The sequence below is a fragment of the Acipenser ruthenus genome, chromosome 15 (genome assembly GCF_902713425.1).
Source record: "Acipenser ruthenus chromosome 15, fAciRut3.2 maternal haplotype, whole genome shotgun sequence".
Classification (NCBI taxonomy): Eukaryota; Metazoa; Chordata; class Actinopteri; order Acipenseriformes; family Acipenseridae; genus Acipenser; species Acipenser ruthenus.
In genome coordinates, this window is record NC_081203.1 from 8872418 (window position 1) to 8995138 (window position 122721).

Sequence of the window (122721 nt, forward strand, 5' to 3'; positions counted from 1 at the left end):
AGGTTTTACCACTAAATCCTTCCATATCACCATCAAAACTACATTCACATTTAAGTGTAATCAAACATTACACTGAGCATATGAATATATACTGAGCATCAAAAGAAACTTTTCACTTATATTTGAGCATCAAAAGAAACTTATCATTTATATTTGGATAGCATTCACTAGATGTGATCGAAAAAAGACAAACTCTGTTTTAGAGCAGGTGGTCATGGGGAACATTGCCGGATTCTCCTGCCTGTGCAAGCCTTGGAATATATTCTGTTTTACGCTACCTGTGCACACTTTGGAATTTAATCTGTTTTTCGCTGCCCCGTGCAATTGAATCGTAAATACGTGACTTCCCAGTCAGCGTGATAATTAGAAACTCAAGTGTAGTGCGATTTACCTCTTGTTGAGGTCGTATTTTTGTTTTGGTTTAATCCTGTTGAGTTATTTGCTTTCTACGTTATTTACTGTTTGCTACTCCGCTATTAGTAGGCGTCACCCACTGGAGAATAGGGTGCTTGTTGCTGCATCGATACGGCAGCCTGTACTGGATTACTAGTAGGGTTTGTAAACGAAGAGAAATAGACCCGGGACTGGTTAGGGTCATGTTCATGTCTCTTGAGTTAGTGAAATAGCAAACGGCAAGACGCTGGGAAAAGTACACAAAGAACCAGAGACTCAGACACGGGACTGTGATTTTGTAAAGTGTTTATTTACTGCTTGGAACTGGTTTATCAAGACCCAACCGTTCCTGGGGAGGGGGCGCCAGTACCCCGCTATTCTGCTAAAGAAGACAACATTGCTCGGTGGAGGTTCTGGATTATTTCAGTGGTAGGAACCTTTATTATTTGTTTATTTAGCAGACGCCTTTATCCAAGGCGACTTACATTACAGAGACTAGGGTGTGTGAACTATGCATCAGCTGCAGAGTCACTTACAACTACGTCTCACCCGAAAGACGGAGCACAAGGAGGTTAAGTGACTTGCTCAGGGTCACACAATGAGTCAGTGGCTGAGGTGGGATTTGAACCGGTGACCTCTTGGTTACAAGCCCTTTTCTTTAACCACTGGACCACACAGCAAACCTTGCCACGCTCTCCTCCTCCCACACGGTTGTGCCGTTGGCTCACTCCAACAAAAGGGGACCCGTTATCTCTTTGTCTGTGTTCCAGGCAATTACCATCAGAAGGAGCTTACACCGTGCTTAACCGTGTTACCAGCTCACTCCACCCGAGGGATCCCACACCATGCTTACCTGTGTTACTGGCTCACTCCACCAGAGGGAGCCTATAGCCGGCTTACCTGTGTTACCGGCTCATTCCACCAGAGGGAGCCCATCAACTGTTTACCTGTGTTCCCAGCTCACTCCACCAGAGGGAGCCCGCACTCTATTTTACCTGTGTTCCAGCTCACTCCACCAGAGGGAGCCAAACAGCTACTTACCTGTGTTCCAGGCTTACTCCACGCGGAGAAGACATTCTTCATTGCTTGCCTGTGTTCCCGGACCCAGACGTTCTGCAGACAGAGCCTGTGGCCGCTTGTCATTGTGAAATAGCATAGAGAGGGGAGAAGAAGTGAGTTAGTTAGTGGCCCGTACAGGGCACAGTATGCATTGTTTAAGTATATCTTGTATAAATATTGTAAATAAAGTTACGCACCTGAACACGCAGCGAGTCCAATTCTGTCCATCAGGAAGAAAACGACGGTGTACAGTAGCACCACACTACCAGTCCTTTCACATTATACAGTCTCGCCAGGTTTGAAATCGGTGGTTGTGAGCACCCAAGACGGCGAGCCACAGTACGCTGCCCTAGTCCAGCCTCCAACATGCCGATTGCACGAAGGCGCTGCTCACTTGACAGACGTGGCATATTGGTTTTTTCTGTCATTTTCGTTATTGCTTTTATTCAAGCTTGCAATTCAACAGCTGAAATCACTCCATATCCAGCGTCCATCATTTTATATACCTTATTTTTTTTTTAATACCTTTGTTCCGTGAAGTTGGAATGTTGACAGTATTGTTGTGTTGGCAGAGATTCAGTCCAATTGTTACACATTGATGTTTTCGTGTAGCTTTTCCTTTCAAGAGACTTTTTAAGATGTTTTCATTTTCAGAGTGAGAGTTCTTTTCTTTTAGAGAGTTTCAGCAATAGAGAGAGACTGTTTTCCCATGATGCAAGCATTTAAATGAACTCGGAAAATGGGTAGCGCAATCAGATTATCGAATCTCAGAAGAGTTCTCATTAGCATATTTCTCATATTTAGTTAATTGATTGACTCTTTTAAATCCAAGCAGTATTACATCATAACTTCACTCCCATCTCCATTCAGACAAGGCATCGTAAATCTTAGAAAAAGCATTCAGTAACTTTTAAAAACTTTTCCCAAGTTATGAACTTTTCCTCATGTTGGACAGAACTAATTGTCCCTTTTATCCCAGGCCATTCTCTTTGCTTCATGTTCTTACAGGTGGCAACAGTCAAAATGAGCTATTATGGAGAAAGAGCCTGTCACTATGTTTATATGGAATTCATTGCCTAAAACTTTTTCTGTTTTCAATCATGCTGTTTGTATAATTTCAGATAGTTCTGGAAACCTGGTATTATTTCAACAGGTTTATTTTCATGATTATTTTCTTCTTAGTGTAAAGCACTGTCATGAATAATGCAATATAAAACCAATGTTGTTGAAAACATACCATGCTTATTTATATTCCAATACACGACACTAGTTTTCTAGGTTATCAGAACATAGCTAATGTTGATCTACTTAAACATGATTTCTAGCTTGTCATCGGTTACAACAGAATATAAGAAAATGTATGAATGAGAGTCCATTCAGCCCATCATCTGGTTCCTAGACGCTGCCTGATCTCAAACCTTTGTAAAGCTGGGTCTTAAAGGATCCCAGTGATTCAGCTTCAGGAACATGGTTAGGTAACCCATTCCATACCCCCACCACTCTCTGTGTGTTGGTTATGGTTAACTTTGTCAACTCCTTTTAAAATGTCAATACTTTAGTCAAGTTCCCCCTGTACCTGCTTGTGGGAGGGTGTGGGAATTCCCTGGACACAGGAGACAGAAAGTTTCTTTGAAACACCTCTGGGGTACACCATTTTATTTATTGTAGTAGAAGGCGCTCTTAGGCCGTGGCCCTAAATACCGACACTGGTAAATGGGGTAGCATGCAATGATTACCAACAATGGTCTGTGGGTTTTTTTTTTTTTTTACAGTCCCGATTGCACTTGCAGGTGCTGAAAATAATAGACCAAAACCAGAAGGCGAAAGCAAAAAGGAAAATAAAACACAGCAACCAAACTACAAATAAAAGGTGCTGCTCCTTGCAGCGTCCTGCAGCCTCCGCTCTCCGGTACGGCTCGGGTTTCAGAGATACTTTGCTGGTCCCTCACTAACACTCACAGGTTTTGCCCAGACTTTCCCCAGCTAAACTAATAACGTCCCACTAGGGGTACGTAGAAACAAAGACACTGATTCTGTGCAGCGGCTGTCTTCTTCCGCCGGGCTTCTCTCTTTCTCTAGACACTGACGTTCTGTTATGATTTGTAATCTAGTTCATCAAACAGAGCCGCTGTGGTTTCTCCTAGAAAGGGCAAGAGTGAGGGAACAGCAAAACATCACTTTTATTGGTTGAGCGCCCCCCCCCCCCCCCCCCAAGACCCGCCTCTCGACCACTCAGAGAGAGAGAGACGACACACTCACCCAACCTCTCTGTGTCATTGCCATGATTGACAGGTGGATCCCACGGGGCTCCCGACCCCCCCGCCCCCCTCGCCTTGCAGGATCATGCATGCGTCAGATAGTCAGCACAGACCCCGCCCTGCTACACTGCTAATGAAGGATAGATCCATTCACTAACTATTGTAGCGCTTTTCACTTAATTCCTGTAAATGGAAAAACCCTGTCTCTGTTTTTTTTTTTACCTTGTATCGTTTTGTAATGTCCATACTTTTACAATGCTATGCATTGATTATGTTTTAGCATACATTACTTGTTCTGATTGCTTTTGAATTCAGGACTCCACACAGAGGGAACAGGGAAGCCATATGACAGATTTCAAAGTGTTTAAATTAAACTCAGGTGCCCAATCTTCACTCAAGGAAACAATATGATGGATTTCAAGGTGTTTAAATTAAACCTTGTTATAACATGGTTCAAGCTACTGCATATGATTAAAATGTACCATAATGATTAGGGAAATCAGTATTGTAATATACTGCCATCACAGCTAAAACATTCCAAACTGTATTAGATTAATACAGATTAATAACTATAAATAATTTATAAACGCCTGCATTTACTTACTGCAAGGGTAGTTTTTGTCAACAGACCTTATTTTGATGGAGGGCTCCACCTAAAACTACAACTCCCAGAATTCTTTAAAGACTTTGGTGCATGCGTACTCCTACTTGGACGCCTCCTGGTGGCCAATGGCTTGGCTGTGCATTTACATCTATATCTGACAAGTACGGAGATCATCCCCATCCTAGGGAGAGAGATAGCAGAACCGTAGTAGAGGGGGAGGCAAGAAGCTGCATTTTACCGTGAGAGGATACTGTCAAAATATAATAAATGAAGGTGCACACAAAAATCAAATAATCGTCGGCGCAAATCATTATAACAACCAGAGAAAAACGTAGAACAGAAGAAAGACGTTTTGCAAGGGATTTTCCGATTGTTTCAGCACACACTGACAAAGAATACGCTATTTTACAAAGATGGGTAACCGAGGGATGGAAGATCTAATTCCCCTGGTAAATAAACTCCAGGATGCCTTTTCTGCAATCGGACAAAACGCCAATCTGGATCTCCCCCAGATTGCGGTGGTTGGGGGTCAAAGTGCTGGCAAAAGCTCCGTCCTGGAGAACTTCGTTGGGAAGTAAGTCATTGTGTTTATTTATTTTAATAACATTTTCACAAAGCAACAACCTTCCATTGTTTTTTTTTTTTAACTTACAAATAATAATTTAAAAATAGCATTTGGAAATTATTAATAATAGAGGAAATAACATTAACGTTATGGGCTAATCTTGTTTTTATCATAGGAATTATGATCATAAAAACATAGCAGCAATGCTATTCGTGCAGAGATTAGTGCATAAACAATGTATGTTGTCATAGGCATCTCCATTTTTGTAAATAATATGGATAATTAAATCACAAATATATAAGTGTTTTCTGTTTGTGATTTTTATGTTACATGAAACTGAATTTGACATTGGAATTATTTAGCTAGAAATTGGTCTGCTTATTGAGGGTTTTTTTTTTTTTTTTTTTTTAAACACACTACCTCGTAACTGATTCAAAATCTGACTCTGAGTGTTCGGTTAGTATTTAAATATATTCTCTTAGAATGACACTAGGTTATATAGCTTTGAAAATGGGAGCACGTAAACGCCGATGCTGATTACCCGTATCTTTGATGCCCTGCATTTTATATCCTACACTGCCGCCAAACAAAACAAATCCTTGTTTGTCCCCGATCCAAGACAATCACAGGGATACCGTTTTCCATCTCAGGTACCCCCCGAGTCATGCACATATATACAGTATTCCATTTTTGGATCAGCGCTTGTTTTTTACTTAAACCCCGAAGCGTAAGCAGGATCATTTGGAACTGTGTATGTGAGCAGGTGGTCTAAATAATAATGGTCAAAATTAAGTCAACATGGTGTATTGTATATATGTTTGTCTTAAAGTAGTCACTCAGAATTGCACTGCAAATTGTATTTATGCTATTCAGCATTTCTGTATGTCTTTATATAAATGTCTCTATACGGCTCCTTCCTGCAGGAAAAAATGTATGCAGAATTGGTTATGAGAAAAATGATGAGTAAACAACATGATGCAAGGTTTGCCTCTGCTATATACACAACTCTAACCTATTTAATATATAGCTGCCATTTTGTTATGTAATAGCAGACAGCTATTCGATTCCTTGTCCAGCTCTGACCTTCAGTGAACGGCAAGATGCGTAACAGTTACCGTCGCGCTCTTGTTTAAAACGCGAATTGAAATAGATTGTGTTTGTACATTTTCAGAAGCTGATTGCGGCAGACTGGCTGGTGTTTATTTTTGGTATTATAACCGTAATGTCTCTGCGTTCAGCGCGCTGTAACCTTGTGTGCAGGAGAGAGGCATGTTCCTGGCACGGTCACAGTGGACGTACCTTGCTGCAGCATCACAGACTGCGTTGCTCTCTGCCCGACTCACAGACGGTAACTGTGTGTGTGAGGCAGGAAATTGTTCCTCAGTGATTTCCAGCTCCTCCAGGGACATGAGAATCTACTGCTATACTGGAAAAGCACCAACAAACAGAGTCTGCTGTAAACCCTCTATCATTGTGTATATAACACACTGAGAGTCTGCTGTAAACCCTCTATCATTGTGTATATAACACACTGAGAGTCTGCTGTAAACCCTCTTGTGTATATAACACACACACCTGTTATTGAACTGCAGTATCCAGGCTTTGACAATGCCACTTGAGCCTTTATGTACAATTTAACATTAACACTAGATTGTACCTTTTCTGATCTTTCCAAAAAACTCAGTCACAGCATGTGTCACTGGCAACACAATTTTAAAGTTACATTAAAACCCACTAAGATAAGAAAGCCATTTTATAAAACAGTCCTAGCTTCCCTGACAAATGAAGGCAGAACATTCCATAATTTCGAAGCTCTACAAAAAAAACCCTGCCTCCTCCCGTGTTGCTTTAGTTGACCCTAGAAATAACCAGCAGCCCCACATCTTGTGATCTCAGAGTGCGGTTTGGAAGATACAGGGTTAGTAACTCTTTTTCACAGTCTAAAAATAGGTGTTAAAAGATATTTCATGATTAAACATACTATGTATTAAATGGATCATTTTCTCTTGAGTTATTCTACAACAAATGTACCTTAATATTTAAACACATACCTGAAAAACAGGAAATGCTAAATTGTAGAATATTTCATTTTTTATGTCCACCTTTTAAAGACATTCTACTTTCACCATCAGTGAATTATCAAACAAAATAAAAATAACAACAGACACGTGAAATGTCCCCTTTCTGTACAGGACAGAGCGCATTTAGCAGAATTATTTCCGATCTTTGATGCTGCAGGTGTCTTTTTAGTTAAAGCAAGCTAAACCAGCTGACAGGTTAATAAATTCAGTGTAACTAGTAGAGTGTCACTAAGGCAAACGTTTGTAAGTGATAAAAAACAGTGTCAGTCATGGATGATTGTATGTATGTTTTAGCAATCGAAGGCATGAAAAGCTGCGCTCAGCAGTAGCATTAGACATCAGGTGCATAAATTAGGCTATCGCAACAGCGTACGCCATCGTTACTACTTCCAACTGAAGCCCGACTTAAAAGTAAATTCCACGCCAAGTGCAGCAAAGCAAAACCATCCCTGGTGTAGACCGAGGCGCAGCAGAGAAGGGAAATAGCCATAGTTTCACATGTTGGCTTTCGCATTCTATAAGCAAAAATGTCAAAATACGTACACTGCTGTCTCTATGTAAAGAGAACAAGGACATTCTTAATTCTAAGCTTAACACGACAGTCATATTTAGTCAGAAGGATAAATGGTGGTTGGCTATTATCTATCCTTTGCTGATCCCTTGGAAAGTATATATAGTGACCCATCCATCTTTTAAGGGCAAGTACCTTGCGAGGGATTGCGCTACAAGCAGTCGTTCTGTCCACATGGATAGGGATCGTCCTACAAGCAGTCGCTCTGTCCACATGGATAGGGATCGCCCTACAAGCAGTAGCTCTGTCCACATGGATAGGGATCGCCCTACAAGCAGTCGCTCTGTCCACATGGATAGGGATCGCCCTACAAGCAGTCGCTCTGTCCACATGGATAGGGATCGCCCTACAAGCAGTAGCTCTGTCCACATGGATAGGGATCGCCCTACAAGCAGTCGTTCTGTCCACATGGATAGGGATCGTCCTACAAGCAGTCGCTCTGTCCACATGGATAGGGATCGTCCTACAAGCAGTCGCTTTGTCCACATGGATGATGTCTCGTAGCAGCTTGTGAAAACATCCACTTGCTAAAATGCGTAATCCTATGAGTGCCTGTAATTCAGCAGATAAGGCAGCATTCCTTTGGTTCATATATTGAAGGTTATCCCATATTTCATCTATAAGATGAAGGAGGTTCTGTCTTGGTAATCGATAGCGCTCCAGATCATCAAACATATCCAATGGTTTAACTCTGTCCTGTATGATTCTTTCACGACGCATTGCACGGTGATACTGTAAATCATCACACCAATGTACTTTCCACCCATCTTTGGCTTTTGCTGAACTAAATGTTATTTTACACTATTCGAAGCTGATTTGCTTTTAAATGTAACTTTCTGTCTGTATCCCCTATGTTATTTGCCTGTCTATGTCAGCCTTACACCTACCCGCTAGCAGGCGTACAGTTACGACCCCTTTATGACCTGAATAAGTCTTACGTCTGCTTGGTGCACTCTGCAAAAAAATTGCACCCATCACTTATGCCGTCGTAACACTTACAGGGAGATCGTGTAACTAACCTGCTTGATTTTTTTGAGGATGCAACATCGACAATGGATAATTGCAAAGCATATGACATGGTTTATTTAGATTTCCAGAAAGCTTTTGACAAAGTCCTGCATAAAAGATTAATTCTCAAACTGAACGCAGTAGGGATTCAAGGAAATGCATGCACATGGATTAGGGAGTGGTTAACATGTAGAAAACAGAAAGTATTGATTAGAGGAGAAACCTCAAAATGGAGCGAGGTAACCAGTGATATACCACAGGGATCAGTATTAGGTACTCTGCTATTCCTAATCTACATTAATGATTTAGATTCTGGTATAGTAAGCAAACTTGTTAAATTTGCAGATGACACAAAAATAGGAGGAGTGGCAAACACTGATGCAGCAGCAAAGGTCATTCAAAATGATCTAGACAGCATTCAGAACTGGGCAGACACATGGCAAATGACATGTAATAGAGAAAAGTGTAAGGTACAGCATGCAGGCAATAAAAATGTACATTATGAATACCATATGGGAGATACTGAAATTGAAGAAGGAATCTATGAAAAAGACCTAGGAGTTTATGTTGACTCAGAAATGTCTTCATCTAGACAATGTGGGGAAGCTATAAAAAAGGCCAACAAGATGCTTGGATATATAGTGAAAAGTGTTGAATTTAAATCAAGGGAAGTAATGTTAAAACTTTCCAATGCATTAGTAAGACCTTATCTAGAATACTGTGTTCAGTTTTGGTCACCTCGCTACAAAAAGGATATTGCTGCTCTAGAAAGAGTGCAAAGAAGAGCAACCAGAATTATCCCGGGTTTAAAAGGCATGTCATATGCAGACAGGCTAAAAGAACTGACTCTATTCAGTCTTGAACAAAGAAGACTACACAGTGATCTGATTCAATGTCACCCTTACGTTTACACATATCTATGCTTATTCAGTTGTGATGAAATGTGGTTATGATGTTTCAGCATTGGTCATTTACACTAGAGTGCCAGAGCTCTGGACTGTCTGCCGGTATCTGTCTGTTTATCTGTCTGTATGTTTAGGTATAAAGAAAATATACCAGTTTTTTTTTTTTTAATATATTCTGCTCTTACATGTTAACTGTTTTTACGTCTTGTTTTTTCTTTGCTTTTGGAAACGTATGTACGATATTCTGCCCCTGTCTCTTAGAAAACAAAATGAATGTGCTGTGGCACCGGTCAGCATCTCAGATCAATATCCTGAATGAGGCGGCCCACCTGGCTGGTCCATCTGGTAGTTTGGGGGAGGGACTTGCAGACAGCACCATCTGTCCTGGGTGGGGCGGGGGAGAGACTGCAGGTGTGAGCAGAGACTCTTGAAATGGAAAAGGATGTCTTCATACTAAATGATTACTTAGAGTAATCACTATGAATTATTACACTGCATTTTTTTTAAATGGTAGAATAATAAAGCTATTCATATTGGCTCTGTCTAATTGAAATGTTATGATTTCTCTCAAGAAAGTGTTTTTCCACAATCAAATAAATATGGCAGGCCTTTGTTTCATTTTCCATCATGTGTAAATATTTACTGAAAATTGATTTATTGGGAAGATCAAGTCATTTCCGATAATGTAACATTTTTTAATATTAAATTCTAGTTTTGAAAATGAGAACCAAGTACCACAGGAATAACACCTGGATATCTTATGTACTTCAGCCATGTTGCTTCATGTGGATTTGGTTACCAGTATTCATTCCACGTTCCTTGGTAATAAGTGATGTTGATCACATGTATAAGGCATGTGTTACTCGCCTACCAGGGGATTGTGTTATTTCAGGCATGAATGCATGCCTATACACGTGATCAACGTCAACATTTTATATCACAGAAGTTAATCTAAGAAACAGTATCAAATCATCACATTAATGAAAACAAAATCATTCAATATTTGAGCAACATAACTCAGGACCACTCCATAAAATAGTAAGGGTAGGGAAATGTACAAAATATATTCAATTATATTTTAAGTTACTTGATTTTTTAAGACCTATTTTGAAAGAAACCAACTCTCCATGATAGTAGAAGGAGGGAACATGTAATAAAGCACAGTGAAAGCATGGTAAATCATAGGTAAGTATTGAAAAAGCCCAGCGAGGGATGGTATAGCATATGAACCCTTTCAGGGTTAATATCTTCGCGCCATATGTTAACACATGCTGTTGACAATCACGTTGGATCACAGGACTCCTAGGTCCCAGTCTGGAGTAGTGGTTAGGGCTCTGGACTCTTGACCAGAGGGTCGTGTGTTCAATCCCAGGTGGGGACACTGCTGCTGTACCCTTGAGCAAGGTACTTTACCTAGATTGCTCCAGTAAAAACCCAACTGTATAAATGGGTAATTGTATGTAAAAAAAATGAAATAATGGGATATCTTGTAATAATTGTAAATTGCCCTAGATAAGGGTGTCTGCTAAGAAATTATTAATAATATACTCAATAAAGGAGTTGCTTTTTGAATTATATAACTTAATTTCAACAAAAATAATTCAGGACTGAAAAGGTTAAAAAATGACAAATGGTAAACTATGGTAAATGCATAGAATAACTAGGGGATGCAGAAACTGTAGACTATATGGGCTGGAACAGCTTCTGTTAAATATCTTTAAACAAGTGCTGTGAATACTATCTCATACGAGCAGCTCATATGCTTCATCTGTCTGGGTCTTGCTCATTCCAGAGGTCTTCTTTTTAGATGAGGAGCTGTTTTGTGTTCCTTTACATTGGTGCCAAAGCACTTGCTGTAACAGTGCAGTTAATCCACAATCAGCCCAGCTGTGACTCTGAGGGGAGGGGATCCCCAGGAACCCTGAATGACCCCAAACACTGAGGTCAGGGAGGGCTGTTGTGTCACATTATTGATCTAGAACACAATAAAAACGGTTGTCCTCAATGGGACCAGGTGGTATTGTAAAGTCAATCTGTCTGATAATCAGATTATTATAGTCAAATTGTTCATGTGACATTCCCAATGAAGAACCTCCCAAAATAATTAAAATACAACCCATTATTAATGTTAAAGTACTTTACTGGAAACACCTAAGGACTGGTTAGTGCCTTTTCTATGACAAAAGGGCAGAAGAGCATTCATTCCTAGCATTGTAAATTGGAGCCAGGTGCAGGGTATTTAAAGGAAGCAGCCAGGCTGCTCAGGGCTGCTGTGTGGAGAGCACCTCTTGATAGTGTGCTCAAGCGTATAAAGAAAAAGGTACCGTGTAAAGCCTATTCGTGTTATTTGTTTAAAAACTATGTGTTTTGTTTTTGTTTGATTTTTGTTTATCAGGTAAACAGCTTAGCTGTCCTGTTTTATAGTTTAGGTTCCTATTTGTGTTTTAGTTAGTGCTCAAAACAAGAGCTAGGTGTTCATTTGTGTTGTAAATAAAAGTGTACAACCGTGCTAATACTGCAGTTCCTGTTCCAACGTCTTTAAAGGGGCAACGAACCCGAGTGGAAGCAGCTCGGTTACTATATGTGTGTATGTATGTATGTATGTATGTATGTATGTATGTATATTATATATATATTATGGTTCATTGACTTCTGTTTTGTTTTGGAGTTCCTGTTGTTCTGTGGTTGAATTTCTTTGTACTCATTTCTCTCTTGTACTTGCAGTGACAACCAGAAAATGCAGTTTGTTAATATATATTTTTGCACGTACAGACGTATTAACATGAACAATGCAAGGATTTATTTCTCGCAACAAAATGTCTATTACCATGGTGTGGCAGGATGGCTTGTGTGGTGACCAGGAAGACAGACACACAGGACTGGGGTATGGAAATTTTAGGTTTCACTTTAGGTTTCTTTCCTGTTCCGTCTCTGAACACACCAACCTCAATCAGCCAAAGCTGCGGGTTTATATACATGTGACCGTCTCCAAATTAGTAATAAATTAATCAAATCTGGAGACGGTCACATTCTGCAGAAGTTTTGGATATGGAAGTTTAACCCCATCCATGCTGCAAAACAATTAACAATAAATAAACATGTTTTTACACATATAAACAATACATTTGAATAATAAGAATACAAAACATACAATACACACAGGGGTGTACCATGTCACACATGGGAACATAGAATATGAAAGCAAAAATGTGGTCCAATATCTGCACGCCAAACAGACTAGAAGTGCTGATTTTGGACCATATCTGAACACATTGGATTGTGTTATTGAGCTTATAAAAAATGGCACTGCATTTTATAGGCCTGCAGAAAGCAATTGAAAAAGAAAAAAAATCAATTTGGCACACAGGTAATCTAAGACCCTTGGTACAATAGCCTTGCTACTATTACAGAGTATTTCACCTCAAAAGGATCGTCCGTGATTGATTTAGATTTTTTTTTTGTGGTGACCTTTTTACACTGAAAACGAAGCCCTGAATCAGTTGTTTCCATGACAACAGGCCTGTTGAGCAGGATGCGAAGGCAGAACGGCAATCAGACCCCTTTCTGTTCTTATTCTCTCAAAGCTCCACTCTGGTAGTTGATCACTTCAGGTTACTTGAGCAGCTTCCGGCACCAGGAAAGGAAATCAGTGATAGAGAGGTAAAGGGGGGGGGGGGGGGTGTGTGTGCTGTACTCTAGATGGAATGAAGTAGTACAAAGTGAAGCCAAGTAAAATGGCATTGCTACCCCACCCCTCCCAAAGTGAATTGGTTGTCAAATGAACTAGGGAATGTTTCAAAGAGTTCCAAGCTGATCTGATGATACGCAACTTGTTAAATTTGACACAAAAATAGGAGGAGTGGCAAACACCGTTGCAGCAGCAAATGTCATTCAAAATGATCTAGACAGCATTGAGAACTGGGCAGACACATGGCAAATGACATTTAATAGAGAAAAGTGTAAGGTACTGCACACAGGCAATAAAAATGTGCATTATAAATATCATATGGGAGATACTGAAATTGAAGAAGGGAACTATGAAAAAGATGTTGAAATGTTTATGTTGACTCAGAAATGTCTTCATCTAGGCAATGTGGGGAAGCTATAAAAAAGGCCAACAAGATGCTCGGATATACTGTGAGAAGTGTTGAATTTAAAATCAAGGGAAGTAATGTTAAAACTTTACAATGCATTAGTAAGACCTCATCTAGAATTTTGTGTTCAGTTCTGGTCACATTGCTACAAAAAGGATATTGCTGCTCTAGAAAGAGTGTGAAGAAGAGCGACCAGCATTATTCCGGGTTCAAAAGGCATTGCATATGCAGACAGGCTAAAATAATTGAATCTATTCAGTCTTGAACAAAGAAGACTACGCAGCGATCTGATTCAAGCATTCAAATTTCTAAAAGGTATTGACAATGTCAACCCAAGGGACTTTTTTACCTGAAAAAAGAAACAAGGACCAGGGGTCACAAATGGAGATTAGATAAAGGGGCATTCAGAACAGAGAATAGGAGGCACTTTTTTACACAGAGAATTGAGAGAGTCTGGAACCAACTCCCCAGTAATGTTGTTGAAGCTGACACCCTGGGATCCTTCAAGAAGCTGCTTGATGAGATTCTGGGATCAATAAGCTAGTAACAACCAAACGAACAAGATGGTCCGAATGGCCTCCTCTCGTTTGTAAACTTTATGTTCTTATCTGTGCAGGATGTAATACCTCTTAACCATTGAGATTGCTCCTGCTTTCCATTTTATAATACATGTATATGTTCAACAGCAGGCAAGAACATTTTCAATTAAAAACCGACACACTTTGCACAAATGAACCCAGGTTTTTAGCGCATTTAGAACATATACACCCTCCCACTCTCTTCATTTCCCCTCTCCCTCCACAATGTGGTTCACTTCATTGCAGGCAGTAAGCACACATACTACATGGTGTTAAGCAAATATGATGAATGCAGGACAAAAAGAGATCTTTTAAAAAGGAATCATCTTTCTGCTGATAATTACTGCCGTGCTGAATGATGAAGAGGATTCAGACTGTGCTGAATATCCCCACATCCTTTATTATCAACTAGGTGGTGGTTTTATTCCTGAGGATGAAAGCTTAACTCACACATGCTTTTGTTGAGCTGTATGAAATCAACCCAATTGTCAGTCCGCTTACTGGAGTTAAACATCACTATCTGTGGCTGGGCACATACCAACTACTAAGAGAATGTCTCAAACACTGTAAAACAGTGTAGGAGGAATACATGAATCAGTTACTACATTGTGTGTAGACTCTCATTGTATAGGAGAGTCAACTCATGCAGTTTGGGTGAGAGGACTGCAAAGGGAAGCGGAGTGGTTCTGGCTGCTCAAACTGTGCAAGATGGCACAAGAAGCGAGGGGTCAGCATTATCTGTGACAGCAGCTCTTCACCCTACACATTACACTGTGTTACATACACAGACTCACCTTGCCACCCTGGATACAGTCCCTCCCGTTACTCCCTGTGACAAGGTGGCTGGGTGGACAGAGACTCGGAGACAGGAAAACTGCAGTTTAAGCACTGCTGCGCATTTTTAATAAACACAAAATAAAAAGGTTTAACAAAACAAGTCAAGAACACAAGAAACAGAAACAAAATAACCAGCTCAAGGGCCAAAACAAAATACAAAAACCATAGGCTGGGCATTCGCCTTCACTACCTTAAGAAAACAATTAACAAAAGACAACAGACAGACCTTCCATGTGGTCTCCCCTCTCCCAGGCAATCTCTCTTATGGAGCTGTGTAGCTCCCTTATATAGCATGTGGCAGGATTGATTGAAAATGAATCATTCAATCAACGCCTAGCCACATTTTCACATGTATCTGACAGGGATAGGAATTAACCCTAATCCTGCCAACCACCACCACAAACACACCCAAAACAACCAGGGCTGGAATCTTAACTTCCAGCCCTGCCATATCTAACAAACACTTTTTCATATAATATTTACACATATACATTTATTTACCCGTGCAGGGCTTCTGCCCTGCCACACACCCCAAACCACTTCCTGTCACTTCCCCAAACTTACCAACTTCCTCTATTTAAAAAGCCTCCCAACCGTTTGTTCAAATCAAAAGGGTTATTCAAATTAAGAACAAACAGTAGGAGGTTATTGTCTTTTATTTGAAAATTGGAACATCTTAGATTGCAGGCGTAATCCTTGTTGAGGGCTACTGTTATTGTTCTAGGAATTTGGAATGCTTTCAAAGAAAGAAAAATTAAAAAGTAAAGCGGGCTATTTCCTTAACATTTCCTTTGCAATTGAATTGAATTCCAAGTTCCTATTGTTCTAATAGAACCTCTAAAGTCATTTTTGCAGAATGAAGGCAATGTGCAGTGTGTGTCCAACAAACACAATTAAAAACTACAGAAAAGCAGCAATGCAGAAGCTTTATTTATTCAATTCACTTAATAATTATTAATAAAAAATGTTTACTAAAATATAGCTAACTAAAACATTGGAAACACTTAATTATTGTTTCTCATATGGGCTGAGGTATGTATCCATGTATTATAAAATCTTTGAATGGCAGTGAGGTTGTAATAGTAAAGCAGCTGAAGTGCAGTGCAATGCAGTATAACGTTAGGTTACTTACCGTAACCCTGGTTCCCTGAAAGAGAAGACGACCACCAGCATACTTATGGGATATGCCTGCCTTAGGTAGGTATTCAGTGAGCTCTTTATATCAGAGCTGCCGATAGGCCCCTTCCTGGGGCGACGTTCTCGGTCCCGCCTACCGAGGGATTAAACAGTCAACCCACGGAAGCCATTTTGTCTTGCGTCGAACCCATGAGGGTGACCGCTGCGACCTCGCTGGTTGGTGGTCATCTTCTCTTTCAGGAACCAGGGTTACGGTAAGTAACCTAACGTTGCTTTTCAATTTGAAGATGACCACCAACATACTTCTGGGAAAGTATACAAGAGCAGTGGCGAGGGAGAAGGAACGGCAGCAGATGAAGGATGCATCAGAACCGCATAACCCAAGGTTAGCAGTGCGAGCTTGCAACCTCGAGGAGGCAAGCCGGGTGGGGGCAAACTGGCATTTTCATATGCAGTCGAGACTGTGTCCACAATCCAGTGCGACAGCCGCTGCTTCGAGAGGGGCTGTCCTAGGGTCCATATACCATGACAGACAAAAAGCTGGTCAGAATGACTTGGAGTTCTTGTCCTATCCACATAACACCTCAATGCCCGCACCGGGCAGAGGAAGTTCATCTCCTATCCTCCCACGAAGAAAACTGAGGTGGATGGAAAGACTCCAGTTCCACAGACTGGTTCATGTGGAAGTCTGTGATCACCTTAGGGAGGAAAGCAGGTTTTATACGTAGTGACACCCTGCTGCCTTCGTCCCAAATATGCATTCAGGAGCTGTCCCGCTTTGCGGAGATGATTGCCAAGAGGAAGGCTGTCTTCATAGACAGATACTTATGGCAAACTGTATGGCGTGTATGGGCTCAAACGGGGCCTTTGTGAGAGCCTCCAGTACAATATCAAGGCTCCATTCGGGGAGAACGACCCTCCTTGGAGGGCGTAATTGCCGAGCACCCTTGAGAAAACGGGCAGCCAAGAAATGTGCACCCCGAGATGCAGAATCAACGGGGGCATGGCACACAGAAATGGCCGCCAAATACACCTTCAATGTAGAAAGTGACCTACCAGCATTGAGCAGTTCTTGCAGAAACTGCAAGATAACTGTCATAGGGCAAGAGACTGGGTCATGACCCTTAGTCAGACACCAGTTCTGAAAATATCTCCACTTTTAGGCGTATAACGACCTAGTGGAGCCTGCCCTAGCATTCTGCAACGTGTCCACAACTGGGTCAGATAGCCCTAGGGATGACCAGCGATACATGGGGTAATTGACAATGGTTAAAAGGGTGTGCGTGTGTGTGTTACACTGAGTGTGATGGTAGGAGTTAGGTTGGAGAGTAAGAGAGTGAACGAGAAAAAATATTATTATTATTGTGAGAACTGGTCAACGACGTATTGGAAAGGTATTTGGATTACGATTTGGTTTTGGAGATGAGGTAACAGGCTTAGCCTGCCCCGTCATTAGTTAGGGAACCATTTGTTTAGTTAGGACTTGAGACCAGGTTAAGTTTTGTTTTCTTTATTTTCTTTTCAGTGTTTAAAAATAATAAACACACGCTACAGTGTTTTCTTACATCTGGTTGTCAAGTGTCTGTTTGAGGAAAAACCTGTGACAAGAAGGCAAATCATCACAGCATTGCGGCTATCCAATCATGTTAACCTGCAGTCATATGATGCGGGATGCGTCATGTGGTTTTCTTGGTGCGTGCGCCTGTGTGCCGGGTTTTACTGGCGAAGTGTCATGATGGCTGGTTTTGTTGACGAGCCTGTCACTAAAAAGCAAAAAAGGATTTCACTTACATTTCGCAGACCTGTTTAAACATTAAATACACCAAAGATTTCAGAGCACTATAAAAGCCTGAAAATAGTGATACTTGCTTTCTTACTAAAACAGAGCGCTGTCATTTGTTAAAAGGCAAGCATGCAACATCCCCCAGAAGTTATCGACATCTCTGTCTGGTGTGGATTTGCCCATACATTGAGACTGCACTGGCCCTCGCGACTGAGAACAGATCAACCAGTTGTCGAGATAGTTTATTACTCTGATCCCCTGCAGCCGCAGGAGAGCCAGGATAGCGTCCACGCACTTTGAGAACGTACGAGGAGCTAGGGAGAGGCCGAATGGCAGCACAGCAAACTCGTAAACGCTTCCCTGAAAAGAGAAGCAGAGATACTTTCTGTGCTGTGGACGAATGGGAATGTGAAAGTACACGTCCCGTAAGTCCACGGTGGGGAACCGTCGCCCGGCCATACGGACTGGAGGATGTGACGGTGCGTCAGCATTTGGAACCTCCTTTCTTTTAAGAACCCGAGTAGTACTCCTCTCCGTGGGAGGTGGGGTCTCCGAGACGAATGGCTCGCTTGCACAGCAAAGTGGCCACTTCCTTCTGAAGTACCGAGGCCTGGAGAGGGTCTGTCACGAAAGTATTCATGATACCTCGAAAGGGAGGAGGTCCCAAGCAGAACCGTTTTGCACGGTGGCAAGCACCCAGGAGTCTGAGGTGCAAGCGCGCCAGTACTGCAGCTGTTGTGCCAAAAAGGGGGTCTAAGGCCGCCAGCCTTTAGGGGCCCTGCTCGGGCTGCCGAGGCTGAGGCAGGGCAGTTTCGGGTGGCTGTTTAGGGCGCTGGCCCTGAAAACTCCTCCTGTGATGCTGGTGTGTGGACTGGCCACGTCCTGCATTCCCTCTGCCTGCCAGTTGGGCCCAGTTGCTTGCTGCTGATGTGCCCTGTAGACGATGCCTTAGGTCACCCAGCAGAGCCGTGGGGACTGGAACTGTTCTAGTGACAGTGCACGTCTGAGGAGCTCGCCAGCGGCTCGATCTGCCCCACACAGAGGTGCGGGGAAGGAGCAACGCGGCCACCTGCTGGGACGCCTCGCATTCCCGGTGGGATCTCTGTAGGATCCCATCCACAGCTGGCCCAAAGGTATGTCCTGGGGATATAGGCACATCAAGCGGTGTGGCCTTCCACACCAGGAACTCTGGCTTGTGACAGCCACAGCTGTCTATGAGCCACGATCAAGCTAGCCAGGCTCCGGCCAAGAGCTTGTCCTTGGAGACTGGAGATCTGCAGCAGTGTGCTGGACAGGAGACTCCGTGGCCACCGGCTCGGGAAGCGGGGCCTCACGCAGTACATCATCCATGTAAGCAGTAAGCACACTCATTGTGTTAGACAGGCAGGTTGCCTGCGCCTCTGCTGCATACGCCTGCTTGAGATGCGTTTCCGTCACCTTACATTGAGGGTTCGGACATGCCGGGTCTCTAGCCAATCTACCCACTGGCGGGGCCTTAACTACGGCTGCGATGGTGGAATCGTCTGCGTCCGGAACACAGACCGGCCTTAAGGTCCATAATGTCCCTTGCCTGCTTGGAACGCTTCACCCTTCTCGCTTGCGGCGATGGGGAGAGACTGCGGGCGACCTGCGCATCGGGGATGCCTAGCAGGGGGTCCTGGGACAGGTCATCCCACAGGTCACATCCCTCTCAAGCGCCAAGGTGGCATGTTGAACGCCCACAGAGGGTATGCTTGTCCTCTTGTGGGATATTGGCGTTGCAGGCCATGCAGTGGTTGAACCCCGACTTGCCTGACATGGGCCTGGTGTTTTGCATTGGCCATGTACTAAACACCACTTGCACTGAGTACCGTGCAGTGCTGTGAACTGATGCTGAGGTGCTGGCCACCGTGTGCTGTATGTACTGAGCACTTGAGCACCAAGATACTTAAGTATCAAGGGCTATGTGTGCGCCGCGGTACCGAAGCACCAGGGGGGCCGCTACACAAATGCGCCTACCCTAACCTTGCAGTCACACACACCTGGTCAGCTCATAGCGTGTACCAGGGGGACACAAGGCCGAAGCAGTGGTGGGCGAGTTGAAGTAGACAGCAAAACATGGTAGAAAGATAGTATAGGGGAGAGCACACTGTTTACAAGGCCTGACTCACCGAGGTGGGCAGACATACACAGCCGGCAGGGTCTACTCGGCAGCGGGGATACGGCAAGACCTAGCCCCATGGAGGAACTGTGTACTCTCAGAAAGAAGCATTCGTGCTGAAAGCTGGCTCGCCGCAAGGGAAATACAATCGACTCGATTAGACTTGAGAAGCTCTTTTCTATCAAAACGCTCAGCTCAAAACAGAGGTCTTACCGTACCGTCTTGAGAAGGAAAAAGAGAAATGGCTTCCTTTGGATGAGAGTTTTATCCCCTCGGTGGGTGGGACCGAGTGCATTATCCCAGGAAGGGGCCTATCGGCAGCTCTGGTATAGAGAGCTCAGCGATACCTACCCAATGGGCAGGCATCTCCCATATGTAATGTCATTGGTTGTTGTCTTCGAATTGAAAGGGAACTAGATTTTAGCAACCTGAATCAAAATAATGCAGGACTGCCTGTGTCCCACCTGCTATGCACAGTGCAGCAGGTCACAGAAAAACAAGTAGAGACGCACTGATAGGCTGATTAAAACATCACTGTCATCTGAACAGTAAACAAGAAAGTTAACCGCTTAAGTATTTTAAAAAAAAAATTATATTTCTCTAAGTTTTTGTTTTTGCCTAAGTGCAATGCCCCCAGGAAGGCGAAGGAATAAAAAAAAGCCTATCTACAGAAGAAAGATACGTAGTTTGCGTCGCTTGCCTTGTGCAGAAGTTCACAGGGTTTCTTTCCTCCCCGCGCCAACTGAAAGGGTCCCGATTTTTCACTCTTGGTATCTGGTCACCCTAATTAATACAGAGTTAAAGAGTGATAATTTAGATCATTTAAAAGTGGTCCCTGTGCTTTCTCAGAGACTGAATCCTTGACTCACTGTCTGTCTTTCAAAGAGACTGAATTATTAATTTGTGTGGTGCCCCTTTGTATATTTTTATGATTCATAGTATTATTATTGTTTGTGGCGTAGGCGAAAAGCGTCCGCCATTATTTGTTATTGTTTTATTGTGATTTTAGAAATACGTGAATGCGTGACTGTCAGCTAGTAATTATTGAATTGGCTGACAGTCACGCATCTTTAGTAAACCTGTGCAGAACGTGACCGAGGGGTTAACAAGATCATTAATAGTTAGTTAATCCCTCGGTCACCACTATAAGAACCTGCAGCTTTGACTGCACGGTGGAGAGTGTCAGAGGCAGAACGAGACAGGAGTGAAATGACCTGCCTTGGTAACTAAACAATTGCTAGTAGTATTATATATATATATATATATATATATATATATATATATATATATATATATATATATATATATATATATATATACCTACCTACTTGTTTACATCCGTTCTGTTATCTGTTTGTTTGGCCCTTGTGCCCTTTTGTTTTTGTGTTTGTGTTTAAACTGTTTGTTAGTAATATTTAATAAAAGCTGAGTGCCGTAGCGTCTCAGTTTCACTCAGCAGTACTGCCTTGTTTTGGATTCATTTCCTGGTCTGACGTCACCCTTGCAGCCATCTCTTTCACAATTAGTCATTTAGCAGACTGGCAGGGCAAAATACCTGCTTATGGAAATAAGTGTAGGGTTGGCAGGTACCATTGTGTTGTGTTGGACTTATTCTCTTCATCCATGATATTTTGATATTTCGTATATCTGCATGCAAACGACTTTGCTTTGTGTGTAGCTATAGGCAACAATTCCAGAAATCAACGTCATGTCACATCACCATGCCATGATTACAACACAGTGCACTGAAGCTAGTAGTGGTTTGAACACTTCTTTGTGCAACAAAATACACCATCACAACAATAGGAGGACACAAGTATTTGGAAACATATTTTCTGTTGATATAAGTCTATATTCACTTTCAGTTCACCACAGGTACCCACTAAGAAATGTATGTTAGTGAATAATACAAAATAATTTATGAACTAGTTATTTTCACATTTGTGAAATTCATATTGTAAAACTATTTAAGTTTCAGAGCATTTTTATTTTTTTAAGTTTACTTTTTATGTTGTTTTTATCAATAATGGAATACAATAGTTTCAGGTCTGCAGGTGCCCATTTAATTTCTTTAAAAAATATATTTACATTGATAGCTGAGTACTGTATATGATACAAAGAGTTTAAAACAATTACGAAAAAAAGAACCACGGCCTCATTTCATTTGACCTTTCTTCTTTAAAAAATATCGAAATAAGCTGCCTTAGAGGCAGGATAAATCTCATTTTAATTTGGTGACCCCTTATTTTTATTTCTGTGTTAAATGTATTATAAAGAAGTGTATTTTATCCTGCAAAGTTTAAGAACAAAACTGAGGCAATGGAGTACTCATATTTAATATTAATGCTATCTGTTGCATAGGTGTGATAGCTATATAATGTATTTTATTAGTTTAATAGAAGAAAAACAACACGTTGATAAAAATACGTTTTTCCTTCAGCAAGAGAGGCAAATGTCAGGGCTCATATTACTGCGGGGCGGGGTTTCTCCATATAGTTTTATTTCCACATTTCCTTTTCAACATGTTTTAAGCTGCCAGGTATCACTGAAAACAGAAAGGAACCTGTTAAAAATGTGTTAATTGTATGATGACATTTCCTGCCTTGTCTATGCAGTTCTTCAGTACCAATCAATGATACGTTTTTCAGTACCAATGATAATGAGAAAGCATCTCTGCACATTTTACATAGGCTTATGCTTATATTAAGGAAGATTAACTAGTATTCCTTTCGTAAGTAAAGAAGTGACAACATTTCATTTGATCAGAAAAGGAACACAATGTAATCTTATTACAGCTTGATCCATGTATCAGCCTGTACTGCTGACTCAAAAAATAAACTCCAGCCAAGATCAGCAAAGATATTAGCCTTCATAAAATGCGTAGTTAATTTAGATTGTCAGAAGACGCTTTCTCATGATTGATTGGTACTGAAAAATTGAATAGGTATGAAATTTCATCAAGCAATTAAGAAGTTTAACAGGTTCCTTTCCATTTTAAGTGATGTCCGTTACAGCATGTTAAAGGGGGAATTTGGAAATACAGCTATTCGGAGAAACTTAAAGGGCTTGCCTACGTGGATTACTATTTACCAGACAATAACTACTTCAGAAGGGAATCCCTGTCTGTGCAATCATCAGGGCAGTTTCTAAACAAAACTCAGAAAAGCTGATAGTGGACTTTATTATTTGCACACAGTCAGATGATAGGATATTTAACACATTTCATCACCTTTAGTAGTAATAGTTTAATAGCAGAAAGTGGCTGAAAAAAATCATAGTATCTATTATTCATGGCACACTAATGATTCAAGCAGAAACGCAATTAAAAAAAAATATACAGAACAAATACCATATCATATTAAATGGTAAGAAATTAAATATTTTGAAAAAATAGGTTCTATGAAGTAACCATTTAATAAATAGAAATATTGAGATATGTAATATTTTCATACAGGAAGGGCCTGGTTTGTAGATTGGAGGATAGAGAGAGCTAGATGGAAGGTAGAAATCAAAGAGAGAAGATTATTATTATTATTATTATTATTATTATTATTATTATTATTATTATTATTATTATTATTATTATTTGTTTATTTATCAGACACCTTTATCCAAGATGACTTACAGAGACTAGGGTGTGTGAACTATGCATCAACTGCAGAGTCAGTTACAACAACGTCTCACCCAAAAGACAGAGCACAAGGAGGTTAAGTGACTTGCTCAGGGTCACACAGTGAGTCAGTGACTTAGCCGGGATTTGAACCGGGGACCGTCTGGTTACAAGCCCTTTTCTTTAACCGGGATTTGAACCGGGGACTGCCTGGTTACAAGCCCTTTTCTTTAACTGGGATTTGAACCGGGGACTGCCTGGTTACAAGCCCTTTTCTTTAACTGGGATTTGAACCGGGGACCGCCTGGTTACAAGCCCTTTTCTTTTACCGGGATTTGAACCGGGGACCGCCTGGTTACAAGCCCTTTTCAAGTTACAGTGTACATTTTAAAGAGTTGTCTCATTAGCTAGGCTAAATGTTAAAATGTTTCAGCCTTGGCTTTTGGGTGATGCTCTTGATGAACTATCAATGAAAACACATTTTAAACTTACTGTATATCAATAGAATATAATGTAAATAGAAAATGTGTTTTCTGGTGACCTAGTATCAGCTGCTTTCTGACTTTTTCTTTGTGCTTCAAATGAGACCAATTTGAAATCTGATTTATTTGTAGACCATTTTAGGGCTGGCATAGATGTTCTGCTGCTTCATAAATCTCATTTTAATATCACAGAATTCATTTAGAAATGAGCCCCACCTACAATTTGCCCATGCACATAATTAAGGCTTGACACGCCTTAAAATGCATGGCTAATGAGCGGCGGAGCGCATTGCACGGCGGAGCGCATTTTTGCGGTGCTAACACGGCCTTAACTTGCCAAGTGTGTCATGATACATACGGGGCAATTTTAAGGCCAGCGTAAACTCGGCGCTATGGCCTTAATGCCATCGCAGTTTCTTGATTTCATGACCTTTGTGTGGGGGAGAGGGGCTTAGGTGTGTGTAACTGTGTGTAAAACTGTGTGTAACTGTGTGAACTTTATAGTGAAGGCGAATGCCCAGTCTGCATTATTTTGTTTTTTGTGAACATTTTATTTTATTTGTTCTTGTGTTTTGTGTTTGTGTTATAAATGTGTGCAACAGTGCTTCACTGCAGCTTCTTGACTGTGAGTCTCTAATACCTGCCGGTAACAGCTTAGGCCGTGACGTTACCCTGTCACACAGACTTTTTTATCCAAAGCGACTTACAGGGACTAAGGGTTTAACTATGCATCAACAACGGCTGCAGAGTCACTTACAATAGGACCACGGTTTTCCGTCTCATCCGAAGGACGGAGCACAAGGAGGTTAAGTGACTTGCTCAGGGTCACACACAGCGAGTCAGTGGCTGGGCGGGGATTTGAACCGGGGACCTCCTGGTATCAAGCCCTTTTATTTATTTAAGTGGTTAAATAAAATAATCCTTGACTCCCTGTCTAATGTCTTTCTCAGAGACTGAATCCTTGACTCCCTGTCTAATGTCTTTCTCAGAGACTGAATCCTTGACTCCCTGTCAAATGTCTTTCTCAGAGACTGAATCCTTGACTCCCTGTCTAATGTCTTTCTCAGAGACTGAATCCTTGACTCCCTGTCTAATGTCTTTCTCAGAGACTGAATCCTTGACTCCCTGTCTAATGTCTTTGTCCTCTTGTTCTGCAGGGACTTCCTTCCCCGTGGATCTGGCATCGTCACCCGACGTCCTCTTGTTCTGCAGCTCATTAACTGTCCCACAGGTAAATCTTATTGAAAAAACAAAATTGTTAGCTAGATGGAATGGAATTTAAATCGGACTCTCCAATCCAAAAGAAATAATACATAACATTAGCAACTACATACAGTTCGCAAGGACACTGTCTGTTGTGTGCGCTGTTTATCAATCACCCTTTATATTGTGAGGCACTGCTGGTACAGATTAGACCCCTTTCTCTAGAACCGCACTGCAGAAGAGCCAGACTGGACTGCAGGTGTGTTTATAGAGTTTAGCTTTTTAACTTGTGTTTATCACACAGCACTGCCTATGTGATCTGGGCTATGACACCAATGTAACGAAATGGAGGCTGAGCGTGTACTGGCGTCAATGCATATTGCTAACGAGCTCCTAACTACTATGTAGTCTGCACTTGTGTTCATAAAGCTTTAGACTAGGGCTGTCCAAATACATTTTTGGAGTAATTACAACCTCTTAAAAATGCATACATTTCACAACAAAAAACCTCCCTTTCCCTCATCTTTACAATTGAGTACTAATCAATGGCAATTCACTTTTGTAACGAGGGATTTAAAAGCTACTTGGAACAGAATTTTCCTTTCACCCAGGGCTGACATTTTTATTGCTGACATTTTTATTTTATTTTATCGACTGGGAATAGAAGCTTGTATCCGAGCCGGGAATGGTTCGTTTCGACGCTTAGATAACTGACTCGCAGACGTCTCTTTTCCTATCAGCAGGAGTCCTGAACACAGAGCTTTCTTTGACGTTCGTTTATTGCAGGGTACAGAATCTTCTTGCAGTCAAGAGGTATAAGCTTAATGCCATCCTTTCTTATGAGCCATGTGAGACTCAGAAACCAGGTCAGACCAACTCTGAAACCAATTAAGAACCAATTCAAAGTTCTTGCTGCAAGTTGCCAGTTCTTATAGGATTTTCGCACAAAGACCTATAAATTTCCCCTACAACTGTCTTCTGTTGTTTTTGGACTATAATTGACTCACCCTGCATGGGATGACTTCATTATCTAATTTATGACTTCCCTCGGTCGTCTCCAACTTTTGCTTCCTCAATAAATCCTTATCTCGGGCCCCGATCTAATTATTATCTTGTAGAGACCCTCAGTGTTAGGTTCAGCTAAAGTCCCCTGATTCTTGGCTCATTAACCCCCCTCCTCCTTTGTGTAGGATGTTTCAGCAATTTCTCTAGCCAAAAGTCCACACGCTGTGCTGCATCCTGCGTGTTCAAGAATGAATCCAAAAGATTAGTTCAGATATGTACTTATATCAAAAATAGTTATTAGTTCCAGGCAATTGTGCCTACAAATGGGGCTGGAGGAGGTGGTTTTTATCTTGGGTTCAGCAGCCCTGGAGTTCTCTTCTGTGAAGAGCCCGGTGTGGTTTGAGAATGTACTTTGAACACTTTGCTTATATACCGATTAATGCTGTGCAGCAATTCAGTTTTTTTCCAAGTTTTATAACTAGATCTGTCTTTTATATTACTGATTTATTCCAAATTGTACTGAAACTCCAGCATTATTTGGGACTAGTTATAGAGAGTATGATTGTCTTGGCATATGTGGACTTGCCTGTGTGTCCCTCCATACATGTGAATGCCATGCTTACACTGTTACATATATCAGAGAACTGTTAATCCAGTTGACACGAAATGTGGCCATGAGTTACTTCTTTTCAACTCATCTGTTGACATATGGTGATTTTTGTGGTATCTGATAGCCTGATATCTCTAATGTATACATTTATATCTGCTGACTTTCTAATAAGTTTCTAATAAGTTTTCCCTTTCTATAACTTTCCAGTGCTTCTCCTTGTCTTCTTTATGTGCAAGGCATGATTACTTTGCATCTACTAGAGGAACCACGCTGTACAAGAGAGCACATCTAGACCAGTATCATGTGTTCAGGGTTAATCTCTCCCATCCTTCCTGACAGAATATGCGGAGTTCCTGCACTGTAAAGGGAAGAAGTTTGTTGATTTTGAGGAGGTCCGGATGGAGATTGAGGCAGAGACTGACCGCATCACTGGGAGCAACAAAGGGATCTCCTCCATCCCCATCAATCTGCGGGTCTCCTCACCCCACGGTAGGCTGTTTACCGAAATTATGTCCAAATAAAAAATGAAAAGGTTGAGGTCCACCTGGTAAAGCACGGCAGTGTGGTGTGCAGGGTGTACAGTCAGGAGAGCGCAGGGGTCCCGAGTGTCTTACCTGGTAAAGCACGGCAGTGTGGTGTGCAAGGTGAGGCTACAGTCAGGGGAGTGCAGGTTTGCGTCCTGGCTGTGTGAAGTCACCGCTCATCAATGGGGATTCCGGAGTGAACTGTCCTTTGTCCCCCAGAAGCTGGCAGCTCACTGACATCTGTTGTTGAGTTCTTGGGCGTAAAAGAGGCAACTGGCTTGGTCGTGGGATCGGAGGACAACCCACTGAACCTTAGTGCTGTGTGGGGAATTTGCTGCGGTGAGGGGAAAAAATAATTGGACATTCTAAATTGGGGAGAAAATTAGGGGTAAAATAATTGGGCACACTAAATAAAAAAATAAAAAAATGAAAGGGTCTATAGATTAGTCTATGAAAAGTTTGGAGATAAAAAAATCATGTCAATTTTGTATTTATTTATTTTTTAATTATTCACTGTAACATACAGAAAGGCATAGTACATTCCTGTCAATAGGTGGCACTGCTAGAACACAAACATACATAGAAGTTAGTTTAAATTGCTGTATGATATCACAAAATATTTAGTAATTTTAATCCTTATTACATTGAGGTCTGTGTGGAATGGAATTAACTTCTACATTTACTCTTTGAAGGGTAAACAATTTTTCAAACTGATTTCTTAAAGATTTAAAAGGCCACTGAGAGGACGAGTGGATTTGATCAAAACATTTCCAGCTGCAGCCTGACCAAACTGAAAAAAATACTTTCTAAAATATAAACTCTGCCTGAGAATATTTTTTTTATTTCAACTCTAACTAGTTAACTTTTTTTTCTGCAACTAGTTACAATTAACTTGTAACTGTAACAGATTCCTTTTTGAAAGTACCTTCCCCAACACTGTGATAGAGAACTTTGGAGTAAGGTGTACCACGTGGTTCTGGATCTCTAGGATAACACAAAAACAAGCACTTTGTCAGGAAGCCATAGTGCGTGCCAGTGGCCAGTAGCATTAAACACCTTAAGTTACCTTTCCCCTTAGTTTTCTGCTTTAGTATGTAAAATTTAAGGATGTTGCAGAAATGCAGCTTAACCCTAAGTCTATACCCAAGTTAAGGGAAAATGTGTCATTAAGTGTTATACTTAAACTTTATAATTAATGTGTTTTATACAACCAGCCCCTGACTCTCAGAATCCTCATGTATTCAGTGTGTGGATTTCACGTGTCTGTCTGTTGTCCTCTCTCCCCTAGTCCTGAACCTGACCCTAGTGGATCTCCCTGGGATGACAAAGGTGCCGGTGGGCGACCAGCCGGCCGACATTGAGCACCAGATCAGGGATATGATCATGCAGTTCGTCACCAAGGAAAACTGCCTCTGCCTCGCTGTGTCTCCCGCCAACTCGGATCTTGCCAACTCGGATGCTCTCAAGATTGCCAAAGAAGTTGACCCACAAGGTATGAGGGGAGAGGAGCTGGGACAGATGGGGTGTGTGTATGGGGAGAAGAATTCATTAGGAGAGTGGGAGAGGAGGAGGGGGAGGGAAGAGGCATTGGGAGAGGGGAGAGGGGGAAGAGGCATTGGGAGAGGGGGAGAGGAGGGGGAAGAGGCATTGGGAGAGGGGTAGAGGAAAGGGGAAGGCATTGGGAGAGGGGGAGAGGAGGGGGAAGAGGCATTGGGAGAGGGAGAGGAGGGAGGAAGAGGCATTGGGAGAGGGGGAGAGGAGGGGGGAAGAGGCATTGGGAGAGGGGGAGAGGAGGGGGGAAGAGGCATTGGGATAGGTGACAATGACAGAAAAACAGAGGGAGAGTGCTAAAGAAGGGAAAAGTAATACACAGAGGAGTGAGACGGTGAGAAAATTAGAGAAGGGAGAGAGGATGTGGGAGAATATTTTAATAAAAATGTTTTTAACGGTTACTTGAAATTGTATAATGTGTTGAATACCAAATAATGGAACTGTTAATTGCAATACAATTTACAATATATATAAATATAATTTGGAACAATTCATGAGGTACTACTAGAAAATGGGAGGTGATGCAATATCAATGGCACTGGTGCAATAGGTGAAGGTGTCTAACTGGAGCTGTGTGTCGTGTGTGCGTGTGTGTGTGTGTGTGCGTGTGTGCGTGTGTGCGTGTGCGTGCGTACGTGCGTGTGTGTGTGTGTCGATTACAGGTCAGCGCACCATTGGTGTCATCACCAAACTGGATCTGATGGACGAGGGCACAGATGCTCGAGACATCCTGGAGAACAAGCTGCTCCCACTGCGAAGAGGTAGGTCCGGGACTCCCAGTCCCCACGTCTCCCCTGATCGGCGGGATTGCAGTTTACCAGACAATTAACCCTCTTCAAACAGGGGTTTTGTTATTAAAAACCTGAAAGTAACTCGACTACTATCATAAAGTTTGGAAAACAAGAAGCTCAACAGCGAAACAAAATGTTGTGAAGTCAGTCTCCAGACACATACTGTTATAGAGGACCTTCTCAGGTGTCACCTATTACAGCATGGTTTAGTGTGCACCATGTTGACATTCTCCAAGGATGAACAGATTCGCAGGTGTCACCTATTACAGCATGGTTTAGTATGCACCATGTTGACATTCTCCAAGGATGAACAGACGCAGTAAATGTGTTCCAGTTCCCAATTTTTGTTGTTCACCAACTCGCAACCAGTAATATTCAGTGTACAGTATTCAGCTGCCTTCAAGACTAAACTCCATTGCAGTGGATTGTTCATTAAAATGTCGTTGATTTTGCACCAGAAACTACCCCCCCACACACACACATTTTGCATTTCGATCCATACGATATCCCCACATTTGGGTTCCTTTTTCTCAGTGGAAGAGTGTGGAATGGTGGCAGTCAGTAAAGCTCTGATGAATGGAGGTCCCTGGATTACTGTGGTACTCAAGGGCTGGGTGAGCCTGACTGTGCTGTCTCCTGTCAGGGTACATTGGCGTGGTGAACCGCAGTCAGAAGGACATTGATGGGAGAAAGGATATCCAGGCGGCACTGTCAGCGGAGAGGAAGTTCTTCCTGTCCCACCCAAGTTACCGACACATGGCCGATCGCATGGGCACCCCTTATCTTCAGAAAGTGCTCAACCAGGTAAAATGACTGAACAGCAATATCAATTCAGTCCTGCAGTTTTGCTGTAGTATTGCTTCATTGTACTAATGCAGTCATGACATTATCTCCCAGTTGTATACTTTATAAGCAGGGGTTGGCACCATATCGAGTGTGAGGGACATTTAAAAAAATTATCCCTTTTGCTCAAACTGGCTGCCATTTTGCTTGCAGATCTGCATTGTTTTGCTGCATTTTTCACTTTCTGATCTTGAGAAACCATGTGATAATGTGACCTTTCAACTCCGTTGACTGCACCTGTTTCATGGTATAGTATAGTATAGAAGCAGACTGAGTCATTTCAATTAAGGGAGTCTGTAATAAGGGTTCTGTGCTCCTCCCCCCCACAGCAACTGACCAATCATATTCGGGACACGCTGCCCGGACTGCGCAACAAGCTGCAGAGCCAGCTGCTGTCCATCGAGAAGGAAGTGGAGGAGTACAAGAACTTCCTCCCAGATGACCCCTCGCGCAAGACCAAGGCACTGCTGCAGTGAGTCCACACTGCTCTCTGGGGCTGCTTCATTCACTCAAAACACCCTTCAAAACAATGAGCTTTCAATCTGGTTTCAGAGGTGTAGCTATATGAGTTTTCAAAATGTTTTACATCATGAAAATTTTTTTTGCTTAATAACAGAGCTTAAATGAATCATTTATAACCCTGTAGGCTATCATGGATGTACAACAACATTTTCTTTGGTGTGGGGCTGATGTTTTAGCCAAATAGAGAAACTTCTTTTCTAAGTCATGAGGGGTCATTCAGAAGTCAGTAAATAGGATAAAGGGTTTGTTAACTGGAGTATGCCCTGTATGTTATTGCTGCTTGTGTTTCTCTCTGTATCCCAGGATGGTGCAGCAGTTTGCGGTGGATTTTGAGAAGAGAATCGAGGGATCAGGAGATCAGATCGACACCTATGAGCTTTCAGGGGGAGCCCGGATCAACCGCATCTTCCATGAGCGATTCCCCTTTGAGCTGGTCAAGGTATGACATCATATACTGAGTTTCCACATCCCAAACCCGAGCTGGAAACCCTTCTCAATGGACACACTCCAAGGATTTCTTCTGTTGCCTGTAGAAGAAGCAGATTTACTCAGATCTCAGAAACAAGAATGGCCAGCATTGAGCAGAAAGACTCTTAGTTAGAACATAAGAAAGAACATAAGAAAGTTTACAAACGAGAGGAGGCCATTCAGCACATCTTGCTTGTTTGGTTGTTAGTAGCTCATTGATCCCAGAATCTCATCAAGCAGCTTCTTGAAGGATCCCAGGGTGTCAGCTTCAACAACATTACTGGGGAGTTGGTTCCAGACCCTCACAATTCTCTGTGTAAAAAGTGCCTCCTATTTACTGTTCTGAATGCCCCTTTATCTAATCTTCATTTGTGACCCCTGGTCCTTGTTTCTTTTTTCAGGTCAAAAAAGTCCCCTGGGTCGACATTGTCTATACCTTTTAGGATTTTGAATGCTTGAATCAGATCACCGCGTAGTCTTCTTTGTTCAAGACTGAATAGATTCAATTATTTTAGCCTGTCTGCATACGACATGCCTTTTTTGGGGCTGGTAGTCAAAGATATTAGTCACACATGTTTTCTCATTTTAAGCATGGGTTTCCGAAAATTGATTTATAAATGATCCTTTGTTTTATGTACAGAGTTTGCAATTTCATATTTGTATTGCAGGTTTGAATGATCTTATGTTATAGTTCAAACTGATTTTTAATTCATTTCAGATCTGTAAGTACAGATTGGTGCCTCGCTGCAAGTGAAAACCTTTACACGCAGCTCAACGCAAGCATAGAGATGCATGGCGATGGAAATGTAGCAAGCTTTTTAACTGCCTTTGAATCAAAGCTGTCCATTGAGATTGATAATTAAAGCTCCCAAATTTCTAGGATGTGCTCTAATTGAAATACATTATCAAAAACTCCTCATTGAAACAATGGTCTAATTCTTAGTTTTATTGAACATCTTATAATTGTGTTTTTAAAGTGGTGATCTTTAAGCTTGTTGGAAAAGGGTTAAGGCTGCTTACCTGCTTGCCAGTTCAGATCTCTGACTGTGGGCACGGTGCTGAGTGTGGGCACGGTGCTGGCTGTGGGCACGGTGCTGGCTGTGGGCACGGTGCTGACTGTGGGCACGGTGCTGGCTGTGGGCACGGTGCTGACTGTGGGCACGGTGCTGACTGTGGGCACGGTGCTGAGTGTGGGCACGGTGCTGAGTGTGGGCACGGTGCTGTGTGGGCATGGTGCTGGCTGTTGCCATGGTGCTGAGTGTGGGCACGGTGCTGAGTGTGGGCAAGGTGCTGACTGTGGGCACGGTGCTGACTGTGGGCACGGTGCTGAGTGTGGACACGGTGCTGGCTGTGGGCACGGTGCTGGCTGTGGGCACGGTGCTGAGTGTGGGCACGGTGCTGAGTGTGGGCACGGTGCTGGCTGTGGGCACGATGCTGAGTGTGGGCACGGTGCTGGCTGTGGGCACGGTGCTGACTGTGGGCACGGTGCTGACTGTGGGCACGGTGCTGAGTGTGGGCACGGTGCTGGCTGTGGACACAGTACTGGCTGTGGGCACGGTGCTGACTGTGGGCACGGTGCTGAGTGTGGGCACGGTGCTGGCTGTGGACACAGTACTGGCTGTGGGCACGGTGGATCAGATTGCTGCTCTGGATCAGTTTGGTATCAGATCTGAGACGTGGGTGCAGGGCAGTGGATTTCCCTGATAGCTTGTGTTTCTCTTTTGTTTCAGATGGAGTTTAATGAGAAGGAGCTGCGCAGGGAGATCAGCTACGCCATTAAGAACATCCACGGTATCAGGCACGTACCCCAGGCTTCTTGGTCTCTCCCTGCCCCTCCTTGTCTTTCTGTCAGGCTGTGAAACAGTTCCCAAGGCTTTGTCACCAACTAGAGGGCCACGTAGATAAAACTAATACAAGCTGGCCTCCAGCCTCCTTCTGAGCATTGTTGTGCCTGGTCAGTACTTGTATGGGATGCCTCTAAGGAACACCAGGTGTAGTGATGTTTATAGCTCAGTAGGGGGCACCCTCTATTCCCTAACCCTGCATGTTTATTTGTTATTTTTAACCTTATGATTAAAATATTTAAAAAAGTAGATGACCATGCCCTTCATGCGCATGTACGTTTGTAATGCCTCTCTATATAACCCCAGACTCTGATACTCACTATGCTAAACAATGTCCAAACCAAGCTTCTGTACAATTAAATGAGCACTCCTCTAGATATGTATACAAATGCAAGATAGACAGACAGGACGCTCCATATTCAGACGTTCATCCGGAAGTCCGTCTCCAAGCAGGAATAACAACAACAACAACAACAACAACAACAACAACAACAACAGCAACAATAATAATTGTATCACAGTATATGGCTTGCATCTATTTTCGGTGAATATTGAAAAAGCAAAAGGTTTCAAAGATCTCATAAACGACCAAACAGTTATTTTATTTTTTGGTAAAACCAGGGGAAAGCTTGGACAGGTTTTACTGTACAAAGTAATATACAATAATAAATATACAAATTTACGTATTCAAATATTTCCATTCATTGGAAAATTGACCTTGCCTTTAGTCAGTTATCAAGCAGAAATACACACTTTAAACTTTATAAAAATAAAGGCTACCATGTTGAATAAAAATGGGGTTATCATGAATTGGTGATTATATTATTCCAATTAAATATGAAATATTCTTATATTCAATTGATTCTAATACTTATTATAAAACCCTATTGTAAAGTCTTTCCTTAATACTGTGACATGCTGGTGGTGGATCAGCGTGGTGTCCCTCCTGTCTCAGGGCCGTCTCTGAGATTAGCGGGGCTCCTCTAGCCCTACAGAGCTCAATTCCAGAGAGTCATAGTGACATCACTGACAGTCAGGCCCGGTCCTAGGGATTAGTGACAGGGATCAGCACAGTAACTATTAAACACTCTATAGTGCTGAATACAAAAGCCCTAAGAACCTGAAATTCAATGATACATGTTTTGACTAGAAGTATTTTTTAGTGTCTTCAAAATAAACTTTGAAAAAGTCTTCTAGTGACGTTTGTCATTGAATTCAGTTTTCTTTTAGTATTACTACAATTGCTTGTTTCTCTGGCTCCATTTACAGCTAGGTGTTTGTGTCTTTGTTGGCCATGAATATTAAATATTGCAATTAATATTGCAATTTTCTCCCAATTTGGAATGTCCAATTATTATTCAACCTGGCTCACCGCTGCAATCGCTGAACTAACTCGGGAGAGACGAAGACGAGCACTCGCGTCTTCTGAAACGAGTGCCGGCAGCCGTCCGCTTTTTTTCGCTCTGCAAGCCCAGTACAGTACAATGCATTTGCCTTGAAATGTGTTCAATTTAAAAAAAGAAAATTACAGATTACTTTTTCAATGAGTAGCTTTTTTATTGTGTTTATTTTTTTTGGTGGCCCCTACAATAATATGAATTTTCAAGTTTATAACTGATTTGATATTCTAATTAAGTGATTTATTATTTCTTGGCTTATGACATTATGTTCTTGGATAGTACATAATGCCATACCCAAGTCTCTAATTACCAACTATCTCTGTAACAGTTCAGCCATTCGCATGGAATAATGCCATGACTATTGAAACATTTCTGGCAATTGTGGGGTGGTGGAATAGACACAGATTATCAGACAGCCCTCTATAAACCTCCACTTTGAAACACTGTGTATACAACTACAGTAAACCATGTCATTATGGTTCTTCACCTGCTTTTACCAGCCAGTTGACCTAGAATACAATGTGTTTAAATGCAAATGGAACAGGGCAGAGGCTGGGCAAGAACCAGAGACCTCACACACCACAAATGAGAGTTATAGAACTTTTAACCTCATCACTCCAAGAGAGCATCTTCACCTCTGTGCAAGAGAGCGTTTTCACCACTATGCAAGAGAGCATCTTCACCACTGTGCAAGAGAACGTCTTCACCACTGTGCAAGAGAACGTCTTCACCACTGTGCAAGAGAAGAGAACGTCTTCACCACTGTGCAAGAGAACATCTTCACCACTGTGCAAGAGAACGTCTTCACCACTGTGCAAGAGAGCATCTTCACCACTGTGCAAGAGAACGTCTTCACCACTGTGCAAGAGAAGAGAACGTCTTCATCACTGTGCAAGAGCATCTTCACCACTGTGCAAGAGAACGTCTTCACCACTGTGCAAGAGAGCATCTTCACCACTGTGCAAGACAACGTCTTCACCACTGTGCAAGAGAAGAGAATGTCTTCATCACTGTGCAAGAGAACGTCTTCACCACTGTGCAAGAGAGCATCTTCACCACTGTGCAAGAGAACGTCTTCACCACTGTGCAAGAGAAGAGAACGTCTTCATCACTGTGCAAGAGAGCATATTCACCACTGTGCAAGAGAACGTCTTCACCACTGTGCAAGAGAAGAGAACGTCTTCATCACTGTGCAAGAGAGCATCTTCACCACTGTGCAAGAGAAAAGAACGTCTTCACCACTGTGCAAGAGAGCATCTTCACCACTGTGCAAGAGAAGAGAACGTCTTCACCACTGTGCAAGAGAAGAGAACGTCTTCATCACTGTGCAAGAGAGCATCTTCACCACTGTGCAAGAGAAGAGAACGTCTTCACCACTGTGCAGGAGAAGAGAACGTCTTCATCACTGTGCAAGAGAGCATCTTCACCACTGTGCAAGAGAAGAGAACGTCTTCATCACTGTGCAAGAGAGCATCTTCACCACTGTGCAAGAGAACGTCTTCACCACTGTGCAAGAGAGCGTCTTCACCACTGTGCAAGAGAAGAGAGCGTCTTCATCACTGCGCAAGAGAAGAGAGCGTCTTCATCACTGTGCAAGAGAGCTGGGCTTGTTTCTGGTGATGCAATTTGCCAATAAAGTGATATTCATGGTCATCACTGCATGTCCCTTTATAAAGGTACGCAGTGCCTCTAACATGGATACACATTATGGTACAGCAGTAGAAGATGCAGCAAGTCTTTAAACCTCTGCAGAGGTTTCATCTGTGTTGGGTCTTAGGCCCCAGTGCTCCCCCTTGTGGGTGACTTTGTTTTACACCTAAATCCCCCTACCTCACCCTCTTTCGTCAATGCTATAAAATGATATTAAAATGCAATACAAAGTTAAGAAATGAGAAATAAGTGGTTCTACTTTAAAAGTATACTATATAAATGCCATTTTAGTATTTATTAAGCTATGACTCTGCATACAAGACAGTACGTAGTACAATTTTAAAATCAATTGGAGAATTGGTTTGAGTCAGTGTGGTATATGTTAGTATTCTAGCTGTACCTTTACCTAACATAAATCATCGTCCAAAGATGAAAGACTTACATGTTATTACTTTAAAAAAAAACAATGAATTAATGACCCATATAAAAATATCATTGTAATTTCGATTATAGGAATAGAGCAGTAACAGGGAGTTAGGAGTTTATCTTCTGTAGCACTTGAGGGTACGTGAAGCGTGATGAGGAGAAACAGTCCCTGCTGATTTTGCCTCTCAGAGCCAATGCGACATTCCCTGTAGAATCCCCAGTGAAGACTGGTGACTTCACACAGCCAGAATGCAATCTGTAGCGTGTTCTTCAATGTTTTAACCTTTTAGGCTAGTGTTAAAAGCTGTATATGTTTCCTTAAACATTTGATCTAAGAGATTGATCTAAGGAAAGTCTTTCTTGGATATCAGCTTTTTAATATAAGTTTAAATACCCCCCCAAGTTACAACAGAACCAGTGAATGACGTTAATAACCTCCAGCTGCTGCAGGAACATGCCTGTTTACTTCACAGAGTGACAGCATGGCAAAGGGCTTCAAAATAACTTATACTGTTGCCTACAGCTGAAACTACTTATAGATAACATAAGCACACTACACAGATCTAGTTTCTAATGAACGCACAGAAGATTAATTCAGACAGAACCTTCAAAGTTTAAGAAATTGAACTGTAAAAATTAACTGTAATCGTCTACAAGAAGTCTTGGTCAACGTTACTTTAAAATGTTAAACATTTGCCAAAGTAAAACAGGTAACACATTACCATAACACAGCACGGCACAATCATGCAGATAGCCCTCATAGCCTCCAAATCAAAATTCCTCCATTCTGATTACAGTTTTTTTGTTTCTTTATTTAATACAATTATGATGGCCATTATTCTTACATCAGGTAAGTCCATAGGTGCCAAACGTTCCTCATCAGCTAGAATTCTTTAAAATAGGGTGGGAATGTCCCTCGTTTTTTGTTTAGCATTATAATGGAGTGAATAGGGGATTTTTATAACCAAAAACCCAGTAAAATGTTCTCTTTGATGGCAGCAGGGATTCTACATGAATATTTTGTTTTTGATTGAAACTCCATGATTTCATACAAATACAATCCTCACTTTGCACTACCATGGAGATACTATACCATTGTCAAGACATAACAATTACTTTTTTATTAAACTCTATATTTAAGTCTTTGTATAATTATCTAAATTCCCAGAATTCTTGAGGAAATGTACCCCTACCGTGGAAGACTAGTTTTTGTGACGTTGAAGACAATGCCAGATTATAATTTAAATGACTACTAACCAGCCCTTGGATATTTCAGTAGCCTAATAAAGTGAAGAGTAGCGGAAGACTATTTAAATATGATTTAAAGTATAAAGATTTCCTCTTGATATCCTTGTCCTTGGTGAGTGCAATTACAATGCATTGCAAAGTGCTGCCATTTACACATTGACTTCCACTGTTTTGTGTTGTTTTTCTGTTTTCATGTTTTGAAGTAACATCTTTCTTTTCCCCGGCCCTCCCTCCTGGCGATCCTAGAACCGGCCTCTTCACTCCAGACATGGCCTTTGAGACCATTGTGAAAAAACAGATTAAGAAGATAAAAGAGCCTTGCCAGAAATGTGTGGACATGGTCATTTCTGAGCTAGTCGATACCGTTAGGCAGTGTACCAAGAAGGTAACCCCCCGCGTACACACCCTGTCTCCATCTGGAGTGCATGGGAGAGCGGCATGGCCTGTGTGTGCTGCCACAGGGACCATGTGAAAACTCATTGCTTCACCTTAAGAGACGGGGACTGGACACTGCACTGATGTGGACTATAAAATAAGCAGTTGTTCAAAGATGCAGTGTGTGTGTTCTGTGGTTTTTAAAGCCAAACACATGAAAAGATATTCCTCACTGAGCTTTTAGTGTTACCCCTGCTACTAGTGTAGAAGGGAGGTGTAGGTCAACTCCAAATTGAAGAGGAAGGCAGCCACATTACCAGCCACTGTCCAGTCTCCATCTCCAGGAAGGACCACTGCTGCACCCCCAACGGGCAGCCCAGTGGGCTAGAACCGGTCTGTGTTACAAACAGGATCAATAGCCCATTGGCTTTCTTTGTTTTTGAGTGTACAGCACATATCTCTGGGCTCCCTGCTGTTGACATCCAAAATAGGGGGAGCACAGGGTCACGATTTAAAGAAGGGGTAACCTGTGCCTCCCATTGAATGGCTTTTGGAGAAACCAATGTCTCACTTGCCTTTTTTTCTTTGTGCTGTCTTTCCCTCTCCGTCTCTTCCCCTCTCTCTTTCTATCTTTCCTCCCTCTATTGACACTGTGCTTCCCCCTTTCCTCTCTCTCTCTCTCTTCTGTGCCGCTCTATCTTTCTGCCTGACTCCCCCTGCAGGACGGGACTCTTTACCCCAGACTTGGCCTTTGAAGCCATAGTGAAAAAGCAGATCCAAAAGCTGAAGGAACCCAGCTTGAAGTGTATAGATATGGTAGTGAGCGAGCTCACATCTACCATCCGAAAGTGTAGTGAAAAGGTAACGACAAGGATGGGAGCCCTGTGCGTCCCTCTTAGGGTAGGGATAGACCAATTGCAGGGCATTCAGAGAGGGGGCACTCATTACCCCCACCCCAGAGACACAGACAACAGACCTGCAGCCAGGATGTCCCTTTAAAAGTTTCCCATAGGAAAAGAATAGTGTGGTATAGGATAGCGAAAGCATAGGTAAGCACTGTAAAGCACAGAGAGAGAGGTATGGTACAGAGAGGTATGGTAAAGATATTAAAAAACATGGCAAACCAGGGTAAGCTATGCTCAGTGCATAGTATAACCAGAGAAAAAGCATTGGAAACTACAACATTACCATTGTAAACTTTTATAAGGGGTCCCACACATCACAGCTAGGGATTAGCATAAAAGTACCAGTTTAACATCCGTTATAAATATGCTTGGATTACCACTTTGTAACTGTTTAATAGTAGCTGCCTTGCTCTTGTGATTGGCTCTTAATTTTACATTTTTTATGTATTGCCTTTATAAAAAAAACTTATAAGCAATGTTTAGTATCTAAGCAAGTAAAATACATTTACAACAAAATCATAATAATAAGTATATTCTTAATGTGTCTGTCTTTAGATCTATCTATTGATCTGTCGTCCGTCTGTCTGTCTGTCTATCTATCTATCCTCGTATCTGTCTGTCTAACTCTAGTCTTTTACCATTTCTATCTCCCTTCATCTGTTGCGTTATCAGTGGTCTATTCAATACTTATTTGTCAGATGAGAGACATATTGCATGAAATTATTTCATTTGTTTTCTTCCTGCTAAGACACACCAATAACACACCTGATTATTACTGGTAATGGGCTACATTCTCAAAGCTATTTATTTCAATATGTCATAGCCACATTTTTCAGGAAAAATACTCCCAGTAATGTTAACAAACTAGAAAAAACAACTAAGACACTTAAATTAAGAAAATGTATGAACTTGAGGTCATCATTTGGCTAATCATTTGGCTCGTCCAGTTCCTAGCGGCTGATTGATCTCAAAATGTTGTCAAATTGAATCAACAACAGGACAAGGAACCCATACCATCCCCACGCCACCCTAATTCAGGGGCTTGTAAGTAGGTTGTTTCTTGTTAGTTATTTGTTGTGCTAATGGCAATTGGGAATTACCAGCTTTGAGAATCTAGCCCAGTCTTTCTGATTAGTAATATTTTGAGCCAATCATGAGTGACGAGGGCAGGATTCACAGTTTTCAGCAATGAAACGATGTCCTTTTACACATTGCTTCTCATCTACATCACCAAAGCAAAAGCCAGAACTTAGAATTGTGAATTATGCTAACTTTACTTTCTTGAGCCAACCACCCATTGTTGTGGTGCACATTAACCCCTAATGGAACAAAATAGTCCGGGCATGACTGTAGACAGCTATAGGTGCTTGATGCAAGGGGTCCTCACAGCCTAGCACCAGTGACCCTGAAGGTGACCCTTCACAGTGGAGTCGGTAGTGGCAGACGAGTCCACAGTTTTGAATGGGTCAGCTGTTGATGTTTGGAAGGATCCTTCAATGTGCTGTTGAAATAAACATGGCAGCCTTTTTTAAACCTTTAAAACTTTGCTCTCCATAGATAAAAAAGATGAACAATTATACCACAATTTTCCCTTAAAATACCTGAAACTGGTTTAGCTTTAACGGATGCTGATTGGCATTTATTTAGGACGACCTAATAAATATGAATTCTGTGACACCAGCAGTTAAAATGGGTCTTCATATGAGGAGAATTCACTTGTGGTTTAGTCATCTCGGCCAGTGTGAAGCTCAGAAAGCATCTACCCATGTTGGTACAGTATATACTGCCCTTCTGAAGATGGTGCATTTACTTGGCAATCTCACATTAAAGAATCATGAAATACAGAAAACAGTGATTTGGTGAAGGGCCCTTATACTGGAACATACAGGACTTGTACAACTTACTGTCTAATAGTGAATTCACCAAATTATGAATGACTTGATTTACAACATAGGATACAAATCGAGTGCCACTGTTGCATGGAGAGGGTGCAGGTTCCCATATTCCTAAGCTACAGCGCAGTGATGATGATTTCATGTTCTGTAGCTCAGACCCCAACTGAGAAGCAAGCCCAGGGGATTACAGTTCAAACACAGCTGCTATTGGTCTATCCCTACCACAAACTTATCTTTACTTGTCATTTTACTTTACTGTTTCTTTTAAAACCAACAAATATACTCAAACCCTTAAGCATTTTATTTTGCAGTTACTAAACATGCAGTTTTCTTTTGCTAAACATTTTTTTGTTCTTTTTTTTTTTTACCCATTTATGTCCATATCTATTTAGTAACGTTCTGGGAGGGGGGATTAGTTTATCTCACGACTAACAGAGGCATTTTATACACTATTGCTTCTTCACTGGGTAAAAGGGGTCATGTGATATCCTGTGGATTTTGATGAGATTAGTACTGAGTACGGCATTTGGCTACTGCTCATTATTTAGGTACAAGGTGACAGCACAAGAGAAGGGAGTCTTTAGACTAGTTGCTTACCTTAATTAAGGACATGTAGACTCTTCCTGGTACACTTTTACTTCTTGTGACAACCTCATCTACTTAAAACCTTGGTTAGCACTCCTTTAAGGTGCAGTGTGACAGTGCTGGAGAGCTGAGAATGGAGTATTTAGACTTGTGCTCATTATTAAGGTGCAGGGTAATGACAGTGCTGGAGAGCTGAGAATGGAGTGTTTAGACTTGTGCTCATTATTAAGGTGCAGGGTAATGACAGCGCTGGGGAGCTGAGAATGGAGTGTTTAGACTAGCGCTCATTTTAAGTTGCAGTGCTGGGGAGCGGGGGATGGAGTAGTTAGTACTTATTTTTAAAGTGCAAAGTGACAGTGCTGGAAAGCTGTTTTAGTGTTAATTGCAGTATTACAGTATCTTATCCATGTATATCTCATTGCTGTTTAGATACTTACAGTAGCTACTCCAGCCCCCTAACTCTTCCCAGAAGAAGTAGAAAAGATCCTGACTCCTTGGGTGGCTGGAGTTTGGGTGTGGGCACCTATTTATTTATTTATTATGAATCTGAAATCCACAGGAGATCACATGTCCAGAAGTTCTGTCCCGTCCCATCCTGTCTCCTGTCTCCATGTTGGTCTCTCCTCTCCTGTGCCTGCCTGCCTGCCTGCCTGCCTTTCTGTCTATACGATTTATTCAGATTTTAACCTAATAACCTGGTACCTTTTTGATTTGTGCATGAAAAGCATTGGTGTGCAAGGCTGTGGCTACATTACACTGGCTGCTGGATGTTTAATGAATGATCTGCACTGAAGCTGCAATGCCTTCGTTCAGCACTTTAGCTTTGGTTTGGCTTTGATTAGACTGAAGGAGAGAGAACTAAAACTGTATTTGTTTTACTATTGGCAACATTATCATTGGTCCTATCACAGATTTGTTAAGCACAGTACAATAGGTGTAGTTTAAACCACTGCTTTTTGATATATCACTTCCTGTGCTAAAGGTCAACTCCATGGTCTGGCCACACTCTTGTAGCCGTGGGAGTGAAGCTGACACAGGAAGTGATTCGGTATCAGGAAGCTGTAGTTTGGTAATTCGTTATTAGTATAACAGCAATAAACAAAGAACAAAAAATATTTAACACAGAAATCAGGGTAATAGTGATAATTGCTAATGCTTATGAGAATCAAGATATTATGGAAGTGTCACTTTGCAGGTATCATGACTGCAGGAGTGTTACAATAGCTGTAAGACCCCACAATGCATGTTATTGATATGAGAGAGGTGTTATTTATATAATAGCTGTAAGACCCCACAATACATGTTATTGATGAGAGAGAGGTGTTATGTATATAATAGCTGTAAGACCCCACAATGCATGTTATTGATGAGTGAGAGGTGTTGTTTATATAATAGCTGTAAGACCCCACAATGTATGTTATTGATGAGAGAGAGGTGTTATTTATATAATAGCTGTAAGACCCCACAATGCATGTTATTGATGAGAGAGAGGTGTATTTATATAATAGCTGTAAGACCCCACAATGCATGTTATTGATGAGAGAGAGGTGTTATTTATATAATAGCTGTAAGACCCCACAATGCATGTTATTGATGAGAGAGAGGTGTTATTTATATAATAGCTGTAAGACCCCACAATACATGTTATTGATGAGAGAGAGGTGTTATTTATATAATAGCTGTAAGACCCCACAATGCATGTTATTGATGAGAGAGAGGTGTTATTTATATAATAGCTGTAAGACCCCACAATGCATGTTATTGATGAGAGAGAGGTGTTATTTATATAATAGCTGTAAGACCCCACAATGCATGTTATTGATGAGAGAGCGGTGTTATTTATATAATAGCTGTAAGACCCCACAATGCATGTTATTGATATGAGAGCAGTGTTATTTATATAATAGCTGTAAGACCCCACAATGCATGTTATTGATGAGAGAGAGGTGTTATTTATATAATATCTGTAAGACCCCACAATGCATGTTATTGATATGAGAGAGGTGTTATTTATATAATAGCTGTAAGACCCCACAATGCATGTTATTGATGAGAGAGAGGTGTTATTTATATAATAGCTGTAAGACCCCACAATGCATGTTATTGATGAGAGAGAGGTGTTGTTTAAAAGCATTATAAAAGTGCTGCATATATAGTGGCTGCTGGACGAAGGGCCCAATTTATTACCTTTGACGTGGAAGAAAATGTTTTTGGGAAAGAGAGAGAGCAAGTGTAGAAAATGTACAAATGCTGTCGGATTTCCCCAAAACATAATTTCCCATCTAAAGATAATTGAATTAGAAATTGGTTGTTGTATTTCTTCTATGAAAATGCTGCAGTAAACCTCAAAGTGTGGTTAAATTGCATGCTTTAGCAGAGTACAATCCAGGTCAGAAATGTTAGAGCACACAATTCAAGAGTGAGATTTCAGAAAGGGTTTATGAGATGTCATTGTGATTGCTCATGTGTCTTTACTATGCTAAAAGGGTAAAGTGTACATGCAACACAATGTGTTTTTAGACGTACTTTTCATAGATCCTTAGGAGTTAAAGCACAATTAAAAGCACTTCCATGAGTTCATACTGGTCAGTGGAGGCATTGCAGCTTTCAGCATTTCGCATGCTATAACAATTTGATGCTGTGTTTGCCAATCTGGGTTTACTATCTCTGTCTAAATGTTCCACTAATATACTACATGTATTTAGATTGCTGAACGTGTTAGGCATACCTTCGGCATTAACATGTTAACCCCACTAATCAGAACCCTTAATACATATCTTGGTGCCTCTGGATAGATAACCATCAGATATTTGCAAAACATTTGAATGAGCAAAATCTTACCCCTGTTTTTGGTCAAATTAAGAACAAATGTCTCACCCATTGGTTCGCACAAGTGGTAAAAATATATTATTTGGGATAGCACTGCATGAGATCAGTTACTGTGTAAGTGAGTTTGTCTCAAGTGCCACAATGTGATGGTAATTATCCCTGCTGAGCAGAGCTCAAGCAATACAGAACAATGGTGACAGGGGCCAGTGTTCTGTCTGGCTTTGAGCACCAGTAGTCAGCCAGTGTTCTGTCTTGCTTTGAGCACCAGTAGTCAGCCAGTGATTGTGCTCCTGGCTCTCCTGGTTTTCCACGGGTCTGTCCTTCTCTTTCTTTCAGCTGGGGCAGTACCCCCACCTTCGAGAAGAGATGGAGCGCATTGTCACCACGCACATCCGAGACCGCGAGAGCAGAACCAAAAACCAGGTGAGTCACCCAGCCCCACCAGGAGGTCTGGATAACTGTGTGGCTGAGGGACTGAGAGGGAGGAGGCAGTGTGATCTAGTGGTTAGAGCTGAGGGACTGGGAGGGAGGCAGTGTGGTCTAGTAGTTAGAGCTGAGAGACTGGGAGGGAGGCAGTGTGGACTAGTGGTTAGAACTGAGGGACAGGAAGGGAGGCAGTGTAGTCTAGTAGTTAGAGCTGAGAGACTGGGAGGGAGGCAGTGTGGGCTAGTGGTTAGAGCTGAGGGACTGGGAGGGAGGCAGTGTGGGCTAGTGGTTTATAGATCCCATTGCAAACTCAAAATTTGAGACCTTAAAAACTCAGGAAGAAAATTCATGTAGATATCTCCAAGTTAAAAAAATATTTAAAAAAAAGTTTATTGCTGATTTTTGATGATAATGAAAAGACACAGAAAAGGAGGCCAAGACGAAGTTCACTATCCACGCATTACTACCGCTGACCTGGAGAAGCCAATACAAAAATACATGATTGGCATTTTTAAATGCTTGGTCACTAACAGGCTATCAGTGCGGTTTATGTCAGCACTGTTTACAGAGCGATTGAGACCAGCACAGAAGCTAACATAACGCAATTGATTACTCTTGACCAGCTGAATTACGCACTGAATCATAGAATTATTGTAACAGACTGTTTACATTTTCAAGCCAAACTGTTTTTAAGACACAACACCAGCTACCCAAGCATTTTTCTTTTTTTCGTTTCATGAAGTTGTTGACTTGTCTCTTGTTTTTTTCAGCAGAGGTTTTGCCTCTTGTAATTCTAGCCACTTGTCTACTCTCATGCCTCCGAAAAGATCAAATGTGACGAAAGGAATGCCACTTATTTTTAAAAACTTTAAAAGACCTCTCACAACAATGAATGTGTGCATGCACTGCGAGCTTAATATGTTCTGTATTGATAATGTATTAATTGAACTGTGCTTCTGCAGAAATAAGTTCTGCCGTGCATTGTACTATTTAACTACGTGGTAAAAAATCCTCAACAGCCAATCAGCGTGCAGCATCCAAACATTCAGCTTTATAAATAAAGATTATAGTTGGAGATTCATAACTCCGACTGTACTGGTACCTCATGGATGTAACTTCACAGATTATTAATTCACATAAATCAATTGGTGCTGTAATTATCCATTTAAAAATAAAACAACACATTTTATTCCTCTCAGTAAATTTGTGTTAATGAAAAAGAAACTAGAACTTTGCTCACAGAAAAAGACCCACACTTTGCATAAAACAAAGAAATGTAAGTCTATGGTTATTCTTAATATTATAGTGATTTTTTTATGTGCTCATTTTACAGTAAGCTATACTGTTATTGTGTGGTCCGCTGAGATAAAAAACAAAAATCAAGCAGTCTGCGAACAAGAAAGATTGAACACCACTGGTCTAGTGGTTCGAGCTGAGAGTCTTGAAGGGATGTGGTATAAGCCAGTGGTAAAATCTGAAGGACTGGGAGAGAGGCAGTGTGTTCTAGTTGTTAGAGATCAGGGACTGGGTATTGTTGCGTTGTGTTTAGAGCTACACTTCAAGTGAAAGTGGTTTAATATTAAGGGCAATAAAGCAGCGCCCTCTGTCCTGTGTTTTCTGCCTTGGGTTATAATAACGCTGTCTGTCTGTTGTTGCTAGGTGATGTTGCTGATAGATATTGAACTGGCTTACATGAACACAAACCATGAGGATTTCATTGGATTTGCCAAGTAAGAGCATTTATTTAAGTATGTACTAATTCATTATTTCTCAATATTACATTCTAATAAATACACTGATCTAACTGATCTTTAAAAAATGAGTGTCAACCCTCCTAATACAATCTAGCAAAACAAAATCTAAACAAAGTGTTTCAGTTCTTAATGGCAATAATACACCAGTTTACAACCCGTACCTAGCTACTACTTCACCGATCCCTTATTATTCAACGATAACTTTTCATTTCCAATACATGTATATTTTTATTTATACTTAAATAAGAATTTGAGTTTTCAGTGTTTTTGTCTGTTTTATTCATGCTCAGTGCCCAACAGAGGAGCAGCCAGATGAGCAAGAAGAAGGCAGCCGGCAATCAGGTGAGTAGGAGTTGAGTAGATCGCCCCCTACAGGCTTGGAAACTGCAAAGCCGTGAATCCCTGAGGCAGAAGTCTTTCTAAATCTGCCCTCTCTGGGTCACACTGGGCCATACTGATCTGAGGATGTCACAGCATATAATTATCAATCTGAACTACTTCCCTGTGCACAGGGGGGTATTTTATAAGCTCAATAACTGTTGCATAATTTATTGTGCCCTGTTGTGTATTATGGCTTTCTTATTAAGTTAATGAACCTGGAGACCCAGCCTGGGTCGCCTCATGGGGTGAACTAGCACCAGACAACTGTCCACCCTAACCCTGTGGGAGCGCAAAAGCCAATGCAGGCCTTCTGTCCTAAGTGGGCCCTCAGCCAAGATTCAAGCAGGAAGCTCAGTGGCATGGCTCACTCCAAACCGCAGTGCGTTTACTTGGTGATTCACTGGGACGCCGATGCCGTTATACTTACTGTTAAAAGGTGCCACCGTTTATTACAATTTCCTGCTTTATCTGATGTATTCTCTACCAAACCGCAGGGTTACTTTGAAACACCCTTGATTTGCATTCAAAGGCCAGCAAGACTGATCTTCTACTGCTTCGTTCTTTTGCTTTTTCTAATAACTCTCTTACCCCTTCTCTTTGCTTTGCTGCTGTTGCCATGGCAACCCCCTGCAGGATGAAATCATGGTGAGTAGGCGGAGCTTGTGCAGTGTGTGTGTGTGTGTGTGTGTGTGTGTGTGTGTGTGTGTGTGTGTGTGTGTGTGGATTGTTTCAGTGCTCTGTCACTAATCTAGTTGAGAGGCTGCTTTGAGTCCTTGATAACTTTCTCCCTTTCCTCTTTCATAATGTTGAAGCATTGTTGAAAATGATTGACACTAGTCAGGAAGTGAACTTCTTTCTTCACTCAGTTATAGTAGTAAAGTGCTTTGAAGCTGTGACAGTTGCAGCCTTGTCTTGGTTCTGTTCAAAATAATACAATGGTGTATTATTACAGCTACCACTTGATTACCCAAACCCTGTATTATCCAAACACGTGTCATACAGTGTGGTATAAAGATATTTAATGCCACTTACATAATCTAAAACTCTGGAATATCACAACAAAATCAATACCAGACATGATCATATAGTGTCTCCCTTCTTGCCAGCGTGAATTCCAGAACTTTTAAATTTTATTTTGGAAAATCAATAATCACAAACAACAATCTGCAAAACAATTAAAAACAAAACATTAATATCGTACTACATATCATATACACACGTATTGCACAATAACACAAAGCAAATTAAATATACTTGCTGAAGCGGTTTTTATTTTAGCCAACGAAGTGTTTGTGTGTGGCAGCAATGCACTAGCAAAAGCCACAAGGCAGTGACATCATCTCCCTAGCAACAAGCCTCCTGTGTTGGGAATGGATTCTTTCAATGCAGCGGGTTTGTGCATTTGAGAAAGGAGAGGAAGACTCATGAAATTAATTGGAGACTGACGATGATGAGAAGCAATTACCCTCCGCTGTACGTATTAAAATGGTGTGCTGCTTTTTATACTGGACCCCCAGTAAAACGAGGGAGTGGTTGTATAGTATTTGTTAGCCTATTTGTTTTTCTATGGGTCTCTCGCTATATCGCGGCCCGCGATATACTGGACACTGACACCCACGATATATCGAGTGGGTGGTGTATATCAGAAAAATATGTGTTTAGCACTCTCTTTTAGTGTTCCTCGTGAAATATCACTGCAGGATGTGCGATCGCCTTCCAGCCAAGGGGATATGCAGCAATTTTATATTACACAGTTTATCTCACCGATTTTATATTACACAGTTTATCTCACCGATTTTATATCTCACAGATTTCTTTGCATTACAATTTATCAACCATATGGTATAATATATTATCTTACATGGTGGTACTTGAACCCAGCAGCCCCGACATTCCTTACTCATAACTCCAGCCTAATGTACACAATGCCACAACACTGCATTAGTGCAAATCCCAAACCTCTACAACTTGTCTTAAAACAGCTCCCTTAGGGATTCCCAACGCCCCCTGCTATATGCAAGTCGCTGCAGCCATGCATCATATTGATTTATTAATGAATGCTTTGATTCATGTGTTATTTACATTTTTTACTCACCAGCCGAGCGGACCTATAGGTTTCAGATATGCAGAGGTAATTGAAAATAAATCTTATTTGAGCTTATTTGAAAATAAAAGTTTCATGTATTAAAGCTTTGTGAATAAACCCATATTATTTAATTTCAGTGAAATATATTTTAAAAAGGGCTGAAGTATATTGCAATTTATCAGTGATGTATTCTGTTTCTTTTATCAGTGGAATGCTGGGTTACAGTGATAGAAATGTTATACACAATTTTCAATTCACCATTTTCTCCCAGTATTGTTCAAATGTGCCATTTTAGGGTTGAATTGAAATAGGAACCATTCTGCACAGTTCTCTGTGTCACTTAGTTCAGTGTATGCTGTAGCTCCCTGTGGCAAAGTGGTTGATTGGGTACAGGTGCCGAAGTGATGCAATGCGTGAATGAAACAGACAGAGATGATTGTAATCCTGTTTGGAAAGGGTTTTGTTATTTTGTTTTACAGGTCTGGCGACCAAACAATAATGTGTACTGCACGGGGTAAATAACAATAGGTTTGTAGTCCACCCCACAATAATACAAACACGGTCACCAGTCCTGGGTGTGTGCAGTAGTGCTCCTGGTGGGTGATAAAAGTTTATTTTGTGACAGTGGTGAAGTGTTGTTCTGGCTTTGTGCTGGCCCAAGGCGACAGCTCCAGAAACATGTTAGCTGTCTGGTGATTCAAAAACAAGAGAGTTACTAACAGACAGAACAAACAGACACTCACGAAACTGCTACGGTCTCTGGGGTCTCTCACAGTCCTTCTAGGTTAAAATACAAAACCAACATGAAGGAACAGATTGCGATTCTCCGCCCCCTTTTATGCAAATAGTAAACGAGTGCAACCGTCTCTCCAGTCTGCGGCTGCCACGTCGTTTCCCTTCCGGGTCAATGCGTTCTTGCAACGGAGTCTCGCCTTCATCCAGACTGGCCGACTTCCCGACCCGGGGAAAGAACTGTCAGACCAGTCCGTCCAAAGAACTCTGTTCTCGCTGCTTAGCACCCTCACAGGTCGGGAGGGAGCTTTACAACCAAGAATCATTGTATTTCTGTCACACTCCCCCATATAACGCCCTCCTGTGGTCCAAATTAACATTACACCTTTTTACCATTTCCCATGAAGAAAGTCAACATTTAATACGTCAGTCCTAGGAAAAGCAGTGATTGCCACTCCAAGTCGAGACAATACGTGAAGCATCTTGGATTTTGAGTTCATATAAAGAAACTAAATACAAAACATTGACATTTGACATTTCAATTATTATGTTTTTTTTTTTTTCTGAAGAAATAGTTGTTTTTAATAAATATATATTTATTATATAGGAAAATTTCTAAAACTACTGCCTGGTTATTTTACTGGCCAGAAATGGTTTTAGATGTGATTTACCGTCACAGATTGTTTCAGAGAGATTGTATCTAACCAGTTGTCAGAGGTAATGTAAATTAGCTCTGTCCCCTACTTAAGATGTCAGTGGCACACACCCTCTGTTGACACCGTCACGTTATGGCTATAGTAGTCCCTCTCTAAACCAGACATGTAGGGAGACAGAAATATTGAGTTGTGAGGTGTGAGATCTGGGTGTTAATACATTTTAAAATTCACAAATCATCTAGTCTGGTGCTAAGTTCACTTTTATTTTTTTTCTCTAAAGAATTTGATTGTCGATGTTACAAAGTAAGGTATTGAGACTATGTCCCATAGTCCAGAAACTCCAAAAAGTGGGACTTATCAAGGACTTGTACTGATGGCTTTGATTGCAATCAGAAGCATCAGGTGAAGCTGATTTGGGGTGTCAGAAAACACCTCTTTGTACAAGTGGTCCTTACAGTCATAGCTGCACCCACTGACAAATCCAAACATTATTATTAATTTCTTAGCAGACGTCCTTATCCACGGTGACTTACAATTTTTACAAGATATCACATTATTTTTACATACAATTACCCATTTATACAGTTGGGTTTTTACTGGAGCAATCTAGGTAAAGTACCTTGCTCAAGGGTACAGCAGCAGTGTCCCCACCTGGGATTGAACCCACGACCCTCCACTCAAGAGTCCGAGCCCTAACCACTACTCCACACTGCTGCCCATACAATGCAATGCAGTGCAGTTATTAACTACACTGATTTTGCTTGTACGGTGCTTCCTTGTTATAGCTGGTCCTTCAGTTATAAGGCAGTATGGTAATGGTTTCCATTTGCCCAATACTGCTATTACACTAGCACTTGCACTGGCTCCCGACTACAGCATTCTAGAGGGAACAATATATTATTATTATTTATTATTATTTATTTCTTAGCAGACGCCCTTATCCAGGGCGACTTACAATTGTTACAAGATATCACATTATACATTATTTCACATTATACAGATATCACATTATTTTATTTTTTTACATACAATTACCCATTTATACAGTTGGGTTTTTACTGGAGCAATCTAGGTAAAGTACCTTGCTCAAGGGTACAACAGCAGTGTCCCCCACTGGGGATTGAACCCACAACCCTCCGGTCAAGAGTCCAGAGCCCTAACCACTACTCCACACTGCTGCCCCTATAATATACCACAGATATGGCCAAATGTTTTGCATCACCCTATAGAATTAACTAATTCTGTTGAATAATGTTACATAAAAAAATGTGGCATTTTTAAATCTTAACTTGAACTACTATTATGGCTTCCGGTAGACTTTTGCAATATGATTTTGTAGTTTCTGTTATTACATCATGTTAAATAAAATATCTAAATTATGTTTAGATTTTTAATTTTTTTAATTTTTATTATATCTCAATCCTAAAATTCTAGGTGTTGGAAAACATTTGACTATAGCTGTACATTTTGACTACACTTTCCTTTTATATGAGAACATCAATGAAGAAAAGCAATTGGGGGTGGAAGGGGGTGGTCAGACAAGTATACCACCTAGAGACAGTGAAGAATGTGTTCTTTGTTTTCCTCAGGGTCACATGTGCTTGCTTTCCAGACACAAATGAAACGCCCTTCCAAACCCAACCCTTTGATTTCCCCCTGATCTGAACCAGGATTCTCACTCCCCCATACACAGAGGGGCTGGCAGCAGCTTTCTTCATCTGTCTTGCATGTTTGCAAAGATCAGAGATGTGTTTAATTGTATGTATAAGCAGTGGTTTACCTGTGTGTAGCAAAGATGCCAGTTCCTGCCCTTACAAAAGTCTGCTGCGTTATACTATAGTAAAAGCATAGCTGAAGTAAAGACACATAGCTTGTTTGACCATGATAAAACACTGTCAGATAAGGGAAAAAGCTGCTTTTTCTTAGGATGAATCAAAGCAGACTTAAAGGTTAACGTATTTACTAGCACTGTCAGACAGATGCTTGCAAAAAGCAAGACAGATGACCAAAACAAACTGACCTCACTAGACATGGAGGGATTTGTAAACTATATTACTGTCTCTCTACATTCTGTTCTGAGGAAAAAATGTCCACCCTGACCTGCAAGCAACTGCTTCCTGGTCCAGCCGTTTTCAACCAACAGATTAGAGACAGGGAGAATATTAGATGTGAAATGGAGGTCACTGATATTGAGGAGTGGGTGAGCTGTGTCTTGTGTCTCAATATGTCTAATGTCTCTTGTCCTCTGCAGGTGATCAGGAAAGGCTGGCTTACCATTAACAACATTGGCATCATGAAGGGAGGTGCCAAGGAGTACTGGTTTGTGCTGACGGCCGAGACTCTATCCTGGTACAAGGATGATGAGGTCAGTGCATATCTAGCAGATCTAAATTACGGTTGTGTTTTCTTTATGTGGCAACATTTGTTTTTCATCTACTGTACATTTGCATTTATGCATGCTTACAGAATTCATGTGCATTAAAGAGGTTGTCTACAGCTATGGCCAAAAATTTTGCCTCACCCTATAGAATTCACTCATTTTGCTTCAAAAAGTCGAATGAAACCTGCTGTATAATGTTACTTTAACATATTGAATTACATACCGCTTTGTAGTTTTCCATATACTTAACGGAAAACTGACAAATTGAAAAATGTGACATTTAGAAATGTAACTATACTACTATTATGGCTTCCGGTAGACTTTTGCAATATCATTTTGCAGTTTATTTGATTACATTATGTTAAATAAAAGATCTAAATTATGTTAATATAGTTTTTGTAAAATTATGTCTCAGTCCTAAAGTTCTAAGGGATGCAAAACGTTTGGCCATAGCTGACAATACATGACTCTTAGTAGGAGAGCTATGGGATCAGACATCCCCACAGCAATTATCTTCCTGCTAGCCAAGAAGAAATGACCCATTCACCCAACAGCATCTTTCAAGATTTTGGGTTGTTTGAAAACAGACTTTAATTCGTGTAGTTTTGTAAACTTCACGTAAGTGGAAGGTTGATGTCATTCTGAGAAGCTGTGGAAATTGTGCAGCTTTCCAGTTTGAAGTTTCTCTTATGCGGCAATCAAACAATTCCTGAAATGTAAGACTCTGTAAAATGTGAAGGACGATATAACACAGGGATGTTTTAGCTTTTGAGAGGGAACTGAAGTTACCATTTCCATGAACCATACTTTTACTGAAATAAAACAAGTGGCTGAAACCACACGCCTGTTAGAAGCACAGATACAGCAGATGGGAAGAAAACGTGTACAGTAATTTGTAATTTATTAATTCGAGCACGTCGAGCGGATATTTACGTATTCAGAAGCATATAAATGTATGCAAGCCCTTTTTGCTGTTGTGGGTAAGGTAGGCTAGATTGCTTTTAAATTTTAGAATAATACATCGTCTCAAGATGCACAATAAATGCTCATATATCTTTTTATTTATTTCGTTTTTATTTCTTTTTTTATTTTCCTATATTATGTGCAAAAAAAAACACTATGAAAAAAAGAATGACATTTTTTTCTGCACGTCACTCAAACAGTGGCTGAAGAAAATATACCCTACAGTTGAAAAACATTCCAATGTTAAAATAAAATAAAGATATCCAAAAACATTAACAATTAATATTGCAGCTAAATATGTTTGTATGGGATATTTTTCATACAAATCCTACAAACTGTAACTCGCAGTCACTCAACAAAGGAGCATTTGTAAAACAGAATTTGTAGAATCGAGTAGTGTATAAACAAACCTGTCTAACCCGGCACCACATGGGACAGAAAAGTGTGCCAGATAACACAGTGTGCTGGTTTGTAGAGGTAGCAACTGTAAAATCTAATACTGTACCTAGTAAAAGGTATAAATGCTACAAATGATTTGAACTCTTTGAAAAACTAGATTACAGTACATGCAGTAGGAGCACTGTCCTGGTATATCCTGTCATTCCAGGACTGGATTACAGTACATGCAGTAGGAGCACTGTCCTGGTTTACCCTGTCATTCCAGGATTGGATTCATTTTAATTTTACTCTCCATTATGTAAACAAGTATTTTACTACAGATGTACCAACATGGGACATGTGTGCATTTATGCAATTTACTTGATTACAAAGAAAAATCACGGGACTTGATGCCAGACTGTAACAGTCAAGACTTACAATTCCGTAATCGTCAGGTTTCGGATTGTAGAGGGTATCCACCATTGTTTTCAGTAGGGATTTGGTCGTGGCCCCAAAATAATGCCGATACAGAATGCTGGTATGTGCAGGGGAGGAAAAACTGTGTGTTTGGTTACTGTCTCTTTAAAAAATAAAAATGCAATAAAAAAAAAAAAATCAATGGATTTTGTCAAAAGTGTTGTGTCGTTTACACAAGTATAGTCAATAGTTGTGTTTGGTGTACTTTGTGCGCCTTTTTTGTATTTCATTTGTATGTTGTGTTATTGTTTTTTAAATGTGAATTTGTAAGCATGCTCTATAAGAGCAACTTCTAAGTTGTCTTTAAAAAAGGACCTGTGTTACCTAGTGCAGGTTCTACAACCCTTGAATGAATGGGTTTTTATACCATGTTAAAATGACACAGCCCCTACAGTTCTGGGCTGTATTTGAGCGGCATTGTGAATTTTTGTTTTAGTACCAACATTTATCCCAAGGTGGCAAACAGCATTTAGATTTAATCTGCCCTCAAGTGCAGTACCAGATATTATTATTATTATAATTATTATTATTATTATTTGTTTATTTAGCAGATGCCTTTTTCAAAGGCGACATATAGAGACTAGGGTGTGTGAACTATGCATCAGCTGCAGAGTCACTTACAACAACGTCTCCCCCGAAAGATGAAGCACAAGGAGGTTAAGTGACTTGCTCAGGGTCACACAGTGAGTCAGTGAGCTGGGATTTGAACCGGGGACCTCCTGGTTACAAGACCTTTTCTTTAACCACTAAAACACATGTTTGCTACAATATCTATTTATTTCATAATGGCACATTAGAGACCTATGTAGCAAATGAAAGTGCATGGAATGTAAGATTTATGAACTTTTGTGGTCAGCTACAACCACGTAGGGATATTAACAGCATCCGATTTAAATACCATCGCTATTTAGCCCTAAATCTATATTAATACCACCACTGTTTAACGCTATTTATCCTGCTTATGTTTTTCCCTCGCCTTGCTGCTTTACATGCCCCTATTCAATCTAATACAGCTGACAATACAGGGAAGAGGTCATCAATAAAGCAGCTTTACAAGCTGTACGGCTCAAGATCGCTGCTGTTTGATACTTAAAGCAGACCACCTACTCTTCAGATAACATGAAAGAATTTAGTAAAAGACAAACATTTAAAATATTAACAACTGGCGTAGTCTTCGAAGACATTTTAAAGACAACTAGAAGACTTTTATTTGTCTTATACCCTAGTATTGAAATCAATCTATTGTCTTAGCTCTTATTATTATTATTATTGTTATTATTATTATTATTATTATTATTATTATTATTATTATTATTATTTATTTCTTAGCAGACGCCCTTATCCAGGGCGACTTACAAGATATCACATTATTTTTACATACAATTACCCATTTATACAGTTGGGTTTTTACTGGAGCAATCTGGGTAAAGTACCTTGCTCAAGGGTACAGCAGCAGTGTCCCCCACTGGGGATTGAACCCACAACCCTCTGGTCAAAAGTCCAGAGCCCTAACCATTGGCAACATGAGCACTGGTCCCCTAATCTTTGTGAGGACTACTATTTTGACCTGTGATAGTTTTGTACTTTCATTTGAGCGTATACAGATACAAGATAGGGTCTGGGAATTGGCATCTATGTCCGGATGGCAGGAATTAACAAGCCCGGACGCCAATGTGCGGTTTTAAGTGAAACGCAAAAGAAACACCAAGCTTCCTTTAATATTTTCTTTGACATACATTAGTTGCTTAAAGGATGCCCACTATCTTATTAGAAATGTACTGTTCAGTAGTGATCTTTACATTCTACAACGAACATATCCATGTGATGTAAACAGTCTAATTGAGTTGTTGCAGTCATGTGACCCCAGCGGTCAAAACAACCATACACAATAATGAAAACTCTACTCATCTACATGTAAGTTTAAGCTACTTATTGATTTGTACTGCGATCTGGTGGTATTGTGTTAAACTGTATTACAGTATAATGTAGTTTTGATAGACCAACGCTGACTGAGAAATATGTCTGGGTTTGGAAAAGGTGGCAACCCTAATTCAAGACCACTGCTGTTCCTGATTTACCAAATTGAGGTCTTTTGGAGGCTGAAAGTGAAGCTGTGGAAAGTTATCCTCGCCAAAAGAAGTGGTTGGTACTGTACCAGGAAGAAGAAATTGTACAATTGTAAAAAATTGTATATCCCCAATTAGAGTAAAAAAAATAAGATTTTGAACATTAAGGGACCCGTAACAATGTTGCTAACATGATTTTCAACCCTTGGTTGTGACTTCTTTAAGAGTACATATTTTATGCCAAAGCTCTTGGGTGCTAAGCCCAAGAGCCCCACTAAAGGAAGGCAAATAATGAAAAGTGGCCTGACATCTGCGCTGCAGAAGCTGCCAGTCTCAGCTTTCTCCTTCAGTTAAATATGAGGACTGGTTTTCATAACCTGATTTTGTTTTAAGAGGGGTGTCTGGTTCGAAGGTTGGTTTGTTAATGAGCTCCATGTGGGGAGTAGGGGGTGCTGTGTGTTGGTCCCTTTCATCTCCCAGTTAACAAAAGCCTCTCTGAAAAGCCTGCTTTCTAAATGACTAACACACGTGGTTAGGCAGGAACCTCTCTTTCCCCTCCAGGGCTTTTAACCTCCACGGCTATTTATTTTTAAAGCTGGCCAGGATTGTGGTTGTGGGGCACCGGGGGACCCAAAACTAACAAGACACGACTGAGGAAAAATGGGCCATTGTTTCTCGAGTGGCTCTTTTAAAGGGAATCTTTCCCTTATTGTGTTTTTCCTTTACCTGTGTTAGGGAGTTAGACTGTCAGGCCTTGTCACCTTGAACACTTCTGGTCCTTTACATATCAACACAGACAAACACACACACTCGGACATGCACATCAACTGATACAGATGAATAGCTTTCAGTAGATCTAACCCTAACCCTAACCCTAACCCTAACACACACACTCGGACATGCACATCAACTGATACAGATGAACAACTTTCATAGATCTAACCCTAACCCTAACCCTAACCCTAACACACACACTCGGACATGCACATCAACTGATACAGATGAACAACTTTCATAGATCTAACCCTAACCCTAACACACACACTCGGACATGCACATCAACTGATACAGATGAACAGCTTTCATAGATCTAACCCTAACCCTAACATACACACTCGGACATGCACATCAACTGATACAGATGAACAGCTTTCATAGATCTAACCCTAACCCTAACACACACACTCAGACATGCACGTCAACTGATACAATAACTTTCATAGATCTAACCCTAACCCTAACACACACACTCGGACATGCACATCAACTGATACAGATGAACAACTTTCATAGATCTAACCCTAACCCTAACCCTAACCCTAACACACACACTCGGACATGCACATCAACTGATACAGATGAACAACTTTCATAGATCTAACCCTAACCCTAACACACACACTCGGACATGCACATCAACTGATACAGATGAACAGCTTTCATAGATCTAACCCTAACCCTAACATACACACTCGGACATGCACATCAACTGATACAGATGAACAGCTTTCATAGATCTAACCCTAACCCTAACATACACACTCGGACATGCACATCAACTGATACAGATGAACAGCTTTCATAGATCTAACCCTAACCCTAACACACACACTCAGACATGCTCGTCAACTGATACAATAACTTTCATAGATCTAACCCTAACCCTAACACACACACTCGGACATGCACATCAACTGATACAGATGAACAGCTTTCATAGATCTAACCCTAACCCTAACACACACACTCAGACATGCACGTCAACTGATACAATAACTTTCACAGATCTAACCCTAACCCTAACACACACACTCGGACATGCACGTCAACTAATACAGATGAATAACTTTCATAGATCTCACACTCCATTTTCACTTCATTAGTTTTAAAAAATATATAAAATATTTTCTAAGATATTTAGTACATTTAATAGAATATTGGCTAGGATGTCAATATTTTTATAATGCCTCTACACATTCACACACGTGATTGTATTCAATTCTGGTGGCATTATGTTGCTTCTTAGTATATTATCATTTGTTATTTCTAAATGTTCAATTATTTGCACCTTTAGTGTGTTTTGAAGAAACAATTCATTTGAAAGATTCAAACAAGAAAATTGATGTTTCAAAATCCATTTTAAAAGCTTATTGGATTGGTATGTATGTATTTAAAATATTAACCAATGGAAACTGCCTGAGGTTTATCAGAAATAGTTTTGGGTGGAACCTGGCAACAGACAGGCTGGCCGCAGTGGGTATTGGAACCACAGTCCCACAACCAACACAAGGCGGCAGGGAAATGCCCTGCCCAGACAGTAATGATAACCTTCAGTGGAGTGACTGGGGTGGAGGGAGTGGCATCTGGCTTCCATTACCAGACATACCAGCCATTTGAATCAGGCCGCTGGATTCTCACAAAGACTAGTACAAGTATGTAGCCAGAGCTGAAGCGCTGCCTGCATTAAGGGGGCCTTTGAGTGCTTCTCTACAGATCAGCTGAACAGGCGATTCGAATCCCTAGAAGTGATAAGGAACTGTCTCAACAACAGGGGTCCAGACTTTCAGAGAATGGAAACTATAACACACGCATATTCACATGTCTAAAAATAAACACAAAAATAATGTATTGTTCTGGAAACTGTCTGTGAGTCAGTGTTCTGCCATTCATTAATAAAATGTAGCTCCACCCTTTTGCCTTGTGCAATCATTCCTGTGGTTTATAGTCAGCCCAATTAATATTGCTTCTGTTATTGTTTTGAATTGACAACAGAACTGCCAGAAGGTACGGCTTGGCAGGAACATGTTTCGGGAGACGCGTGTTTCAGCCTCCGTTTCCCGAGTCGCCGGGGTGTTGCAGCAGTGAACCGGGATTAATAATAACACAACTGGCAATTCCAAATTGGGGAGAAAACTGTTGATTATGCTTTGGATACCACACCTTGAAAATCGAGTGATGCAAGCCATTTCACTCAATGTTTTTCCTTCTTTATGCAAGTCATGGTTGTTATAATATTAGTGGAGTCTTTGAGTAAATTGTTGATGCTCATAATTCATCAGAGTAGAAAAATGCAACATGTCTAAGACTTTTGCACAGCAGTGTATTTTTTTCATTATTTAAAAATGTCTATGCAAGAATCTAACGTAACTTTGAGGACTATTCCATCAGCTGTTATCCTTTCATCCAAGATTTTAGCAGCATTTTATTACTGTTTCTTCTATTGATACATAGCCGCAGTGCCTCCACCAGGCATACCAAAACACAGCCTGTGGAGCCGGAATCGCTGTTAAAAAACAAATGCGTCTTATGAAGTGAAAAGCTGAAGAAGTTTTGGGGTTAAAAAAAATGGTTACTGGGTGTTAAATGTGAGCTTTGTATACATAAAAAAATGAATGATGCTAAACCGTCTAAACAGCAAAATGCAAAAGTGTAGAAAGAAAATACATGTTAGTTGAAGTTCCGAGCATGAGTGAAACTGGACAGGTTCCCTTATCCAAACCAACATGATAGTAATTTGAAGAAGAGTGCTTACTACCCCGTTCCAAAATGAGTAAAATAAGCATCTGGATTCAAAGGGGCACTGTAGCATACCGCCTGGAGTCTTAGTGTAAATACCTGGAAGCTGCTTTAAATTAGAGGCTTCATTTACTGTTTTAAGATGAATGACTAATACTGTAAATACTGAATGCACGATCATTTTGCAGTTTGAGTTTACTATACCTTTACCATGCTTATATCACATATTTACCATGCTTACAGTACATATGCTTGTACTACGGTTTAACTTATATGGCTAACTGTGTTGGGGAGTTACTGTAATTTGATGACATGTTGTAGCTATAGTGATTCCAGGTAACACAATGTGGGAGCATTTATGTGAAAAAAATAACGTAGTTACTTTCTGTTACATTTAAAAAAAGGTCTATGGCTAATGCATAATGTGGAAATTAAAACACTTCAACAGTACAAGTCACACCTCTACATGTCACATCAACACTCTTCATATCATCTTAGTAGAAAACTTGTGGGCTCGATATCTGGATCTTCAAAGAATATTTTGACCTGCAGCCTGACCAGACAAAAAATATATCTCTGTAAAATATGTGCGGAGAGGTAACTGTTTGTAACTGTAACTACTGTAGTTATTTTTTTTTTCCAAAGTACTAAGTTACCATAACTAGTTACAATTCTGTTGAAGTTACTGTAATGGATTACTTCCCCAGCGCTGGCTAACCCGAATGTCTTCCACTTCAGTTAGGGCAGTGGCAGTGCTGAATGGGTTAACCATGAGATTTCACAGTCCTTGCTTGAACTCTGAGGCACTTTATTATTGTATGCATTGCTCTACAATAAAACCTGGCAGTCCTGCTTGATTCGTAGTGGATGCGCCTGCCAGACAGCCAGCTAGTCCCATCCCAGCTGTACCATAAAACTACCGGAAAGCCGGTTATGTCAGCCCCATAAATAACTTAAAAGAAAAGTGGATACAGTTTCAGCAAGTTGATTAAGAGCTGTAGAGAAAGGTGCTGAAGTGCTGTTTTTATTAACCACTTTTTGTGTGTTAGAAATATACACAAATGATATACAATGGGGGTTTAATTGGGCTATTTCTCACATTTAAACTCCAAGCAGGAGCACAAACTGGTCACCCTGGTATATCAGTACTGTACAACACACAGAAAATACACCTGAAAGCACTATTACGTTGTACGATATTAAGGTAAAGGACTGTACTTTGTGTAGTTAGTCTTGTCAGATGTAGCTAAGCGGAAATGAGTAAGCTTAGTTCAGATTGTTGTTAAAGCACACAATTACAGAGTGTTGTTTTAAAAGCGATACTTTGATAGTTTTATTTGACCCTGATATTAGGTATCGTAGGATTTTGGTATCATGGTATACCGTAGATATTGATATACCACAGAACACTGGTTCTTATAGGTATCAGAATATCATGAAATGGCTATAGAATCTTCAGAACTGCTTGGTCAAATGGACACTAGTCCTAGTACTGTAGTTATTCCACATACTGTTAATGTAAATAGTGGTGGCCTACTTTTCTTAATACTGGAACATTTCCTATATTGGGGTATGCATGACATATACTGTATGTACCTTGTTGTAAAAAGGGGGCTGGAGTCTCTGTTTGTTCTGCAGTGAAATCATACAGCTCTTCCAATTGTGAGAATGGGGTACGGAAGACAAACTCAGTGGCATTCTGACACGCTGTAGTTGCTATTTGATCAGTTTCTATTAATGAAATGTTCATATAACAAAGGCAGATGGAGTTTGTTTTTAATTTTTTTTTTCCAAATATAACAGGGCATGTAAACTTGTATAACAACTGGAAGAAAACCCAAACCAGCACAGTGCATCTGGAATTGAGATTTTAGGCAATCCTTAAACCAAAGGCTTCAAGTTGGGTTAAAATAAAAAAATATTCTTAAAGTGCCAGCACATCTGGAGTTTAAATTAAATGGGAACTCTCAACTAAGAGTATCAATAAGGAGTTTCTATTTCTGAATTCCTTCAAGGGTAGGCTGTAGGTATTGTCAAAATGAATTGATATTATTAAAAGTATATGTGCAGAATATATATATATATATATCAGACTTGTAGGAGTCATGGCCGCAAAAGATTCGGATTCGACCGCGTGTGACTCAGAACATTTGGGCTCCATGACTCGGAGATATTAACGACAAATCCTTTTTTATTTTCTATTACACAAGTCATATTACAGTTACTAGGAAACTGTGCACAATAAAAAAAAAACACCCAACAAAACATTATCCAATCACTGGTTAGCCCTGTTGTCTTTGCAGCCAATCATAGTAAGAATAAGAAACTGGAAGCGAGTTAGGTTGTAGTGTAAACACACCCCCACACAAATCCAACTGCAATCATCGCAGACCAAGTTTTTTTTTGCCTCTTTTGCATTAAGTTTTATAAGGAGTAAACAGTGCCAGCATGGTAAACAAGTAAGTCATTATTTGGCATTTAACAAACCTTCCTCTTACTACTTTAAACCATGTTCTAAGTTTAAGCACTGTAGAAATACATTTCTAAAACTGAAAACTTGAAAAATATGTCATTTGATTTTGCTGAGCTCCCTGAATCTGTGGAATGTAATGTATTTGTTTGCACTGAAAACAATAGAACATTGGTCACCTTAATAATTTTGAGTTTACTGAAAATAAAACTGAATGAAAAAAACAATAATTACATAAGTTATAACCATACTTTTAGAGCTTAATTCATGTCACTGTGTGATTATACTCTGTGCTTTGCTTCTAATCTTCACTCATTCCCAGTACATACATAGGAGGCTGTGTGGTCCTGTGGTTAAAGAAAAGGGCTTGTAACCAGGAGGTCCCCGGTTCACATCCCACCTTAGCTAGTGACTCATTGTGTGACCCTGAACAAGTCACTTAACCTCCTTGTGCTCCGTCTTTAGGATGAGATGTAGTTGTAAGTGACTCTGCAACTGATGCATAGTTCACACACCCTAGTTTCTGTAAGTTGCCTTGGATAAAGGCGTCTGCTAAGTAAACAAATAATACCATCACTGTTTGCAAACAACGTCAATTAATTCACCTGGCAAATTCAGTGTAAAACTAGGCACTAAAATCGAAAATTGCCTACCGTCTAATATTTTTTTATTATAGATTTGGAAAAATTGTTAAAACACAATAGTGCAGCGTCTGTCTGTGTGAACTTCATTTTTCTTATTCCATTATGAACCTACACAAAGGGGAAATACAGAAATATTAGAGGTCAGCAGGGGTTTTAAATTACCCGACACTACCCGGGTCTCTCTTTACTATCGGGTTTCAATTTATTAATTTGAGAATTTAAAGAAAATGTAGAAAATATGACAATACAGCGTAATAAAGACAACGTTAAAACAAGCTTTGCATGAAGCCTTTTCTTAACTGACAGGGTATCAATGTTTTACAGAAAACAATCACACACAGCGAGCGGCAAGTACACCTCAATAATAATAACTGTGGCGACTAGTCTCAGGAACTAAATCACAAAGAAAACAACATAATAACATCATTTTGGTTTATGTCAGTGATAACTCTGTGATCCATTAATAATAACCGTGTGGCTTCCAATACGGAATGCTTTATCTACAGTTATTGCACAGATATAGTTTCTTACCCAAAAGATAAAATAAGTAGCCTTTTATTGAAAAATACATAAGCAAATAAATATACAGTACGAAGCATGGCAGACAGCAAAAAACGAAAATCTTTTTCTGTTATAATTAAACTCGATGTGATGGACAGAGTAAGAAAAGGTGAAACCCAAGCAGCAGTTTCAAAAGACATAAATGTTACAGAATCTACATTGCGTGGATGGCTTAAAGATGAAGAAAAACCAATAGGCTTTCTTGATAAGATTGACTCCAAAGAGGGCTGCTGTAAAGAGTGAGACATGCTGCTGTGTGAATGTGCTGCTGTGTTAACCTGCGCTGTGTGAACCTGCTGCTGCGTGAACGTGCTGCTGTGTGAATGTGCTGCTGTGTGAACCTGCTGCTGTGTGAACGTACTGCTGTGTGAACGTGCTGCTGTGTGAACCTGCTGCTGTGTGAACGTGCTGCTGCGTGAACGTGCTGCTGTGTGAACCTGCTGCTGTGTGAACGTGCTGCTGTGTGAACCTGCTGCTGTGTGAACGTGCTGCTGTGTGAACCTGCTGCTGTGTGAATGTGCTGCTGTGTGAATGTGCTGCTGTGTGAACCTGCTGCTGTGTGAACGTGCTGCTGTGTGAACCTGCTGCTGTGTGAACGTGCTGCTGTGTGAACGTGCTGCTGCGTGAACGTGCTGCTGTGTGAATGTGCTGCTGTGTGAACGTGCTGCTGTGTGAACCTGCTGCTGTGTGAACGTGCTGCTGTGTGAACGTGCTGCTGTGTGAACGTGCTGCTGTGTGAACGTGCTGCTGTGTGAACGTGCTGCTGTGTGAACCTGCTGCTGTGTGAACGTGCTGCTGTGTGAACCTGCTGCTGTGTGAACGTGCTGCTGCGTGAACCTGCTGCTGTGTGAACGTGCTGCTGTGTGAACCTGCTGCTGTGTGAACGTGCTGCTGTGTGAACCTGCTGCTGTGTGAACGTGCTGCTGTGTGAACGTGCTGCTGTGTGAATGTGCTGCTGTGTGAATGTGCTGCTGTGTGAATGTGCTGCTGTGTGAATGTGCTGCTGTGTGAATGTGCTGCTGTGTGAATGTGCTGCTGCGTGAACCTGCTGCTGTGTGAACGTGCTGCTGTGTGAACCTGCTGCTGTGTGAACGTGCTGCTGTGTGAACCTGCTGCTGTGTGAACGTGCTGCTGTGTGAACGTGCTGCTGTGTGAATGTGCTGCTGTGTGAATGTGCTGCTGTGTGAATGTGCTGCTGTGTGAATGTGCTGCTGTGTGAATGTGCTGCTGTGTGAATGTGCTGCTGCGTGAACGTGCTGCTGTGTGAATGTGCTGCTGTGTGAATGTGCTGCTGTGTGAACGTGCTGCTGTGTGAATGTGCTGCTGTGTGAATGTGCTGCTGTGTGAACGTGCTGCTGCGTGAACGTGCTGCTGTGTGAATGTGCTGCTGTGTGAACGTGCTGCTGTGTGAACCTGCTGCTGTGTGAATGTGCTGCTGTGTGAACGTGCTGCTGTGTGAACGTGCTGCTGTGTGAATGTGCTGCTGTGTGAACGTGCTGCTGTGTGAACCTGCTGCTGTGTGAACCTGCTGCTGTGTGAACGTGCTGCTGTGTGAACGTGCTGCTGTGTGAATGTGCTGCTGTGTGAACGTGCTGCTGTGTGAATGTGCTGCTGTGTGAATGTGCTGCTGCGTGAACGTGCTGCTGTGTGAACGTGCTGCTGTGTGAACGTACTTCTGTGTGAATGTGCTGCTGTGTGAATGTGCTGCTGTGTGAGCGTGTGGCCTAGGCTAATGGGTCGTGAATAGTCGTCCCAATAAGTCGTGGATTAAAGTACCTGCAAATTGTGTGTGTTTCCTTCGTTATTTACCACCATATGCCACAATATTAATGCGGCTTGTGGGCATTGCAAATCATTTTGGGAACAAAAATGCCAATATTCGTTATAAGGCGAAACACAAATAACGCAGCCTCCTAATTTTGGACCCCTAATTATACACTGTATGTGTGTATGTGTGTATATATATATATATATATATATATAGTGACAGGGTGACTGGTGGTCTGATGTCAGGCAGAAGCAGGAACAAAATACTGACACCAGGGAGTACTGCAGGTAAAGGTGGCATTTGCTGTTTTTATTAAGCAAAAACAAAAATAAATAAAATATTTAAACAAAAACACACTGCTCACAGAGCAAAATAAAAGGTTTAAACAAAACAAATCTCGCACACCAAATAATAAATAAACCATACAGGTCAGGCTGGGCAGTCGCTGTCACTGTTCCTGTATTGTTTTATCGTTTACGTTTCTTTCTCTCCGTTCTCGTTCACTCTCTGCTCCTACAACACCCCCTCCTCGAGCTGGAGAGCTGCAGGCTTTTTATATTCAGGTGACCATCTCCCGATTAGCAACAAAATTAATCACTTAATTAATTCGGGAGATGGCCACCTTCTGCATGAGTTTATTAATTACTATGTGGATGGGGCTTCCCAAAAACAATAACAAAACCTGCGGCGCTCGCCGTCATAAATATACAAAACATTACTAAATCATAATAAACACAAAACAATCATCTGCACAGGGGCGGAGGGGACTCCGTTCTAAACTAACATAAACAAAACAATGTACAGGGCTGCTCGCCCTGTTACATATAGAGAGAGAGAGGAAATAAAATAAAATCCCTTTAAATTATAAAATTTCAATTCTGTTATTTTAAGTGTACATAGATTAAATAAAATAGACCTCTCAGGAAGCTGTGCATGGTTTATAATAAAATACAAAATTCTAGTAGCTATTATAGAGACAGAAAAAATACAGAAAGTGAATTGCAAGTACATATTTTAAAATGGAAAACAGGTTTAAAGTTTATACAACTTTAAAGCATTGTGAGGGAATAGATTAAAGTACCGTAAGCAAAAAATCAACAACAACTTGAAAGTGAGTTTTAATTAACATGCTTGTAGGCCTACACTGAAGGAGACGTTTCTTCTGAAAACTCATAAAAATAAACTGCCGTCAGAGGGAGGCGAAAACAGAGAGAAAAAATACCAGGAACTCCTAGAGAACACCCTGAGAAAAAAGATTCATGGAATAAAACGCTGTCAAGAACCAATATTTATACTTTCTTTCCTTATTTAAGGGATTATTTTCAAAGCTTGGTAAATTGTGTTGAGTAAATCTTTGCTTATAAATCTCCACTGAAAATGCTACCTACATTCTGTGTTCAGTTTACAGAAGCAGCATCACCAAAACAGAACATTGATTTAAAATACAAAAGCGAGACAGATTATTCTACAACACTGAAAGTGAGAACATGTAAACCCTCACAACCCTCCTACCAAGTTTTGAAGAAAGCCCCACCACTAGTGTTTGTAGTTTTCCAATGTTTATTTCTCTTTCAAAATAGAGTTGAAAGTAATTTAACACTAAGAAAATGTGGCTGTGATTTTCTGTACTTTTGATCCGTGAAAGCCAGCGGTCATGTGTCAAGGAAATTGAACAATAGGCTCTTCATAAAATGTACATTTCTAGTTTTGTTACTTTTACGTTTGATTAAGTTTTTTTAAAGCGTTTTGAATAATGAAATACTTTTTGTGACTGTTTTCAAAAGGGTTTGGGTTTTAACATTCTGTGTTTTCCTGTGCTGGAGAAAGTTGACCATTTTAAGTCTTTACATAAATGGCGTGCAGGGGTCTGAATAGCTGTGTATGAGCAACATTAACAAGGAAATGTTGTAAGAGAGGAATTGACAGATTGATTTACAAAATGCACCTCTAAAAGGTTCCAAGTACACAACTAATAGATTATTAAAAGCAGCGGCACAAGCAGAAAACGTAGAATCATCTATTTCAAACCAGTATAATCATTTGAAAAAGGGCGGAATAATAATGAATGTTGAAACATGTAGTTTAGATTGTTAATATCATCTCCGGAATGCAACTTAAACTGCACTGAAGTATTTAAACACATCACATACAGACACTTACCAATAAAAAGGGAAATTATAGAAAAGTCAATTTTTGAAGCTGCGACTGAAACGTTATTCTTCCATTTATAAAGCCTTAAAAATAACAGGGTCTGAAGAATGGATGGCGTTCAAGTGGAACTTTGTTATTGAAAAAGGGACAAATTAGGAAGAGATGACTATTAAAGAAAAATAAACAAATTTATAAAATGTATAAATATGTAAAGTCCACAACAGAAAAAAATAAGCTCTGAACTATGAGTTATAATGGTTCAATATACTATACAATAAATACATACGTACGTACATACCTTAGGTACATTCATACGTTTGTTTAAAAATGAGAAGATGCATCTCATACTAAATAAAAATGTATTTAATGTTAAATGTTCATATGTGGATTAGAAACAATATATGTCTTTTCATAGATAATAATAAACACCATTTCAGAACTAAAACAACAACAAAAACATCAGTATACAGTCTGTACCATGAATTTCAATTGAAGGGGATTAAAAAAAAGTGCTGCTGCAGTAGAAACAACACCAGAATAGCATATAAGGAGGTGAGTAAGCAGGAGTGTGACCCCCTATTAAGGTGGAGGCCAGGGCACACACACATCTGAAGAAAGAGAGCACTACTTTCAGGTGTACAAGAACTTTTTCTAAGCATTAAGCCGTATGAAATACTACTACTGCAGGTACAATAATACCTGTTTGGCTAACAGTGGTCTTCACAGAGCTGCAGCGAGGAAGAAGCTCTCCTCTTTGATACATTTAAGAGGAAATTAAATAAGTGACAGTATAACAGCTATTGTCCTTTGGAACTAACATAATGAAAGACATTGAATGCATCTGATCACACAATTACATTACACAGTATACAACAGCAGCTAATGTGCTGCCTAATGCAGTGTATTGGATGGAGATATATGAAAAGGTTTTGCTTGTTCCAAAATATGGCTCAGAATATTTTATATCCAGGGTTTAGAAATTAGTGGTACATTTAATTCTGTACATAGAAAAAGGGTACAGTGCTCCATTGATATTTCATATTTTGTAATTCACAAATTCCTTTGATTCTTTGTTTCAATTCAATTAATTTTATTTATATAGTGCGTTTCATACCACAGTATCTCAAAGTGCTTTACATGTCGGTTAAAACAGAATAAGAGCATGCAGTATCAGGAAATAGTAAAAAAATACAAAATAACTGTAGATAATTATAATAATGATATAAATAATAACAACAACAATAATATAAAACAATTAAACAATAACAAAATAAAATAAAATAAGAATGATGGATAAAGCACAATATCTAAAACCCCACTGAGTGGCTACTTTGTTATTTTTTGGTGCATTTTTAACTGGCATCTACCTGTTATTTTAATTTTCTATATTGTTATGATAACTTACTCTCATTTTGTTAATCACAAAAGTGAAGTCTAAATGTAACTGTTAATTCTGCAAACATTGCCCTTCAATGCCTCAATATAAAATAAGAAACTGAAGCCTAAAAATTATACATACATTTCTTGGTGTTTTTCTCCCCCACAGTGTTGATAAAGCTCAATTTTCAATGTGATTTGTTGAGTTTCATAGCCGCTGTGAAATTTCACTGCTCTGATTACGGGCTTGTCTAACTTGACTGTCCTCAAAATAAGACGCTGCAGTTTGTAGCAAAAACAAAGGATTACATTTTGTATCTGTGCAGAAGTATTGATTTAGAATGTATCAGATTACATAAATACAGCTTATGTTCTGATTTAAAAATAGCGAATACTATTGCTTTCTATTTGAAAGTCTTGAAAAGCACTCTGCATTATTGAAACATTTCCAGTTGTATATGATGAGAGGCAGGGTGTGCGTCGGGCGTCCTTTTCGCTTCCCCTCGAGCTCCCCCACACAGCCTAACCAATGTGCAGACTACTGTACAACCAGAACTTCCTGAACAGGTAGTCTGAACACTGGGCAGGCGGGGCGGGCTGGTGCGCTGCCTCCAGTGATCGGGCGAGTGAAGAGTCCAGGCGATGGAGAACACACACACACACACAGCCACTTCACTGTAACAACTGGGATATGGAGACTGATCCCCCCCAAAACCTTAAAAAGAGGACGAAGTGACATTAGAAAATAACAATATCATTTAAGCTGTAAGAATCACAAATAACTTGTTTATAAATTATATGTTCTCAAATGTATTGTTTAAAAAAATTACAATAAAATGCTACCTGACAACAGGTGATATTCTTACAGATGCAATTTTTTCTTTTGTGTGCAATTTTTCTTATTAAAAAAAAACACCTTTTATTTGAGCTTTTTACTTTGAAAGTAATATTTGTATAGTTTTCAAACAGCCCCAAACTGAGTCCTGCTGGAAAAAAAAAAAAAAAAAAATGACCTTTTCAAAGGAAACAAATGTCCCAGATTTGGCTGAAGCTCATTTTTAGGGCTCTGTCAAGCAGAGAGAACCCGTTTTGAAGATGCAGCACCCTTAGTCTTTGTTATGTACTCCAGGATATACCCATGGTAAAGCCTAGCTTAGAATAGGAATACCCAGCAAAGCACATGGAACACTAAGGTATCTAAAAATGTGCATAATGTGTTTGATCAATTTACAGGGCAAATGTACCATGGAAACTGTTTCTATGGGATTTCCATGTTTTTTCAAGATTACTCAAATCAAGACATATATGCCACCAATTATACTTTTTTTGTATTACATTAAAAAATAGATAAGTTATCACATCATTTTTAGTATGGGTTAGGTCAAGACTGCAAGACTACATTTATTCCATACATTTCACAAAGAGTCCAGTTAGGTCCACAATGGTATCACCTGTCAATTTACCCCCTAAATAAAGAAAGAAAGAAAGAAAGAAAGAAAGAAAGAAAGAAAGAAAGAAAATAAATATAACTTTTGCTGAAAATAATAATAATAATAAAAAAACATTAAGGTGTCCTTCTGGAACATTCTTTAGTGGTCAAGTAGCTTCCTCTCCTACCCAGTCCCTAAACCAGAAGAGTGTCTTCACAACCTGAAGGAAAGATGTTTCAAGCCGTGGATGCATCTACCTTTCCTCCTTATCTGAAGCTGCAGCTGTCCGTCTTTCCTAGTTTTCTTTAAGCCATTCTAAGAATTTAAATTAAATAAATAAATAAAACACTGTTTGGCAGGTGTTACAACTAGTTCAAAAGCAGAAAACCTTGTGGAGATAAAAATGAAATGAAGTCACCCAAGCAGAGGGGAGAAGGCAGTCTCCATCCCTTCTTAGCAGCAGCCCTGAGCAGATTCTGGATTGACGTGGCAGGGTGCTGTAACGAGCTCTGCTGGGTGAGGAGGAGTGGCTTTCTTCTTTTTTTGGGGGTGGCTTCAGGAAGTAAGGGTCAGAGGTGAACAGGAAGTGAAACGTATTAAGTTGCCCTGTAGGGGGGCGTTGGGGTGTGTGTGTGTGTGTGTGTGTGTGTGTGTGTGTGTGTGTGTGTGTGTGTGTGTGTGTGTGTGTGTGTGTGTGGTGTTTGGGGGGGTGACATATAAGGGGTTCCAAGACTGTAGCCGGTTGAGGAATGTCAGACTTTCTTGGCTCATATGGACGGCTGTAATGGTTCCAGATGTACAGCCCCATGGTGTGCTGCCTTGTCTCCTGTATTTTTTTTTCCTTGTTTTTTTTTTTTTTTTGTAGGGGGTGTTTAACACTTATTTCCTTTCCCTGTCCTGCAGCAGGCTGAATAAAGAAGCCTTTATCTAGGCAATGACTCTGAGCCTTCAACTTGGGGAATGGGGGAGGGAATCACTTGAGAAGCAGGCACAAAGACTTCCTTCGCAGGTTTCGGGAGGAGATGAATAAGGTCCGGTATTGTTACATGTGGATGTTTTAAAAGATGACTCCCTTGTTAGTGGACAGGAGCTCGTACCATACATGGTTCAGAACTAAAAGCCCAGCCGCTGACTCCTTGACGTCGTTTGGTTATTGATCAGTTAGTCTGTGGTCCAGTAGAAATGGCCTTGTCAAGGACATGGCATTCAGTCTGGTTACTTCTGCTCCTCACCATAAAACCACCCTCACCAGTCCTGAACAAATGACCACTGCTGTATATGAGTACAGTGTAGCTGTTGGCCTCCCTATACCTTATTCTGTCACACTCTGCTTTAGTGTAAAGAACAATGAAAGTAAGAGACAACAGATATTCCATCGATGTGGAAATCCATTCCACAACTCAAACATGAAGCATGTCCTTTTGGGCCAAACCGTACATTTTTTATATCGGTCGTTAGGGGGTGTGATTTGTGACGTTTGCAGCAAAGACTAGAGCTAGCTACAGTACTGTTGTGTGCAAAGGCGTTTAGTCTGTTTTACTACACATAGACCAAGCTAGTTGTCTTCTGGGCTTATCTCCATTTCCTGATTCAGAACACAGTTGTTCTTGCTTGCTATACAGTTTACATACCGGACAACATTTCTATGGGGGAAAAAAAAAAGTTTGCTACAATACAGCATTTTGACATATAATTACAATATTTTTAAACAGTGTTTTTTTTTCCGTGTTCAGAAGAGTAGGGGATTAATAAATGATACAAAAAATAAACATGTCTTTCTCAACGTTTTTTTCCCATTATGGTCAGAGCCAGTCAGAGTGGCATTTCCTTTCCAAGTTCCAATATGCTGGAACTCTCTTCACAGGTGAGTTAAAATAAGTTCAGTACCTTTTAGGTTTTAAATGAAATATGCATCCTCATTAAACAGTTTAGAGCTGCTTCTCTTTAACTGAGGTACATGGGGGCGATTCCTTGGTCTAGGAACAAATAAAACAGACACAAGGGCCAAAATAAACAGTTTAACAAAACAATATACTGTTATAGGCCGGGCATGTGCCTTCAATACAGCTATGAAACAAAACACAGTTACACAAATAGACGCACGCACGCACGCAGGATTTAGTTCTTCCTTTATACAGGTGGCCACTCCCAAATTAGCACTCAATTACCTAATTGGCCACACCTCTGATTGTTTTCAGGGTCAGAATTAACCCCATCCCTGCCAACCTTACATTCCCACACACATTATTTACATATTAGAGTTTTCGTCCGGCCACAATATAAAATTATAAATGTTGTAAATATAAATATAAAAGACACTGAACACTAATGAACGATAGGTTACAGATGTAACCACAGTTCCCTGAAAGAGAAGATGCCCACTAAAACAATACTTTTGGGATATGCCTGCTTGTCAGGTATTTACTGACCATTTTATATCAAAGCTGCCGATAGGCCCCTACATGGAGTGACGTCTTTGGTCCCGCCTCCCGAGGTAATAAATAATCACTGCACGGAGACTTCAGTCTCTTGCATTGAACCCGCAAATGCGAGTGATGCGACCTCGCAAAGTTGGTGGTTATCTTCTTTTTCAGGGAACCGTTCCCTTTCAATTCGAAGATGACCACCAAAACAATACTTTTGGGAAAGTATGCCAAAGCCGTCGCGAGGGAGAATGAGCGGACAGCACATGAGGGACTTCTCGCTACTACCATCTAGTGCTGGTAGTGTGAGCGTGCAACCTCAAGGACCCTTGTGCCTAATGAAGGCATAGAGGGATCTACCACATTAAGTTGGTAGAATCTGGTGAATGTATGCAGAGTAGCCCAGCTAACCGCAGTACAAATATCAGTCAACAAGGCACCTCTAAAGAGGGCCCATGACGTAGCCACACCTCTGGTAGAGTGCGCAGCCATCCTCCCAGGTGGGGGTAGGCCGGCGGTGGGGGTAGGCCGGCATTAGTATACACAGTCGAAACCGTATCCACAATGCAATGGGACAGTCGCTGCTTAGAGAGGGCTTGACCTCGGGTCTGTTCACCATGACAAACGAAGAGCTGGTCAGATTGACGCAGCGCTCTCGTTCTATCCACATAACCTCTCAATGCCTGAGCCTGGCAGAAGGAATTCAATCTACAATCCGCAAAGGGAGGGGGATGGGAAGCCTCTCGCTCCAAGTGAAAAGCTCACCTTAGGGAGGAAAGCCGGGTTTGTGCGCAACGATACCCTGTTTCCATTGTCCCAAATACGCATACAGGAACTGTGCACTGATAGTGCCTCAGGTCACCCCGTAGCGCCTTGGGGATTGGAACAGTCCAGGTTACCGTAGTTACTGCCGGACGCCATTGCCTCCCCTTTCCCGTGCCAGGGCATGGGAGGGGAACATTGCAGCCACTTGTCGAGACACCTCTCGCTCTCTGTGAAAGCGTTGCAGTATCTCCTCTACCGCTGGTCCAAAAGAATTTCTTAAGTGCATCCAGTAAGGCGGACTTGTCCGAATCTGGGACCCTTGGCTGACACAGCCACAGCTGTCTGCGTGCCACCACCAAGCTTGCCAAGCTTCTACCCAGGGCTTGCCCTTGGAAGCTGGAGATCTGTAGCAAGGTACCCGAGACCAAGCGTAGCTCTGAAGCCAGTGGTTCAGGAAGGGTTACAGATTGCAGCATGCCATCCAGGAAGGCTGTCAAGAGTCCTCCCGTGTTGGCCAGGACCATTACTTGCGCTTCCGCTGTGTAAGCCTTTTTTAGGTGGGCTTCCGTGAGCCTGCATTGGCCGTTAGGGCATACAGGATCCTTGGACAGGCCTCCTACTGGGGGGGTGCTCGCACTAAGGCCGCTATGGTGGAGTCCACCAAGGAGGCCAGTGAGGCTGCGCTCTTGACACACTGGGCGCTGAGGCCGGTTGATGCCAGGAGGATTTTACCTCCTCCAGTAAGTCTGGGAACACCGGAAAAGGCTGGGGGGTTGAAGTCTGCGCTGGTCTGAACACAGACCTGCGCTGTTCGGACAGTGCCTTCCAGGGAACCTGGAGGAAGTTGGAGGCTCGCTCCATAAGCGCCCAAGTCGGGCTTGAGGGCACTGGAACCTCAGGCTCTGAGGCAAGCTCAGATCTGGGGACCATTTCTTGGGTCATGTGTTTTTCTTGTGTCTCTTCCTGTAGGAAGGACTCCTCATCCCAGGAAGCCGTGATAGAAATTGCGTCCTGTTCTTCCTCGCTCATCACCACGTCCTGCTCTGAAACGCCTGGAGCAACCATCGGCGGAGCCAGGGTGTGCTCCGGGGCAGGTGCTGGTGGTGGAGCTGGGGCAGACGCAGGGGAGAGAGCCTGCTGCCTGGCTAAGAGCTTAAGTATTTGGGCCATCTGGCCCTTTAACTCGGAAATGTCCTTCGCCTGATCCGCATTCCTTGCTCGTTTCCTACCCCTCGAGGGTGATTTTGAGTGGTTGCAGGCCTGATGTGTGCAGTGCAGCAGCATGATTTATTTTGTGTTCCCATACCGGTAGCCTACAGGCTAAGTAAAAAGAAAGTGCTCTAGGTGTTCATTTGATTTTACTACTGAACTGTATTAGTATAGGCGTACTGTACATTTTTTCATAATGTAACGTGTAGCCTACCCAAAAAAATATTTGTGTTATTTCAGCACAATGATTTATACATTTAAAATACATTGAGCACTATAAATGTATGTGTGTGCAAATTATTCTTTTTTCAAACCCGACACCTTATGTCAGACAAACATATCCGGTTTAGTGAGGGGCTACTCCTGTATGATTATGAAAAGCTTTTTGATAGAAATACATTTTTTATTTGGGGGTGAAGGTGGGGGCCCCCCTTAGGAGGCTGTGTGGTCCGGTGGTTAAAGAACAGGGCTTGTAACCAGGAGGTCCCCGGTTCAAATCCTGGCTCACTCAGTGTTGTTGAAGTTGACTCTGCAGCTGATGCATAGTTCACACACCCTAGTCTCTGTAAGTTGTCTTAAATAAAGGCATCTGCTAACTAAACAAATAATAAATAATATAGATTAGGAAGGGATTAAACTGCCTTTCATTTTTATATTTTTGTAAAATAGGTACATCTTAGTACACTTACCCTTAGTGTAAAAAAATATTCATAACATTCAATGTTATAAAGGTGGGTAAAAGTGATGTTTATAATAATTCTAAATTAGGTTAACTTCAGTTACTATGTGAAACTGAACAAACTAGAGGAGAACTAGAAGACACGAATGCTAAGTATGTTCAGAACGGAAGTGAGAGGCCCATTTTAAGAGTAATCAAGGTGTAGAGAAGTTTATGACTTCAGCATGCTGAAGGCAAGGTACTGGCCAGGGATCACGTAAAATACACTTCTATAGAAAGTAAATGTGCTGAACTATACATACACTAGGTCGTCTACAAGCAGCCTTGCGAAATCCTTAGCACAATGATTAATATCTGCAATCAGTGTCCTTGCTATAGCTAAAGACCTGATACAAAACTAAAATGCTGAAACAGACTGCATCAGGAGATGACACTAAGTAATGAGTTTGTAAAAAAAAAAAAAAAAAGAAAGACAATGGCCAGTCATTTTTACTCGATTGCACAATTTTGGCAAGTTAAAAAATACTGCATGTAAAGTGAGAAGTCATTAAAACTGGAATCCACCTACATGGTTGCTTATTGGTTTTGTAACAATGCTAATGTATTTTCAAATTAGAGTTAGAAAAAGTATTGCTTCATGAACACTTTATTTATCCTTAACTATTAAATGCTAAATTTAGAAATACTAAAAGAAACTTAATGTTTTTTTCAATAAAGACGTTTCAACATTTTTGTCAATGTACTTAATAAGTTTCTTCTTGTAAATCATGCATCATACAATATCCCATTTCCAGTTTTATTTCAGTCTTTGGGATGTTGTCTCTATGGACTGTCTTAGAGAGAGAAAAAAGTAAAAAAAAAAATTTGAAAGTCTGTAAGGAGGATTGCGAGACGAAAAAGAAAGAAAAACGTTGAAATGTGCCAGTGGCCTCCTCCCAACACAAAGGCGTTTCGGTAATGAGGGGTTCGCTGTGAGCTTATTGTTCCCAGATGTTGCCTGCATTAGAGAGAGCCTTTGAAGCAAACCCGCACTTTTCAATCAAGCTTTACTGAAAGAGAAACCGAGGCAGGCATTTAAAGAAACAGCACCCTTTCACTCATAGCTGTCAGCTCTGTGTCAGAAAGGCTGTTTCATTTACAAACGCCTTAAACACGCAGTGCTTCAGTGAATCTAATATAGGAAATTCATGAATGAATTAAGAAATTCTTTAAGACTTTTTTGTATTAGACATTAGACAAGGGGTTGTGTAGGGGAAACTTTTTACTTTTGGGGTGTTTCCCTGAGATGAATAAGACTTCTCTTTATTCACAACTCAGTACTAGTAAGCAAAATACAGTATTCTGATGAACCCTGAAAACATCCAGCATTGTGTTACTTGTGTATTCTCAATAATTTAACGATTCATGATTCATTGTTTTTTATTTTAAAAAAATGTTCGGGACTATTTTCTTTACGTCTTTACTCAGCGGAAAGGTACCCAACAAATCAGTGTAAGTTCTAGGTTTTAAGGTGTTTTAAAAAAAAAAAAACAATGGTAAAAATAATTTTCTAATAGCAATAGTGCCCTGTCGATGATAGCTCTACCGTGTGATAGTTGACCTTGACTTTCGTTAGTGCCCTTGCCTTCGGCTCGGGATGCATAATTCGAGAGCCATCATCGACGGGCACTATCGGGTTGACGACTGACTCGAGGAGGGGTGACGACTGACTCGAAGATGGGTGAGGATTGAGTCAAGGAGGAGTGACGACTGACTCGAAGAGGGGTGAGGATTGAGTTGAGGAGGAGTAACGACTGACTCAAAGAGGGGTGAGGATTGAGTTGAGGAGGAGTGACGACTGACTCGAAGAGGGGTGAGGATTGAGTTGAGGAGGAGTGACGACTGACTCGAAGAGGGGTGAGGATTGAGTCGAGGAGGAGTGACGACTGACTCGAAGAGGGGTGAGGATTGAGTCGAGGGGTGACGACTGACTCGAAGAGGGGTGAGGATTGAGTCGAGGAGGAGTGACGACTGACTCGAAGAGGGGTGAGGATTGAGTTGAGGAGGAGTGACGACTGACTCGAAGAGGGGTGAGGATTGAGTTGAGGAGGAGTGACGACTGACTCGAAGAGGGGTGAGGATTGAGTTGAGGAGGAGTGACGACTGACTCGAAGAGGGGTGAGGATTGAGTTGAGGAGGAGTAACGACTGACTCGAAGAGGGGTGAGGATTGAGTTGAGGAGGAGTGACGACTGACTCGAAGAGGGGTGAGGATTGAGTTGAGGAGGAGTGACGACTGACTCGAAGAGGGGTGAGGATTGAGTTGAGGAGGAGTAACGACTGACTCGAAGAGGGGTGAGGATTGAGTTGAGGAGGAGTAACGACTGACTCGAAGAGGGGTGAGGATTGAGTCGAGGAGGGGTGACGACTGAGGATGTCCTAAAATGGACACTGTATGATTGGCTCTCGGCAGTTGCAGGTACAGGACTGGTTGCTTTCATCGATGCAAAGTATTGATTGGCTGGTTTTGGTGGATAATAAAATTAATTTGGACCAGTTGTGTCTTTGTTTAGTATTTACTGTCCAATAGATGTGAACAACACTTAAAAATACAGCAATTCAAAAAGAAAAAGCCAACACTTGCGCGGATTGATTTTAAATTTGATTCACAGTTGGTGCTGAGACGTTCCAGTGGGCATCTACCGTCTATAGAGCCCGTTAGATCGTAAAACCTAGATTTACTGGCTAGAACTGTCAACAATTTTTTCTAAGAGATATTCGTTCCAACTATAATCAGGTGATAATGTGTGATGTGTGAAGTGACAGAGAACCACGTTTGAACGTTATTTGGTCCTCTGATGTCTAAACGTCTACTGTATCCTAGGATACAGTGTAGGGCTGCTTATTACAATGTCGGAGTCAAAATTAAACAGCATTTTAATCAAAATGGAAAGAGATTTTATACTTCCATAGCCCATTTTATCAGGTATATATAGTCTTTATTAAAGTGAGACGACCAGGAGTTTGAAATTTGCTGCGCCGTTTCGAGTTCCGAGTTCCGCCTCTTCCGACTTTTCCCCAGACCCTTAGAAAGCTGTTTCAGTTAACGGCAGCTTTGAAGGCGATGCTTGGTATTGCATCAAAGGGAGCTGATATTAATTTATCAGCACAGCCATAATAAAAGAAAACAGATAAAGGGGAAAAATTCAGACTATATACATATTTTATAATTATATGTCACATGGTTAAAGCTATTTGTTGTGGCTTAGTAATACAAGGCCGAAGCCAGCTATGAGGCACCCAAGACACAGGCCTCGGTTAAAATCATACTAACAGTTATTTATTTAGGCCCTTTTACACGTTGCTTTGCTGCAAAATAAAATGCATTTCACCCCTCGTTAGATGCATACATTAAAAGTCCCGCTGATCTCTATAGCCTCTGTGCTCTTCAAAATCTTTTACTGTCATTGCAGACTACATAAGTAGCACACTGTGTGATTAAGTAGAAATTGTTTTTTTGCAAGAATTGCGTAACCGTATTTTGGGAGTTGTTTGCGGACCACCTGGAGTTTGGACTACAGGTTGGGAACCACTGCCTTAATAACAAAGAGTGTTCATACATAATTGCTTACTTGGAGAGGATTTCTACTGCATATCTCCTATTTAAAACAGAGTAGCTATGCAATAAGAAATATGTAGGTTATGGTAAATATATAATGCTTGAAGAGATGTTTGTCACAAAAGTGATTTTTTTATTAAGTTAAAAAAAAAACACAATGTTGAAAGGTGGAACAGAACAAAGAAAAAAAGCAAGTGGCATATTTGATGGAGCCATGATGTCAATTAGCTGCAGAGTTTATTTCAGACAAACATCGCATTAAGTTATTACGTTGAATGTAAGGACACTAACCCACCGAGATTGATGGGAAATGTCTGCAGAGCATACAGTGTTACCAGGTAAATAATTCTGCAGAGCATACACTGTACCCAGGTAAAGAAGTCTGCAGAGCATACACTGTACCCAGGTAAAGAAGTCTGCAGAGCATACACTGTACCCAGGTAAAGAAGTCTGCAGAGCATACACTGTACCCAGGCAAATAATTCTGCAGAGCATACACTGTACCCAGGTAAAGAAGTCTGCAGAGCATACACTGTACCCAGGTAAATAATTCTGCAGAGCATACACTGTACCCAGATAAAGAAGTCTGCAGAGCATACAGTGTTGGAGAAAAAGTGGTAAAAGTACATTTGGCATGGTTTTGAGTAACAGCTCAAGAATGGTTTGGAGTATAGCCACACTTCACAAACAGAATGCAATGTACTGTACTGTGAATTTTGCAGTCTGGATTTAGGGGTGCGATTTGAAAAAAAAGATTTGACACACAAAAAGTCTGAATATGTATTTATTTTTTAAGTAACCTTTTTTGAGCTCTTTCATGCACAAGACCACTTTATTTTCAGAGCCTCCGAGATACTGGTATTGTTTATGTGTCTGTTGGATAAATTCCTGGTTTGAGAAAAGAGTTTATAACTGGGGTTTAAACCGAACTCCCTCATGAGAAAGAGAACAATATGCAGCAGTTCTCTTGAGATATGGCCTCGCCGATACGTGTTTTTATTATTATTATTATTTATTTCTTAGCAGACGCCCTTATCCAGGGCGACTTACAATCGTAAGCAAATACATTTCAAGTGTTACAATACAAGTAATACAATAAGAGCAAGAAATACAATAACTTTTGTTCAAGTTCAGAGTGCCGGGGGGGGGAGGGGGGGGGGGGGTGACTGGCTGTGTGAACGTGTGCAGACTTGCTTTGGGATTCGCTCCCCCACTCCTGGCCAGACTAAAGGAAATTCACAGCCCTCCTCTGCAGCTGTGAAGCGGTCCCTGTTGAACACACAATGCAAGCAGCACATGTTTCAGCCCCTCTCCAGTCCTCTTCTTGTTACTAGTTATGTAACATTAAAAGGTAGATTCAAATAATATTTTCTTTGGGTTTTTGGGGCGGGGAGGTTACCCATAACTTTTAACCCTTTCATACATCAAGTATTTAAAATAGCTAAACAAAAAATAGTTTTGAACACATAATGAATATATTTTTTATTGAAAACATTTTATTTTTTTTTTCATTGCTTTCTATTGAATCCCAGCACAGTCTGAACGTGAATTCATTGTCAAACACCTGTGCCCAACTACAAATATACATTTCAAATCACCCGTGCTACACAACCCAAATTATATCCCCTGCACCAATGTGTACACACCAACAATAACACACCACACAAAACTTAAAATACGCACAGGGGCAGGGTACCCCGCCACAGGGTGTTATTTTGTTAACTTGCTAGCTCTGCTGTTGCTTGTTGCTCTCTTGTTTTGGTAGCATATAACACTGATATACACGCATGCAGTTTGAAATCGTGGTCGTGTTGTTAAAGTGCGAGGAGACTTGGTCTGGACTCTCAGAGCTTGAATCATATCTATTGTGCAAATCTGATGGCTACCCATTTGCTAGTCTTGCCAATGTACTGAGCTGTCTTTATGATGGTTGTAATGAAATGTTGTTTTTGTTTGTTTGTTTTAAATCTGTGTTAAGTGCTTTCAGCTGTATTCACGAGCTGCTCTTCAGTTTGTTGCCTTCCATACACATACACAGACTAGATCAGCCAAGGTGTCTTTATAGATGTCAGCACCATCTAGTGGTCAGCTATTTTGGCTCCTTTTGCTGTGCTGATGATGTCTCTATGACAGGCAACTACTACTGAAGACCAGCTCCTGAACTCATAGTCAAAGCACCTTAACACAGAACAATTAAAATACAATATTTGAATAACAAACGCTCAGAATTATTGCAAACATGTTAAGAGACTTAAAAAAAGAAAGCTATATGAACAGTTTGTTATGAAACTTGGACAAATGTTCTTCTTGAGAGTTTCCCAGTCTAGTGATATACAGTATGGAGGAGTCTGTCTGTATGGAGGAGCCTGTGTGTATGGAGGAGCCTGTGTGTATGGAGGAGCCTGTCTGTATGGGAGAGCCTGTCTGTATGGAGGAGCCTGTCTGTATGGAGCCTGTGTGTATGGAGGAGCCTGTGTGTACAGAGGAGCCTGTCTGTACGGAGGAGCCTGTGTGTATGGAGAGCCTGTGTGTATGGAGGAGCCTGTCTGTATGGAGCCTGTGTGTATGGAGGAGCCTGCGTGTATGGAGGAGCCTGTCTGTATGGGAGAGCCTGTGTGTATGGAGGAGCCTGTCTGTATGGAGCCTGTGTGTATGGAGGAGCCTGCGTGTATGGAGGAGCCTGTCTGTATGGGAGAGCCTGTGTGTATGGAGGAGCCTGTCTGTATGGAGCCTGTGTGTATGGAGGAGCCTGTCTGTATGGAGCCTGTCTGTATGGGAGAGCCTGTGTGTATGGAGGAGCCTGTCTGTACGGAGGATCCTGTCTGTATGGAGGAGCCTGTCTGTAAGGAGGAGCCTGTCTGTACGGAGGATCCTGTCTGTATGGAGGAGCCTGTCTGTATGGAGGAGTCTGTGTGTATGGAGGAGCCTGTGTATATGTCACTCCTGTACATTTTTACATGCTGTATGTCTGCTAGATGTAGGGCATGGTAAACTACTTTAGCATGATACCGATGGCTCTAATTTTTCCAGCTGTGTCACAGATGACTTTACTGACATACTTGTTAATCTGGTCTGGTGTTTTTTAAGAAAAACTACTCAGATTGCTAATTTAATCTGCATCCCAGTTCTAGCAAAGAAAATGAGGGTAAACTTTGCACTCATAGAAGGAGAAAAATGTCACCCTTTAGTTCAAAGTGACGGCACTATAATAACATGTAACTTTTAGCAGTATGCAAGCAGACTGCAGCGTTGAGCTATTGACACTGTTCTTGTTGTCGGAAGCGTCTTTGTTCTTTAAGTATCACTTGCTGAAGTAGCTAAAGAGCCCATGACTTTTATAACACTGTATAATGCTGACATTTCTTTTTTAAACATATCATGATTGAGATCATTTCTATTCACGTGGTCTGGGCCATTGTCGAATTGGAGGATCAATATTACCATGCTATCATTTCCTTTTAAACCCGGGATAATTCTGGACGCTCTTCTTTGCACTCTTTCTAGAGTAGCAATATCCTTTTTGTAACAAGATGATCAGAACTGAACACAATATTCTAGGTGAGGTCTTACTAATGCATTGTAAAGTTTTAACATTACTTCACTTGATTTAAATTCAACACTTTTCACAATATATATCTGAGCATCTTGTTGCCCTTTTTATAGCTTCCCCACATTGTCTAGATGAAGACATTTCCGAGTCAACATAAACTCCTAGGTCTTTTTCATAGATCCCTTCTTCAATTTCAGTATCTCCCATATGATATTTCTAATGCACATTTTTATTCCCTGCGTGTAGTACCTATACTGCACAAAAGCCATGTGTTTATGTATACTACCAGTTCATAATTTCATGTTTTATAATTCATTACATTTCACGCCCAAGTCCACAGCAATGTCTTTCCAATGTATTTGTAATCTTTGTTGGATTTATCATAAAGTAATTTTTACTTGGTGACACACACAATTAGTTTTTCCATTTAGTTCAGGGAATTGCAAGAAACCACATGTCTTCCCAGTCATTTTTCATTGCTAAATATCATTTTTAACGCATGTCAAATCAGATCAAATCAAATGTGTTTCGATTCCAAAATTGACGCATCACCGTCGTACGGCAATTCCGGAGTGCAAGGTGCAATAGGGAATGCGAGTGATCGTTTTCTTCTTTTTTAGACGCAAGTTAAAATCAGATGCATGATCGGATCCAGTGTGCAATAGCCTTTAAGTAGGCAACATGGCTCACTTGTATATCTCTTCGAATTGGTTACATAAAATATCTTGGCAACTATCCATGATGGAAAACCACATCTAAAAAAATTACAGACTGGTAAAATAATCACGTTTTAAATACTGCCTGGTAATTTTTTTTACTGGCTGGAAATTACCGTAATCTTTTATGAATATGGGCCACAGTGTCATACTGTATTTTATCGTTGAGAGGAGTAATGTACACTTTTATTTCTTCCGCAACCATAAAAGACTGTAGTGCTTTTTACTATGATGATCCCCGAAATACAGTGCATTAAAATGTTACATATGCTGTAATTCATAATTGCTTATTTACAACTTCTAATAAAAACATACAGGTAAAAAAGGTGACTTTTTAATTTCAAGGTTCTGAATCATCTCTTGTTTTTTCAAGACTGCTCATTGTATTGTACAATTAATGAAACGTGCTGCTTTAACACTGTTTGTGATACTGTACTGACCCCCTACCCGGGCGACATGGCAACCTGCACTCCACAGCTCTTTGGCTGCTCCTGCTCTGCCTGTCTGACGTGTCTATTGCTCCCCCTACAGGAGAAAGAGAAGAAGTACATGCTCCCTGTGGATAACCTGAAGCTGAGAGATGTTGAGAAGGGATTCATGTCCAGCAAGCACATCTTTGCTCTCTTCAACACGGAGCAGAGGTCAGTCACTGATTACACTGTTGACCGGGGAATCCCATGTTGAACTGGCTGTTCCCTCACTGATTCGAATATATGACAATACCAGCGTATTGCTGACAATTGCAACACAATGGATTTAGAACATGGTACTGGAATGGATTACCAGTATTTATACCATCGGTGTGCCAAAACATGATCTATTAGTGGCTCATACGATTGTAGTTGCATGACTTAGATGACTTGGGAGATTTAGACAGCATACTAAACTGGACCCAAAACAAGAAAATGATTGTTTAATGTTAATAAATGTAAAGTGTTACACACCGGATGTAAAAAATGTAGGATTAAAATAAATTGGTGGTAGACCGTCACTGTCGGCAACCAGGAAGTGCAGGGAAGCAATCACAAAGGCAAAAGGAATGCTGGAGTATATACAGCAGTCAAAAGTACAAATCAAGGGAGGGTATGCTGAGGTTGTGTAATGCTCTGATGAGACCGAACTTAGAATACTGTGTTCAGTTCAGGTACCCATGCTACAAAAATAACACTGCAAATTTAGAGGGCACTGAAGAGCAAACCAGATAACCAGGGCTACAAGGAAGGAGTTATGAAGTGAGTGAACCGTATCTATTTACCTAGACAAGGAAGGAGTTATGAAGAGTGAGTGAACCGTATCTATTTACAGAGACAAGGAAGGAGTTATGAAGAGTGAGTGAACTGTATCTATTTACCTAGACAAGGAAGGAGTTATGAAGAGTGAGTGAACTGTATCTATTTACCTAGACAAGGAAGGAGTTATGAAGAATGAGTGAACTGTATCTATTTACCTAGACAAGGAAGGAGTTATGAAGATAGAGTGAACTGTATCTATTTACTTAGATAAAGAAGGGTTATGGGAGCCTTGAAGTTTGTAAAATTTTTAAAGCAGTCAGCAAAGTTGAGTCACTTTTTCAAGAGCAGCTCAGAGACCAGGATTAGAGGACACAGTTGGAAATTGTATGGAGACAGACTCAGGGTAAGATACAAAACCCTGGGATCATCAGTGAGTGGGAACCGGACTCGCACTGATGGGCCAATTGGCCTCCTCTCGTTTGTAACTTTTCCTTACAGTAGGTTGTTATGTTGCTGTCAGAATCAATGCATTACAGAATCAATGCATTGCCATTGTAATGTCACTGCTGCATTGGCATTGCAGATTGCTTGGTAAGGGCAGACAGCCACGCCTGATGTCCTGCTCCTCCACTACCCTTTGTTGGGTTGATTTGAAAATGTGTATCCGCCTTCAGAATTATGGGTGGATGAAACGCAAAGCACAGTTTTAGATGTCTGTTTCTTCAATGTGTAGTCTGGGTTGTCTTTGTAGTTATATTAGGTGGGTATCGATAACCTTGCTCGGGGCAGATACACTAAGGATTTCTTCAGGTTGCTAAGGGACAACCTGGATCAAACAGTCATGACGTCAGCACTTCAGTAGATGAAAGGCACCCTGTTGTGTTATGATAGAACAAGCCTTGTGAAATTTTCCCATAATAAAAGCATAACAAAGTGTAATGAAACATAGCAAAAGCATGGTAAAGCCCAGAGAACTTAAAATGTTTTTAAATCATGATGAATTAACTGGGCTGAATATCTTGATATAAAATATATCAAGATATACAGGTATTATTCCTGTAGTATTCAGCTGGAATTCATTATGAATTTGTGGCTATTATTTTAAAGTGTTACCTTCTAAAACATTAATACAACAGTATAGATGTACAGTAACATTAATGATTAACTGTACAAACGAGATGGGTAAAAAGGCTAAATATCAGCTGTGCTAATGTGCAGTATGTGTGTGCTGTGTGTGAGCCTCCCTCCACTCCTCTCTCTCCTCAGGAACGTGTACAAGGACTACCGGCAGCTGGAGCTGGCCTGCGAGACCCAGGAGGACATTGACAGCTGGAAGGCCTCGTTCCTTCGCGCCGGGGTCTATCCGGAGCGCATCACGGTACGGCCCAATTGGGGGAGCTATATATCTTGATATCTTGCTTAAGTGATAATACAGTACTGTTATTTCTTGAGGGTAGGTTTTAAAGCAAATGTGCCTTTCTGAAAGAAAAACAACATTGATATTATAAAACTAGCCAAGAGGAATTTAATTAATGTTTTTGATAGTTTTATAATGCTAATCGTATTTCTTTCACAAAAAAATGGGGGCACATTTGCACTGTTGATGGTGGCCATTATCAGGGTTAGAAACTAACAATCTTGCGCTGCTAGTCCAAAGGACTAGTACCTTTTGAAACTTGCTAGTCCTGATGTAAACTTGCTAGTCCTGATGTAAACTTGCTAGTCCTGATGTAAACTTGCTAGTCCTTATGTGAAGTGCCTAAGTTGGAATCAACAACAACAGTTGGGGTCCTTAAAAATAGGCTTAGATTTTATTTTGCTAAAAAATAAACACTGTTATAAATTTAGATTAACATATTTTTTTTTAACAAAGCACCTTCATAAACACTCATACAGATCGATCAGTCACCTGTTTGCACCTCGTTACTGAGTGACTACTGTACTGTGTGCGGAGAAACTGACACTGACAGCGTTACCTTGCTGACCATGAAGCTCCGCCTGAAATTGACACTGATGACACAAATAAAATGTTTATTTTATTGTACATTACATGTGTTGCTATTTACAAAAATGCTGACTGGCTATGAATTACTATCTACAATAATTAATGTACTCACGTACACATGCGGTCTTCACTGAAGTCCCAATTTAAAGACAGTACGTTTCACTGTAGCCCTCGGGATGAAATTGTTAGCTAGGTGGCTTTTTTTTTTTTTTTATTTAGCAGTGGGAGAAAACCACTTAAGCAAGTACAGTAGAATCTTCCAGAACTGACGGACCCTGAATCTACTAGGTTTAGATACTAATGAGAGCATACCAAATACAAAAGAAAAACAAGGGAAACGCAGATCTTGTCAAGACTTTGTAGAAATGAATTTTATATTTTTAAACGCTGCAATAACAGTTCTGCTTGTGAAGCATCTACACTATAATTTGACAGAACAGGTGATTTAGTTGCACCTTATTTTCCCATTGGTGCTTGAGTCCTGGAGCGCTCATGGAATCACTGCCTATGCACCTATTGTCAGTGATTAAAGCCTGGTTTTCAAACGAACTGATTACACTATGTAACACAATTTTTGTTCCTGGGTAGTAAGTGTTATTTCCTAATTGCTTATGCCTCAAAAGTATAGAAAATGGCTATTATTCCCCACAAACTTTGCTTTTGTGACCAGGACAGTGATATTTTGAAATTTACCTATTTCCAATGAGAAAACGGGCAAATTTGTGTCTTTTCGTTCACATAAAGTCAGAAAAAAACAACATATGAATCCAAATTAACATGTATTTATACTAAAGTAATACAAAAATGACTACAAAAGATTTAGAAGTGAGTAGTTTTTCGAGATTTACGATTATACTGTAAATCATTTTCACGAATCAGCCCCCAAATGTAGTCTCCCATCCTGTTCTTGTTATACGTCCTTGGTAGCGGCGTTCAAAGTCCAGTATATCCTGGTGGAAGCGCTCGCCTTGCTCCTCCGAGTACGCTCCCATGTTCTCCTTGAATTTATCAAGATGAGCATCAAGGATATGGACTTTGAGGGACATCCTACAGCCCATTGTGCCGTAGTTCTTCACCAGAGTCTCAACCAGCTCCACATAGTTTTCGGCCTTGTGATTGCCCAGGAAGCCCCGAACCACTGCGACAAAGCTGTTCCAAGCCGCTTTCTCCTTACTAGTGAGCTTCTTGGGGAATTCATTGCACTCCAGGATCATCTTTATCTGTGGTCCGATGAAGACACCGGCTTTAACCTTTGCCTCAGACAGTTTAGGGAAGAAGTCTTGAAGGTACTTGAAGGCTGCCGACTCCTTATCTAGAGCTCTGACAAATTGTTTCATAAGGCCCAATTTGATGTGCAGTGGTGGCATCAGCACCTTCTGGAGGTCCACCAGTGGCTCCCACTTGACGTTTTTCCTCCCCACAGAGAACTCGGTCCGCTGTGGCCAGTCCCGCCTGTGGTAGTGCGCCTTGGTGTCCCTGCTGTCCCAAAGGCAAAGATAGCAGGGAAACTTGGTAAAACCGCCTTGGAGACCCATCAGGAATGCCACCATTTTGAAGTCTCCTATGACCTTGATGCCATCTCAGAAAAATGCAGATATGTATCCACTTAGGCAGCTGGAACTAAACTGAACTGGTGGGCTTAAGGCCCCTGTATTTATACTACTATTTATATTACTGGAAAGTTCTAGAAAGTTCTAGAAGTTACTCCAAGTTTACTCAGCACTGAATCTATCTGGAATGTTCTGGAAAATAGGTAAATTTCAAAATATCACTGTCCTGGTCACAAAAGCAAAGTTTGTGGGGAATAATAGCCATTTTCTATACTTTTGAGACATAAGCCATTAGGAAATAACACTTACTACCCAGGAACCAAAAAAAAATAAAAATTGTTACACGGTGTTATCGCTCACCAGTACTGTATTGGTATAAGAAAAGTGTGTTTTAAAAAAGTAATTTCAGCTTCCAATCACTTCAAATATGCTGACGATAATGTAAACAACACCAAGCTACAGACAGTGAGTCCCAAGCTTTAAACGTGTTACTGTTTAATTATATTTTAAGCAACATACTACGATAATGTTCATCATGGTAATTGTTTGTTTATTAGTTTTAAAATGTTTAGTAAAACGTGACCTATTGTTTGACCTCGTTAGTACAACCGGCCCCCTTTGCTAATGACATCTTCAGTCAGTGTTGTAACCCAGTATAAATCTCCACATTTCTGTAAAATGACTTTACTCTTACTTCAAAAGATGCAATGTGTCTTAGTGTGGTCTTAGTGACTGGGACTTGTCATTACTGTACTAAACAGTACTAAACTGACATACTGTTTGACCCTATTATTGAACTCTGATGTCATGTTTGCTTTTTTCTTTTTTTTTTTACTTAAACCAACTAAAAGCCATGTTTTGTTTTTTTTAATGCCACTTGAAAAATGACAGGATAAGGATAAAGTAAGTGTTTTTCTCCTCAATGAATGAGAGTAAATTAGCCAGCTATGGTGGTAAAGAATTTCCCTGCTGTATTTTTGTTCCATCTTTTTAAAGTTATAGTAAATGGGTTGTTCCATTCCCATCTCTCTCTCTCTCTCTCTCTCTCTCTCTCTCTCTCTCTCTCTCTCTCTCTCTCTCTCTCACTTAGTAAATGGGTTGTTCCATTCCCACTGCACTCTCTCTCTCTCTCTCTCTCTCTCTCTCTCACTCACTTAGTAAATGGTTTGTTCCATTCCCATCTCTCTCTCTCTCTCTCTCTCTCTCTCTCTCTCTCTCTCTCTCTCTCTCTCTTCTCTCTCTCTCTCTCTCTCTCTCTCTCTCTCTCTCTCTCTCTCTCTCTCTCTCTTAGTAAATGGGTTGTTCCATTCCCACTGCTGGAGTCTATGTGTTTATGGTGTGCATGGAAAGCATTGGGATTGATCTAGGAAGCAAAAAACAAACACTTGATGTCAGCTGTGTATACATAATAATAATATAATAATTTCTTTCTTAGTTGACGCCCTTATCCAGGGCGACTTACAATTGTTACAAGATATCACATTATTTTTTTTACATACAATTACCCATTTATACAGTTGGGTTTTTACTGGAGCAATCTAGGTAAAGTACCTTCCTCAAGGGTACAGCAGCAGTGTCCCCACTGGGGATTGAACCCATGACCCTCCAGTCAAGAGTCCAGAGCCCTAACCACTACTCCACACTGCTGCCCCTAACATACATGAGAGACCCAGTATAGGGCTGTAGTCTTATGATTTAATAACACTCACAGAACGTTTTACTGTAAATAACTCTGCTAGAACAACCACTTGAGGGACCATGTAAAGAAGTTTTGGAGAGAAGAGTGTGGATTTTAAACATGTGTAACTAGGGAATTCAAAAACAGTTTCTTGACCCTTTATCATTTTTTTTTGTCGTCCTAACTTTTTTTCTCTTATATGCTTCCCTACCTGAACCTGAGCAGCTATTCTGCCAATAGTTATTACAGTTATTTCTGTAACACAGGAAGTGAATGGAGAAACCAACAACTCCCATCAAACATACAGTATAGGCAGGGTAACCGGGCCTCACCTGAAGTCTTGGTTATTAGCCCTTCAGCAATGCATACACACATGATGACTCACAGACAGGGATTTCTCAAACGTTTGTTAGAATAGCTGACAGGTGTAAAAACATTGTAATTGAAGTGCCCTCAAATATCTCAAAGTTAAAAGCAATCCTTATATTCAGAACAGCGCCTGCATTCAATGTATATGTGCGTGCTACGCCCTAGGCTCTCTGCCAATGTGAAGCATAATTGCTACAAAATCACAGAGAGGTTAGACTGCAGCTACTCTACATTGCATCTGATTTACCAGCTTTTGCTCTAGAGTAAAGTTAGCTCAGTTTTCTTTAAGGAATTTAACACTTGAAATCTTATATCCAGTATCGTTTTCTACGATCAGTGTCTGTTGAGTATTGAGTGATCACCATGAAGGGGGACTGGCTGCACACTCACTGGGGACAAGTATGACATCTCAAGCCAATGTCAGATCCCCCCACCCTCCTCCTTTATCATCACCAAGCTTGCCCCTCCCCCTGCTTTTACATTATCAATCCAAACACCACCCACCCCTCACAGGGGAGAAGTAAAACAGGTATTATCCAGAATCATTTGAGAACCAAATACTGTGCTGGATTAGACATGCAACGATTTATAGAGCGCGCCAAATGCATTGCACATAATGAATGAGTTATGCTGTAAATAGAAATTTCTCTGCATGGGTCCCCGGGTGGCTCCCCTAGTGAAAGCACTGCCACGTGGCTTTCAGTTCTTCTGAGCTGTGGTGGGAGTTTCTGTGGTGAGGGAACGTAATTGAACATTCGAAATCGGACAGAAAATGGTGGATAAAGTTATTGGAATTTGTGTAATGTAGAAACCATTGTTCCAACAACACTATTACATTTTACAATACTGTACATTCACTGCTATTGTATTGTGCTGCACTGTAAATAAGGATTTCTTTTTTTCAATAAAGTAAAAACAAGCAATACATGCACAGCCTGTAGACACATATATTCTGGGAGCCAAAAGGTTCGGTATTCGTTTGTGTAATCCAGTTAAATCCCACTGGTTTTGTAAAATGAATAGTTCCAAACTTTTCACTGTAGAAGAAGCTTAGTAAATACACTGTACCTGCAAATGCAGATCATTGTAATATTCATAGTGCAACTAAAGTGTAGTGCAAACTACATTGTTATTTTTACCAACTGATATAGAGCTGGCGCCTAGAGGCAGGCTGCACCCTTAGAGTCTACTGCAGGAGTCTGCTGTGGTGCTGTTCCACACTGGTTGTCTCAATGTGTGTCCTTCCCAGCAAACCGAGTCGGAGGAGAACGACTCGGACAGCTTCATGCACTCCATGGACCCCCAGCTGGAGCGCCAGGTCGAGACCATCCGCAACCTGGTGGACTCCTACATGGGCATTGTGAACAAGACTGTGCGGGACCTCATGCCCAAGACCATCATGCACCTCATGATCAACAGTGTAAGTGCAATCCACAGAGGCTGAGGAAGCACCACCCTCCCTGCAGTGTAAGTGCAATCCACAGGGGCTGAGGAAGCACCACCCTCCCTGCAGTGTAAGTGCAATCCACAGGGGCTGAGGAGGCAGTGCAGTCGACACACCCTCCCTGCAGTGTAAGTGCAATCCACAGGGGCTGAGGAGGCACCACCCTCCCTGCAGTGTAAGTGCAATCCACAGGGGCTGAGGAAGCACCACCCTCCCTGCAGTGTGTGCAATCCACAGGGGCTGAGGAGGCAGTGCAGTCGACACACCCTCCCTGTAGTGTAAGTGCATTCCACAGGGGCTGAGGAGGCAGTGCAGTCACCACACCCTCCCTGCAGTGTAAGTGCAATCCACAGGGTCTGAGGAGGCACCACCCTCCCTGCAGTGTAAGTGCAATCCACAGGGGCTGAGGAGGCAGTGCAGTCACCACACCCTCCCTGCAGTGTAAATGCAATCCACAGGGGCTGAGAAGGCAGTGCAGTCACCACCACCCTCCCTGCAGTTCTAGTTATTAACACAGGGAATTCAGTTCTCGACTGGGATACAGGGATGCACATCCTTAGGTCACACTGTAAATGTTTTCATACATCTGGATTACCACTAATCCAATTGACTAAAGCATAAATGATTGAGATTGTTAGATTCTGGGGACATATGGGTGTGTCTGTCCATAGGTTTGTCCATTTCTGTGTCGCTGTGAGAGGGGGTGTGGGTGAGTCGCTGATTTACGCGGGAGTCAGAAATGTCTTTAAGACACCACACACGCACAGGATTTATTAACACGGTGTGTAATGATTTGACACACTCAGTTTAGAAATAATAGTTCATAATCAAAAGGAGAAATAAAAAAGAAAAACAAACTGTAAATAAAACTACAAAGAAAAGTGCTCTTTAAGCAGGATCTCGCAGCCTCAGCTAGCCTGCGAGGCACGATGTACAAGGACACTTTTATGGGATCTCGCAGCCTCAGCTAGCCTGCGAGGCACGATGTACAAGGACACTTTTATGGGATCTCGCAACCTCAGCTAGCCTGCGAGGCACGATGTACAAGGACACCTTTATGGGATCTCGCAGCCTCAGCTAGCCTGCGAGGCACGATGTACAAGGACACCTTTATGGGATCTCGCAGCCTCAGCTAGCCTGCGAGGCACGATGTACAAGGACACCTTTATGGGATCTCACAGCCTCAGCTAGCCTGCGAGGCACAATGTACAAGGACACTTTTATGGGGTCTCGCAGCCTCCGCTAGCCTGCGAGGCACGATGTACAAGGACACTTTTACGGAGTTTCCCAGATCCTCCTGAGCTCAATAAATAACGTCCCAGGTGACTTGCAGCCAGAGTTTCCGCTGGATGGTATCCTGCTATGGGCAACTCAAGGAAGAGGAGAGCGTCATTTTTATGGAGTCGACCCCATAAAAAGAGCTTTGAAACAGACTTTATACTTGTAAAATGTTGTCAGGATGTTAACAATGAAAAGAGAAATTACAAGTAAATTATTTAAACAGTTATAGCAACACGTGGGGGCATATAATGCTATATTTTTTGGAACACCACTACTCACTCTTTCAGAACCACGTGCCCAATTTCCATTAAACTATTCATTGCCATTTGAATGTACAGCCGGGGTGGAGGATGTATGTTACTCACAATTTATTTAAACTACAAGAAGATCACCGTCTTCCTTTAAGACTGGCGAGGGAGCCTTCCCATATAAAAAATATATATATAGAATATACCTGTACTGTAGTATGTTCTATAGTATGCATCTGTAGATTGATATGGTACCTACTGTATAACCATAGTGTTGTAGTGTACTGCAGAACTGTTATAGGAGATATTACAGTGTGTACCATAGTACTGTACTATAGTATATACTATAGCAGCTAATCATCATAAACATCACAGTTTATGAAAAAAAAGCATTATTTAGATGAACTGCCAAAGTCTACAATACAGTACAGAAAACAGTATGTATACATGTTTGTTATGAAAAAAGATACCTTGGTACATGTTCAAAAAGTCATGTGATACATAGCGATATTATACAATATTGCCAGGAATACTGTAGTATATTGTAGTAGGGACAGTACTGTGGTAATTGCAACAGTTTAAAAGGTTAATATAGTAAATACTGTAATATTCAACAGTAAGTACTATACTATTCTGTGGTATTCTATAGATTATTTTTATGTGACACCCTGTGTGTGTGTGTGCCTGTGTACCCCTTTGTGTGTGTCCCTGTGTGTGTGTCCCTGTGTGTGTGTATGCCCCTGTGTACTCCTGTGTGTGTGTGCCCTTGTGTGTGTGTGTGTGTGTTCTTCCTCCAGACCAAGGAGTTTATACACGCTGAGCTGCTGGCTTCCCTGTATTCCTGCGGAGACCAGAACACTCTGATGGAGGAGTCAGCCGAGCAGGCCCAGCACCGTGACGAGATGCTGCGCATGTACCACGCTCTGCGGGAGGCGCTGAGCATCATTGGGGATATCAACACCACCACCACCAGCACCCCCACACCCCCGCCCGTCGACGACTCCTGGCTGCAGGTGCAGTCGCAGCAGTCTGGCAGGAGGTAGGCCAGAGTCTGATGGTTTCCCTAAAAGTCTCCGGCTAGCTATCGGAAAACCACAACAAAAGACCTGTGTCAGATTCCACACACTTCTTTTATTGCTCTGAGCACACTTTTAAACTCGGGAGACGTTTAAAGAGGACAGAGATGTTTTGGACTCCTGTAGTGGATTGTTCATGCACTGGGCTTGCAACATATCCAGACAACTTTTAAAAAATCAAGACAATCACACAGACTCATTCAATTTGAAGTTTTAACGAATCAGAGCAGTATTAGTACTCCTTCGGTTTCTTAAATGCTTAATAATGGATCGACTGGTTGAAGGCCACTTGGGATCCCTGCTAATAGGCAGCCTGGGTGTTTCCAGTGCCTTTAAGGGGTTTAACAGCATTAATACTTCAATATAGTAATGCAAGTATGGTTAACATATGCTTAGCCCTAGCTAGCCGTGTAAAAAGTTAAGATGCCTACCACTAAAATATAATTCCTATACCTTATAGCAATGCATCCATGTGGAAGTGTAGTTGTAGAATACAACGTAAAAACAAGAGCTGTCTTCAAAGGCAGACTCCTGAATACGACCAAACAGCAACCAGCTTTTTATTATTATTATTATTATTTATTTCTTAGCAGACGCCCTTATCCAGGGCGACTTACAATTGTTACAAGATATCACCTTCTACATTATTTCACATTATACAGACATGGACCACACAACTTGTAGATAGCAAGTCGAGTGTTGCTTGACTGAAGTCTTACTATGGCTTTTATAGAACTTTTGCTCCATTTAATACATCAGAAGTCTTAATTGAATATATATATATATATATATATATATATATATATATATATATATATATATATATATATATATTTGTGTTTAATTATTCCAACCTGGGTTTAAAATATATTTCCCTCTTAACATCAGAAACATTATTTTAAGTAGGTTGGATTTGTTTCATGTATAGATGTGTGTTAACAAAATACTATTGGATAAGGATTGTCTAGAGTTCGTGACAAACTTCTGAACCTATAATTATTATTATTATTATTATTATTTATTTCTTAGCAGACGTCCTTATCCAAGGCAACTTACAAATGTTACAAGATATCACATTATACATTATATCACATTATACAGATATCACATTATTTTACGTACAATTACCCATTTATACAGTTGGGTTTTTACTGGAGCAATCTATGTAAAGTACCTTGCTCAAGGGTACAACAGCAGTGTCCCCCACTGGGGATTGAACCCACAACCCTCCGGTCAAGAGTCCAGAGCCCTAACCACTACTCCACACTACTGCCCTAAACTAATTAGCTATAGAAAAGAGTTAAATGTAGCAGTCTAAGATTGGCTTTTTTCATTAAACTAAGTTTGACACCTCGCTCCATCCGATTCACTAGCAGGTGCAGCTCTGGTCTCTGCTTGCAGTGCCATTGTGAAGACTGTCAGAGATCTGACAACTGGCTTTTCCCAGTTTTAGGGCTGTGTTGGTTTGCCCAAAGCAATATAGGTGGTTCCCTATGTATTGCTTCTGCGGTAACTGTCGGTCTCAGACCTACCCTGTTTCCGACCCGGTACACGTACCGAACAGCAAACAAGGTTACCGCACCGGGTTACCACCGAACCGTACCTTACTGAGTGTGCCACTGAATCAGACTGTACTGAAGGTACCGTACCAGGTGTACCACCACCGAGTGTACCACCGAACCTTACCGAAGGTACCATACCGGATGTACCACCACCACCAAACCGTACCGTGCAAGGGTACTGTACAGTACAGCACTAGTGCTCAGGCACGGTTTGGTATTGTGGTACAAAACATACCATCCCTGGTCCAGTACCAGCGGACCTGGTTTGAGTCTCGACTTGCGCTGTTTTTTATCTGTTTTACAGTACTTTTGCCTGTAACCTCCTGTTACAGAAAGTACTGTATAGAGGAGCTGCAGCTCCCGCCCTATTACACAGTGGGGTTTCTGCTGGAGCAGACACATCCAGCTTCGGCTGGGGCATTGTCTAGACTGGCAGGGGGGGCGTAGGGGATGTGTAACCCCCATTGCACACTAATGTACCTATATAGTGCTACAGGCACCGAATTGGTACCAAACAGCAACTGTACATTCTTACTGTACATTGCTTTCTATTTGCATAATTCCTGGGTTTTATCCCTGTGACACATGCAAGGCCAGCCTGCCTGTGGACAAGCAGATGCTCTTCCTGCCTGAGGCAGCAGCATGGAAAGGAGGCACTGGTAAACCACATTTCTGTGAGTTGTTTTGTGTGCATTCTCTAAGTGTACACTAGAGAAACGTTTCTCCTACAGCTCTATAGCGCACTCTGCGTCCCTCACCTGCACAGCACTCTTCCCCATCACCCTCTCATAGAGAGGTGACTGCGTCCTCACCCCATGGCTCTGTGCCAAGGGAGAGCCATGCACCCGGGAATAGAGAAGCTCTGGGCAGCAGTTTTTCCTTCTCAGGGAGCCATCTGGAGTATTGGTGTCAGTGCAACACAGATGTCTGGGTGCTTACTACCGTTCAGACCGGCTACTCACTGCAGTTCAAGCACGATCTTTCTCCCTTTTGGGGCGTGACTGCAGCATCAGTCACAGACCCACAGGACGCCACTGTGGTGTCTCAGGAGGTAGCAGCTCTGCTGCTAATATGGGCTATTCATATGGTACACCCCCTGCAGTTGGAGGACGGGTTCTACTCCATGCCCAAGTGGGATGGTGGCCTCAGACCAATCCTCGGCCTCAGGCAGGTCAACCTGTTCTGAGCCAAAGGAGATTCAAAATGTGACGATGCAACTGCTGTTGCAGTCAATCAGGCCAGCTGATTGGTTCACCATGGTGGACCTCAAAGATGCCTATTATTATTATTATTTATTTCTTAGCAGACGCCCTTATCCAGGGCGACTTACAATTGTTACATAATATCACATTATTTTTACATACAATTACATTATTTTTTTACATACAATTACCCATTTATACAGTTGGGTTTTTACTGGAGCAATGTAGGTAAAGTACCTTGCTCAAGGGTACAGCAACAGTGTCCTCCACCTGGGATTGAACTCACAACCCTCCGGTTGAGAGCCCAGAGCCCTAACCACTACTCCACACTGCTGCCCCTATTTCCTGCCTATTGCCTATTTCCGTATCCCCATGAAAAACCGGCGCACTTAAGTACCTGCGGTTCACCTTTCAGGGAACAGCATACGACTTCAGTGTCTTGCCGTTTGGCCTCTCTCTAGCTCCCCGTGCCTTCTCGAAGTGCATGGAGGCTATTCTGGCCCCACTGAGACTCAGAGTACTCAATTACCTGACGACATGCTCATTTGTGCTCAGTCTCCAGCGCAGGCAGAGGCCCACACGGAACTCGTCACCAACCACCTTCATCAGTTGGGCCTGTCAGTGAATCATGCAAAGAGCCAGCTCTCACCCTCACAGACAGCCTCCTATTTGGGAGTGTGCCTGGACTCCAGGTCCATGCTGTCCACTCTGTTGGATGACAGTGTGCAGAGAATAGCCACTTGTCTGAATCATTTTCAGCTTAACAGAAAGCTCACAGTAGTGACATTCCAGAGGCTTCTGGGCTTGATGGCTGCAGCTTCCTAGTCCCTTCCTTTGGGTCTCCTGAGCATGTGCCCTCTCCAAGCCTGGTTGAACAGCAGAGTTCTTCAGCCTTCATTGAACCGTGGCTGCCTGGTGACAGTATCTTGTCACTGTCTGAAGGCGTTTCCTTGGTAGACGCAGCCTGTCCATCTGCGCTTAAGCGTAGCGCTGGGCAGCGTCTCCAGAAGGGAGGTCATCACCTAGTCTAGGCTGGGGTGCAGTGTGGAATGGCAGGTGAGCGCAAGGGGTATGGAACCCCCCGTGGCAGGGGCTCCATATCAGTATTTTAATATTTCTTTCTTTTATTTGTCTATATGGTTTTATATTGAAGTTTTAACATGCTCCTGAGTTTAAGAATTGAATGTTAAAATATAAGTAACGTAATTCATTTGCAGAGTCAATGTGATACCTCGAAAAAATGCGCTGAGACGATAAAGAACCTTGTAGAACACACAGTAGTTCAAAATAACATTTCTCGAAAATAATAACTTCAGTCTTGCAGGTGATTTTTAATTCCGAAACAAAAAGAAAATCCAACGCAAACAGTCCAGAACGTAACCACATGTGAACTGCACTTACAAATCTTGAAACAAAACAAAAACTGTAGGTATAATCCTACAGGACTCTCTAGCGATCAAAAGAACTTCAATGCCCATCAGTGAGATTTGATAAAGAGTCCAGGCATACAAGTATACCGAGGTAATATACATGATAAAAGCTGACCCCCTCTTTCTTACACCAGCCCAAAAACTGACACCTTGCCTGTGTGAGAACTGGTTTGGGTTTTATGCTGCTTCCAACACCCATCCTCAGATCCGCTCTTCCAGTGGAAACAGCACGCTGCAAGCAAGGGTTATCCTGCCTGAGATCAAAAGGGTTCTTTTGAACTACAAAAGAGCCATATGTCTTATCCTGATCTCGAAGAAAACAGGAACCTTTTGCTGGGTGTGAGATTACGGGGAGAGAGCATGACATATTGAAGTGACCCCTCCCTGTGTTTGTTTGTGTTGCAGGTCTCCCGCCTCCAGCCCCACTCCACAGAGGAGAGCCCCAGCGGTGCCCCCTACCCGGGCTGGCTCCAGAGGCCCTGCCCCCGGACCACCCCCCGCGGGGGCCCCACCTGTCCCCTCCCGCCCCGGAGCGTCCCCTGACCCCTTTGGTGGCCCCCCTCCTCAAGTCCCCTCACGACCCAACCGGGCTCCCCCCGGCGTCCCTAGGTAAGTGTCTGGGGCTGCGGCCTGTACTGTATCTGTGATGCTTCCCTCTGTGACCTTCAGCCTCACTGAGAAACCAGCCAGGGCCACGGCAGCACATCTTAGCAAGGCTCGGAGACAGTTTTGCAAAATATTTCCTCAAACTCCAGCCTTTAATAAAAGTTATAGCCCCTTCATACACCTAAAACATCCTGAATGTAAATGATTACTGACACAGTAGCAGTGCAATTCTCACATTACACAAAAATGTTGATTGGACCAACTTCTGATGAGAAAAAACGATGAATTACATAATGGTTGCTTCCAGTAAAGACATTACATTGGACTCTCCTATCCCTAATATATTGAGCTAGTTGCCTTGGTTATTGTGCAATAGCAGAGTTCTACCTCTCCACAGAAAGATCACCCTCTCCTCCTCCTCGCTTCCTGTCTAGTTAACCTTCCCGAGACCCTGCCCAGTTTCACTTGAACCAATCCCCCTTCCCGTTGTTTTCTCAGACACCAACTACTGCCCTGGTCATCTAATTGAGCACACTGTACAGAGAGAGACCCCAAGGGTCATTGCAACATACCGGTTTAATTGAGGTGTAAACCTCAAAACGACTCTATGAGCTCAATTGTAATGTAACAGTTTAGACAGCCAGGTGTCAAAAGGCCTTTTCAGCTTCAACGTACAATAGTGGCTTAATTTAAACCCATTTTCAGTCTATTCTAGACCATGTAGTAGCAGGTTTAACTGAGGGCAGTATTTCCATCTAGAAAGATGCTAACCGATATATCAGGTAAGATATTTCGAAAACATATTAACAGTGTTGGGCACGTTACTGAAAAAAAGTACCTAGTTACTAGTTACTCGTTTCTTCAGAAAAAACTATTATAATGTCCTTACTTATTACTTAATGAAAATTGTAACTGCAACTATTGTTTACTATTTAATTATAAGTTTAAAAATAGTACATTGTAATCATTACAATACATGCGACTTTGCGGAAGTCGTAAGAGTGAAAAACAAATGCAACTGTACATGAAGTTGGAAAAAAGTGACAATGTTCATAAAACATTGTGTTACATAAATTACTTAACTTAATGTAATGGATACACACATGTATTTTGTAGACTCATATTATCAGGGGCGTTTCTACCATAAGGCTTGGGGGGGCTCAAGCCACCCCACTTTTTTTAAGCCCATCGCGTGGATTGTATAGGTAGCTAGCACAAGCCAGGTGACAATCGTATAATCAGCTTGTTTTTGCCTAATCTGCACACAGCTTTATTGTTAGTTGTAATTACAGGCTAGCAAGAGAGAGGCCAATTTTTTTCTCTCTCTGGTAATGTGTAACAATTGTAAATGTTCTAACGTCATCACTAGTAACCACAAGAATGTGAGCGGAGCAGAGCAGAGCTGTGACAAAATTCTGCTCACCGCCCATAATGTCCTCCGCTCCGCTCTGCTCTATCTTCAATTCCGCTCCACTGCCTGTGATTCCTGCTTCACTCCTCCACTCCAGACAAAATAGGCACGCTCCGCTCCACTCTATCTTCAATTCCACTCCACTGCTTGTGATTCCTGCTTCACTCCTCCACTCCAGACAAAATAGGCACGCTCCGCTCCGCTCTATCTTCAATTCCGCTCCACTGCTTGCGATTCCTGCTTCACTCCTCCACCTGACAAAATAGGCACGCTCCGCTCCGCTCTATCTTCAATTCCGCTCCACTGCTTGCGATTCCTGCTTCACTCCTCCACCAGACAAAATAGGCACGCTCCGCTTATTTGTATGTTGTACTGTTCTGTAGAGCCGACACACAATAGTTTTAAATGCATCTTTATCACTCAACACTCTTAAAATCAGGCGCCTTTTTTTTTTTTTTTTTTTTTTTTTTAAACTCCCAACACATAATTCTGTTGTAACTGGAAAGATGAACAAAAGTTTGTATGCAATTTTGCACAGTGAAAAATCTTATACATTTTTCAGCACAATATACAGGAGCAGCTACATTAGCAATGTCTATATATTATAGCTCAGTCATGATAATGACTTCAGAGATAACAACCCCACAGTGTTCTCCTTGGTTCCACTCCCCACAGGATCCCCCTGCAAATTATTTCTGGAGCCGTCCCTGCATATTAAATATCTATGCATCAATTATACTGGAGTATTTTTCATATGCATGCAAATTGAGTTCTTCAAAGCGTACATTCTGTCAAACTATTTGAAACATATTGTTTATAAACCTAAATAGTCCTTGTTGTGTCACATCAAAAGTAAGTTACTGAAGAAGAAGTTGTTTATGTACCTGTCGGGATCTCTGTTATGACTTTATTGAGCTCTGTACTGAAGCCAGTCTGTCCTGATTGTGAGCACGCATGTAAGAGAGCTGCTGTGTTCAGGGTTTCTATGTGTTCAAGGAAAGTAGCAGTTCAGTCTTTAAGGACTGCCGTAAGCCGAGTTGTTATTGTCATGCTGACTGAAAATACAATAAAGAGCAGTTCACGTTTACGGTAACTGAACTGAAATGTACTTCTTTGGCTTAAAAAAAATACAACAAATGTAGCTGCAAAACAGAGAAAAGGTAACGAGACAAGCTTGTTTGTTTTTTGCAAAAAGTAACTAATATTATTATTCCCATCAAAAATTGAACGCGTTATATTACCTCGTTATTAACAAGAGTAATATTATTACAGTAACGCGTTAAAGTAATGAATTGCCCCAACTCTGCATATTAATATGCCATTTCTATTTCTATTATAAAAATGGAGGTTTAAAAAAATCAAAATAACTTTTGTTTTTTGAAACAGGTACTGCCGCTCATGCTGTGCCTTTTTCATTTGAGATTTTTATTTTGTGCGCAAAATTAGATTTTCGTGAAAAGCGCTGCTTTTTCCATCCAGCTGAAGAAGGTCTTGTAGTCTGAAACGTCCTGATATAATATATATATATATATATTATTATTATTATATAATCTATTATTCTCATTTTATGTACCTACATTTTATGTTCAATTTTGAACCTTCTCCACAGCAGTTTTCCTTTTTCAAATGAATAGTATATGGGCTGCCATGCATTGTGAGAAAATATATACAGAATTTATGTAGAAGCATCCCTGAGGGTGGGCATTAAATTCTCACACACTACATGCCCCATGCAGTATTTTTTTTTTATCTCTGATGAGCAAATTACGCTATAGCGTAGGTCCCCCAGCAAAAAACTTATCGGGACACATTAATTACAGTGACCGTGTAATTCCCATAACCTGTTTTGCTGCCTTTAATCCCAACATATTAAACACGGGAGAAACGTTAACTGCAAACCTGAAATGACAAAACAGAAGCTTTTGTGTTTTTTTTTATACACACTGTACATTTCTAGTAGTATATAGAAATGATTTTTTATGAAGTTTTAAAACCACAGATACCATCAAATTATTAGTAAATGACATAACATCATATGCCACTGGAGCCTATCAATCTAAAAAAATTAATTGTCTATTATTACAGACAGACACACAGTTGAAATCAATGCCATTCTTCACAAGCGTTTAAATGATCTGACCTACTACTGTTGTGAGGTTAGAGTCAAGATGCAGTGTATCTACTAAGTAAGCAGTAAGATCCTCTGAATTAGCAGTTGTAAAGCTCCGTGGAATGATAATAATGTACTCGTGGTGGGCAGTCTGATTCTTTTTACTGACTCGATTCATTTTATTCGGTTCAGTTTGGTGAGTCGATTCAAAGATTTGTTAATTTGATTCAAACCCATATTTATTCTCAGTCGATCTTGTGCTTCATTGGTGCACTCTGTTTTTCCGCTCTAGTAGTATAAAGTTAATTAATGACAAGCGGTTTTTTTTTAAGTTTGTTATATATTTTTTATATATATTTTAATAAAATGGCATCTATAAACAAAGGAACAAAGCAAAGCCATGTTTGGAAGTATTTTGAGGAACCGGACGAGAAAACCATGGTATGTAAATAATTATGACCCCAAAAATTGCCGTACCACAAAAACACTTTCAACGCTTCATCATTTGAAATGAAAACATTCCGAGATTAGCGTTCTGTTTATCCATAATAAACAGAACGCTTCGGCTAACATTTATTTAGCCCTTGCATCCCTGTGAATGCTTATAACATGATTTTAAAAGTTTTTCTTTTAAATATTAATTCAAAGAACGCATACGTGTAAATAAATCATGTATAGGCTTTAATTTACCAGTACACTTTTACGCAAATCGTTTGTTTAAAAGTCCTTGATATCTGTATGGATTTCCCGTTTGTAGGACCGATCCCTGAACAGTAGCGTTAATATAACTATTCACTGTGTGCACAGGTACATCTCAGTAGTGCAGTACAAATACTAAGAGAGACATTTACTAAATACAAATAAGAAATGCTTTTAAAAAGACCAAATTCCTATTTCCTAATTTTTTAATATTACATGCAGGACAGGCTCTATAAATCGTTATATAAAAAAAGAAAATGTGAATCGTGTGACAGCCCTAATTTCAATATATACTTTTTTTTTTTTTTTTTTTTTTGCGGTGTTAAAACATTAGTTGCTTATTTAGGATTTATTTGCTTAGAAAATACTAACCAGGGCTGTCAATAAACATCAATGTAATATAAATAGTGTGTGTGTGTAGATATGGTTTAAACAAGCTGACACCGGCATAGCATTTAAACATTCATAAAAATGGCTGAACACTGATTGTGTTAACACAAAATTAAATTACAAAACCTACTACAAAAGAAACACAAAAATGGTGATTAAAACATCACTGTTACTGTTTCTGACTTTCTGAAATTCAAACAAATTCGACGATGTAAACAAATATGAGGGGCGGGTTATAAACTTGATTATACAGCAGTCGGCAAACCAGACAGAGTTTTCATTTACGTATGCTGTATCAGCTGTATTTAAACAAAATATATAAAGTTGTATTTACTATCCAGCCTTGCCTCACTTATTTTCTTGACTGATTCATATACTAAATACGTACTGCAGACTCAGCCATAGTGGAAAATGAAATGCCCCACATTAAGACTATTGTTACCTCCAGGGTGCAATGCCCTCAACCTGCGGCTTCAGGCATTATAGCCCCCTGTCAGTAACAATAGTATTCCCTCAGGTCAATCATTTTCTACTATAGCCCTCCTCTCCAATACATCTCTCTCTCTCTCTCTCTCTCTCTCTCTCTCTGTGTAATTAGAAAACAGAGTAAATTAGGACAGTGGTGCACAAACTTTTTTTAATGCCGCCCCCCTTTTTTAGCATACATTTAGTTGCGCCCCCCCACCCCCCAAAAGACAGCGACAGGCTGACAGCCACTACCTTTGACCTTATTTCTGATTGGTCCATTGTGACACGAACAGCGCGTAGCACGAATAGAATAAAACAAAAGCCAATACAATAATGTGATTAGCAGTTAAAACTCATAAATATTAAGATTAAGATAAGTACACACAAAACTAAGAATTAAAAAAACAATTATCTGTTAAAGCAAAGAGTTTTGCAGTAGCGCACTTCATTGAAGTTTCCACTGCCAAAGTTACTCCCACCTGTAGTTTATGCTCAATGCTGTTTCTATGTTGGAGACAATGGTGTCATAAACTGTACATGCCCACAGCAGAACAGCATCCTGAATCTCCCCTTGCTTTCCTGGCCCTCGAGATCCATTCCAGTCCAGGCCCTGATTTCATCTTAGAAAGTTCAATTTACTGTTTTAGAATCTGCTTTAAGTAAAAACCTGGACTGGACTTAACTGGACTGGATCTCTAGTTGAGTACCATTGCTTTAAACTTTTTATTCCATTCTTTGCACCATTTTTTCCAAAAAGAGAAAACACATTACGACATTAGTGAACAAACTTTAAAGCCCTTCAATTCAATTCCAAATGTCTTTACGTTATTTTAATGGGTATTTTCTTAGAAGTTCAAATACGCTACACTTTGGCTCAGTACAGTCACCAGTGATTTAGTTGTGCTTCTGCCCCATGATGACAGCTGTAACAGGGCAGCACCTCAGAGCTGCCTCAGAGCAGATCTACACTCTCGGCAAAGTTACAAGTGCAGTTGCTACTGATTCTAATGCAGGTTCTAATGCAGACATGAATGATAAATTCCCATAACCCCCTGCTCTCCAGCGTAGCCCACCCTTTCACTTTCACGCAGAACCCTGACCCTGACATCCTGCCTAGCTCTTTTGTAAACCTTTTCTTGAAGAAACTAATTATGGGGAAAATTCAAACAGTAAGAAATGTATTTAAAAGACACCCCTATTAAAAGCTGCGTGGAAGGTCCCTCTCTTGTCTCCAGGCTTCTTGGATCTGTCGTTCTGTATTCTTCAGCTACACACTGTGAAAATCTAGTAGACAAAGCGTTTTTCATGTGCTGAGCAGTGAAACATAGCCAGCGTACAAAATGCAAAATAAACACAATACAAAAAACTGTCAAAATAAAGGTGCCGTGAAAACGGCATACACTACTCCCTAAGGCATGGTGGTCCTGCTTTATACACCTCACTCACTTTACATTAGTGGGATCTACAATCCCTGAACTAATCTTCTCTGTTCAATTATACGCAAACCCCGACTCCGACTACAAGCAGGGCCGTCTGCGGTTTTGCTTTCTTTGTCTTCTGATCCCAGGTCACTCTCATGGTGATCAGGATTACACAGCCAGGTCTTCATGTCCGGGTAGCGTGGACAATATTCAGCTTGTTGTTCTTGGCGTTGCAGCAGCCCTGAGGTGAATAAACGGGACATTTTTACACCCAACGTCCTGCTGGAACACACCTACCTGATTATCCACAGCAATTATAACAAACACACACTATTTACAATACACATCCACACAAAAAAAAACACTGCTCTTCTGTTGAATAAAACTTACAGGGGGAAATTCAAAAAGCCATTGACTCAGAGGTTTCTGAATATAAAAAAATCCCCTTCAATTGGGCCCTGTCCTCTTTCCAGGCTTTATAAAGGAATGTTTTGTAAAGTTCACTGTGATTAATTCAGTTAGTTCATGAAACCTTTTTCAGAGAGAGTTTATTAAAGAGGTATCGCCCAGTAGGCAATTAGTTAAGCAGTCGAACAGAAAAGTAACAGTCCTATGGACCACCCAGATCAAAAAAGCGTTGTTTTAAATATTTAGTACAGTGTTGGTTTTGACCAATCAGAATACATAAAATAGTATGTGTTCTAAATAAATGTAAATGTACGTCTTTTTTACGTACAAGCTGGTCATTTTACAGTGGTATCTAGTCATGCCAACGTAGTCACTTGTAATTACTTTGTATTCCCAGCGTAATTGCAAGAGTAGCCAGTCACCTTCGGGATAACATCTATTCAAACACAAGAATCAAGAATAAGGACATGTGAAAATATGGCAGCAAGAGATTTTCGTCTATGGTGCCAATATAGATGTGTTGAGTGCTGCCGATAAGGGTTCCCAGGCATCTCAGGGACACTGGGATTGTCACAGTTTTCAGCCCAGTCCTGGTTGTAAATATTAAAATTGTAAAATGTTCCCGGTTTTGCAATAAACCCAGACTTGTTCCCTAGCCAGTGGGTGCTATATGCCCGCTTCAGGCGCTGGTCAGCCAATACGAGGTGCTCACGAGGGAAAGCATGGGCAGTGTCCAGCCAGTCCTGCAGCTGCTGGAGGTACTCAAGGCCAGCCAGTTCTGGGGTGTGGTGCTGGGACAGCCTGCCAAACACGAGATCCACTGGGGTGCCGAGCTCTCGTCCAAACATAAGAGCACCCTGTGGACTCTTGGACTGCAGTCCAGTAGGCCATTAGAACCAAGGGCAAGTACTGGTCCTGGATGGCAAGCGTCCTGTTAAACCACTCCACCAATCCATTGCCCTGCGGTTGGAGTGGTGTTGTCCAGGTTTTCTTTATGCCCAGCTGCCTGCACACCTCCCCACACTGCAGCTCCTCTGCAACCCCAAACCGGCTAAACATACCATCCAGCAGTGCCTCCGCGCAGGTGGTGGCTCTCTGGTCTGGGGTGGCGTTAGTGAAATAATCTAAGACCACAAGGACATATCAGTTGCCCTCCATCCAAGGAAAGGGTACCAAGATATCAGCAGCAACACGCTCCAGTGATGCCCCCACCTGATACTGTGAAGTGGAGTGTGGGGTCTCCCGGAGAGCTTGGGGAACCACCGCTTGCAGACGTTTCTGTCCTGTCGCAGAGTCTGGCCATGCACAGTAGAGCACAGTTCCTCGGAGGTTCAAACATTCCTATCGCACCACCAGCGCTTTTACCTCTGGGGAGACGCTGACGCTGGAGTACCCCCTCTGACAACTCAGGCGTGGTTTCCATGACTACAGTGGCTGCACCTCCCGCTCCTCCAATCGATGCTTCAAATCGAGCAAGCCATCTGTCCTTTGTGCTTACTGAAGCAGCCACTGCAGGGATGCATGGTCCGTGCGCAGATGGAACTTCCACCCATAAAGGTAGGGGAGGAAGTGGCGCACGGCCTGTACAATACAACGTCGCATATCCGACCCCCTGTGGACTGGGGTATAGGCGAACATGTGAAAAAGTCAGATTTGCAAACATCTATAGAAAAAGCATTTACACCTCCATAAATAGGTTAGTGAACAAAAAACAACACGCAAACTGCTTTAAACATGGGGATATTTTTTGCTTTAAAAGTAAACAAATGTAAACAAGATAAATTAGGCTACAAATACACAGTGTTGCTATGAGGTTTGCCATAAGCCATCTCCACGCAAAGCTTTAAAAAAAAAACTAAAAAACTAAACAAAATGGTAAATGTACAGTAACCTGCAACTGATGACTTCTTTCTTAACTCTAAAAGTCCCTGCCTCCCTGGTTCTGCTTTCTTAATATCTCTGTCACAGTACTTTGCGCTTTTTCTTGATATTGCCAACAGCCGAAAAGCAGCTCGGTTTGAATATTGCTTCGGCTATTTTAAACAAACGTCTGGTAAGCATTGCGTTTAGAAGCTTGCTTTGTTTAATTCAGATGCATTTAAAAGCTACAACACGCTGCCAATATCTGCAAGCGTACGCTCCATCATATAAACACACTGCACAAAAAAAAAAATTCTCGACTGGTGTATTGAAACGTCACTGCTACACGCATCTGACTGACACACGCACACAGCCCGCCTCTCTTAAAGGGGAACGCACCAAAAGGCTGATTGCTATAACACTTTCTTTCTGTTTCCATCACGGAAGCTGCATTTGCTGCCAATGCTATTACTCTTGTAGCCTACTTTTAATATGTATTTATTTATTTAGCGAGGTTGTTGATTGATCAGGGCGGTTATGTGACGGTCGGATATGCGACGTTCCACTGTACTACAGTCAACCGGTACCAGCGAGTAACACAAGAGTATGCAACTACTAGCTCCCTGTCCAAGCCCACCTGGGCAGGCACCGATCCCTGCGTTGCTTGCGTCCGTGTCCAGGGAGTCGGGGACGCCAGCACCGGAGCTGTCACGAGGGCCTCCCGCAGTCTTCCAAAGGCGGCTGCACAATCGGTGTCCCAGGCAAGCCAGCCCCAAACGAACGAACTCGGTCCTGAAAAAGAAGGAAAAGGACCAAAAAAAAAAAAGAACTTTAGCTTGCATGCAAACTAAACGAACCAGACCAAGTCCGTTTGAAACGGACCCAGTGTGAATACAGCCTAATTGTTTGAAAAATAGTTAATAAAAAGGTTAATAATTGTTCATAGTGTTTTATGAAGCCCTGGTCAGGGGTTTGGGGAAATAAAGATTGATGTAAAGAAATTCCAGTACATTCATAATGCACTGTATTGGGAAAAGAAAAACTGTAGTACCAGTATCATGCTTTGCAGTCAGTTAACTCTACTATGAATTAATAATGTTTTACAGTTTTACAATTGTGTGGTCCTGTAAAAAGCATGGTTTGAACAGTGTGTGTTTCTCTTTAACTGTAACCTTGCCCAACACCACCATATTGATTCAATATTATTTTTTCAGAATTATTATCCGTGACCCATGAGGACTAACGCTAATGGTACGTCTTGTGCTTTCACACCGTGGTTATTTACCATCATGTTGCTGCATGGTTCATGCTTAGGGTGACCAGACATCCCAGTTTCACCGGGACAACCTCTTTTCCACCAACTGTCCCGATGTCCCGACATTTTTCCCCCAAAACTTAAAGTCCTGTTTGCAGCATTGCACTCCTGGCGCCAGCCATCACTCCTTACGTTAATGAGGTAAACTGTCATCAACCATGAATGATCAAGGGAAGGTGCAGTACTGTGTTAGATTAATGTGAAAACAGTAATCGTGATAAAAGCACTAGATTCAAATAAGAAGCATGCTTAAAAAAACAAACAAAAAAAACGATGTTTAATCTTTGTGTCCCGGTTCGAGCTTTGGAAATCTGGTCGCCCTGTTCATACTTCTCTTCCATATCCCCCCCCCCCCCCCCCTGCCCCCACCAGCAGGAGGAAACTTGGGTCAGGTCAACTGGTATTTGACCTCTTAGTGGTGGGAATTTGTTTAGCACAATGTTTACGAAAACTTAATTGGTCAGAGAGTACTCTGGGTAATTGCCATGCCAAATGCTTTGCTGGTGACAGTTGTCCTAAACAGTTGCCAGTGTATCCAGTGCTTAATAGTAACTATATATTTCCATGCAGCCAGCCTTGTACAAAAGCTCCGTGACTTAGAGGCTAAGGGCTGGAGCACACTTGGCGACTCACTCTAGTCTTCAAACTAAAAAAAAACAACTAAACTTTCATGGACTAAATAAGTCTCAAATGTGCAGTTTTGAAAGAAACACATGGTACAGCAAACATATATTTTATTTAAAAAACATATCTGGTACAACTTTAGGTTAAAGGATGCTGCAGTTTCTATGCCTTATTCTCAGGTTATCCGTTTGTACTTGCTCTTCCTGGGTCATTTCACCTCAACATTGACCTCTGGATCAAAGCATGTTACCCTCTAGGTTAAAAATGTGAAACTAACTGCAAGCAAGGCTTGCAATATGTTTGAAATCAAGTGCAGTAGCATGTATCAGGTTCTAAAATAAGAATACATGTGTAACTAACGATAGCATGTGTTTCTACGAAGCTGGATATCTGAGACTGGTATAAGGAATGAAAGTACAACCTGTAAGCGCTATGGAATTCTTCTCTTAGCTACAACCACTTTTAAGTGTTACAGAACCACCTGCAGTACCAAATAACAATAGAAAAAAGACCTTGCATGTACAATATGTAATCCTTTTTAAACCTCAAAAGAGAAAAAGGTGACGACTGGATCGGACTCGAGACCAAATAATACCTTATATAATACAATGCATGCAACCAACTAACTCAACGGTAAATGTACTGTACTGTACACCCCATAACCTTCTAATCGCTCTTGTTCCAGCAGTTCCCATTTGTATGTTTGTTTGTGTTGCTGGTATCTGCCAATGACTGTCCTCTTCCCTCATTTCCTTTCATTTCATCTCACCTGTTTGTCATTTCTTGACTCTCTGAAGGGGAAGTCTGCCCTAAAAGAACAAATATCCTGTTTCTAATGGTAATATGAAATGCTTTGGACTTCTTGTCACTGATAAGCTCCTAATGTCTTGGTTGCTCTGAGTTGTCATTGTTCTTTGAGCTCCAACAAGTTAGAGGGAAAACTGTCTGGGTTTATTTTCACCTGACTGCGCCACTATGACCTCTACTGGTCAGGCTGCATACGAGGCCAAGCGTAGCAGCAGTTCTCCAGCTGACAGATACATTGGGGTTGAGACCTCCTGAGCCAGGTGACAGATACATTGGGGTTGAGACCTCCTGAGCCAGGTGACAGATACATTGGGGTTCAGACCTCCTGAGCCAGGTGACAGATACATTGGGGTTGAGACCTCCTGAGCCAGGTGACAGGTACATTGGGGTTGAGACCTCCTGAGCCAGGTGACAGATACAAATAAATAAATATACCTACTGAACCAATAGATACGGGTCCTTTGAACATGATCCTTAGAAAACCTTGATGCCCTTAACCAATGTTCTGGACAAAGCCTGTGAAAATAAAGTTGTGTTCAGAAAAACGTTTTTAACATGGCCTCCAAATTGAGTCAGTTGAAATCAGAGCATTTCTATTTTTTTAACTTTAGTAGTAGCCAATTGATTTTACCCCCGTTTTTCTCCCAATTTGAAATGGCCATTTGTATTTAGGCTCAGCTCAACGCTACCACCCCTGCGTTGACTCGAGAGCGGCGAAGATGAACACACGCTGTCCTCCGAAACGTGTGCCGTCAGCCAACTGCTTCTTTTCACTCTGCAAGCCCACCATGTAGCCGCCTCAGAGCTACAGCGTCGGAGGACAACACAGCTCTGGGTAGCTTAGAGGCAAGCCCGCAGGCGCCCAGCCAGTCTGCAGGGGTTGCTGGTGCACGGTGAGCCGAGGACACCCTGGCTGACCTAACCCTCCCCCCCCCCCCCCCCAAGTGGAGTTCAGCCAATTGTTCACCGCCCCCCGTCCACTGTTGGCAGTGGAATAGCCTGGACTCGAACCAGCGACCTCCAGACTATAGGGTCCTGCACTCCACGCGGAGCGCCTTTACTGGATGCGCCACTCAGGAACCTCCCTAATTCAGAGTATTTCTAATACAAATCATTACAGCCTTAAGACCTCCACCTCCCCCTCCCTTAGTATACTTAACAATATAATACAGTAGAACCCAGAGTTATAAACACCAAACTTACGAACTGACCGGTCTACCGAACCCCCACTTTCAACCGGAAGTATGCAATCACTCAATCATGCGTGCAATGCAACCAGATAGGCGCTCCTACATAAGCGGCATGCTGGTCATGGAGAAGACAAAATTACTGTACCAACAAATGTATTCAGAAAGGTGAGGCAGATTGCAAAGCTGCATTTAAATCTGTGTTTTTGCTACAGTTATGATTTCAATGGTAACTTCAATTTAGCCTTTTTCCATTTATAGTACTGTTTTAAAGACCATACCAATAACAATATGAGTATTGCATTACTGTGCTGTATCCTTCTATTATTCTCCAGATTGAGGGTGTAGATAGCAGGTGTACACATTTATTAAAACTGTTGAAAACTCATTTTCAAAGTTACAGCCATTTCAGACTTACAAACAACCTCCATTCCCAAGGGGTTCGTAACTCTGAGGTTGCACTGTAATTGGGTAGGAAATACATATTTAAGGTGGTCCGGTAAGGTTCTCACTCAAGATGCTAAAGTCATTCGCTCACATAATTTTCTCATGAATGGACAAGAAACTGCACTTCACAGTGAAACAGTATAAAACCTGACAGGTATACTGCACAGCAGACCAAGGGAAGATGACATCATACTTCGGAGCTCCTGGATGTAAAAAGGCAAATAGCTTGGCCGTGGGACCTTCAATTCTCCTGAGTTGTGGGTAATTGCTGTGGTGAGGGAACATAATTGGACATTTTAAATTGGGTAGAAAATCGTGGGTAAAAAAAAGTACAGTTTTAAAATACATATTTTATATATATATATATATATATATATATATATATATATATATATATATATATATATATAATTTTTTTGTGATCTATTAGTTTTAAAGTGTAATTATGGAAATCTGTTAATGAAAAAGGTGCTCCTCATTTTGAAAAAACCTGAGAACCTTCTTCACAATTACATTAACAATATTAACAATCCATGTATATTTGAGAAGTTACAAAATAAAATGAAAAAACTTTAGTATTACAAAGTATTGCAGAAGCTTGTTGCGAGATCCTTGGCATACTGATGTTGAAGGAAACCAAGTTATCTGTTAGTTCCCTTCTCCTGTTGCGGCCATATTGCACAGAGGAGCTTACAAGTTATTCAGATTCCTGAGAGGCTCCCTTGGTAAAAGCACAGCGTGTGTGCAGGGCAAGTCATACAGCTCAGGTTTGCGTCCTTGCTGGGGATTCTGAGGGAGCATCGCATTGGCTCTGAAGCTTCTGTTGGTAAGGAAGGCAAGACCGGCAGGGACTGTTCCCCGCATCGTGCTGCAGCGGACCCTGCTGGCCAGGCACCCAGGGAGCTCAGAGCGGACACCTGCAGGGCTGGCCTTTGTCCTCCAGAGTCCAGTAGTTCTCTAACGTCCGCTGTCGAGTTCCTGGGTGTAAAAGAGGAAGCTGTCTCGGTCGTGGGATCGGAGGACGCCCACTGAACCTTCAGTTCTCCTGAGCTGTGTGGGGAATCGCTGTGGTGAGGAGAAAAATAATTCCAAATTGGAGAGAAAATCAAGGGAAAAATAATTGGGCACACTAAATCACATTCACATTTACCATAATTTACTTCGAGAAATTCAATGACACACATTCAACTAAAGACTGAAGAAATTGAAAAAGACTGTTGAAACGTTTGTCATTGAATTGAATACATTTCTATTTGCAATAGGACATGTACTGTCGCACTACTGAGTAAGCAAAGCAAAGTGTTATAAAGCCAAAACATGGCAAATGTGTAACATAACTGAGAAAAGCTTGGTAAACCTGCAAAATGACTGTGCAAATGTAACCTGGTAAACTTTTCTAAGGGTTATGGATGAGACATTTACAATAATGTGCAAGTCTTTCATATTGAAAAATGACGAAACCTACAATGTAATGATTTGATTGCTAAACACAGCTGGATAAACCCTCCCAGTAGCCGTGAACCCAGCCAGAGCTATGCCTAAAGTCTTTGTAAATGTGCTGTGATGTCATTTCCTGTAATGTTTTGACAGTGTTTTGTATTTTCTGTCTGTTTCCTGTGCTTCTCCACAGCCGGAGGGCCCCTGCATCACCTACCCAACCCACAGTTTCCCGGACAACAGAGCCCCCCCTCTTAGACCTCTAACTGCTGGCATCCGCCTGTCCCCTATGGGCTGCAATAGATGCCCTTAGCCCTACGCCCTGACTGTGATGTGCAGTTCAACCCACCTCCCCTTTCCCCAGCACACACAAACGAACAAGTGTGATACATTCCCGTCTAGTGTAGAGTAGATAGTGTTTACAGTGTGTCTCCTGATACAGTCTAGTATTTGTATTTTGTAGAGTAGATTAAATGACTCCTATCTAATGAAAAAAGTGTAGTGTGAATTACATCCAGACTATATCTATATCTATATATATATTATATAATGATGCATCTTTATGTGTCTATAATTCCAAGGGCACCTACTCTGTCTGTATGCCCACAGGCGAGCTGTGATGAAGGTCCAGTTAGGTCAGTATGTCCACACATGGACTGGGCATATCGAGTGGAATGTTACTCGAGCTTGTGTCGGAGTAGATAGCTTTTCAGAACGACTGTGTCAACAACTGAAAAACAAAATGCTAAATAAATACATTTAAAAATGTAACTCATTCTGTGTTTGTATTGTCCAGTTTTAAAAGCAACAAATTGTGTACTGTATATCATTCTCTTGGGAATTGTGCAATTAAGTTGTGTGTGAGGGTGTACTCACTCTTTACAGCTATCTGTGTGACAGACTCTTCCCCACTTGCCTGGCTCATTTATTGAAGTTTAAAGTAATGCAGACTCTGCATGCTTGCATTTGAGAGTAATGGCTGACAGTAATTTCATTCTCTAGCTCTACAACCAAGCTTAAACTCAATTGTGTTCGATCCCTTTAGAATCTGTTTTTGTCTTAATCTCTTTGTTTTCCCAACCCAAAGATGCAGTGTTTCCTTTATATAATAATAATAATAATAATAATAATAATAATCTTTATTTTTAATATAGCGCCTTTCATGATAAAAATTGCTGCAAAACGCTTCACATGAATAAAACATTGACAAATATTAATAAAAGAATGCAAGAAGAACAATAAAAACAAAAGAAACACATAGAACAATAAAACAAGGCAGAGAATAAAAGGAGCATCATTTTAGCATAAAAAACGCTCCATTGTAAAAGTGTGTTTTTAATCTTGATTTAAAAGCAGTGACACTTGGTGCTTCCCTTACAGAGTTAGGCAGATCATTCCACAGTTTTGGAGCCCTATAACTGAATGCTCTCCCACCTGTGTTTTTTGTGGGACAGAAGCAACCTGGCATTCTGTGATCTGAGTGGGCATCTAGGAATATATTTAAATACGATGGTGCAAGGTCATTTAATGCCTTATACATTAAAAGCAACACCTTAAAATCTATCCTGAATCCATCAAGGAGTAAATCAGACGTATTACCTTGTTGCTTCTGAGATCCCAGAATCATCACTTCTGTTTTATCTGAGTTCAGCATTAAAAAGTTTTCTTCATGTCAGCAAGACAGGTACTCAAAATATTTAGAGCCGAGGTGTCACCCTGTTTCAAGGATAAATATAGCTGTGTAACAATGAGAATGAGCCCCATAGCAACGAATGATATTACACAGGCAGCATATACAAAGAGAACAGAGTTGGGCTCTGTGGGACCGTGCATGTAACCTTTGACAAAAAGAGGTCTCCTCTATTTTAACAAATTGCAACCTGTTCGAGAGATAGGATCGAAACCAAGACAAAACACAACCTGACAGTCCTACTAGATTTTCAAGAACTGCAGGAAATTTGTTAAGTTGCTTGGCAACTACACTTTCTAAAACTGTAGACTGAAATGGAAGATTTGAAATAGAGCTGTAGTTATTAAGAACATTGTGATCTAAGGAAGATTTCTTGAGCAGTGGTTATACTAGTGCAGTCTTGAAAGAGTTAGGAACAATACTTGATAAAAGGGAGCTATTAATAATATTTAATGCCTTGTTATTTATTTTGGAGAATATTTCTTTAAAAAGTGGAGTAGGGATAGGATCTAACACACATGTAGTGGATTTCATCTTCTTAACTATTAGCCAGATCCATTTGACTGGTCGAACAAAAATGCTCGAACATGTGGATTGGTGTCAGGCAGTAGCATAGTTTGATGACACATCTAGATTTGATACGCGGTTGAATATCTGATTCCTAATGTCATAAACAGATATGGGCAAAAGTTTATTTTTTCTTCTTAATGTCGAATGAAACTTGCTGAATAATGTCACCTTAACATTTAATTACATACCGCTTTTTGTAGTTTTCAGTATACTTAATGAAAAACTGACAAATTGAAAAATGAGGACATTTTGAACTCTAACGTCACATACTGTACTATTATCATGGCTTCCAGTCGACTTTTGCAATATCATTTTGTAGTTTCTTTGATTACATGATCTTAAATAAAAGATCTAAATATGTTCATATAATTTTTTTTTAAAATTATGGCCATAGTGAGAGAAAGAGAAATAGATACACAACCTCCAATAGGAAACATGGCAGGTAGCATCTCTACTGCGAATTACAGAATTATGGTGGTGGTCTTCTACCCAGCAGTATCTGTGAATAAGCATATGTTTACTCATTTTGATAACCCAGCTTTATAAGCTTCAGCACAAATGTGCACATCCTCTCCATCACTTGCAACTATACATATACATGAACAGGCTTTATTTTTTCTTCCAAACCATGTTTTGGAATAGTGAATAGTAAAATGTGTCTTTTTCACACCCTAGACTACCTAACTGACTTATACAGGAATAGAGTACAGATATACGTATTGGTACTGTATATTAGATAGATGAGTTTACTTGTCCTCTGTTTTAAGTGGAGTTATCTTTCCTATACTACTAGAGCGCTACTGCAGTTTTTGGTTCTCTTTTCTACACCTGTATACAGCTCTGCAGTGTTAAAGACGTATGGCTGATTTCACAGACCTTGATCAGCACTAATCTTGCACTACCTATTGTAATGTCAACTTAGGTAAGCCTGTCCGAGATGCTTATCAGGATCTGTGAACCAGCCATACTTTTTCTGAATTGCAGTTGATATTTAGTTAGAATGAGCACTCTAAAGTTAAACATGCAATAATTCTACACACAGCCCAATACGACCAGTTAAACCAGTGGCTTCAAGTCCCGACAGTTCTGGATGTGTCCTTTGGACTGCTATTTGGGATATAAGCAAAAGGAATACTGCATCTTTGTATTTTATAACAATCCTTTGTTATGCCCTGTCCTTAATTCACATACCAGCAAATTAAACTAAATCACCCCAATGGCACTAACTTATACCCTTTGTAAAGACACTACCAACCAAAAACAGACAAATCCAGTTGCTTGTGTAGCCAAACCGACGAAGGGTTAGAAAAAGTGGTCTAGCGGCTCCCGAGTGGCGCATCCCGTACAGGCAGTCCACCTGGAGTGCATGATGCGCCCTATAGTTTGGAGAGCGCCTGTTCGAATGCAGGCTATGCCACGTGGCCGGGAGTTCCCAGTGGGCGGCGCACAATTGGCCAAGCACTGCCTAGGCGGGGAGGGTTAGGTCGGCTAGGGAATCCTTGGCTCACCATGCATCAGCGACCCCTGTGACTGTCCAGGCGCCTGCAGGCCTGCCTGTGTGCAATTTAGAACTGCATGGTCCTCCAACGCTGTAGTTCTGTAATGGCTTTGTCTTCATCTCTCCCAAGTTAGTGCAATGAGATGGGTTGAATAATTGGGCATTCCAAATTGGGAGAAAATCGGGGGTAAAATAATTGGCGATTCCAAATTTGTCAAAAAAAAAAAAGAAAAAGTGGTCTACTGGTATGTCAAATCAGCAACAAGTGAGCAACAGTTGCATTGAGTAATATTGCATTAAATAAAAATGCATTGAGTAAAATTGCTCCCAATTACAAAACAACAATGTAACAGTTCAAGACAATAACATTCCTTCTATCTTTTATTTCTCAAATGTATATCAACGGAACAGAATTAAACTGTTTAATCTAAAAGCACCCTCTAAAAATGTCTCTACAGAGATATTTAAAACATTGAAAATGTCTGCTGGCAGTGCTGATATTAAGGACACTTATTTTTTATTTCTTTTTTTGCACCAATTGTCTTTATTTCTTCCTGCTTCTCTTTTACTGTGTTCTTTTTTCTCTTTTTTCTTTTCTCCTTTCCTCTTGTTTTTTTTCTTGTTTCCAGTCGACCGAGCAAGGGCAGCCCATCCCGCCCAGAGAGCCCCCTGCCTCCACTCGAGTCTTAATGCAGCTCCGCCCCCCCGCCCTGTCTCTCTCTCTGCCTCTGTCTCTCCATGCAGAAAGGGGGCGGCACCACCAACTACCAGCCTAGCGGAGTGCTTTCAGCTCACCCTGCGACTTATCCTGGGTCCTTTTCAGTGATGCACCAGCCCTTGACACATTTCTAAATAAAACGTAGTTAAAAAAAAAAAAAAAACATGCTGAAGCTTCAAGCTGGACACCACTGACAAGGAAGCGATTTCTTTCACCACACAGGAAATGTAATTTTGGACGGCAGGACTGTGTTATTTGTGTAGGTGCTGGGATCTGTTTTGTGGAAGTGTTGTACATTTATAACAATTTATGTAACCTTATCATACTGTCTCTTAATACTGTATCATTGCCTTTGCACAAAGAGACCCCACAGGTCAATCTTAAAACTGCTTTAACCCTATGTGTGTGATCCAAACCAGCCGATCAACAAATCAGCTGCATTCCTCCTGTTAGGAGAATGGTAGACTGAATGAAATACCAGATTTAAATAAAATGCACAATATATATCTAGATCATCAAATCTAGAATCTAGCAGTCTAACAAAGGGTTAAGGTGATGGTATGGTAGGCTTGGGCAATACTAACTGTACAAGGTTTTTATTCAGCTGCTTTCATGGCATGGCTGTCAAATGCTTGGGGACCATTTTAATCTCCCAGTGTGATGTTCTCTGAAAACCGTATGATTCAATGTTCACAGAGGCAGAAAGATTTTAAGATTAAGTATGTAAAATACAAGAAACTTTTAATCCACTTTTCTTTAGCAGCGTTAATTAAATTAGAAATGAAATGCTTGGTTATCGCTAAACAACCACATGATATCCATCAAATGTGGCTTTGATTTTAAAACAAACTACAGTACTATCATTAGACGGCACAAGAAGGTAATACTAAGTGTTATTATTAAAGAAAGAAGCCACAATGATTGGTAATGGTTTTAAAGGTTTTTTGCACTAACCTTCAAAAAGCACGGGTTATTATTATTTTAAATGCATTTAAAAAGCAGCACACTCCCAGCCCCTCACAATGTGGGATTTTCACCACCTGACGTACCTTAGTCTGACCTATCGTAGTGAGTACAAACAGGAGCTCAAAGGACAGCATGGGCCATCCGGTGGGAACATCCTAAATCACACTGGAATATCAACAGCCTCAGCCAAGAACACTTTTACTAATGCCTCAAACACATATCAGCTATCAGCCATAAACATCTGCAAACATATAATACCTTGCCTTCATATAAAGCATTTGGTCCTCATTTAAAAAAAATTATAATAATAACAACACTCTCCCGTCCTGTAAAGTGTCATGAACTATGTGAAATACTGTTAACAAATAAGCCCTCAAATTATCACTGCACAATCTCTCACGTTTGAAGGTTTAAATGATCACTATTGGAGTTTTGACTTGGCCCCTAAAGTTTATGAGTTGAACAAACCAGCATGTCTTGTTAACTGTTGTACCCATGTACCCTATTCCCCTTCCAAACTTAGAAACAACGTAAACGTATTTTAACAAGGACAGATCTTAATTGTGTTACGTATCTTTGTGGTGCATTTATGGGCATTGTGCTTCCATTGTTTAGAGTTTAGTAATATATAAGAATAATGATCATAATGAAGTGATTGTGTTGAATTAAATAAAAAACAGAATAAAAAACTACTCGTTATATAAAATGTGGGATGACTTTTTATTCTGGGTATTGTAACTATTGTTTCTGATGAACTGCAGAGATGTAAGGAGTTTGGATTTCTGCTTAACGAAAGTGAATTTGTGCTTCTCTGGTGCAGAATGTGTACTGTGTCTTATTGCTGCTGATTAAATGATGTCTTTAAAACACGGAACTCCTTTGTAAAGAAATACAATTTTGTCAGTCGATGCTATACCAGGGCAACAGTCTGTTTCTTTCTTTAGATTGTTTTAATGGTGATCAGTGCCATGCAGTCTTCAGTCTAATTCATTGACACTTACCCTGGAGGAAAGGGAAATTGCAAGTTTATGTAACAAATCAAATACATGGGGCAGAATACAGATGTGTTAATTCAATCCACAATACTCCACTATAGCTCAGTAAATTCCCCTCCATACTTTTCCTCCAGGTTAAAATGTTAATTGAGGATCGCGTATCCAGTATCCCCACACTTCTTGGTGTTGCAGGACTCCTCTGTCAGCAGCCAGACTGTGGGGAAGCAAACAAAAAGGCAAACAATGCTACAGTATAAAAGCTTCATACAGTTTTTCTGATACAAATTTCAAGGACCTTCAAGGACCAGTTTGACAAGTTTCAAGACTTAATTTAAGGAGTTTGACACCATTTTCAATGTTAATAACTACTAGCCAACTGTAAAAATAAAGCTTATGCATTATTTTATTTTATTGTATAATAACACAAATCTAAACTCTACTCACTCTGAGTGTAGATAAGCTCTGGACCAGTAAACTTTCTTATTCAGTAACAGTTTTGATAAATATACCTGTTTCTTTCTAAAAGCAGTACAACAATTCAGTGTTTTAATCAGTCAGAAGCAATTGCCCAAGAATTTTGTGTCTCAATCATGTTCGATATGTACTTAATGAGCACACATTAACTACAAATACATGCAAGTAGCACCAAATGGCACAACCAGTACCAATGGTGTCTCTGCACAGTGCTGCACCTAGAATTCCCACATGGAGTTTGTTAAAGGAAAATGTTAAACAAAGACAAGCTACTGTTCTTTTGAAGGCAAGTATTCGGAGATCGTAGATCTGACATTATTTTATATCTGACAGTGCGCAGAACGAAGGGGAAAGTAATATTAGCAAAAATATTTTAATTGCCTTACGATTTCAGGTGCTTAAAGTAATATGGCACTGGCTGCGAAAAACAAAAAGGACTGCAACTCTATAGTCTCTTTTTTTACGCAGGCAATAAAAATGTACATTATAAATATCATATGGGTGATACTGAAATTGAAGAAGGAAATGTCTTCATCTAGACAATGTGGGGAAGCTATAAAAAAGGCCAACAAGATGCTCGGATATATTGTGAGAAGTGTTGAATTTAAATCAAGGGAAGTAATGTTAAAACTTTACAATGGATTAGTAAGACCTCACCTAGAATATTGTGTTCAGTTCTGGTCACCTGGTTACAAAAAGGATATTGTTGCTCTAGAAAGAGTGCAAAGAAGTGCAACCAGAATTATCCCGGGTTTAAAAGGCATGTCGTATGCAGACAGGCTAAAAGAATTGAATCTATTCAGTCTTGAACAAAGAAGACTAAGCGGTGATCTGATTCAAGCATTCAAAATCCTAAAAGGTATAGACAATGTCCAGGGGACTTTTTTGACCTAAAAAAAGAAACAAGGACCAGGGGTCTCAAATGGAGATTAGATAAAGGGGCATTCAGAACAGCAAATAGAAGGCACTTTTTTACACAGAGAATTGTGAGGGTCTGGAACCAACTCCCCAGTAATGTTGTTGAAGCTGACACCCTGGGATCCTTCAATAAACTGCTTGATGAGATTCTGGGATCAATAAGCTACTAACAACCAAACGAGCAAGATGGGCTGAATGGCCTCCTCTCGTTTGTAAACTTTCTTATGTTCTTATGTTCTAACTGCGCAGCATCTTGCTGCAGACACGCTGCTGCTAGCGTTAGCTGTAGACAACAGTGCAGTTCGGACTATGGCTCAAACCAATGAGTGTAGGGTGCGTTTTATTGTGCTTTACGATGGCAGGCTTCTGGCGTCTTATGAATGACTTTCCTTTTATTTCAATTTAAACCTTTTAAAGGCAAAACCATAACAAAATAATAGTGTGTATACACTGAGCAAAAAAGGGGCAGAGGGGCAAAATATTGTAGCGATCTGTATTAAGTGTTATGTGTTTTGTCTATGTGCGGAGTGCCTGTGCATGTGAGTGAGTGCCTGAGGGTGGGAGGGAGCGTGATTGAATCCTGACCAGTGTTTGTGAATATTGTCCAATCGTGTTGTGTTTGTGCTTCATTTGATTTGTGGGGTCCAATAGCGTGTCTTGTTGTGTCTACATTGTATGTCTGGTTATGTCT

The 122721-nt window shown here is 41.0% G+C and overlaps 1 protein-coding gene across 11 annotated transcripts; it reads left to right on the plus strand.

Annotated features, from left to right (window-relative positions):
- Positions 1-4474: 4474 nt before the first annotated feature.
- Positions 4475-120517, plus strand: LOC117422010 (dynamin-1). 11 transcript variants are annotated; one of them, XM_058987128.1, is made up of 23 exons: positions 4475-4888; positions 25263-25336; positions 27263-27412; positions 28736-28939; positions 29661-29759; positions 30433-30593; positions 30962-31104; positions 31458-31593; positions 33353-33420; positions 38437-38575; positions 45116-45202; positions 46865-46935; positions 47250-47301; positions 47974-47985; positions 53066-53179; positions 84466-84575; positions 86433-86544; positions 89613-89624; positions 92018-92188; positions 94539-94780; positions 99417-99620; positions 109599-109635; positions 114395-120517. In XM_058987128.1, exons 1-22 carry the CDS (start codon positions 4728-4730, stop codon positions 109618-109620), a joined length of 2544 nt encoding a protein of 847 aa, XP_058843111.1. In that variant the 5' UTR covers positions 4475-4727; the 3' UTR covers positions 109621-109635; positions 114395-120517. The 11 variants fall into 11 exon arrangements, with proteins under 11 accessions (XP_058843111.1, XP_058843112.1, XP_058843102.1 ...); XM_058987129.1 differs by having other exon boundaries at positions 118589-120517; XM_058987119.1 differs by lacking the exon at positions 109599-109635.
- Positions 120518-122721: the final 2204 nt, after the last annotated feature.

What these genes read in the sequence shown, in the direction of transcription:
- LOC117422010 (XM_058987119.1), top strand. Translation starts at nt 4,728, where the DNA reads ATGGGTAACCGAGGGATGGAAGATCTAATTCCCCTGGTAAATAAACTC. An exon ending in CTGGAGAACTTCGTTGGGAA is followed by an intron (nt 4,889 to 25,262) that starts GTAAGTCATTGT and finishes CTTGTTCTGCAG; the next exon opens with GGACTTCCTTCCCCGTGGAT. An exon ending in TCGCAGCAGTCTGGCAGGAG is followed by an intron (nt 94,781 to 99,416) that starts GTAGGCCAGAGT and finishes TTTGTGTTGCAG; the next exon opens with GTCTCCCGCCTCCAGCCCCA.